This window comes from Lasioglossum baleicum, unplaced genomic scaffold (genome assembly GCF_051020765.1).
Source record: "Lasioglossum baleicum unplaced genomic scaffold, iyLasBale1 scaffold0021, whole genome shotgun sequence".
NCBI lineage: Eukaryota > Metazoa > Arthropoda > Insecta > Hymenoptera > Halictidae > Lasioglossum > Lasioglossum baleicum.
The window spans coordinates 3485168-3629346 of NW_027469081.1; the positions used below are offsets into that span (position 1 = coordinate 3485168).

General features: G+C 38.6%; 1 protein-coding gene across 2 annotated transcripts; it reads left to right on the forward strand.

Moving 5' to 3' along the window:
• The first annotated feature begins 3464 nt into the window (after positions 1-3464).
• LOC143219282 (cyclic GMP-AMP phosphodiesterase SMPDL3A) lies at positions 3465-110979 on the forward strand. 2 transcript variants are annotated; one of them, XM_076445295.1, is made up of 11 exons: positions 3465-3848; positions 3918-4115; positions 56059-56132; positions 61887-61955; positions 64429-64600; positions 76530-76735; positions 78511-78725; positions 100845-101025; positions 105625-105734; positions 105865-106040; positions 109698-110979. In XM_076445295.1, exons 3-11 carry the CDS (start codon positions 56072-56074, stop codon positions 109951-109953), a joined length of 1446 nt encoding a protein of 481 aa, XP_076301410.1. In that variant the 5' UTR covers positions 3465-3848; positions 3918-4115; positions 56059-56071; the 3' UTR covers positions 109954-110979. The 2 variants fall into 2 exon arrangements, with proteins under 2 accessions (XP_076301410.1, XP_076301411.1); XM_076445296.1 differs by lacking the exons at positions 3465-3848; positions 3918-4115 and having other exon boundaries at positions 56059-56148.
• The last annotated feature ends 33200 nt before the right edge of the window (positions 110980-144179 follow it).

The window sequence follows — 144179 nt, forward strand, 5'->3', positions numbered from 1 at the left end:
GAAAAGTTAGTGTAGTTCAGAAGATATTTCAATTTAAATAACTCTAAAATACTAAACTAATTCTTCTAGCCTTACCGAGAAATTGAAGTCGTTTGGTGCGTTCATAAAGAAGTTGCTCTGATTTAAAGTGTGTGGAATCAGTTATGCTCCTTACTGTACAGGGTGTTCGGGGTATTACTAGCCGGCATTTATTTTGTAAACAGTAAATATTAGAAAAAAATGATAGAGGAAAAAGTAGTACTGTTTTTTTACACGCAACAAATTGACCTATGGATTTTTGTTGCATTTACATTATTTTGATGGAAACGAAGGTGACCTCCAATTTTTTAAATGGGATGCTATATATTTTTTTATGTCGCACAGTGGGCCAAACCGACGAAATCTGTGTCAAAATCGAAGAACTTTCGATAGAAATGAGATAGAGCGGTGAAATTTTTTTTAAGTGAAAGCTGAAACTTTGTAGAATATGGGATAATTATGGAGATTGTGGTACGAACGTTTTTTGACCTTGAAAGAATTCGTTATACTTGCACAACTTCAAGAAAATTGTGGTTTTTTAACATGCGACACATCATTTCCCGTAGATTTTTTCGCGCTGATTTCAAATCTGGTTTCAAAAATTGTCTACGACCTCAGGATTTTGCGAGAAATCGATTTTTGTGAACGCAACTTATGAAATCATTTTTTCGTTGGAATGAATTGGTGACCCACTAGTTTGAAGGAATATTGTATTCTCATATATAAAACACATTAAAAGTAATCATAAAATAATCATACAGCGTGTCTGTAATGCATTACAGTCACGCATAGCCTACAAGGAGTGCCAGCGACAATCGCAGCGATACGTCAAGTGATCATTCGTCAAGTGATATACGTTAAGTAAACGTTCAAATACATCATTATGATTATTTTTAATTTTTAATTATTTTTAATATTCCTTCAAACAAGTGGGTTACCAATTCATTCCAACGAAAAAATGATTTCATAAGTTGTGTTCACAAAAATCGATTTCTCGCAAAATCCTGAGGTCGTAGGCAATTTTTGAAACCAGATTTGAAATCAGCGCGAAAAAATCTACGGGTAATGATGTGTCGCATGTTAAAAAAAAAATTCTTCCGCGCGTGGTATTGGATAAACCACAATTTTCTTGAAGTTTTGCAAAGTTTAACGAATTCTATCAAGGTTAAAAAACGTTCGTACCACAATCTCCATAATTGCCTCATATTCTGCAAAGTTTCAGGTTCAATTTAAACAAAATTTCATCGCTCTATCGAAAGTTCTTTGATTTTGACACAGATTTCCTCGGTTTGGCCCACTGTGTGTCGTATGAAAGCGTGTGTCAATTTGTATAATTCAAGTTGTATAATCGATTATAAACGTTTGCATACATATAACTAGTGTACCGGAAACGAATAAAAATCAGCATATTACAATCTCGCTGACTAGATCTCCCGAACTCCACAATAAAATCGTCACACCCTGATTCCGGAAGCACGTACGCCTACGGCAGCGATCTCCCCCGATTACTTTTAATGTGTTTTATATATGAGAATACAATATTCCTTCAAACTTGTGGGTTACCAATTCATTCCAACGAAAAAATGATTTCATAAGTTGTGTTCACAAAAATCGATTTCTCGCAAAATCCTGAGGTCGTAGGCAATTTTTGAAACCAGATTTGAAATCAGCGCGAAAAAATCTACGGGAAATCATGTGACGCATTTAAAAAAAAAATTTCTTCCGCGCGTGGTATTGGATAAACCACAATTTTCTTGAAGTTTTGCAAAGTTTAACGAATTCTATCAAGGTTAAAAAACGTTCGTACCACAATCTCCATAATTATCTCATATTCTGCAAAGTTTCAGGTTCAATTTAAACAAAATTTCATCGCTCTATCGAAAGTTCTTTGATTTTGACACAGATTTCCTCGGTTGTCGTATGAAAGCGTGTGTCAATTTGTATAATTCAAGTTGTATAATCGATTATAAACGTTTGCATACATATAACTAGTGCACCGGAAACGAATAAAAATCAGCATATTACAACCTCGCTGACTAGATCTCCCGAACTCCACAATAAAATCGTCACACCCTGATTCCGGAAGCACGTACGCCTACGGCAGCGATCTCCCCATCCGGCGTTAATCAAGTTCCACGTCCCACGGAGATCAGTTAATTAACATCGTAAGCCGTGAGTGAAAAAGACGTCGCGACGAGCCGTTCCGCCGATAACATTCTTTTCTCCGGATCCGCGTTCGGATTCATGGAATCGATCACGTTGCATCGCGGAGATTGTCAGTTGGTTGACGGCGGGGGTGTCTCCTGTCAGCCAGAGGCGAGCAACCGGCAAAGCAGTGGCGCGATGCGGGTGTGCGCGGAGGGATAAGATGAAACGAGGCGCACTTGATTTCTGGTTAATAAAACGTTACGCGAGACATAAAGCGATACGATGATGTATCACGGGGGTGTACGCGGAGGCAGGGTGAGTAGCTGCAAGACTACGTGTTGCGGCTGAGGGGAATACGGCACGGTCTGTAGCGGTAGGCTGGGGAACCGGTGGCATGGGGTGGTTGCAGAACCTGAGAGACACAGAGAGATACATGTACAGGACGATTCAGCCAACAGGAGAATCGGCAAATATATTTCTAATCCGGAAAGACTTGCATAAATGCTTATCAACCTGTATGAAAGAAGCAATCGCGAACCACTGAGGCTCTACATACGATTAGCCATCGTGTGCTCCTGAAAAATAGACGCATAAAAGATTCAACGATAACATCTCACCCACTTTTCCTTTACACTTTAACACTAAACCTACCGACCGTTCAAAGTGATTGTTCCGTGTTGCCTTATACAAGTGACACAATTTAATTTGTTTAGTCTTCGCGTGGTTCTTATCGTTATTAAACCATTTCTTACGGAAGCATGCTTATAATTTCAATAATTGTAAAGTAAACAATCTGGAACCGGTTATCTTGACCGGTCGTGGTAGGCTTAGTGTTAAACCAGCAGTTATCGTGGTTCATACAAAATTGACAATTCTTTTCTTCCCAATGGAGGCTGTTTCCAGTCCTCGAATTGTGAATAATAGCCGTTAGAAATATCACTCGTCTAACATTATCGCAAGGACCGCCGCAGCTGTCACTTCGGAATGATCTCTTGTTAGCTGAATCGCCCTGTAGCGAAGGAGATAGAGAGCGAGGGAGTTGGGGTAGGACGAGGCCAGGGGGGAAGAAGCAACGCACCAACATAAAGAGGGGGAGCGAGAGGGGCGAAACGTTATTATAGGGGAGCGCGAGCGCACGGTTGCCGGCGTGTTAGCCTTACATCGTACACCGGGAGAGCCCCCGTATGATAAGGTCTGTCGTGTCGGTGTGTTTATGTCTGTGAGCTTGAACGGGTGAGAACCGTAATGGGTTGAAGAGAGCCGAAAGGGCGCAGTCGCGAAGCCGGAGCCATCCTCGACCCCCGGCGGGCAGCGGCGTCGGCGTCGGCGTCGGCGTCGACGTCGGCGGCGTCGGTAGCAGCGCCGGCGTCCTCGTCGTCAGCATCCTACCGGCTCGAGGAGACTGAGTTGGTCTCGCGCGAAGGTTCGGGCCGCACACGGTTCGCCGATCCTCCGAACACCTCGATGGAACGCGCGCTAGCAAGTGTCCGTTTAAGTTGGTGATCGATAGCCGATCGATACATCGGTTGTTTCTTATCAACGGTGTTTCCTAGTCTATCTCTCTATCTCTCTCTTTCTCTCTTCTCTATCTCTCTGTCCGTGTTTCTCGCTCTCGCTGTACTCCGACATACGGTCGTGATCCGGAAAAAAACGTGTCCCCGGTGTGAGGATCGTTCCCAGAGGTTCGTTTCATAAACGCGAACACAGAGAAGTGCGGAATTTTTCCAGTGCTCAAGGAAAGAATGATCTAGGTGGACAGCAGTTGGCTGTCACGTTCGCCCGATAGAGGATCCCCTAGGGAATCGGTGAAATCCGGTTTATACAGCGTTCGCCACAGGATCACAAGCTCCGAGGATTGAAAAGCGTGCGCGTATGGGTGTGTGTCCTCTCGCGATGGCCTGTTACGATTGAGTCTACGGCAACCTACTTCCGTGCCTGTCGACGAACACGTGAGTATATATCCTTAGTCAAGATTCACGGGGAGGATGCGTGCTCGGGTATGATCGCACCACGATCTACCGTGCGAGTATCCGTGCACCGTCGTGTGTGAATTTCCGTGAGCGACGGAAGAGAACGAGAGCTGGGGTATTATCGCGCAGGATATTACACACTCTGGGATCTTTCTTCTTCTTCTTCTTCTTCTTCTACTACTTCCGGGGCCAGTTAAGTTTAAGCCCCTCTGTGCAAGCCTGTCCCTCGCCGGAGGCAAATAAAAGCGAGGATAATATTTTTAACGCTGTGCTCCGCTTTATTTCGTTAAAAAGTTCCTGTTCTCTCCCCGATGAACGCTTCTCACAATCCACGCCAGCGAGGCGGAAGCGCTTCTCGAATTCGGATCCGGGATCGATCGATCTCTCTTGATCGCCCTCTCTCATATATCTCTCGGTACGCTGGCCGAGGCGCAAGGTTAAGCGAGGGGCCGCAATTAATCGATCGCGATCCGATGGGCGAACCGATACGAATCCCGCGGGATGAGTTTCCGCGATAACCGGCGATGGATGAGCGTTCCTCGGCGATCACGCTGCGAAAACATTCCGCTCGGTTTCATCGAATTAGAAGCCCTGAATTAATTGGGGGAACCACCGCCGCCGCCGCGCGGGCTCGTTCGCTCGACCGTTCAACGTGAAAAGAAGATCGCTCGGAGCATCCGTTGTATAGGACATGCGAAAATATTGCCAACGGCGAGAGACGAGAGAGAGGAGAGGGGAGAGGGAGAGAGCGCTCGCTCGTCCATCGCCTTAATTAAAACCGCTCGAGTGACGCGGCATCGAACTTTGTCTCATTAGTCCCGTTTCTTCGGCGATTCATCGGCTACGATGACGCATATCGAGCCGGTCCCGAGGACGCAGCTTCCGTTAATTAACCGTGCTTTTAGCAACGGCGCGAGTGCCATGATACTTACGTATCCCCTTCCCTCTCTCTCTCTCATTCATTTTCGATTTGCAAAAAGGAGAAGATTGCGTGAAAGAGTCGCGCCTCGAATTCGAAAGCGTCGCTCGTCGGAAACGTATCAATTTGCGAGCAGTAAAAGAACTATAAAACCAAAAGCGAACGGCCAGGTGTGGCGGGGAGGGCTTTCCGAAAGGGGTGATTCGGAAAAGAGGGCGAGATATTCTCGCCGATTCGCGAACAGGAAGTTACGATACGGCCGTTCGATACCTATTCCACGTATTAGAGGGACGGAGCCTCGTCGCGTTATGCCGGGCACGTAGAACCGCGAGTATAATGCAAGATCGTCGCTGGATAATTTCATTTCGCCGAACAAATTTTCTGTTGGATATTACGCTGTTCCTTTCTCTCTTTGCCCCGCTCTCGATTCGCCCCTTCTTCTGGGCGCTGCGTCGTTCGCGACAGAACCGGAAACAAAAAAAAAAGAGATGGAACGAGAGGGGAAGAAATTAAACGGGCTGCTAGAATACCGCAGCCGGCGCCTGACCCCTGAGCCCACACCCCCGCCAGCCAAATCCGTGCCGCGATTCGACGTAATGATATTACACGCTATAAATTTTCGCCACCGGTCTCTCTCGCGACTCTTAACCATTCGCTGCTCTGCGACGGATCCTCCGCACATAGTGATTCTCGATGTTTGAGGCAGTCGTTGCTGGGGTTTAGGGTTTTGCCACATGATCATTAGCGATACTGCGTCGCACATCAACGTAATTGTGGCAATTTGCTGTGTTATACTACAACGCCACTCGTCCCAATCAGATGTCGCTGATTTCGGCTCTATCGTTGAGAATACTAGTAATACGTGAGATGAGTAAAAGTTTTTACGGCGGGGTCCGTTTCATAGCTCCGACGCAGTTTTCATGAAGAATTTTCGAAAATTCATCGGAGACAGCACAAAGTTTTACTGCGCTATTTCGTTGGAAAATTGAGGGAATCGCAGTGCGAATCCGTAAAAATGTATGCAAGGTGTGCGGAGAAATTTCACGGAGACTTTCGTTCCCAAGATGCACCGCATCCGGCCGGCCGCAGGAGATTCGCATCGACCAACTGAAGTGTTTAATCGACAAAGATCCCCGTTACGCAACGCGGAAAATTTCAGAAATCCGTTTAGCACCGTGTAAACAGTTTCCGAAGAAAAATATCATCGTTCGCGGAGAAAGGTTTTCTGCTTGAAACGTTTAACTTGCTTGATCTGGGTTCGGTATAATAAAGAGACGGCTATTGTAGTCGACGAGCGTTGGACTTCATTGAATTACAAATGGCGGTAATAGCGATAGCAATTTTGCAGATACGATCGATAAAGTGATCTACCTCTGCTCACATGTTATAAATTGTGCGGACTACTCGGTCAATCGAATATTACAAGCCGCGATCTGATCGGCGCTTATTTAAACTCATTCTGTTCGTTAAGCGCACGCACTCTGTCCAAACATTCTATAGAAATGATTCGCATGTACTCGCCGCGAATTGCTTTGAACAGATTTGTCACGCTCGACCGTCAATCAATTGCAAGCGCGAGTCGTCGTCGCTGAAAGCTAAATGTCCCTATGCGCGATCACGTTCATTACCAATCGTCTATTCATGGAGTGGAAGCTACAAATAAACGCGCGAACGTAATTAAACCACTCTAGTTTTTAATTCACTTATTACTTGTTGCGTCTATGCGACGAGACGGGCACACAATTAACACGCAAATTTTCAGTTACACTTCTTGGCAGGAAGTTACGCTGACAGTCATAAATATGTCGCAGACTTCCTGCGTTTCTGATGAAATTTAGTGGGACGAAAAGCACGGAACAGAGAAGCTAAACGAATTTAACAATATTGATGTATCAATTTTAATTTGCAGTAACATTTTTGTTCTAACCTATAGTATTATACAACATATCTGGAAACACTCGGTATGGTCTATCATAATCTATTTAGTTTAGACGTGTCGCAATTGCTGCGATGATTAAAACGATTACAATTTCCGTTGTGAATTACACGAATTAATTTGCATTTTTTGAGCGATGCCGAAGAAAGAAGGTACAGCGACCAACAAAGCCGCTAATTAAAATATCGAGGAAAAATATTGTTACGTTCCAGTAAACCGCGCTTATTATTATTCAGCAGCCCATTATGCAAATTATGTAAATGCAATTTCTTGTAAAGAGTAGCTTGATGGGAATCACTTAAAACTGATTGAATCGGGGTAGGTAGAAATTTTTGAAAAATCTTCAATCTGCATCTGTTTTCTTTAATTCTTGCATTTCATTTTCGAGGAAAGAACAGGATCGACGAAAAATCTATATGTGAGAAGGATCAAATATTCGAAAATACAGTAAGGAGCGAAACTGAACCAATAACCACAAGTTTCGTGGAGAATATAGAAGAATAACAAAAAATCAACATTATAATTATTTTTATCATAGTTAGAAGTAACTTAAGAGATTTTTTTCAATAATTAATGTCTCCTCGTTTAGCAATGACAACAAAAATGAATTGACTCGGTTTTGCACCACGTCCAATATTTGGCAATATTTAATATATTATTTATTTTTAATATTTCGTCCACAACCCTTGTGCTTGTAAAACTGCACTAATTCGCTTTGGCATACTTTCCACTAATTTTTTGCAATAATCCGGAGATATTTGTTCCCACTGTTCTTGAATTCTATCATACAAATCTGTGATTGAAGTTGGTTGGGAGTCATATGAATCCCCCGAAGTCGTCTTTTTAGTAAACCCCATAGATCCTCTATGGGGTTGAGGTCGGGGCTCTGTGCAGGCCAATCCAGAACAGAAATTTTTTTAGTACTGAGCCAATTTTTTACACTTTTAGCAGTGTACTTAGGGTCTCGGTCATGCATGAGAATTACATTTTTCTCTTCAAAAGGCATATTTTCAACAGCATCTATGAGATGATCTTGTAAAATATCCTTGTACATGTACTGATTCATGATGCCATTAATTCGGTACAGTGATACAACACCAAATGCTGTTAGGCACCCCCAGAACATTAGGGATCCGCCTCCATGCTTTAACGTTTGTTTCACATGTCGTGGTTTAAGCCTTTCATTTTTACGAATCCAGCACCAAGACATGCCATCCGAACAAATTCTGTTAATTTTGGTCTCGTCTGACCAAATAACCCGTTCCCAGTCAGTAGTTCTCCAGTTTTGATATTTTCTAGCAAATTCCAAACGACTTTTAATATTTTTTTTCGATAACATTGGCTTCTTTATTTTCTTAATGCTTCTAAACTCAGCTCCTATGAGGGTTCTTCGTGCTGTCCACTGACTTATTTGTATATTCGTATCTTCTTTTAATAATTTTGCAGCCATAATGGAACTTGAAGCTTCACCACAGATGTGACAAACCGTATAATCCTTCGTTCATCCTGCGGTGATAATATTGTTGCTCTTCCTCCAACATTTAATAATATACTTTTACAGTATTTTTTTCTTATTCTCTGCACTGTCGATTGACTAACACTGCAAGTTTTCGCTGTCTTACGTGTTGATAAGCCGTCATTCAAAAGAGAAATGACTTTTTTTACACAATTTGGAGCAATTGACTTCATATTTATTCTTACTTCATTTGCGTGCTTTCCGTTCGACTGATTGCGAAGAACTGAGTGTTAAGACGTAGACGCTAATAGTTTGTAAACATACCAAAGTGCTAGATGTAAACATACTACTAGAACATGCCACGTAAACATGTCTTGAAGGGCCGTTGCAAAACCGAGTCAATCTACTTTTGTTGTCTCAAAAGTTTCTTCCGAAATGTGTTCCTTTAATGTCGCTAAATAAATACAAACAATACGATAATGTTTATGTTAATGTTTTAGTACTTCTTAATATGAATTTGCATCGAAAACCAACTTTTGGGACAACCTAATATTTATTTAGCAATGTTAAAGGATCACATTCCGGAAGAAACTTTTGGGACAAGCTAATACTTTTGTTGTCATTGCTAAACGAGGAGACATTAATTATTGAAAAAAATTTCTCAAGTTACTTCTAACTATGATAAAAATAATGATAATGTTGATTTTTTGTTATTCTTCTATATTCCTAGGAATAAATAATGATTTATACAAAACTCGTGGTTATTGGTTTAGTTTCGCTCCTTACTGTACCTTGCACACCTATATAATCAATTTTCCCGTGTGTGCGATGGTGCGATTTACTGCACATCTCGTTCGGGCGAGGGGAAGGCGCGACACCGAACGGTGTGTACCGCGTTCGCGGTCATAATTTCGCGGTTATTAGATAGCGAAATTTTGGCACGCGAACGCTAGCCGCCTGGGGGGGTCGGTGCTTGGCCCGTAATTAAGAGAGTCGGGGAACGCGCGAGAGCGAACGGCCCGCGGGTGGTTAGACGGATAGGCGGATAGCTCGTCGTCGTCGGCTCGACGCGACTCGGTGCGGCGCGGTTCGATTCCGCGCTCAGACGTTCTCGTGAAATTCGAATTTCCACGTAGGACGGATTGACGGGATACAGTACAACGGAGTGTGGAGCGTCGCTCTGTGCGGGGGCGGACGCGACCGCGAAAATCTGATCCCAATGGTACATAGGGATTCTTGCGGTCTTCCGTAACGCTCTACTTTCCCGTTAGCTGCATTGAAATTTTTAAGACGGCGAATACGTCAATCCCGTTCGCGGATGAAAGTTTATACGAAAGCACGGCCGCGTGTCTCCGTGAATATTGAAAACGGGAAATGCGTTTTCGTATTTTCCATTAGCCAGTCACGTCTCGTCGGATCTTCCCCGCGAAATCCCTTTCGGATCGCAAATTTTTTCGCGCTGACGCGGCATCGATCGGTCTACGACTTTCATTCGAACATTATTTTACCCGGTTAATGCATCACCTGTCTGCCGCGGTGTACACCCCCGCTCAAAAGTATGCGGACAATTTGTCGCAAGTATAATTTATTCTAATAGTATCAAATTGTACAATTTAATTGATGATCCATTAGCGTGACCCGTGGTCTTCTCAAGGCAATAATAATAATCATTGCTGAGATACCTAATGAATTATTATTAACTGAAATTTTGAATAAAACTGATCGAACTTGATTCATATAAAAAATAAACGTGTTGATATTTAAAGTGGATACCCGGTTATCGACGTAAGGGTTGAAAAAAGATACGAAACTCGCATAGTTATTATTAAAATATATTCTCTAGTACTGTGTAAACTAGATCGCATAAAATTAAACGAAACTCATCAAAGATTCATATAAAGATTAAACGTGTTGTCTACATACTTTTGAGCGGGAGTGTATATGTATATGTATATCATAGACATCGAAATAATTTTTTTATTTATCAACAAAAGTGTTAAAGAAGTTTTAAAAAGATATTTAACGTGGATGCCCGGTTATCGACATAAGGGTTGAAAAAAGATACGAAACTCGCATAGTTATTATTAAAATATATTCTCTCGTACTGTGTAAATAACGGAGCATAAAATTGAACGAAACTCATCAAGGATTCATACAAAAGGAAGTGTATACATGTATATCATAGACATCAAAATAATTTTTTATTTATCGACAAAAGTGTTAAAGAAGTTTTAAAAAGATATTTAACGTGGATACCCGGTTATCGACATAAGGGTTGAAAAAAGATACGAAACTCGCATAGTTATTATTAAAATATATTCTCTAGTACTGTGTAAATTACATCGTATAAAATTGAACGAAACTCATCAAGGATTCATACAAAAATTAAACGTATTGTCTACATACTTTTGAGCTGGAGTGCATACATGTATATCATAGACATCGAAATAATTTTTTTATTTATCAACAAAAGTGTGTTAAAGAAGTTTTAAAAAGATATTTAAAGTGGATACCCGGTTATCGACGTAAGGGTTGAAAAAAGATACGAAACTCACATAGTTATTATTCAAATATATTCTCTAGTACTGTGTAAATTACATCGTATAAAATTGAACGAAACTCATCAAGGATTCATACAAAAATTAAACGTATTGTCTACATACTTTTGAGCTGGAGTGCATACATATATATCATAGACATCGAAATAATTTTTTTATTTATCAACAAAAGTGTTAAAGAAGTTTTAAAAAGATATTTAAAGTGGATACCCGGTTATCGACGTAAGGGTTGAAAAAAGATACGAAACTCACATAGTTATTATTAAAATATATTCTCTAGTACTGTGTAAATTACATCGCATAAAATTGAACGAAACTCATCAAAGATTCATACAAAGATTAAACGTGTTGTCTACATACTTATGAGCGGGTGTGTACACTTCAGTGACGCGTTTTATTAATTTTGAAATTCTGTAGCCTACTCGATGTAGTTGCGAGAAGGAATCGCCTTTGTTTCGGTTGTACAGGAAGTTTCGTTACACGCTGCACACGGATGTAGGACGTAGCCGACGAGTGACACAGTTCTTAAGATCATTACATTTTTCTTTGTGTTGCTTTTCCAGAACTCTCACCGGAGTCACTGGGAAATATTATCAAACTTCGTGATAAGGTTACAGTCGTCTGCATGATGACGTACGAAAGAATCTTGAAAGGTGTACAATAGAGCTAGGAGATTGGATTTTTAACGAGAGAAGAGTTACACAAAGGAGACTGAAGTATCAAACATATTTATCAACGTTCCAAATCGCATTTCTCATCTTACTACGTTTGTTGTTTCTATAGCCACTCGACTCTTAACAATTTCAGCGCAGTCTATATTGTCGCGGGAACAAGATTACTTTACTTCATTGATTCGATTTGCTCTTGAACATTCCCGTTCTTCTTATGTTTTCCGCAATTTCTAGCGATAGCGGGAAAGCGCGCTGCAACTCGAAAAGCTTCTGGAGAAAGAACTTTTGTAATTCCTCATACAAATTTCTAGAAACACCAGCGTTACGAGCGAAAATCCTCAACGATGAAACACAAGTGCTTACATAATTTTTGCCGTAATTTTCAAAGTGTGCCCGACCTGATTCTAATAATTTCATAATCGGCAGGAAGTTGCTACGGATTTGCTACTCGTTATGGAATCGTTGAAAGTGCGAACAGCGGCAATAGAAAAAATGATAGTGTGGACGGCGGTGTGTGAAATTCGCTCGTTCGTTCTGAACGCGCAACGTCACTCAAGGCTGGCTCGTTTTTTTTCTTTTTACTAAAAAAAAAAAAAAAAGAATCTGCCAGGCGTGGATTTAACGATCCTCCGCATATCGTGACCACTTAATTACTACAAAAGTACTTAAAAAATCCATATAATAGCGCGATAAGTCGTGGCCAACTTCGCGGCAACTATTTTCATAATTACCCCGGAGCGGCCGCCTTATCTCTCGCCGAGGGTTAATTCGTACGTAACACGAGCGAAAGTGATTTACCACGCGAATTTTCTAGCGATTTTCGATGCTCTCTTAGAGGTCGCGACAAGCGAGCCGCCCACGATTTTCGCTGACACGCCTAAATTACCGATGTACGTGCGGGGCCGTGCAGACACGATACGTTTAAATAGTCTGCGTACACTATTGATCAAAAGCTCCGGCGAATTTACAGCGGCTCACCAAAGTAATCGCGCCGTTCCGTTGCAAACCGCTAACGAAGAACGCTCTAATCAAAAACCGAATACAATAATAATATACTTTCATGTTAAATGCGTCCACTTGTAAAAAGCACATCTGGAATAGAGATTCAGAATAACAAAAGAAAAACTAAACTTTTTGTTGAAATTGTTACGTCCCGAGGTGGACATATTAAAGTATAGTTAAATTGAAAGATTTTAATTGAAGATATAACGCAGTTTTGAACCTACCTGCATTCACCGGCTTCGGTTCGGGAGATCGAGGATTTCTTAAATTCTAAGATCATGGAATTGGAACGTAGAAATCGAAGTTGGGTAAACTACTTTAAAAATTATTTGAAATTTTGATTTGAGTAAAAATAAACAAGAGCATATTCTAACTAACAAATTTAGGGGATACATAATGTTATTGATATCTTATTATAAATTGTTAGTAATTACCGCTAGGTAGATTTCGCTTTTCGGTTCAACAGTCGCTTCTGCACGCTGGATTGGATGATGTTGGAAATTGCTGTTTGAGATATGATGAATCCGACAGGTTGACACGCCCTCTTCATTGATGTGTGTTGATTAACTTCACTGAACTGATCACTGAACTTTAAATATGCTAGTGAGACTGAAATATTGACTGTTGACTAAACGTATTTAATGAATTTGTAATGTAGACTGAATTGTTGACTGTTGACTGTGTACTGAGCTCCTGATGAGGAGCCATCCCGTTTATAGATCGATCAATCCATTGTTCTAAGCTTAATCTTCATAGGTGAGTTCGTCTTCACCAATTCTTCGTAATCGCTTTCTTCTTAACCGTGTACATTGCATCTTTTATCATCCTCTTGGCTGGATCATACTACTCTGCGCATCTCATAGATCGAGGAGCAATCCATCGCTCATCGATTCTTCTGAAAAATCTTCACATTCTTCAGTGATGAACAGGCTTCAACGAATATTCGCTCAGAATTTCTATTTGAAAATGACTCGATCATTTAATAAAATAAATTTCGCTACATTTTTAATTCGTTCAACGAAGATTTAAATTCAAAACGAGTTCTCTTAATTCCATCGCACGCAATGTGATATAATATGCAATGATAGTTCGACATTAATTATCAATTATAATATATGATATTTTACTTCTCGTACATCATTATTAGAGTAAGTGTTCAATTCAGAAAATGTATGTTATGCACGATTGATTTCATCAATTATTAATATTGGCTGAACCACCGGACGTGACAAAATCAAACAGAAATCATTAGGAAAGATTTGGAATACCATCAAAACGCACAGAAGTTGTGTACTTCTGACTGTGGTCGCTGTAATATTGCGTCACGAGTAACAAAATACAAAGTTTCTGCATACCGTAGCCAACGACAAACAGAAAATTCCAATAAAAGTGGCGGTATACAGTCTAATACCATTTATTACAGCGATGCATCCATTTTTATGAGGTTCATAGCAGCGTGTATGCTTGCAACAGTACTATATGCAGTTGGCACGGGCATCTCTTGGCAACAGTTGACCCGCTTTTATTTGTATATGCATTCTAGCTCCTTTTCTGTTTATTTCTTCGCGGAATGTATGGTAGTCCTGCGCGTAATAGAGACTTTATTATTGTTTGGAAATTGCCGCGTTATCGAACTAGGAAATTCCACCGATTTGGTTTCTCGTCGACGAACAGAGTTATCGTCTCGTAATTCACGGAGCAACGATTCACCAGGGTTCGAAAAAAAAAAAATGAAAAATTTCTTCCTTTAATATGCATAGCCTGTTGACTGATAGCAAGCGCGCGCAGACTCTCCCGAAAAAGTTCGAGCGAAAAGCAGCCCTGGTGAAGAGAGAGAGAGAGAGTTTGTTACATTTGGTGACAGTGGACAGATTCCATTTCCATTGAAAGTGGCATCTCCATCGAGATAAGCAAACATTTCGTCAATCCGTCCGTCGTCTGTGCATCGATAAATGTAGCATTAAATATTTACAGGAAAAATCATTCTACTTCTTACGAGGAAAGGTGAAGTCCTCCCGATTGAAACGATCGATAGCGTTCCGGTCCTCGAACAACGTTCAGGATCCTCCGAAACAACTCTCGACGCCATCTTGCCGTAGTTTCCATTCGGTCGTTCCGCAGAAAATTATGTTCAGTTTAATGCTGCTCGCGATATAATTTCGTCGCGTTAAATCAGGGCCATAAGACAGGGAGATAATTAAACCGTTTGTGCCGAAATACACGGTGCCGTTGCCGTTCCACCAACACCAGGAACCGTCGCTATTTAGCTAATGCCCTTGACGAAGATCTTATTTCCGACCGAATTTGTCATCACACGTCCCTGTCCTAGGATACACGCCGCTCGTGTACCGGAATCGCGTGCAATACAAATTTCGAGACGACTAACGGCGTTGGCTTTCAAATCGAATTGCCTTTTAAGTATCGACGAAATTAAACTAAACGCTACCGAATTCATTTAGCCCGTTTGCTTACCGTCTCTCCTCCCAGTTACAAGGAATAGAATTTCTTCACCTCTCGAACCTCTTCAGGGAAGAATCTTCTCAACTGAAAACTTTAATGTCTAAACTAATGTCTAAATATACAGGGCGGTCCACGCAACTTGCACACCTATAATAACTTCCAACGTATGCGTTGCACGAAAAAGTTTTGTATACAGAAGTTGCATGGTCTGAAGGGATACATTGTGTAGTGTATTTATTTTTTTACAGATGGGCGCGTAAAGGACATGTGAAGGTCAACTTCATTTTTTTAAATGGAATGAGGTATTTTTTAATACATCAATCGATGCAGCTGGACATTCGTTATAAAAAAGTACTAACCTATGTATGTCGAAAAATTAGTAGTTCAGGAGATATTTCAATTTAAATAACTCTAAAATACCATTAGTGTTGTGTGTACTAAGACGTTACACAAGTAAGTAAACACTAAACTCAACTCTTCAATTTCAATTTTTCAATTTGAACGTCAATTTTTCAATTTCAACGTCAATTTTTCAATTTCAACGTCAATTTTTCAATTTCAATTCGTTAATTTCAACTCTTCAATATCAATTTCAACATCAATTTCTCCATTTCAACTTCAATTTCAATATCAACTCTTCAACTTCATTTCCAACTTCAATATTTCCATTTCAACTTTAATTTTAACTCTCCCATTTCAACTTCAATTTCAACGTCAATTTTTAAATTTCAACTTCAATTTCAATATCAACTCTTCAACTTCAATTTCAATGCCAATTTTTCAATTTCAACTTCAACTTCAATATCAATTCTTCAACTTAATTTTTAACTTCAATTTTTCAATTTCAACTTTAATTTCAACTCTTCCATTTCGACTTCAATTTCTATTCTTCCATTTCAATTTCATTTCGTTAATATCAACTTCAATTTCAATATCAACCTTTCAACTTCAATTTCAATTTCAATTTGAAATGGAAAAATTGATGTTGAAATTGGAATTGAAGAGTTGAAATTAACGAATTGAAATTGAAAAATTTACGTTGAAATTGAAAAATTGAAATTGAAGAGTTGAAATTGACGAGTTGGAATTGAAATTGGAGTTGAAGGGTTGATATTGAAATTGAAGTTGAACTTGAAGTTGAACTTGAAGTTGAAATTTAAAAATTGACGTTGAAATTGAAGTTGAAATGGGAGAGTTAAAATTAAAGTTGAAATGGAAATATTGAAGTTGAAAATGAACTTAAAGAGTTGATATTGAAAGTGAAGTTGAAATGAAGAAATTGATGTTGAAATTGAAATTAAAGAGTTGAAATTAACGAATTGAAATTGAAAAATTGAAGTTGAAATTGAAAAATTGACGTTGAAATTGAAAAATTGAAATTGAAGAGTTGAGTTTAGTGTTTACTTACTTGTGTAACGTCTTAGTACCACAGTAATGGTGTTTTAGAGCTATTTAAATTGAAATATCTCCTCCACTACTAACTTTTCGACATACATAGGTTAGTACTTTTTTATAACAAATGTCCAGCTGCATCGATTGATATGTTAAAAAATACCTAATTCCATTTAAAAAAATGAAGTTGACCTTCATATGTCCTTTACGCGTCCATCTGTAAAAAAAATAAATACACTACATAATGTACCCCTTCAGACCATGCAACTTCCGTATACAAAACTTTTTCGTGCAACGCATACTTTGGAAGTTATTATAGGTGTTCAAGTTGCGTGGACCGCCCTGTATAACGACAGCAAAATCGAAATGCTATTTTTTTTACACTGGTTGGGACCTGTGGTTTTATCCTGGGGATTCTGGTTAAAAGTTTCCTGGAGCAGTGTTGCTCTCGACACTTTTGAGCTATAGTAATTTTATCTTGGAGCTTAGATTTAGCTTTAGCTATCTGGACTGTTATTTGACAAGAAAATTTTCGAATAACCAGTTGCAACTTGTGAGCTATATTATTAGCTTCATCTTGAGGGCGATATTTATTGCTGTAATTTCGGTTAGTGAGGAAAGCAGCCTTCATATTAGCGTACAGTTTTGACGCTTGAGGCGCTGCGGGAAAGATTACAGTATGTGTTATTGCAGAATTTTCAAGGATCTTCGGTGATCTTCGGGAGTGGTCGGATATCTTCGAGAATCTTGAGCATCCTTCAACGAGCTTCTAGCTGTGCTAGAAGTTGTATAAAGCCTTCTCCGTGGATTGAATGAATGAGCCCGCTTGTGTTTTCGGTGGATGTTCCAGTAGAGTCAGGTTGGATATCCAGAGGAAATCGAATCTTTGGAGAGTAAGGTACAAGTTCTCTCTTGAATTTTGTAGTTTGTCAGATGAGTGGGTTTGGGTGGCTTACCGGGTCTTACTTTTTAACCAGGTCATTCATGGTTTTATTAATCATCGGTACATTTGATTCATCCAAATGAATATCCGCCGTGGAACGATCCCTTGGACAGCAAAATCGAAATACTATCATACTTCAACTGAAAACAATTTATACAAATATTCGCGAATCCGTCTCGACTGCATGACGTGGAGTTAATTAGAGAGAACACGGTTCGATAAAACTACACGGACCACACAATGATCGATGGTAATTTTGAAATCTACAATCAACGCGTTTTTATAATATCGAAATGATTCTGCGGGTATCGACAGGAAACAATGAAACGAATGAAACGAATGAAACGAATGAAACGAGGATCTTGTAATATTATTTTTATTTTAAGGGAAAACGTATACAATGCTATTATTTGATACAGGATTACATTATTTGCTACAATTTATCTGCAAACAAAACCTGCTGTCCAATTATAACAATTACAGTATCGTACAAGAAAGAGCTGGCGGTCGGCTGTCGTCAGCCTGTGCTGCGCTGTAGGGTGAGAGGAGAGGGTTAATGCGAGACGTGTAAATTCGGTGAAAAATGCTTCGAAAACCGGGAGACAACAGTTCGCGCTCATGCCGCTGATTACAATTCCAATTAGCGGCGAGGAGAATTTTGCAGGGTGTATCGCCGCGCGAGTCGGATCGGTAAACAGCGCGCGCTATGCAAATGAGGGACGAAGACACGCACGTCAAAGGAGACGGCGAGGAGGGCGGTCGTTTTGCACGTCGTAAATCATGGCGGTAGTTCCGCGGCCGTTTTTGACGCGTTTAGAGCGCCTTAAAACTGGCCATTAATTATCAGGCCCGTGTGTCCGTGGGGGCATCGTGTGTGCGTGGGCGTGCGCGCAAGTCTCGTCGCGGGTGAAAGCCACCACCGGCTTGCCTCTTCCAGGGTCACGTAAATCTCGAGTATACATCTGTCGCCGTGTCAGGCCACGTTCGGGAAATAAATTCACCGGTAAAAAAGAATCTCGCGAGCAAGAGTGCAACGAGAACGTGGGGCATGCGGGAGAGGGGTGAACGGGGAGGTTGGCGCAACTCGCACGGCTCTGTACGTGCAACTGCTGCGAATTAACGGCTGTTAAACGATCAAGGCCGCCGCAGCTATTTTTTCTACGCTTTCCCTTTGAATACATAACGCGGAAACACGTTTCCGCGTTACCTGGAGTGCTCGGATATCGCTGACGCACTCTTTGACAGACACATGCCACCCCAGCGCCATCGCCGCCTCGCGCCTCGCTCTGATCACGGCAACTTTGATGCGGCGCGCACCTGTGCCGCGCCAGCGCCGTGTCCAAATATTACACCGTGTAATATTTGTCGGGCTTAATCACTTATTTGGCTTGGTGGCAATTGTTTGCCGTTCTGGCTACGCTCACCGGACTGCGTGCAGTGTTGCGCCTCCGATTTCGACCGACAGGCACCCACACGCTCGAGTACCTTGAAATTTCGGTCTTCCAATCGAGAGACTCGGCAGCGGATCGAGAACCGCAAATTCAGCATTTTATTAACCAGCATCCGTCCCTCGTGTCGATTTGACGCAGCACAGCTTTAACCTTCAACTACCCGCGCTCTGAATTTTCACTTAAGTACTCGCGCGGTGTATTTTGTACACCATATGTATCACTGTGTGATTCAGTACACATATCATTGTATTAGTACAAGAAAATACATTGTCTTGATGAATTATTATGTTTATTGAGAAAATAACGATAAATGAATATAATAATTGTTAATAAAGAAGAAAATCTGGTGACATTCTTTTCACATTCACTTTATTCGCTGCTCTATTCGCCGATCTTGCACGAATCGCATGTAATAACGGTGGTCATATGTTGTTTACATACTGATCTCTTGCAACTGCCGCAGATGATAGTGGTTAATCGATTCTTCTTCCTACCGCAGATAAAACATCTCGCTCGTATCAAAATACCTGCCAAAGCTGGTGGCGGCTCCTCTTCATTTCCTCCTTCTGTACGAATGAATACACGGAAACAGCAGTTCAACGTGCCGCCACCAAAACAACACTTCGTGTGTACTTTGTGGATACATTGGGCGTAGGTTAGGAAGTTGCACTAAGATGGGACAGCATTTTTTGAAATAATGGTGTACTTTTTACACCAGCCCGGGTAGTTAAAGGTTAACGAGCCTAGCCGATTGAAACGGTCAAAACTGACCTTAGAGGTTTTTCAATGGCTATCGAACCATTCGAAAGTTCACCAAGAAAAACCCCCAGTAAAATTTCAGCCCCCTAACTTGCCCACAAGGGTAGTTACAGGGTAAACTAGATTTCGCGCTTTTCCGGTCTCCGATGCGTTTGGATCCCAAGGCGCATTTTGCAGAATTTTTTCAGATTTTCTTGTTGCAAACTGTGCTCGTAAAAAACGAGAAACCAACGAGCGCAAAAAAAACCTACTTCGGCACTTCCGCCGAAGCTGCTTAAAATTTTACAACATTTAAGTGAAATGTGAAGATCCGGGTTGCTACAATTACTTAGCTGGGTATGATCGTTGAATATTTCTAAAATAAACAGTTACTTTGCGTTTGATTATCATTTTCACACTGTTGCCAGCGAAAAAGAAGCGAACCGAGCACGGAAATGTTGATTTAACGTTTGTGTGGAAAAATTCTCCTCCCTTTCTTTTTTCTCCCTTTCAGCTCCTTCTTTTACGCTTCCGTTTAATTTTGTGTTATTTGTCTTCTCGGCAGGGAATTTAATATCTCATCAACTGTTTGCATTTCATTTTAATTAGCTGCGAGTTTTTGTACCGTTTACGACGTCCTAAGAAAATCTGCGAAATCCATGATGATTTAGCAAATTTTTACAAGATCAAATGAGTTCCTTTAATTTCTTTTGCGAACCAGCCAGGTCGTAAAGTATTTACTAAAGCTGGCAAATCGTGTTATTCCACTGTGCAATTCAGCAAATAAAGCTCGAAGAGCGTGAATACGAATGAACGTTCGCAATCAAGTTATTAGGGAACTGCAAAATTCTCGCGTACTTACAAAACACACCATTCTATACGATTTGGTATGGTTAAAAGTTTGATAAAGCCTAATAGGATTTCATGCTGTTTGGAACATGATGAAACCCCGAATAACGTAAACGAATTTCCATTTGATTCTCGTTGCTCTATATCACTCCGCAATCATCTGAATTTCAATGGCAATCGACGCGGGTATTAGGTCACTGCCTAGACCTAATGTTAATTACAATTTACATTATTATTAAAATATCGAGTGTTCAAATAAGAAACAATTTATTATTTAAGCATTATCTAATCATTTTTATTTGGAATAGCCTCGATTATTTCCCTTAAGTAATAATTTCCGAAGAAGTTGTCGCGCTATATAAATTTAAAAATGATGGATCACGAGTGAAATTGTTATCGTTCTCGAACAATTTACCGAGAAACTGAACCGTTGATTTCGCAGTGACTATTACAAAATTTCCAGTGAATAAAGCGTCGAGTTCACTGCGAAGTTAAAGTATGAAATCTTTTCAACGCGGTTATAGAATTGAATTTTTCTATTTCTTCGGGATCGTTACCGTCCAAACTTTCGACTGCACGTTGTTCTTGTGGAAAAATTCGACTCCCGATAAAGCGAAACGATGAGATAATTTTTCCAGCGAGAACTCCGCAACGCCGCGCCGGGCCGGGCTCCCGATGGCTTCAGAACTTTGATTCCTCGGAGTAATTTTTACTGTTTTTTACTTCTTTGAATTTTATCCCCGTACGGCAGCTAATTTATTACTTGTTCGGTCATTTCGGTAACTTTTAATGCGAAAGGATTCTTTGCGTACTGCTCCCTCGAAAGAAAACAGAAGGAACTTCCACGACTTCAAATTTTTACGGAAACATTTTTCTTACTTTCGTTTGCGTTTTCTTTGTCCCCCGTTCTCTCTCTCTATCTCTCTCTCTCTCTCTCCTTTCTCGCTGCTGTATTTTAAGAGACGACTGCGACAGAGAGTTCACAGATAGAACTTGTCAAACATTACTTGTAACAATGTCGCTAGAAACAGCTGTCAGTTTGTTACTAAAATTAATTCGATCCCACAGTGATACATTTGATGATATAATTTAATTTCGTATTGTATGCATTACATTAAAATATTTATAGTTCTGGACTGTATTAAACGTTTCAGTTTTATTGCGGTTTATACCAACTGCGGAACAGCTGAACAATCCGTTAAATATTTGCTAGTAATACTGATATGATGCAAATATTATTAATTTATTATTACATCAAAATATTTCAATTTAATGGACCTGCATTATTCAAAGGGCACCTATTTTAATAATGCTCGTGTTGGTGTAGCGTGCATATAGGTAGGAAAACCTCCAACACAGTTATCGTGTATGTATATTGTTTCTGGAAATCCTGGCCGTCGTCGGTCGTCTACTAATGACGTCCTATGGTTAGAGCCTGATTGCGCGTGATGTGCAACTGTCCAAGAAACCTAGTTTATGATGTTTTGCAGGCCGCGTTGCTACCCTGAGGTTTCAACCTCATTATGGCGCTTGTTTACCGGCGTTAGATCTCGACACGAGCTGATCATACACATCACACCAATTTCGTCTTGGTATTTCACTCTTCTGCCTCTATTCCATCAGCTGTTTCACTAATGAAAACTAAATTCGTACAACGAACAATATCGATAGCCCCGTAAAAACAAGCTTCATAGCATTTCTAATAAGATGCGCCGCTGCTTTGGTTTAAGGTTGGCGCACACTAGACCGCACCGCGCCGCACAGTTGGGACCTTTCGTCCAAATCGGAGACAAAATCAAAGAACTTTCGATAGAAATGAGGTAGAGAGATACAAATTTTTTAAAATTAAAGCTGAAACTTGGCAGAATATGGGAAAAATAGGGAGATTATGGTACGAACATTTTATAACCTTGAGAAAATTCGTTAAACTTTCACAATATCAAGAAAATTGCGGTTTTTTCAATACCACGTGCGGAAAAATTTTTTTTGAACATGCTGTACTTCATTTCCCGTAGATTTTTTCACGCTGATTTCAAATCTGGTCTCAAAATGTTTCTACGACCTCAGGATATTGCAAAATCGATTTCTTGAAATTCTACATGTTTAACGAATTTTCTCAAGATTAAAAACCGTTCGTACAGTAACCTCCCCATTTTTTCCCATATTCTGCCAAGTTTCAGTTTTAATTTTTGTGGTGTATGTGCGCCCGAGCGTATGTTGGTATGCGTGAGTGTGTGAAGGCAGGCGAGAGACGCGAAGCCGTCGGAGAGGCAGCGCCGGAAGAGGAACGCGACAGAGACACGGAGACGTCCGCAAGTGTGCACGTGTCGCGAGTACCAGTCCTCCTGTACTGTAATCGGCAATATTAAATAAAGTGTATTTCACTATTAGTACTATTGATTTGCGCGCCATTTGGCTAAGTGCACGTACATAACAATATATAAAATATATAACAATTTTAAAAAAATTTCATCGCTCTACCTCATTTCTATCGAAAGTTCTTTGATTCTGTCTCCGATTTGGACGAAAGGTCCAACTGTGCGCCGTGCCGCGCCGACGCCACACAGTGGGCAATTTGGACGAAATCGGCGACAAAATCAAAGAACTTTCGATAGAAGTGAGATAGAGCAATGAAATTTTTTAAAAATTAAAGCTGAAACTTTACAGAATATGGGAGAAATATGGAGATTATGGTACGAATGTTTTTTAACCTTGAATCAATTCGTTAAACTTGCACAATCTGAAGAAAATTTTAGTTTTCCCAATACCACGCGCGGAAAAAATTTCTTTTTAACATGCTATACATCATTTCCCCTTATATTTTTTCATGCTGATTTCAAATCTGGTCTCAAAATTTATCTACGACCTCAGGATTTTGCAAGAAACCGATTTTTGTGAACAAAACTAATGTAATCATTTTTTCGTTGAAATGATTTGATAACCCACTAGTTTGAAGGTATATTGTGTTCTCATATATGAAACACAATAAAATTAAACATAATGAATTATTTGAACGTTTACTTGACTTAACTCGACGTTTTGACTTTCTTCTATGTAGTTTCAAAGGGGAACGCGTACACTTTAAGGGCCACTGGCGCGCTTACGATGTTGCAAGCTTGCACGCACGGGTGGGCAATGTTTGGCGAAATAAATATTTCAAATATTGCTCAATATTTTAGAGTTTATTCGGCTTAAAAAAATAGTATTTCAAATAGGATATATTTAATTTCAAAAGTAAAATATTTTTATTTTGATCAATCTGTATCACGAGTGAAATTGTTGTTTTTTAAAAATATAAATTATAAAATAAAATCTGTCCATTAACCGATCCGAAGCACCAAATCAAATGTTTCATTATATGTACATACATGATAACCTGGTATGGGATGAAATATTATATAATTTGACTTGAAGTATTGAAATTTAAGAGTTCAGATGAAAGAATGAATTGAAGCAACCGCATCGCTTACAGGATACCCCAATACCTCAAGTAAAATTATATAGTATTTCATCCCATCGTCGAGCTGTGAACAAACATTCAAAACCAAGTTTTGGATAAGGGCGGTAAAAGCTTTTATGAAAACTGCAATCAATAACGTTGTTAACAGATCGTCGCGTCGTTACCGTTTCTAACGTGAAAAATCGAAATAACCGCGCAATAGTTTTGGCTTCAGAACGTGCTGGTGCCGTGCAGGTGCGGTCTAGTGTGCGGAAAACAGTACCGGCGCGGCGTCAACGCGAAGTTGGCGTACAGTGCCGGACAGGCGCCGTGCGGTCGCGGTGCGATCTAGTGTGCGCGCACCCTTAATCAAATAAAGGAGAACGAAGCACATACTTAGGTTCCAACGGCCCGAAGAAATCATACAAGCGCGAATCAAAGGATCCTTCGGAACAAGTTCCTGCTGTTTAATTTACTCTCGTTACGGGGGAGGGAAACTCGAGAGTTTTTCGAAAGCTTGGATTTTCCCCTGAAAAACTTAGATCCAACGAACGTGACACGTTTTCCCAGCAAGTTCGCTTTCGATTCGCGTGTATGCGCTACACACGTCGTCCCCCGTCCCCGGTGCACAGTGGCGGCGGTGTGTTCACCAAAAAATTTATCGTCACTCTTTTGTAGCCACCATCGTTACCGCGTATATCCCGCTTTTTATTCTCCCCGTTTGTTTCTCATAATTGGCCGAGACTTTTAATTGCGCCTCGCCGCCGTCGTAACGGTTACACGGTGTTCCCAATTATTAATTCGCTTTCAGTCGGATTATCGTGCCGCTCGGATAAAGTACGACCGATGGAGGGCATCGGGGCGATAATAAAACAGACCGGAGTCGGACGAAATGACTCGGAAATAAATTTTCGAACGGGCAATATCATCGCGACGCTCCCGCAAAAAGGCATTTACCCCTCTCGAACGCGCCATTTCATACGAGCGCGTGCTGATGCACTCTTCTCTCACGGTTTACTTTTTCCATTTTTTTTTTCTATCACTCTATATATCTCCCCGTGCCCTTCTCTCTCACTCTCTCTACCTCTCTCTTTCTCTCTTTCGCCTCGGTTCTAATTCACATTCCGTGCGCGATAACGATCTGCCGCGACAATACCGTCATACGCGTCCCTTCCATTAACCTCCTTCTTCGTCCCGATCGCGATGGTTATTGCTGTCTCATCAATCGATCGGAATCGTCGTGCGAACACCTTCTTCACGTAGCGCGGAACCATTAGAGTGCAGAAAACCTTCCCGCGATATGTACCAAATTGCATCGGGGGTCGTCGGATCATATCTGCAAGGCCGATCCACCTGAACGCTCGTCAAAGCGAACGAAACCTCCGGGGCTCCGGATTAATTTGATTTCGACCCGCAGATTCAATCTTCCGGATCCCGGGAGTCGGCCGCTGTATGAGAACCACTATGCTGTAACGACGCCTGACCCCGACTTTGTCAATTATGCGAAAGGAGAATTTCAATTAAGGCGGTTGTCCATTATGCACGCCATTTTTCAGAGGACACGGAACTGCATACCGGTCGCCGCGTTACGAATTTTTAAACCGATGCGACAAAGTGGTTGCGCGTACAGTAACTCTACAATGTATTCGTACACTCCCGTCCATAAATCACCATAAACACGCTTATTTAGGTCTATTCCCCGCACTTTCGAAAACCAGTCTGGTTACACCCATTCTCAAGAGCGGTGACAAATCTAATGTTGAAAACTTTACACCTATATAAGCATGGTTAGTGTTATGCCCAAACTCTTTGAAGAAATTGTCACTAATAAGTAAACTGCGGATTTTATGCATTTATGAGAAAAATGGGTGCATACAATTTAAAACAGTGGAGGTATTAAAAAGATTTAAGGCCACCAGTGTATTAGTTTCACCTTAGTAAGATGATTAAAAGAAGAGTGAAATTTTTATTTGGCTCCTGTGTCTTACAATCAATGCAAACATATTTTATTTTGCATAAAGATCCGCAGTCTACTAATAAGTTATACGGCTCTCTCTCTCTCTCTCTCTCTCAATATGTGAACAGCAACATGGCTTCGTAAATAAACGATCGACAACCACAAACCCAGCAATGTACTGCAACTACAGTCGGTGTACAAAGTATTCGTACACATTAAAAAGACAAATTACTTTTTCAAAATTGGACCCAACAGCTTGAGTTTCTTTTCAGACGTTAGAGGGATTAGTTTACTAGCTGATGTGTAAATAATTTTTTTTTAAATTGTTATTGGTCGCAATTGCGAAGGAAATAGTAAAGATCACGATTTTTAAATTTTTTATCTGTACCTGTAATGAAAATTTAGAAGGCGCCTTTGGTAGGTCTATGTACGGTATACGTATACTTGTACAAAGTTTCATCGAAATCGATCAAGGATGTTACGAAATACAATTGTTTGAAAATAGCAAAAATCGTAAGAATCTGCGATTTAAATGAATTGCAAACCGTAATTTCAAAGATGTTTACATCTTGCAATTCCCATAGCTTCTTTATCCGTCAACCAATTTCAATGAAACTTTGTACATATGTACAACTCACTTAGATTTACAAAATACATGTTTTAAATTTTCATTACGGGCACAGATAAAAAATTTACAAATCTTGGTATTTACCCTTCGTAATTGCGACCAATAACAATTACAAAAAAAAATTATTTACACATTAACCAGTACACTAACCCTTCTAACGTCTAAAAAAAAAAAACTCAAACTGCTGAGTCCAATTTTGAAAAATTGATTCGTTTTTAAAAGGTGCACGAATACTTTGTACACCGACTGTATGTCTCATCTTCTTTGGATGCCCATCTACAAGTTGACACAATATTTACTGATTTCTATAAAGCTTTCCCTTTTAATTGAGAAGCTTTGGGCTGCAAGGGTAATCTATTGGCATGGCTAGAAAGTTACCTTAATAACCGGTAGCAAATTATACGTATAGGCCTATCATCCCCGGTAAATCTTCTATCCGGAGTACCTCAAGGCTCCCACCTGGGTCCTCTAATATTTATAATGTTCATTAATGATTTAACCATCATTTTTCAACATTGTAAGTATTTCCTATATTCGCAGATGATTTAAAAATCTTCAGATTACAGGCAGACCTGGATCGTTTCTGCGACTGGTGTCACATTTTAAATATGTGTCATATTAAAAAATGCCATATTATGCGGCCCTCCCGTCATTCTATACCTCGTATATAGAGTGTCCCAAAATTCCTTCAACAGCTGGAAATGGGAGGTTCCCGAGATCATTTGAAGCAACATTTTCCTTTGCAAAAATGTAATCCGAGGCTTTGTTTAGGAGTTATTAACGAAAAACACGGACCAATCAGAGCGCGACCTAGACGCGAGTTGGCACAGTCGGCCAATAGACAGTTGGCGCGCCGGGCCGACTGTGCCAACTCGCGTCTAGGTCGCGCTCTGATTGGTCCGTGTTTTTCGTTAATAACTCCTAAACAAAGCCGCGGATTACATTTTTGCAAAGGAAAATGTTGCTTCCAAGTGATCTCAGGAACCTCCCATTTCCGGCTGTTGAAGGAATTTTGGGACACCCTGTATATCCTTACCGTCTTAATCACTGTATTCTCTCCTCAATAACAGAAGTTAAGGACCTAGGAATTCACTTCTCCTCTACCTTAGACTTTTACAACCATTTTTATCACATTGTCAACTCCGCTTCAAGAATGCTCGGGTTCATACTTCGTTTTTCCACTGATTTTTATTCAATCCATACACTTAGGTTGCTATATATTACCCTTGTCCCGTCCCCTGTTAGACTATGCTTCAACTATATGGTCTCCGAAAAGCGTTAAGTATGAAATCATGCTCGAGAGAGTGCAGCATAAATTTCTCAGGTTTTGTGCATATAAGACAAAGAACCCAATGTCAATCTTTGATCATGATTACTCTAAAATATTAAACATGGAACATCATCTGATCGAAGAATAGTATCCGACCAGAGCTTTATCTTTAATTTGATAAATAATAATGTAGATTGGCCCGCACTCCTGAGGCAAATCAATTTCTACGTACCTGAACCTGCTTTGAGAACGAGAGCAGGATTTCAAACAATGAAATCCAAATCCACATATGGAGTAATAAATCCTTCAAATCGCATTATTGCAAGCTCAAACATACTGTATAATAATATTGATTTTTTTAATGGCACGTTACATGAATTCCAAAGAAAATTACGCAAGATTATTTGTTAATATCGTACCTGTGTTTGTTTAGTTTCGCGCTTGTCCCTTTTTATGTAAATTTTTATGTAAACAACTGTAAACATTTGTATAAAAGGACCTCTATCCGTATATAATAATAATAATTTATCTTCAACCCAGCTTGAGGTTGATTAAGAGAAAAAATACATTGAGAAATTGTCTTCAACAACAATTGTTGAGGAATTCTCCAGTAAACTAATTCTTCTGACGTCTCAGAAAAACTCAAGCTGTGTTAGCTCGAATTTCGAAAAAGTTATTTTCGTGTTTAAAAGTTGTACGAATACTTCGTCCATGACTAAATAGTCTGAATGTTCTAAAGTTAAAGAGAAATCAGCCGTCACGTTAGAAGCCCATAAACACCTATCGACAAAGGATGTCCATGATAATTTAGCCGGCAGATAACGGGAGGGAATCAATCGAATCAATCGAGTCCCTTTGATACGCTGCTTGACTTCAATCCGGCTTTTATATTCCTCGAAACGCTAAAGCCAGTCATTGATTGGTTCCTGCTCTGATTCTGAGAAATGGAAGATTTCCTGATTGATTGATTCGAAATCGAATCAGCTGTCTGACGGCGGATAGAGCGGAGAGGGAAAAGCGTAGTGGCGCACAGGTAGTAAAGGCTTCCGTGACAAGTGACCGAAGAAGATGCGGCTGAGACTACTTTAAATGGAGGCAGGCTATGCCGGTGTCCCATTGTGAGCGGGTGTGCAGATTACTTTTATCATCCGGAAGTTTGACAGCCGCCGGTTCCTTAGAAGTCCAGACTTTTAATTAGGTGCATATCTTTTGTCATGTCAATGGGTTATTGTCTGCCACGTCACGGAGAGGTAATTTGGGGATTTCTGGACGTCGGAATACTTTTGTCGGTGTATGAACGGAGCGAATTGTGAAAAATTCTTCATCCTCGAACCATTCAATGTTATTTTAAAATTATATTCTGTTATCTTTATTTTTACGATATACCATTATAAGCGTTTGATTTTCAAACGAATTCTTAGTGGAAAAGACCTGGAGTACCATTCGCGTTAGGGCTCATTCAGAGTGTGCTATTTTTATAATACATCGTTATAACCCTTCGACGTTGAAGTACATCATGTGTGTAAATTATAAAGAGTTTAACAAGTCTTTATCGATAAAGTGGAAATTGAAAATCTTCAACATTTCCACTTAACCTTTTATTTTTCCGTACAATTTAATTTCTTAAAATTGCAATGTAATTCGAACAATATATAATTCAGTGAAATAGAAACCGGTGCTTTATCTGTATACTTTCCGCACATTGAATCGCCGCGAGTCGGCGAGAGAAACGATTTCATTCGGACACATAATTTCATGTTCTGATCTACGGCGCAGTGATTCCCGTTCATCAAACGCGATGAGAATACCGTGCTCAGCTGTTCGAATTAATTACTTCAACCATCTATTCTATAACTATGTACAACGTTTCATCGTCATAGTCATTTAACTCGGATCTGGCAACGTGATTGCAGGGAACGGCGTACACATAATAATGCTTCCAGATTGTTCAATCTATGATAACGTAATGTTTACCATATGCAATTAGTTATTTGAAAAGGATAGACCGTAATACGGTGTAGAACAATTGGACCGTTTATTTTGAAAGTGGTGTAAGTCCATTTTTGAAAAAAATGAGATATCACGCAATTCATGCTTAATTTAATGTAAATTTTTTATGTATAAATTCCCATGTTTTGTACAATTTAAAATTGGTCGGTAAATGAAATTGCATAATTATCGATTACGAAAGTGGGGTAAGTCCAATTGACAGAGTTAGGTGGCTTAGCAGATGGTTGCCGGTCAGATCAGTAGCCTGTTATTCTACATTTGTTTTATATTACGTGTCAAGAGTTACTAGTTTAGGTTACTTATTCTATTTTTTCCTAAAATGGATAACTGCATATTAACATCAGATAGTGATATAGGTAAGAACAAATGGTAAATCAATATTATTTTATGACAATTGAAAATATTTATTTTATTTAATTTTAAATAAATTCACACAGAAACAAAGCCCATGAATTTAAACAGAAGAATAATCTTAGATTCAGAGGATGAAGATAATTCCGCTATGAACAACAAATTAACGAATGGTAAAAAGAGAAAAAGAATAATAGAGGTAGAATCTTCTTCTATTTTATGTCGTGTCATTATTTGAAAATAAAATTGGATTAATATGAAGTATATTTTAAGTGACATTTGATTTTTCAAAATTGAAATTAAACGATTTTTACGATTGTCTAATATTGAAAGTGATGTAAGTCCATTTGCAGCCCGTAAGTATACATCAGTTTAGTAAAATACGCCTAAAACAAATTTATATAACCAAATTACATATTGATAAAACAGTAGAAACATTGCCAGACTTCATATAATTTGCCTAAATTTTTTAATTAACATATTATGTTAACCTTTAATTTTCTCGAAACAATAGAAAGTGGTAAAGGTCTATTTGCAGCCCGTAAATATATATTATTTTAGTTAGCCTGAAAAAAATGTATATGATCAAATTACATATCGATAAATAAGTAGAAATATGGCCAGACTTGACATAATTAATTTATACATATTTTTAAATTGACTAATATGCTAACCTTTAATTTTCTCGAAACAAGAGAAAATGGACTTACACCACTTTCAAAATAAACGGTCCAATTATAGGTGTAGAAAATACGCATTATGGTAAGATTATCTTGATATTATTGATTAATTGTACAACATAGAAGCATTGGAATTCTACAGCGAAGAAGTTGAAAATTTCGATGAGAACAGTTTATTCTTGAAAAAAACTCTTCTTATACATTATTTAATAAAAGATGCAGATGTTGATTTTTATATAGAAGCATAATTTTGCCTTTCTACTACGTAATCTACTGGATTGCATAGGAAAAAGGTAAAAATGTTTTGTTACCCAGGTCACAGTGCAGTCGCATGGTTTTATATAAAAGAAATGATTGAATTTCTCTTATTTCGTGACCACCGCTTGGAACGAGACAGCCAACCAGGTCTCACAATCTCGACTAGGCGCGCGACTCCTTGTTTCTTCTCGTCGATGTGTCCGCGAGATAAAGTTCCATCGGACAGACCGCGTCTGTAAACAACGCCGGCCGTTGTTGCAAGCATTCGGGCCGAAAGCAACGTTGCAGGTCGGTTAGGTCGGCTCGAGGGTTGCTGTCCAATTAACCAGCGCCGGCGCAGTAAACTCCCGTGAAGTAAAGAAGAAGGATAATAGAGGAGGCGTGCCCGGCTCAAAAGAATCATGATTAGAACACGGATTTGGCTCACAGTCCCAACCGTTCCATGGCGAAATGCCGGCAGTGCAGCTGGAGGGTGGAACTGCAACCAGGCCGAGGAATTTGCCGGCCTGCATTCTAACATGCTAGGCTTTCTATCTGGAATACCACTGAAAAGTTTAGACGCGTCTAATGCTGAGAAACGTGCCTCCACACTTCGTCGCCGGCGAGAATCGGTGGATCTATATCTGCAAAATAAAAATTACATCATTAGACAAAACAATGCATACAATATATAAAATTACGAAGACGCGTTTAGGACAATTAACAAAATATTATTACATTAATATTAGACATATCAGAAGTTACTAAAGGAAGGAATATATCTTTACTCAACATCTGCTGTCTACAAGCAACTTGGAAAATTTTTATCGTGCACAGAAATTTATACATAATTTTTTCACTGTCATCTCTTCTGCTTAAATGTACAGTAAGGAGCGAAACTGAACCAATAACCACAAGTTTTGTATAAATCATTATTTATTGCTGGGAATATAGAAGAATAACCAAAAATCAACATTACAATTATTTTTATCATAGTTAGAAGTAACTTAAGACATTTTTTCCAATAGTTAATTTCTCCTCGTTCAGCAATGACAACAGAAATAGATTGACTCGGTTTTGCACCACGTCCAATACTTGGCAATATTTGATATATTATTTATTTTTAATATTTCGTCCACAAGCCTTGTGCTTGTAAAGCTGCACTAATTCGCTTTGGCATACTTTCTACTAATTTTTTGCAATAATCCGGAGATATTTGTTCCCACAAGCAATTTTGCTATATCATTGAAATTTACATTATAAATATATTTTTGTTTAGAAGAAAATTTCCACCTTTGATAAAGTTTCAAAACGGAACCGAAACGTCAGGAAAGAAGTAAAATTATGCAAAATTGCTATATTAGTAATTGAAAACATTTATAAATTTTGATATTCAACATTTACGATCAATAACTGAAATTATTTTATACAAATCTGTGATTGAAGTTGGTTCGGAGTCATATGAATCTCGAATTGTTGTTCTTCTACATATATTCCCAGCAATAAATAATGATTTATACAAAACTTGTGGTTATTGGTTCAGTTTTGCTCCTTACTGTGTGTACAGTGATATCGCGTATTTGCGTTTTTCCTTAACCGTTCGGTTTTTTCCCCGGCACAAATTCGCCAATTCTGTTTCCATTAAGCAAGGTTTGCGTTGGCCACGGTGTTGCTACTCTCCGTGTTTTCCCTGGTGTTTTTGATAGTTTTCCCTTTCTTCGTGGCCCGCGTTTTCACGTCAATTTCACGTTGACGGTGGACAGCTGTCGGCTGGTCGCGCGAGCGAGCATTTGACGCGTTCCGTCAGTGACGCGAATTCAAATATCTTCCGTTCTGTGTCTCGATAGGCGACAATTGTATCGCGAACAATCGCCGATGCGGCGGCAAGAATTACCGAGCAAATATCACTGTTTGTTAGTGAAAATATCGGTCGATATTTTTATTCCACCCTGGCGTGTATCACTCTCCCTCGATATTCGACCGATGAGCGAAATGAAATGTGTCATGCGACAGTCCCACGTCAGTCAATACCCATGATGCTTTTCATTTTATTGTTCCCCTTTTTCTGCTTTTTGTTTTTGGAAAATAGCCCTCCGATATTTCTCGCGTATTTTCGATCCGGCATTTTTCGTTCTGTCGTTCCAGGCACTCTGATTTAGTGCTGCCGACGAAAAAGTATTCGCGTCCTTACATTACACCGTGCTGGAACAAAATATTCCGTAGACGATATAAATTCAGGTTGCTGCGTATTTATTGACTTCTCGCAAACTGTACTGCGAGCTGAAATTTTCCTGGAGCTGAAAATAGCCCCTGAATGCAAATGCAAGTTGAATTTATGGTTTCTCAGTGTGTAACACCGTTATCTCCATTACCTATGATTCTTATCGAAACAAAATATGATTTTTATCTAAACACTTTCGTTCTGATAGGATTATTTACCTGAATTCCGCAGAATTGACAGAAATCAAAGTATCGTTTCAAATAGATTTTCTGGAAATCCGAAGTAATATTTTCGATATGAATTTTTCAATAGAAATTAGTTTATGTTATCGGCGCACAGGTTCGATCCAAAATCAAAAAAACAAAGCAATTTTGCAATTTATAAGATTTTTCTCAACATAAAGGAGGTATTTTTCGCGATCGCACTATTTGAAAGAATGGTAATTATTTTTCTCGGCGCACAGGTTCGATCAATTTCTACACTAAATGAATATAGCTTGAGGGGCATGAAACGTTATAGTCCGGGTTCGAACCAAATAACGCTTCCGATTCGGGTTTGAATCTGCAAAGATGCCAAATGCTATTTTATTGGAGGAAAACAAAGGTGGAGTGTTTCGTCCCAGGCCCGCTAGAGGACTCATCAGTAAGGCTATCTAGCGGACCCTGCCTTAGACAACAAATGTCATGAGGAAAGTTCTTAATATACTAATTGGTGTCAGTTTAGTAACTTGTGAGAAAGTCTTGTTCAACCGCTTGTCCATCTTGCGGACGTTTGTCAAACCAAGGCTTTAACTCTAATTTTTACGCCATCTATAAGATAAAGCTATATTCATTTAGTGTAGAAATTGATCGAACCTGTGCGCCGAGAAAAATAATTACCATTTTTCTCAACGTTTCGATTCAAGTATAGATCATCTTCAAGCGAAAATTCTGCGTTTGCTATGTGTAAATTGTTTATAAGCGTATAAATTTGCAACTGTATTCCATGCTGGCACGAACTAAACATTTTTCAATATCTCGTGAATCTCATCGAACCTAATTTTCCGCAAGCTTTGCAAGCGGTAATCCGGAGGCTATTGCCTAGCATTCCGGTAGAAGTTGAAAACAATTAACGCGACAGGTATTACGAGATAAACGAATGTCATCAAATGCTGTATGTAATTAATATTATAATTTCAGAATTTGATGAATAGTCTGTACACACCGAAGTGTATAATTGAATGTAATGCTGTGTGCAGATAATGTATTAATTTCCTCTGACGTGTTTCATACGACTAATTATAGGGGTTTAATCAATGCGTCCAATTTAATGAATGTCACACCGTACGGTAAATTAACGATTAAAAAGGATAAATATTCGCTTTGTTCGGTATAAACGAGAGACACTGGCATAACAGGCTGAAAAATATTATACAACAGCTTGCTTGACGTCACGTGCTTGATATAAACGCCGTACAAGCATCAACGTGTTATATGTATAGCGGGTAATAATGGGTCATTCCACGCCAACTCGATCACTTCTCTACTCGATGTCGAGTATTTTGTTCGCATTGAAATATTATGTCGTGTTCCGTCCGCGTTGTAGAGGGGATGGTTTAAGCGATCGTTTATCAAAGTATTTGCGATTTTACGGATTTCTATCGAGCAAATGATTTTAATAGTTCGACATATTTTATTCGGCCAGCATGTATCGAGTTAGTTTTATTATACCGGTATAAAATTACACTCTTATCATTTATTTACCGTTCAATTACCTATTCATAATTGCACGAATTATTAACCTGAATTGAATCAACGTTTTGCCAGTGGTCTGGATTATTATTTTCTAAATAACTGAAACACAGCTGCAACGGAGCAGGGTAAACGAGAGTTATTTTTCAATAAAGTTCGCGACAACCTCTTCTTTTTTTCGCACCGACAAAGAATGTCACACAATAATTCCACATCGATTTTGATGAAACTTTTCGCGTTCATAGCCAACAAATATGGGTCACGTATCTTTTTTTTTCGTCGATAGAAATGTTTTCGAGGGGTGAGCCACCCTTTGAAAATTGGCACTCCCGAAACTATCTCATAAACTATTCATACTAGAGATGCATAATGCGAAATAGCTAGTATAGTTTGGATATCAGACTGCGAAAGTTTCCAAGTAGAATGAAATAACGTGACGAATTTTCTGCGAATTCCAAATTCAACAATTTACATAAAAATATACACGTTCCACGCATTTTTCCATTCCTATTTCTGACTGTTCTGCGAACCTGCAATATATGTAGAAATTAAATTTTATTCAACTACTATTTCTTTAGACCTTTTTCAATCTATCGAAATTGTACAGGGTGACAAGAAATAACTAGGGATTGCAATCCCTAGGGACTGCAATCCGGTCAACGAAAAGTCGTAGAGGGAAATGGAAGGAACACAATTTTCAACTTTAAGACTTTGTTTGGACTAGTTAGGAGGTAAACATACTAAAAGTCCCCACTCCTAGGAGGTGAGTGGGGTGCAGGGGGCACGTAGAAGATCCCTTTTTCGGTTTTCCGCTTATATCTCGGAAACTATGCGTCCTAGCGATAAGACCATTCCATACAAAATTAAAGCTGACAAAATATGCCACAGGATTGATTCGATTCAGTTTTTCGCTATCTCGCATAGTTTCCGAGATATCCGCGCTCAAAGTTCACTTCACAAATAAGGCAAAAATTTCTTTTTCACAATTAATCATTTATTCAATCATGAATCATTATCATTTCTCATTATAATTCTGTCAAATTGACGAATTTGGAAAAACCAAATAATAACAACCATAACATGGACCTTTAGTATTCATATATTTAAGAAGCTTCGAAATGGCCACCCTTTGCGCCGATACAGAGGCTCAAACGTGTCTTGAAATTTTCGGCAATGGGCCGCAGCTCTTCTGGCGTCATTCGGCCCCACTACTGGTACAGAGATTTTTTCAATGACTCCAAATTTTTATGGGGCCGAGCACAGAATGACGCCAGAAGAGCTGCGGCCCATAGCCGAAAATTTCAAGACACGTTTGAACCTCTGTATCGGCGCAAAGGGTGGCCATTTCGAAACTTCTTAAATGTATGAATACTAAAGGTCCACGTTATGGTTGTTATCATTTGGTTTTTCAAAATTCGTCGTTGACAGAATTTTAATAAGAAATGTTTAACTCCGTTATTTCTTGTCACTCTGTACTTTCATTTTCTTGAAATTTTTCGATAAGAAATGAAAACTGGTATTCTTCGTAGTCGGAACACTTTCGTTCCACCGAAACAAACTCACGGAACGTCAGACAGTCGAAGTTTCGAAAGTTCATAAGATTTTGCGGAGTATTCCGTGGAACGGATGAATAGACACGCAGGTTCAACGGCCAAGTCCAATCGCCGCTTCCGATAGGAAGTGTCGCGGAACTCGAAGCGAAACAAAACCAGAAAAATGGAGATCCGCGGTCGTAGGGAGGGGGCGAGTAGGAGACGTTTCACGCTTCCCTCGTGACTTTAGATCCCATCGTCGGATGTTTTCGAAGCCGTTGCACCGTGAAACGACAACTTGCAGCCGCGTGCTCACGGGCGCCGTTTGCGCCCGGGGTAATTGCATGCAGGATATTCGGCCGCTCAGTGCCAACTGGAAGTTTCTGACGACTTTTGTTTGGCGCACAAAGCCCGGCCGCTGTACATGTCCCGGCCCATACGTTCACCTTTGATTGGCGACGGGCCAAGTTAACGAGCGTGAGAGTCGTAACGTCAATAAGAACCCGCGCGGCCAGCGTAAGAATTCTGCAGGCAGAAAATGCGAGCCGGAAAGAGGACGAGCGGAACGGAAACAAGGCCGAGAGAACGGCCAGATTGAACCGAAGTGAATCGCGAAATTCGGCTAAACCCGAGTACCCACGTGTGCAATCCTTGGAACGTTGCAAATCCGAGATCTCAAAGGGACATATCACCGTTCATAATTAAGTAGGGATTCGTTCAAAAGGCTGATCTGTTTTATTCTATAATTCAGTGACTAGTAGCGTCCAAACTAATGTTAGGACGCTCTCACAAAAACGATAACTTTTGGTAATATTGAACTGTACGATTTTACTTTTTCGAGAATGTCGTGAAAAGAAATTTTTCCAAAAATTCCAATTGGTCGGAATTGTCTAGGAAATGGTGAAAGTTGCATTTTACAAAAATATTTTTTCTAAAACGATTGTCGCAACTTCCGAAAAAATGTCAGATCTTCTAAATCCTTAAAAAAACGCATCACCTAGACCGGTCCTTATTGCAAATAAAAATTTATTCGGCGCACAGGGAAATATTTGGCCTGAAAAAGTGGAAAAAAACTATTTTAGCATTATTTATAGGCTGAAGGTTATAATATTATATATCGTCGGATTCGTCTTAAGTTTTTCCACTTTTTCAGGCCAAATACCCCACTGTTCGGCGATGGATTTTCGAATAAAAAGGTTGAAAAGAAGCAAGGGGGTTTCAGAGTGAAATTGAGAAGAGACACAGAGCCGCGATCACTTGTTAAGAGCCGCAATAATAATTTGCAGCTGCGGACGGTCCGGTCGGGGCTTTTCGAGGCTAAATTAACAAAAATCACGGCGGCCCGTTAGTGGCGGGGCTATGAGAGCAGGCTGGCGTGGTAATAAATTAACACCGTGCTCGTCGTGGGATGGAAAGCGGTTCTTGATGGAATGGAGGGACGAGGAATTAAAATGCCCCGGAGGAGAACACTATTTTGAACGTCGTGAAACGGCGTCGAATGAAGCTTCTAAATCTACAAAGCCATAAAGCGAAGGGGAATCGATTCCGGACGGTTTCTTCTGAAAGAATCATGTTACCAGGAGCACGGAACAACGATCAATTCTTTAACCGATAGTTCGAGCACCACGATACCACACGAATTCCTTTATTAATGAGAGGAGGATGCGGTTCCGAAAGCTGGCGGCCGCCATTTGCGGCTGCTTCCGCGAATTTCGGCGTTTCTCTGTTACCCTGAAGACGACGGCAAAGTTCGAAGGTATTTGCTGTTCCGTTGCGAAACAGGACAGTTCAGAAAGTAGAGGCGTTGTTTGATATTTGGTACTTTGTTAGGCCCCGGAATGCGGGAGCCATGATAAATACGGTAAACTGTGGAGTTTGAGGACCAGCTTTATGGTGGTTACGACGAACTGTGCTAGGCGATTCGATCCACGACAAGGATTATTTATTTCCATGAACGCGGTTCTTCTTTTCACTCGAAATAGGTTTTATACTGGAAAGGATTAAGAACAGTATTATTTTATTTTCGATTTACTAATCCCTAATAAATACGGTAAACTATGGAGATCGAGGTCCAGCTTTATGGTGGCCACAGCGAACTGTGCTAGACGATTCCATCCACGACGGACATTATTTATACAGTGGATAACGAAAGTTTACGCCCTTTAAAACAGAATAACATTTTTATAATTGTACCAAACGACCTGATTCTTTATAATCAATTAGAAGCATTGGTTCACGAAATAATATGCAAGAAAGATCTTTCAAAACTTATCATTTTTAAGGTTACATGCAAATGTTGTTTGAAATATCGATCGCAAGGTAGTGAAATGTATAATATTCAAATGTTCTCGGCGCAACGGTTCGATCAGTTTATAGGAAAAAAAGCAAAATTTGCACGTTAGTTTGGAACTTTCAACGTTTCGATCTTAGTTCAGATCGTTTTCAAGAAAGTAGAAAAACCGCGTCTGAAAAATATATTTTCACAATGTAAAAAGCAGAAACTCTAAAATATCTGCGTAACCAGAATGTAAAAATGTGACAAGATACTGCAATAATTTACTTACATTGCTTTATAAAGATTATAAACACGGAATTGAAATTGTCTTAGCACATGCTGTTTTCATGTCGTCAGACAGGATACTGGATCATAGACCATCGAAGTCATTGGACACAGAACGTAACCGGTAAAGTCAATCGTCGATCGATGTTTGGTACATGCAAAAATAAGAAAGGCATTTTTTAAAACTTTTTTGTTCGGGTCCTTAATGAAAATTTGAAATATCCGTTTTGTAGATCTATGCTAGTTATACTCATGCTGAAAATTTCATCGAAATCGGTTGACGCAGGAAAAAACGACAAGCATCGAAAGATGTGCGATTCTGTGGATTTCGTAAAACTACGATTTTCACCATTTTGAACCGCTTGTAACTCGTGTGTATGTTAATCGATTTCGATGAAATTTTCAACAGGTGTGTGACTAACATGGATCTACAAAACAAATATTTCAAATTTTGATTAAGGGCTCGAATAAGAAATTTTTAAAAAATACCTTTTTTATTTTTGCATGTAACCTTCTAAATTATAACTTTTGGATAATCTTTTTTGCATATCACTTTGTTACCATTGCATATTGCATATCGTTATCCACTGTATGTGTTGTGCAGACTGGTTCTTCTTTAAACCCTAGCTGCGAAATTTTATATACAGGGTGTCCCAAAATTCGTGAAAATCCCGAAAGGGGGAGATTCCTGAGACCATTTCAAGCGACATTTTCCTTGGCAAAAATGTTATCCGCGGCTTTGTTTAGGAGTTATTAACGAAAAACACGGACCAATCAGAGCGCGACCTAGACGCGAGTTGCCACAGTCGGCCCGGCGCGCAAACTGTCTATTGGCCGACTGTGGCAACTCGCGTCTAGGTCGCGCTCTGATTGGTCCGTGTTTTTCGTTATTAACTCCTAAACAAAGCCGCGGATAACATTTTTGCAAAGGAAAATGTCGCTTGAAATGGTCTCAGGAACCACCCCCTTTCGGGATTTTCACGAATTTTGGGACACCCCGTATATTCGCGTTAAGTGACGCATCGCCACCTCCGATTACTGTCTGGCTTTTTCGGTTGCCGTCCGCTGGGAAAATGTTATTTTTGAAACGGTCTCCAGTACGTGTACAGTCTCTAGTGTTTTCAAAAACAGTTCTGTGACACTCGTGTTCGGTTCACAGGTGTAATTTAATGAAGGGTGATCACATCGTTAATGGGTTTGAATGAGTAGTATACGTGAAACGTTGGAAAATGCCAGAAAATCAAAAAAGAAAAGTTAATTCTGTACTATCGAGTAATGATTTGCAAAACGATAATTCATTCTTATCGTTATACGATAATCTTCTTTTACATGTGTATACGTTACGAATACGACAATCAAGTTCTTATCAGATTTAGAAAATTGATTGCTGATATTTATTAGAACTACGTCGTTATACTAGGGAATTATTATATTGAACAGTGACGTAAATGGATAAAATCCATTCGAGTGATAAGTCGCCCGAACATTACGATCGCAATTAGTCAGCGCATTAATTAGCGACCACGCGCTTCTTCTGCTACTCAGGAACGATATTAATCATGCGCAGTCGTTAATGCTCGCACGGTTATAAGAGGATTTTTTTAATCCAGGAATCACATTCCTCTCGCATCTAACTCGTCCTCAACGTTTTAATGCTAAGCCTTTTAAACATCGCATTTGCAATTCGGAAAACAATATAGGGAAATGTTCGCAGACATTAATGATATTTCTACATTATTAAGCACAAGAAATTATTTAATCGGCGGAAAATGAGTTTTCCTTATTCCGGATTTCAGAAAATTCCTCTACGAAAACGGGAAATTTCCATAACGATCCGCAGTCTACTGCTTTCATCTCATTAGCGTTCTAAAACCGGGATCTCCGCTTTTTAAAAGACGACTTTTTCTCATCGAAATGATAGACATCCAGCAAATAGGATGGTCAAGTGGATCAATTATACTGGACTGCGGATCTTCATCTATATATATAAAAGCGAAGTCCTGACTCACCTATCAACGCCCAGGCTAAACCCTTGGACTTAGAAAGCTGAAATTTTGCACAGAGGTTTCCCTTATGATCTATACAAGGGATAAGAAAGGATATTTCGAAATTCAGTCCCCAAGGGGGTGAAAAGGGGTTGCAACGTTTGTATGAGGAATATTTTGTTCGTGGTCGGATTTACTTCGTACTTGGTCTTAATGCTCTTTGATATAATTAATCAAACACCTATTTCGGCATTTTAAAAAATTCAACCTCCAAGGGGGTGAAAAGGGGTTGCAACGTTTGTATGAGGAATATTTTGTTCGTGGTCGGATTTACTTCATACTTGGTCTTAATGCTCTTTGATATAATTAATCAAACACCTATTTCGGCATTTCAAAAAATTCAACCTCCGAGGGGGTGAAAAGGGGTTGCAACGTTTGTATGAGGAATATTTTGTTCGTGGTCGGATTTACTTCGTACTTGGTCTTAATGCTCTTTGATATCATTAATCAAACACCTATTTCGGCATTTTAAAAAATTCAACCTCTAAGGGGGTGAAAAGGGGTTGCAACGTTTGTATGAGGAATATTTTGTTCGTGGTCGGATTTACTTCGTACTTGGTCTTAATGCTCTTTGATATAATTAATCAAACACCTATTTCGGCATTTTAAAAAATTCAACCTCTAAGGGGGTGAAAAGGGGTTGCAACGTTTGTATGAGGAATATTTTGTTCGTGGTCGGATTTACTTCGTACTTGGTCTTAATGCTCTTTGATATCATTAATCAAACACCTGTTTCGGCATTTTAAAAAATTCAACCTCTAAGGGGGTGAAAAGGGGTTGCAACGTTTGTATGAGGAATATTTTGTTCGTGGTCGGATTTACTTCATACTTGGTCTTAATGCTCTTTGATATAATTAATCAAACACCTGTTTCGGCATTTTAAAAAATTCAACCTCTAAAGGGGTGAAAAGGGGTTGCAACGTTTGTATGAGGAATATTTTGTTCGTGGTCGGATTTACTTCGTACTTGGTCTTAATGCTCTTTGATATAATTAATCAAACACCTGTTTCGGCATTTTAAAAAATTGATCCCCTAAGGGGGTGAAAAGGGGTTTTGAAATCTAAGATTGCGGCATGACATAAAATTAAAACTCTATAGGGGTGAATGGGGGGTTAAAAGGTTTTATATGGAGAAACAATATCAAGTTCCGAGAGGCATTAAACGGTTTTCTGTGCGAGCGAAGCCGCGGGCAAAAGCTAGTAGAATATAAAATTGATTGGTGCAATTTGTTTCATTTATAACCATTTAATTTATGTCAAATTATATAAACGTTCCTCCTCTGTGTCAACCATTTTAATGAGCCTATATTAAAGGGAAAACACGATTCAATTTTCTTTCATAATTTTTCATTCCTTTCATGCGGCTTATTACTAGAGAAATGTTCGACATCAATTGCGAGATACTGGAACCAGCTAAATATTTGTTTCTCCCCTTACAATTTTAATAAGTTCGCGATAATATTATACACGCTACAGTAACGCATCACTAGACAGCGAATTTTATGCAATTATGAGAAAAACGAGTAGGCGCAATTTAAAATAGTGAATTCAATAATACTGTTATATCATTTTCAATCTATCAAGCATATTAAGAAAGAAGATAAATTTCTATTTCCTTCCAGATCGATGCAATTCAGCTAGAAAATTTTAATTCTGCATAAAGATCCGCCGTCTACACATCACATTTTGATTTTCCATAAAGGATCATTGTTGCGGGGCAACATGTGCTCGACTTATTTGCAGAAAACACTGAAATTGCCAGCAGTGCAGAAGCATAAAATCCACAGTCGACTTATTGCCGCAGTACGGTGCACGCGGTGTCGACGTAAAGTGCGCCGGCTCGATCGCGTCTAATTCCGTCGCCGGTTACGTATTTAAAAGGCGAACACTGATCTCGCGAAATATTCGTATATCCCGTTGTAAATTACGCCGCTTATCTGTCCATTTGTTACGAGGCTATATCCACACCGTTAGCCGACGGCGGCAACAAAAGAGCCGGGCGAAGATAAACGTGTCAAAAATTTCTTGCTCGTTTACGACGGGATCGCGTGTCTCCGTTCACAGCCGTCGTCGTCGTAGCTTAAACGCGTCTTGTCACGTGAAGCCCTCGAAGACGTACACAACGGCCAGCCAAAGGATTTAAATCTCACAAAAATCAGGGTACTGGCGGGTTTTCTCGCGTTTTCCACCCCTAAACTTCGACTATCTACGGCTCACGTGACAATTTCTTAACTCGCTGCTACGTTCGCTCTGCTTTACAGCCCCGGGACCGTTCGAGGCTGTCTCCCTTCCGCATTTTACGACCGGTACTTTGTGTGTCCCCCTCCTCTTCACCGTGCCCGAGTCTTCCGACCACCCAACCCCTTGCAAACCCCTTTTAGATCCAACCTGTCTTTTACGCGCCGCGAGCTTACGTTCCTTCCAACTTTATCGGTAATTGACCTTTGTACAACGTTTAGAAGGCCACTGCCGCCCTGGTGCCCGGTTAATTTCCGAACGTTGAACAGTGTACTTGTGGCCCACCGTTTGCGGCCGTGCCGGTACACATTAAAGGGAACCTGCTACTTAATTTTTCTTTTTCTTTTCAACCGTTTCGGTCGCTTCGGCGCGAGTCGCAGGTTTTATCTGATTCTCGAAAAAATTTCAGCATCGATCGAGGCAGAGTTAATCGATTGTATAACCGGGCTTGAGTGTTACAGTAACATCTCGAGATACACGTACAGTGTAACTGAGAATATTGTCAATATTTACACAATTACAATCTTGTAAGGAGTCGCAGGACGACAAACCCTGGCTCATTTTTTTTTTTATTGAGCCACTGAAATCTATTATGGGTTTATTTCAGCTTTAACAATTATACAGAAGGCTTACACAGAGTTGGGCATTAATCGATTAAAGTTTTAATCAAGATTGAATGATTAATGTGTACGATTGAAAAAGGTACTCATTGAAAAATCGACGATTGATTCAATCGATTGATGAAGTTAATCGTCTATCGTTAATTAAAAGAAGAGATCATCGAAAAATCGACGATTGGATCAATCGATTGATCAAGTTAAGCGTCAATCGTTGATTAAAAAAAGAAATCATCGAAAAAAAAAACATAAAAGCACGTGAATAGAGCTTGTATTATATATAGACCAAATGACAATACACCTAAACTCAGTTTACATTTTTTTCAGTATTCATACAGTTTTGATACCGTATTTCATTTCGAAATTTCAACAGTTAATCATTAATCATTAATCAATTATCCGATTGACGATTACAATTGGAAGGAATGTAATCGTTAATCGCAATTAACGATTAAAGTAGAAGATTATTTGTTAATTACGATTAACGATTGAAGTAGAAGATTAATTGTTAATTACGATTAACGATTGAAGTAGAAATTTAGTTGTTAATCGTTGATTACATTTTTTCCCAACTCTGGGCTTACAGTTAGTGTAATGGCAGTGTAATGACAGACTTAATAATCGCTAGAGATGTAGATGTAGATGTAAAAACTGGAAGATTTATTCGCAGGCTTTATAACATTAGGTTTAGCAAAGAAAATGTCCGCTTTTAATGGTAGAAAAAACTTAATTTTGCGCAACTTATTAACTAATTTAATTCTTTGGGGATCATAAAGACGACATAGAACATGATCTAAGTTCTCGGAGCTATAATTACACTTACAACTAGGATCACTAACAATATTTACTCGATGCAGAGAGGCAGCGAGATTATAATGATTGGCCCTGATACAGTTTAAACTAACAATAAGCTCTGAACCCATAGTTGTGCCCTGGCTGGGGTTGCCAGATCTTCTATATTTGATATGAGTCTTCTATATTTGAACTTGATCTTTACGTATCTCTATAGGAATTTTCAAAAATCTTTGTTTGAATAAAAAAGTTTACAACCTCTTACGTACCTCTTTTACTTGAACTCCTATATTTTGAGCCAGTTTTCACTACTTCTTCTATATTTGGATAAACCATTTCTGGCAACTCTAGCTTCACTCATTTTAAAGCTTGAAGGTGTGAACGCGGAGAGTTGCTGCGACGGCGTATCTTCATGCAAAATAAAACGTTTATACACCATTTGCTTAGACACGAAGCTGAATAGAGATTTCTTCCTTGTGTAAATAATTCTAATCGATTGAAAATAACGTCTCCGTATTAGTACATTTCTCAAATGTTTCTACTGCTTCAAGTTTCACCTGTTAACTGTTGTCATAAATGTATAAAATTTGTTGTCTTCTGATAAGACTCGTTTGCCATTCGACGACGCTTGCTATTGGCTCCGTAATGATCTTCGGTAGCTGTTCGGTGGAAGTCGTTCGCAGTTATGATCAGTGTGCTTTACGCGACGCACGCACGCGATGCATAAAGATGAAATTCTGTTAGCCTGGGAGAGAGAGAGACAGAGAACGTGTCGCAGTTCACTGAATGGGGAAAGCCCTCTCGCACGCGTCCGCGTCCCCTTAATCCAGACGGCTCCTCAATTGAAAAGCAGTAAAGTTCACGGGGGTTTCCGAGTGTCTTGCGGGGGTTTGGTCGCATCTACTCCATTATTAACTCGCCGCCGCGCTACGCTGCGCCGCTCCGCTTGGCCGTGCGCTTCGGAACAAAGTACGTAATCTCCGAGTAAACTTGAAGATCCACCCTCTATCCACCGCCTCTCGTGCACCTCTCGCAATTCTCATACGTCACGATACACGCTCCGCGGGCCTGCCGAAAGCTGGCCAACTAATAAATCATGTCTGACTAATTAGCGTAAAATGCGCGATACATGGTCCGGAAACGATCGCTCTCCAATGTCGTAAGAACTACTCTCGAGATTATTGCCGCGAGAGGGGAGAACGTATTCGCGCATTGGGAGTTCTAACAAGCTCGGCGCAGCGCGCGAGGATTCAATGTGGAACTGTCGAACGACGATGCGACGCGACGGATCGAAACGTTTACCCGGCCACTGCTGCTATACCTCGTCGCGAGTAATCGCGCTTCCGCTCCGCAGATCCCGCTGAAACGCTTTCGGGGTGACCTCGATGGATCAGCAGAAGAAGTTATCGTACCGTGAAGATGATTCCTTAATTGATTCGCGGGAAAAGTGGAAGCTATCTGCGGATTTTCTGCGCTTCTTCGCGCCCCGCCACTGTTCCGGTTATTGATGTGCAACGGCGATATTGATGTTCTAGAAAACTGGCCAGATGAAATTGAAAATTGTTGAGAAATTTTCAAAATTCAAGATATCAATCGGTGTTGGGCATTAATCGAATAAAATTTTAATCATGATTGATTGATTAATGTGCACGATTAAAAAAAGAAATCGTCGAATAAATCGGCGATTGATTCAATCGATTGATGAAGTTAATCGTTATCGTTGATTAAATGAAGAAATCGTCGAATAAATCGGCGATTGATTCAATCGATTGATTGATTAATGTGCACGATTAAAAAAAGAAATCGTCGAATAAATCGGCGATTGATTCAATCGATTGATGAAGTTAATCGTCAATCGTTGATTAAATGAAGAAATCGTCGAATAAATCGGCGATTGATTCAATCGATTGCTGAAGTTAATCGTCAATCGTTGATTAAATGAAGAAATCGTCGAATAAATCGGCGATTGATTCAATCGATTGATGAAGTTAATCGTCAATCGTTGATTAAATGAAGAAATCGTCGAATAAATCGGCGATTGATTCAATCGATTGCTGAAGTTAATCGTCAATCGTTGATTAAATGAAGAAATCGTCGAATAAATCGGCGATTGATTCAATCGATTGATGAAGTTATTCGTCAATCGTTGATTAAAAAAAGGAATCATCGAAAATAAACATAAAAGCACGTAAACAGAATTTGTATTATGGACCAAATGACAATACATACACCTAAACTCAGTTTACATTTTTTTCAGTATTCATACAGTTCTGATTACGTATTTCATTTCGAAATTTCAGCAATAATCATTAATCAATTATCCGATTGACGATTAGTAATCGTTAATCGCAATTAACGACTAAAGTACAAATTTAATCGTTAACCGCAATTGACGACTAAACTAGGAGGTTAATTGTTAGTTGCGATTAACGATTGAAGTAGAAATTTAGTCGTCAATCGTTGATTAATTTTTTGCCCAACACTGATATCAATATCAATGACTTCTCCATCAATTTAGTTTCTACTTCTTGCAATCGACGGAGAGAATTTTTATCTTGCACAAATATCCGCGCAGTCTATATTATCATTATTTATTATTTATATATGTCGCATGGAGACGTTATTCCTTGGTTCGTGTCGCGAGCGAACATTGCTGCCATTGTACTAGTCAATGAATTCATCGTTACGCATTGTTTTAACAGCATGCGATGGGATACTTCGCATAAATTCCAATTAATTATGCTCGTTCTTTCAATGTATTAATATGACAGCGTATGTTTAGAGGATCTATGACATTCATTTACAATTCAGACCGCACAAAGGAGCTAACAAAGTATTTAACAAAGTATTATGCCACGAAGATTATTAGCGCGAACAAATGATAACAGTGGACGCGTTAATCAATTATATAATGCAATTCAATTTGGTAGAGTGGGGACGCGGAGAACAATGGACGTATAATTATAAATATCTACCAGACCGGCAGTATTGTAAATGTTTCTTTGTTCGAAACAGATACACAGTGCTAACACTGGTTGTTCGTAAGTATGGCGATTCATTAGCGAAATATAGATAATGCAGTGGAGGATGAAAAAATTGCAAGCAGCTGCGGGCCGCCAGAGTGCAATTGTATTATACGGTGTTGGCCCCATTTTGCACGAATAAACGCACAAAAGCTGTATGAATTGAAATATCGATTCTAAATCAGTTCGGGGATTCAACGGTCGGATTGCTAAAAAAAGATTTTCGCGCGGAAGCACAGGAGCGGAACGATTTTTATATTCACAGCGAGCAGAAGTAAAATTTAACGAAGTTTCCTCAAATTGTCGCTTCGTTTCGAACGTAAGTCGTATTTAAATTACACACAATTAAAGAGCCACCGAGTTTCAGCCTCCAAGTGGCACAGCATGTCTGACTAGATACTTATCCATTTCCCTTCGTCGCTTAAAACTTGCTTCCTCTTCTTCTCCTTCGTTCTACAACTGCATGAATAATAAATTACCTCGGCAGACGATACTTCGCCATTCCTACATTTTTTGGACGTAAAACGCGAAGTTATTTACTATTTGCAGTTACCACATTTTAGTACGGTCGTTCGAAAACTTTTTTCGTGGCCAGTTGACCGTTAAGCATCGATCGAAATAATATTTTTACTGAAAACTAGAAACATGTAATATATAGTACAAAAATTAGTGATTGAATGACGATGCAATTTTGACCGGTAATCGTTTTTTCCGGGAAATTCCGTTATTCGGTACGGAGTAAGACATAAAAAGAGCGGAAGGATCGAGTCATATAAAATTGCCGGGGCAATTTGAAAATGGAAACAAGGAAAACGTTCCGTCGCAGATAAGATTTTATTACGGCAACTCTTTAGAGGGAAATTGTAAACTCAATACTGAAATTAATACAGCCAGTTTATGGCGGACCCTAGCCCTTTATGCTCCTGCGTCGACATATACCCGTTGTGCACTTTCATTGCTTTACATGGGCGCCGCCGTGATGTAGACGATAAAAGCCTTTATGTCTTATATTACAGATAAAATTCTAATATCGCCGCGCCGGGCTCGCTCTCTGTATCAAAAAAGACCTTCATATTAAGTTTCGCAACTTTTTCAGATGCGATTGTCTCTTTCATCTTGCCGAGCTCCGTAACAACTCTTCGAAACGATTTACTGCCAGCCAATCTCCATTATACCTCGTCGTGGCTCGTTGCAATTTTTTATATTCGAAAGATGAACGCGCCGCTCTTATTATTAACTGAAACTTTCCGACAGTTTTCCAGCGTTTCAACAAAATATAGCAGAAATGAACTTTGTCGTTTTCCTATTCGTGTGGGGTTAATAACAATTTTATTGTGTATTTTAGTTCGTCTGTAAATTTGCCTGAAACTAGTGGTAAAAATTTCAAACAATTTTGAACGTACGTTGTACGCATTGCATTACATTTTATAATTGTTTTCTTTAAGCAACTAATTGCTGGTGGACCAAAAACTCTTGTCCTATGAGATCATTTACGAGTACGAATGACAAACGAACGAATGCGATTTGAAATTGCGGAATGGAAAAAGGGAAACGTACGCCATGTAATAAAGTCAACAAGAGGCTATATCCGAAAATTGCGCGTACCTATCGGGTTTCCGCGTCGAAGCAAACACTGATGCGCCATGATGCGTATCATGAACTACGCTCAGGACATTTGGGCACGGTCGTATGTTTTGAAAATCGAATCATGCGATTCGACGCGATCCCATCCGCAAACTGTAACCGGCGAAGAACACTCGATTGTGCCCCGGGGGAGCGTCATTATACTGGTCTCGTGACTATCTCCACTCGTGTAACCACGATACATTAGCCAATGGCCCGATATGAAACACGCATCGCAGGCAATTAATGCCGGCCGCCATTCGACAGCATATTTTTTTTCTCCCCAGTGGCGCGGCGCCCTCGTATTTCCCCGTGATACCCGAAAACACGCTCGTTTGCCTGTAAACTCGCGCAATGACACGTCCCTGCACCGATTTACGAGGCGACCATTAAATCTACCGATTCAATGCGTCCCGCTAATGTATAGAAAAGTGAAACGCTGCCCGTGAGTTTGTTTGTTGCTCAATCATGCAAACAGCCAGTCGACCGATCGACTGTAAATTTACACACGTTGCTAGCCGACGCAGCCGATTAACGCGTAAGATACAGACCGCGAGAATTACAAGTAAGTAGAATAATTATAAGTTTCAAGAATTATATAAATTCGAAGCGCTTTCGTACACGAATATTTCCAGCAAAGCCAAGCAGAAGTGCGAAAAGGAGTAGAAATGTGAAATGTTTATAGAGTGTACGAATAGTCCGATTAAGAATCGATAGAGAAAAAGGTCTGGCGCTTATTGGTCTGGCGATTAGATCACACAGCTCCTCGTGAAAAGGAATGATCGAGAACCGTATCGCCTGCAAATAGCTGCATCAACTGAAAAACATATCGCCGGTCGATACGCAATTTTGTTGAAATTTCCTCACGGCTCGAGCGCAGGCTTCGCGAGGAACGAGAACGACCAGGTATATACCACGATGACGTGCGATCTGGCATGGACATTCGTGTATCCATAACTTTCCGGCGTAATCGAGTAGAAATGAAAAATTAGGGGCCGGCCAAATGACCAGTAGAAAAGACCTTTTTTATTGTGCCCGCCGTTCTATTTCAAGACCGGTTGATACATCGGTATATTAACCCTTGCTCTCACCGTTCCCTTCATCGTTGCATGAATATTTCGCGAAACTACTATTACGCACTACTGTGCGAAAGAAAGAAGCACCCACTATAATTACACTGTCCAACAAATTTCAACTTTTTAAAAGTATTTCGATTCCCACTATGCGATTCTTATAGAGTTTTCCGCGCTGATACCGAATCTGTTTCTCATTTTTTTCCTATACGTCCAGTTTTTGAGAAAATGGAGTTGAAAAAAAAGACATATTTTTCAACTTTAAACAAATATTGCGATGTTATTGTAAAAGATATTGAATTGTTCTTTACAGCAAAAGATTTTGTAGACTTTCCCGAATACAATGATATCCAATATTAATACGTTATGATTGTTTAAACATGTTTAAACAATGATTAAAGACGGAGAGACATCAATTTTGCACCAATTTTTGCGGATATCTTCGAATTTATCTCAAAAATAAGGGTCCAGCGAAAAATTGAACTATACCACGCGAAAGAGCAGACTTTTATCTTGAGAAACCCGCCTGTGAAGTTTGCATGGTCGACGTTATTTTCGAACCAGAAAGCAAAATATCTTCGCCCGACATGAGTTGTCACCAGTGGTTCTGGTGGGAATCGAAATACTTTTTGGCTGTTGGACAGTGTTATTAAGATATAATGACGAACAATATCTTCATGTAGAAATTGTATTCTGCAATGATTGATTTATTGCAGTTGAAGTATGGTTGGAACACAGTGTGGAACGATTGAGTTTGAACATGCAGCGAATACACGTGCTATTGCATAGGAATCGTCTGACGCGTCTGACCATGGTCAACCAATTCTACTTTGTGCATATACTAAAGCACGCGAACCTGGCGGAACTTTAAACTCGATTTTCTCGAAAACGAAGCGTCAAACGAAAAAATGTTATTGCTTTTCTTCGACTTAGTTTTGCATGTAGTATTACCCCCTGCTCGGCTGTACCACCCGTTCGACCACACCCTGTATATTCTCTCTTCACGCTTTTCTATTAACACGGCGCGTTGGTAAGGTGGGAAAATGTATCGTAAGTGGGGTCTCACAGAGACCCTTTTTCATAAATATAAAATTAGGTATTGCTTAAGAGGCTTGTAATTTATCGGAGTAAAAACGCAGATCCACGAAATTAAATTTTTAACAACTGTCACGCGCTGTTACAATGTTACAATCAATCTAAAGTCTCTGGGGTCTGTGAGACCCCACGTAACTACAGGTGGGAGAAAATTTAAGGGGTGGTTCTCGACGATAATATAAGACGAAAATGAAGAATAAAAAAATTGCGATTTCGGCTTCGTTATTTAGTTATTAACAATTAAAAATCCGCCTAAAATGCTGCAACATTTAAAATTCCATTGAAAAAATCAAGGTGACCTTCATATCTCTAAAAAAATTAAATAAAAACAAACATTTTTTTGGTATCATATGAGCCCCATTTTACCATTCAACTTTGTCCTTCACACATTTGACGTATCTTTGAAAACAACAAAGATATTCAAGGTGGTCAAGTTAGGTGAAGTACTCTGTTTATTTGTAAAAATTTTAATTAACTCTGTAATTCTGTACACGTAGAAATGTTTGGGATTCTAATATTTTCCCGCAACTGGGTCAATAATGGGATTAACTGGAACGTTCGCGAGTTGTTCCAGAACAGGCTGAATTTAGAGTGAACGTAATAAACGCATCGTTATTCATTGACCATTCAGCTCCTCAATGGGTCTTTGGGAAAACTGGATACCCACAAATGATGCATGAAATGGACTTGGAGATCTATTGGTAGTATTCAATTCAAATGCTTGAACCAATCTCTCGAGATGCGATGGCGTCTACGTTATTTCATGCGAGGTCACCTAACATTTCATACCCAGCTTGAATAGATGACGTGGCAATAAATTTAATCCGGGGAAACGTGGATGAATAATTGTCAATATATTTGTCTAATTGTTTCTCTAAATTAGTTTCAGTTTTTTAACGTTAAATTGGCCGTGCTCCAATTAATTGATTTGAGACATTTGACGAACAGTTTGCTGTGACTGATGATTTATAATTAGTCTGCGGACGGTTATTCAAATATTGATTTTGGTTGATCAATTGACAGAAACTCGAATCAAAGAGAAATTCATTTGGTCTATCAAACGTTCCATCAGTTACCAAATGGACGCAAAACGCTCGCTAAACTTTGGCAAAATTTGTTATTTCAATTCACTGTATATGCAATGATATCATAATCTTGAATGTGTACACGCAATATACATATTTTTAAATTTTTCTTTATGTCGATCGTAAATAGTGCAAATAAACAATTTCATGATTTCGGCGCCACAGAGCGTTTCCATGCGTCAAGATCATTCGAAATTGAAATCATGCGGGTTCTCAACAGAAAATTATTTCTTTTAAAATGCAGAACTCGCAATATACTACCAAAATTTATTAGAAACAATGTAATCAAAAATTGCAATTTGCTTGCCACTTCTATATTCACTCATAATAAATTGTTAAATTTACAAAATAGATACATGAACAAATGACTAAACACTGCTATTTAAGACACACATAATTTACATAGAAGTTCACTTGACGAAATCTCTGAACTGAATGAAGAAATTCAGTTCTTGATTCCTCAACATGTACTTGAAAGATTCTACAAGTTTGAAAACAAAAAACATTTAAAATTGTTTAAGCGATACAAAAAACAAGATATTAAAAATATTAAATTTAATCATTAAATTTAAAATATTAAAAAAATTTAACAATCTGTTAAAAGTGAACAATAGAGGTGTGATTATTGATGATGGTCTGACAGATGACAGCAATGTTTCAAAAAAAGATTTGATCGAATATGTGGCGCCGAAATCGTGAAATTGTTTATTTATACATATTTTTACATTTTCTGGCGTATTTGAAATATTCGAATAATTTCATTGAGCATCGTAGATAAGATGTACGAAAAGGCAAAAGGCAGAAGAATGCGAATAAATTATTAAATAGAATTATTCCGATTCATTGTGCATATTCCGATACATTTTCCATATTTTGATTTATTTGATTTATCCCGATGTATTCCCTGTGTACCAACGTGTTTTGTGTATTCTGATTTATTCTGCATATTCCAATGTATCTCCCATGTTCTCCCCCCCCCCCCACACACATGCATTCTGTCTATTATAATTTATTCTGCATATTCTTTATACCGGCATCAATTCCAGACGTTTTCAGCGCGCACTCGCGAGATAAAGGAAATCTTCTTTCGACCTTAGGCAAAGTATGAAAATCATATACACGATTCCAAAATATTTAAAATCATTCGAGCGGACAGTAAATAAACACTGCTGCAACACCATTTCACTGCGTAATTACATTTTTCCGTTGGATTTTTCTCGCACGAAACTCATTCCAGCAACATTCACGTAGTTTAATATATAAAAATTCAATTTCACGTTATTCTACCAGAATTTTAATTCGCTTATAGTCGTAAAACTTTCCCTTTTATTATCTAGATCCAGCTCTAATGGGAAGAACGAGATTAAACGATAGTGACAAAAATTTTAATTTTTAAAATATCTCAAACTCTGGCGAGTCCTCTTATCATAATATTTAGATATACCTCCGGCTGTGTATATGTCTCTGTGTGTATACATAGGGAAATTTCTCTGCGATACTTCGTGACTTTGAACCTAATGAGTTAATTCCATGAGCAAGCTTAATCAACCTAGTTATGCGGAAGATAAGTAACACATTATTTTCCATTACTGTTTATAATATTTCTACATGGAACAGCGACATGGCGAAAGATACCACAATTTATTAATAAGTCATGACAGGCGATTCATTATACTTCTGATGCGAACGATCTAGCTTTTATTGCAGTTCATTTGAAGATTTAATAACGTCGCGATGTTCTAAAAATTACACAGTGATGTTTGAACGATTCTAAACATTCGCTTTTATTATTATTTGTGAGTAAAACAATGCTTGATATTTCTCGAAATTATCTACGCTTACGATGGAAAATAGAATTCCCCAAAAAACAACTTCACTTTCTGTTACCGAATAAAAATATTGCCTTAAATATTATTAACCCGTGTTTCATGGCATCGGTTCTATTCCGGTTATTATGTTCGATTGTCCCGGTAGTAGATTCGGTTCAATCGTTTCGTAGACTTTCCGATCGCGATGAATCAACGAACTAATGGTTGCTATTAGTATTTCGAACTTGGTAACAGGTCGCCTTAAAAACACATAGAGCGCGAACGTAGCAAAAGATAGATTGAGTTTATTAGCCAGAAGTTATGGCGGGGTTAAGGAGGGTGGATACCGATGATCGCGGCTGATTATCTCGTTTTAACGTTAGAATCCATCGGGGGTGAAAATTTGAAATAAAATGGCTGCATGCAGTCACGAAACCCCAAAGGCTTCGTTAGTTGCTCTTGCAGATAGGATCGCGAAAGAACCGTACACTTGAAACAAACGGTTAATCGACGAATAAAATATTCAAGGCGTCGCTGAATATTCATAAGCGCGTAATTATTAAACAGGAACGTGCCTACTACATTGGTAAATGTATTTGAATACTTTATAATATTCCGGCCGCAATTATACGCCTTGAACGCTGTTAAATGCAATTTTGAACCCATTGAAGTTAGTCAATATTTGAATTGTTGTAACTTTGACACTGTTGGGATTATCTTAATAAAACCTTTAGCAGACTTTAGTAAACTGTAAGCGCGTTATATCGATAAAACCGTGCCGATCGCATGTGACTTTTACGGGCTCTATAACGCATAAACTACCGAAATCGGGGATGGGGGAAATATGAAATAGATTTCGTGACGGATCCCGACTTATTTCATTTCCACCGTTAATACGAACACCGCCGATAATTTTTATCTGGATTACAACGAGAAGCCGAGCTGTACATTCCAAGTAAATCACAATCTCGCCGCGCGCGGCGTCCGAACATTTCGTGCCCGCTCTAAAAGAGAAACACACAAAGTACCGCGGCGTTTTCCAAGATGTCGCTCGGAGTTATGTATTTATACGGTTCGCCAATTGCGTCAGTTTTTTTTTCTAGTGCCGTCAAACGATCCGGGACCGACGTTATTGGTTCGCCGACGTTTTTACGAGGTCTCGTTGCAGCTGAAGGAGCCTTGTAAAGTGTTTTACGAGCCGTGTTTCTCGGGTATCGGGTTGCGGACGCAACGGGTCTTCTGCAAGACGCATCGTCGATCTTCGAAATTAAATTCGAGATTAAAATTGAAAGCCGTTTCGCCCATGTTCGAGGCGAACGGAGGGGATAAACGGGGGACGGATTCATGAAATTTCATAAGACTCCGTGGCTCTGGTGGTTTCCCCGGGTTCTCGAAATTATGTTAATCCGAGCGCTCGCGCGTTTCGATGACAACGGGAGTTATCGTTGTCCTGGATCGTTCGCACGTCCCCTGCTAAATTAGACGGGAGCTACGAATCTCACCTGGTTTTTAACCGAGCATTACGTGATTACAGATCCAATCCCGGAATGATGATCCGCCACTATCTGATGCTGCTCTCCTGGCTGTGCGCGGTCCAAGGGAAAATAGGTAAATGCATGCATGTGTACGTAAAACTGTGCCAGTTTACCTATACCACGCGCCGAGCTCTTCTCTCGTTGTTGGTGGTGGTGGTGGAGCTGTTTGTCAAACTGATATATGCTCGAGACAGCGAATTCCTTCAAATCGAATTTATAACGGGACAATTCTGCCCATAATTATCAAAATGGTCCAAGTTATATCTTTCTTGTTTCGAGACGCAATAAAATTTTTGTAAATAGTATTACTCCCTCAAATAATATTAGATATATTAATTTAATGATATTTTAAAACAATACTAAATATTTAATATCGTAAAAATTGCATTGAACTCATTTGTTTTTTAATTCGGACTTAAACCACTTTTATAATTATAGACAGAACGTTCAGAATTATTCTGAATAATAATAATAATAATAGATATATTAATTTAATGATATTTTTTAAAACAATACTAAATATTTAATATCGTAAAAATTACATTGAACTCATTTTTCTTTTTAATTTTTGCTTAAACCACTTTTATAATTATGGACAGAACGTTCGGAATTATTCTGAACACTCCTTAATAATTCTACATTCATTGTTGCACTAATTTTTATTTGTATCGTGTCACTGTGCAAATCTGCAGCATCGGATTGACAATATTCTCCTGTCACCTTGTTTGATTCGTTCTCTGCAGACATACATGTACAGAGTATGTTTAATTGTTAGAGGAGGTAGATACGTAGATCCTGGATTAAATTATTTCACCATGTGAAATGTGTAATAAACATCCGAATTAGTACAAAACGGGCACATTATCTAAAGTGAGCAATCATAGATCGTGTAATGACCTCTCAATTGTTTCTAGCACAATAGCAGCGCAAGCGCCCTGATTATTCGATACACTATGTCCTCTATAATGGTCGGTCGAGTTATTTTATGATTGCGAAGGGGCTATCTGTTAATAGATCGGTAAGTGTTCCGCGATTAAACGGTGAAATCAAGAGAAAATAGCCGTAACGTTTGTTCTCCGCGAAGCTTGATATAGAGAGTAAGTGAATTATTTGGGTATTCTGACCTATTACTTCCCTCTATTTCGGTTAAATAATTTAACAAAACCGAACCGATTCGCGGTGAGGTATTTTAAATAATCATGTTACCAATAAATAACGGACAGGTTAACGATATTTGTAGCCCACGAAAAGTGCAATCCGGAACATTTAAAAAGAAACGCTTTAAAATATTTATTTATGCATTATTAGAGTGTCAGGGATCTTAGAATTTTAAGAGATTGATTTCGAACGAATTGAACAAGGTGAGTCTATTAAATTCTAGGGCTGACAAATTTCTATTTCTGCGGAGCTATTTCAATTCGAAAACTGAATTTTTCTTCCGATCTGAAATGTTTCTATTGCAAATGAGTCTCTTAATTTGATCAATGTAAAACTGACATATTAGGTTGTAAAGAAAGAAATGCCACGATTTAAACCTATGTTTTGAAAGTGTTATAACTCACATAAAAAACAATTTTATTAAAATTGTTTTAATGAAAACAATAATATGAAAATTAGTTTTACAGAGAATTTAATATTGTTTAATAGTAACATTAAATTATTATGAGAATTGATTTTAATATTGTTGAGGGGAATAGTATTAAAATTAACTTTACAGAGAATTTAATATTTTATTATATGTTTTAATAAAAACAATAATGTGAAAATTAATTTTATAGAAAATTTAGTATTGTTTAATAGTAACATTAAATTATTATGAGAATTGATTTTAATATTGTTGAGGGGAATAGTATTAAAATTAACACACTTTACAGAGAATTTAATATTTTATTATATGTTTTAATAAAAACAATAATGTGAAAATTAATTTTATAGAAAATTTAGTATTGTTTAATAGTAACATTAAATTATTATGAGAATTGATTTTAATATTGTTGAGGGGAATAGTATTAAAATTAACTTTACAGAGAATGTAATATTTTATTATATGTTTTAATAAAAACAATAATGTGAAAATTAATTTTATAGAAAATTTAGTATTGTTTAATAGTAACAGTAAATTATTATGAGAATTGATTTTAATATTGTTGAGGGGAATAGTATTAAAATTAAATTTTCAGAGAATTTAATATTTTATTATATGTTTTAATAAAAACAATAATGTGAAAATTAATTTTATAGAAAATTTAGTATTGTTTAATAGTAACATTAAATTATTATGAGAATTGATTTTAATATTGTTGAGGGGAATAGTATTAAAATTAACACACTTTACAGAGAATTTAGTATTATTTAAAAATATAAAGCTGTGCATTCGTTGACACTTCCTTCGCCCCAAACTTCGTTGATATTCCGAGCCGCTTGAGCGGCACTTCGGCCTAGTTTGAACTGATAGAAAAAAGTAATGCGAAAATCGCGTTTTGACATCCGGAAATAGAGCCAAATAATTTAATAAAAATTCGAATAAAATGAAATATCAAAGCATAATTAAATAGAGCGTAAAACAAGCTTTAAAATGACTGATTAAATTACTTATAAAATATTTATAAACTATTAAAATACTTATAAAATAACTCATTAAATTAAGGTAAATATTTATTGGTATAAAATTGCCATTAAAACAGGAACCAAATCCTGCATTTCCCTCTTTTTACAACCTAATATAATACCTTATATACAGTACTTTTAGTAATGTACTGAATATAAATTTAACGATGCGAAAGTGAGACCGATGAGAAAAGGTGTATTACTCTCAAATTCCCGAATGGTCTACCATATGAATTCCGTCGGTTTCCGTAGTTGGTGTAATGATCGGCAAAAACCGAAGTTTCCGAGAACATCCGACGAGAGCGATAGCGTGCTTCGGGTCCGGAATGTAAATGCAAGCAAATGAAGTATAACGTAGCACCATTTACGCGGCTCAATCGAATTTTCGGTTAGTTGGTGAATTAATCAGCCCTAGAAACATCGCGATTCATTGAGAGACATTGTACACAATGCTCTAATGATTCTTGCCGTTAGAACGCCATTAGTCGGCTATATGCGAGATTCATTGCAGCCGAGGAGTGTACGCGTGTATACATGCTTCTATACACGCGTCCATGCATGTACGCCGTGCACATACGCGCGTGTGTATGGTCCACAGTCGATTATTAAAACGGTGAAAGTTTAGTCGAATGTGGGTCGATGTTCTTTGACGGTGCGGCACGGCCGCTAGAGAATTTATTCGTCAGTCGTACGTTAACTTCTCTCGCGGTGCGGTTAATTATGGATGGGGTTAACAAGTTGCCACGGAGCACTAGCTGCGTAAGTGTTCTAATAATATGGCTGAAACGACGGTAACGCCGTGACCTAATTTCCAAACTTTCGCTCAACATTATTAAGTCTCTTTGCCATAACTTCGAAATGAAAAACCGAACGATTCTCAGCCCTTCCTCGTTCGAAACCATCTCTCTCCACGGTTCAATGTCACTGTGCGAAAATATTATAACGTTCGAAGTGTTGTTCGAATATTTCGGAGTACCGTGCCAAGTATAAGCTTCATCTATTTGAATTAATTATTGCAGTTGAAAGTTCGCTGAACTAATATTGAAACAGTGAGCTCGCATTTGCTTAGCTTATTCGATTAATTGGAACGCCCAGCCGACGTACTGGAATTAGTTTTAACCAGCTGGAAATTTGAATGCTTTCGAGTGTCCTTTATTTGGAAATACGTTAAATATGAAACATTTTCGAATGAAACAGTTCGACAGCCTTCACACGTTAAATTCCAGCGTTGTTATTCGAATATCGATCAATTCGAGTGTTCTTGATTTGTCGAACTGTTTTCCATTGAGATGAAAAATTCGAGGGCCGAAGTCAATAACAAAATGACCAATCCAGAGAAGTCTGCCTGCAATTCATGTTTCATTGATCATTCAAAACTTCAATCGCTTCGATTCATGTAACTTCACGTGCTTGAACGATCGCAAACGTACCTTCAATTTTTCGATAAAAACCGGAGGTTGGCTTAATTAACCCTTTGCAGTCTGAATTTGTTTACTATTTTGTTGCCGATCACTTTCTGCCGTTTAAAGTGTTTTTTTTATTCGGGGCGTACGTCAAAGGAGAGTTCAGATATCGATCGGTGCTAATTTTAAACAATTCCTTTGGCTAACTAGCTACATTAGAAATAGCTAAATATGTACAATTAAACAAGAAAGCTAATGCTGTGGAATATAATGCATATATTAATTGGCAATTTGAAAACACAGCATCAAACTACACGCAGGAAAATGCACAGAGTTAATATTCCGCTGATTGTCAAACTTCGATTAGAGCTTGATTGGAGCATCCCGAATTTTTCCATCGCACCCGCGCGCAAATTAATCAAATTCCCGTTCATAATCGAAATCCCGAAATTACGCAGAAACGCGAGACGCGCAGAGTTTCTCTGGAAAACAAGCGTTGCCGGAGGGGCGCACGGGCGCAGTTCGAACAAAAAAAAGAAAAAAAATACTTCGCGGATACAACAAACAAAAAGGCGGATAAAAACAGCACCGTTCTAGTTAACAGGTTAATAAAGAAGAATCCGGCCGAATAAAACAATCAAGGGTCGCGTGTACCAATCGCATTCGTATTCCGTTACGGTTTCCATTTGTTTTGATAAATTTAACCTCCGTATCGGATCGATCTCCGTTCTAATTACCTTGCAAAGTGGCCCCCGCCTTGTTCAGCCGTCCGTTCGCCTCCCAAACGGACCGCCCTCCCTCTCCGGTTAATTTAAAACAATCCAGGCTACATCAAGAAATCGAATACATTTCAATTTCAACTCGGTCTCCCGGAAATTTCCACTTCCAAGGGGGATCGGTTCACTTTGCCCGTGTCTCTCTCGCATCCTTTTCCACGGGACACACGGGGCCGCGTTTCGCTCCGTGATTGCACAAAGTCTGTTCTCTCGCATACACTCCCGCTCAAAATTATAGCACGTCTTTAATCCCTCAGTGACAACGCGCGATCTTACATCTGCAGCGACTGATGATCGCAAGGTAACGCACTTGGACAGTAAAGAATTGAATGTTCAGGAATAATTTATAGTTTCTAATCAACCCATTTTTAATGATCACTAGACTGCGCATCTTTGTGCTATAATTTTAGTATACTCTCTGAAATTTTTTGTCCACAATAAATTGAAAATTCCACAAACACGCGGCAGTCTAATGATCACCGAGAAACGGACACTAGATTGATATGTTTAATTTACAATTGCAACAAATTTAAATTCCTTTGTGGGTACCTCGTACTATAAAAAGAACGGGTAAAAATTTGGTTCTTTTAGTGGTCTGCGACAGTGGCGGGTTTAACGGTAAGCTGACCAAATATAATTCGGACTAATTCATTCTTTTTACTGTTCTTTTTTGTTGATAAGTTTATGAGAGTTTTCTTGCAACTTCTATTTCAAACTTGAGCTTGAGGCTCCCAAGATTTCGACTGCTTGGGACCTCCACTTGACTCGATCCGCCACTGGCCCGCGAACCAAGTGTCGAGGACACGAGCTACCTTTTTGACTGGGAGTGTAGAGCCGTTTTCCCTGTATGGCGTACCAGCGTCGTCACCGGCGGCTTCGTCCATCCGGAGGGCGACGTTACATCAGTTTACAGGGCAACCGGGTAGGAAAGAAACGTAGAATGCAAATGCGGCGCGACGGGATGCAAATAAAAGCCCGAAACGAAACGAAACGATACGAAACGCGGAAGGCGCACGACCTCGTTTCTCTCTCTGGTTGCAGGGTATTTCTGGCACATCACCGACATCCACTATGATCCGAGGTATTCCACCCAGGGAAACGCAGCTAGCAGTAAGTAGTTCCCTTGCTGTACGACAGCGGTCCTCTCTAAAGCATGCACGCATCCACCTAGCCCCCCGCCCTCTAAAACGTTCACAGAGAGACTAGCAACAGCAATAGCCCCCCTCCCAAACCTCTTTTATATTCGGCCTCTGGTGTTCCCTGCATCGAGCCTATATCCTCTGCTCGTTCCCGTCGGTATTTACCGATCGTTTTAAAGTACCTGGCGTGTCTAGCTGGCACGAGGTTTGCATGAAATAGCGTTGCCTCAAATTGCGTCCCATACCGGGCGGACCCCAACAACCACACATAACCCTCTCTCCTCTCCTTTCGACCTCCTCACTCCGTGTCATTTGGACGTTAGCGAGGCTGTACGTGACCGACCGGTATGCTTTTCCCTTCTTCAAAGGTCACTAGCTCCCACATCCTTGCGACGTTTCCCTCCGCGACGCACGGCTTTTCTTTTGTTCAATCCTCTATGCCCAACCACTCCGTCAAACCCTATGCTTCGGCCCGTTCACGTGTGCCCGTTCAATCCGGCTAAGACCGGCCGTTTACTCGGGCTACATTGAAATCGCCGACAACGGTTTCGCTGAGGCTCGCTTCACGGACAAGAATTCGCTGGAACCGACGCTGAACGACGCTCCTGGGTACGCCTGAAGTGCGGAATTCCTCGAATACTACGAATTCGAAAAGTATTTCTCTAACTCTGCTATTCATCCTAATCCTCGAAAACTCTGGTATCAGTCGAATATGAAACAAGCATTATAATGGAACAGATAGAGTTATAGGGTAGTACTCTGCGGATTTGATGGATGTATCAATAACAATGGGTAGGTCCGATTTCTGACGGTAGACAAATTTGAAGAATTTCAATTTTCAACCTACGGTCGGTGTACAAAGTATTCGTACACCTTTTAGAAACGAATAAATTTTTCAAAATTGAACTCACAAGTAACACTAACTAACTGATACTCACTGATTTGAATGAAATTTAACGTACTTATTAAACACCGAAAAATATTATATTGAAAAGGTCATCTGACAATCATTTCATGTTTATCAAAGGGCTTATTATTACCAAATTTAATTGACTTTGAAAATCAACCTCAATGTCGATTTCAAGGACACCATCAGGTGCATCGCTCTGAACTGTACAACTTTGGATGCAGCACTTTTTTCAGAAACTGTATGCTTTAAGAAGTAATTAGCCACAAACGTTTCCATCTCCAGAGGTTGAGGGGTGCTTTCTACCCCTAAAAAGCGTATTTAGCCGAAACAAAAAAAACACATATTTAATATAATATTTTTCGAGGTTTAATAAGTACGTTAAATTTCATTCAAACCAGTGAGTATCAGTTGGGTAGTGTTACTTGTCAGCAGCTTGAGTTTTTTTTTGAGACGTTACAAGGGTTAGTTTACTAGCTAATGTGTAAATAATTTTTTTTGTAATTATTATTGGTCGCAATTACGAAGGGAACAGTGAAGACCACAATTTTTAAATTTTTGTCTGTGCCCGTAATGAAAATTTAAAATGTGTATTTTGTAAATCGAAGTAAGTTATATACAGTAGCGGACAAAAGTTTAAGACCGCTCTGAAGAAGGCGATAACTTTTTTAATATTGTACTATACGATTTGAACTTTCTTGGGAAGTTAGAGCAATTAGTTTACTAAAGGATGTGAAAAGAAATTTTTTCAAAAATTGCAATTGATCGGTATTGTTGAAAAAATACTAGAAGTTGAGTTTTTAACTCTTTTTTGTGGGCCTATATTGAAAATTTAAAAAATACGTTTCGTAGATCTGTTTCAATTAAACATATTCTGAAAATTTCGTCAAAATCGGTCGACGTTGCAATGAGCTACAAACGTTTAAAAATGATAAAAATTGCAAATTTTCACGATTCATTGCCGAAAATCTTGAAAATCTGTAAGTTTTACCATCTTTAAACGTTTGTAGCTCATTGCAACGTCGACCATTAACATTTAAAAAATTTATTTACACATTTGCTAGTAAACAAATCCTTCTAACGTCTGAAAAAAAACTCAAGCTGTTGGGTCCAATTTTGCAAAAGTAATTCGTTTTTTCAATGTGTACGAATACTTTGTACACCGACTGTATTAAACATACTCAACAGGAAATTCAATATTTATTTCACCCGAGCCAGGAAAGTTTTTATTTTCCGGTATCAATGAATAAAATGAACTTTGATGTTTTTTCGGTAAATATTCGTGATTGATACAGTTTGGAGAGTTTGTTTCGGCGGCGCGATTCGGTGTTCTACGATTCCGTGAACTGCATGACAGAGTCGAATCCAGTAAAGCTCGTTACGGTAGGCTAGTGAGTGAGCAAGCGGCTAAAACGGCACAGCTGATGGCCGTTGCCATCAAATCTGGTTCCGATGAATTCTTGTCGGTTCGGAACGGTGTCGGTTGGAGCCGGGTGTCGTCGGTGTCAATGTAACCCTCGTTTACCCGTATTTTCAGTGTGCTGGGACACGAGAAACACCGGCGACAGCGGTCGGATACGGCTCGACAGAAAGCTGGCAGGGGAGTTCGGCGACTATAACTGCGATTCACCGTGGCCCTTGATCGAATCAGCGGCGAGGGCAATGAGATCGGAGCGCGGCGAAGGAATCGAATTTGTCCTCTGGACAGGGTAGGTTCTCTTGCTGGTGCATAGACAGACAGATAGACAGACGGAAGAGAGAGAGAGAGGGAAGAGTCGATCGCCCCGGGCCGCCTACGACGCCCACGCTCGATTAATCGCTTTACCACCGCGCCGCACCACCGGCCGGATAAGAATCTACCGAGGAATTATGTTTGCCAGACATTAATTGGATGGTAATCGCGGCGTAGGAAATTCAACTAACCGGATCTTATGGAGATTATCGGGGCCGGGAGAGCGGCGCGGACCCGAACGACGCCGAGTTATATCGAATCGGCGGACCCTTTCAAGATGCATTCCAGATCGATAGATTGTTTCAACCGGAAGAGTTTGCCTCATTAGGACGCTCGAATCTAATCAATGAGAGTGTACCGATGGAATTACTTTAATGGCGCCGCCAGGCAAACCTTGACTCCCCAGCTGGAATTATTGACATTAATGAATAATGTATTTTCTTTTTAAATAGAACATAGCCTCGCCGGAAGTGCTTCGATTCCTTAACCGATCGTGATTTCTGGTATTTTTGGGCGATGCGACGGTGGGGTATTTGGCCCGAAAAAGTGGAATAAAATTCGATTTCTAAATTTTTGCGTATGGCATAAAATTTTTGTTGTTCGTTGTAGTTAAAGGTCTGAAGAATAAGGCTGCAATATTATTTTTTCTATTTGTACACCCGTGAAGTAGTAAACTTCATCGAAAGTCGAGAGATTTTAAGGCGCGCTTGGCGTTCTTAAATAGTCTCTAAGACAGCGTCTGTTCATTGGCGATTTTCAAGTGTTTGAAGGAAAATTCTGTAAATTTTTGTATTACAAAAGCTGTTCAGGTAGGTATACAGAGCACTTTCGCATAGATTTTATTTTGTTATCATCTAAATTAGTATGGTTATTAATATTTGAATATTACCAATCATTCTGTAAGCTTTTTAAAAATTACAAAACTTTATTGACAATTTTGTTATAGTATAAAGCGATATTGAGTGCTCTTTTTGGTGTCATTACATTCGGTAAAGATTTGTGATTATAAGCCAACAAAGTTTGATTCCGGATATGTCCGGATTCAAATTTTACAGCTAATTTAGTATTAAGCGTTTAGCAGCGTTTCGCGTACGCCTGTATGTTCGGTTACGCTTGGCCTCAAATGATGAAGAAATATCATCCGAGGTAGAAATTTCTGTTGTGTTTTCGGATGAAAATTAATGGTAATAATTTTAAAATGTTCTTATAATATACCGGGCGAGTCATTCAAAGTGAAACAGACGTATATCTTCGAAATTAAGCATTTTGGTTAAAAAATGTTTCTGACAAAAGTTGTATGGTTCCGAGGGGGCCATAAAATGGCGTCATTGATTTGACCTTGAATAGTCGTTTGAAAATCACGCGAAGGTCATCTTCAATTTCTTAAACAGAAAACCCTATTTTTTATTGCATATTCTTGTAGCTTGTTTTCAGAGCTTTCCAAAACGCTATAATAAAATATTTTTTTCTTAAATACTTTTAAAGTTATAATAGTGCAAATATTCCACTATCGCCTCGCTTTCTCAGGGGTTTTTGATAATCTGAGAAAAAATGTTTCGAACAAAAGGGGAACAGTATTCAGTCGTCTACTTTCGATATATAAAAGTTAAAAAATTGAGGTAAATTTGATTTTTCAAACACCAAAATGTGTATTTTGGATTTCATAATGTTGTAGCTGATCTTAAGGCGAATCCAACGATATATAATATTATAACCTTGAGCCTATAAATAACGCTACAATAGTTTTTTCCACTTTTTCAGGCAAAATTCCCCCTCTGTGCGATGCAACGGTGGAGGTTGATTCTTCCTTGACTTTGATATACGACGCAGTGTTGTTCCCTTCTCTGAAATCGATTATGGTTGTTCGACAGAGATGTATCAATGAAAGTACCTTAATTCAGCGTGGAGACAAATTTACAGGGTCGAAATTATTGGGTTCGAACGTTCTGTCGTATTTCAATACAAGCAAGTAATTTTTGCTTGTTTTCTTTCAAATACGACAGAACTTTCCCCTCCAACCTATCTCTAAAACTAATTTTTCTTTTTCTTGTTTAGTGGCACGCGACTTGATCAGAAGATTCGCTTTCAATTCGAATTACAATCGCGCACACTAATTGAGAATCGAGAAGAACGTTCGCTCCCGTGTTGGAAATTTTTCGTGTCGATGGAAAATTCGTTTCTGAATATTTTTTAATGGACTCCACTCTCCGGTCGAAAGGTGTAGAGTTACTTTGGTTCGTGCGTTCGATCGTGACTCGTATTATGTTTGCGCAAACAATATCTCATCAGCGCGTGCATGCACAGGCCTGTTCTATCGCATTCCGGCATCTCGGACATGAGTTGTATATTTCGCCGGCATAAAGGCTTTTATTTTCGATGATAAAAAATTTGCATATATGATTTCGTGCATTGTTCATTCTTCGTTCAATAACTCCAGCCGGCCGATGCTCGAAAACGGCATTAAAATCAAATGCAAGTTTAATAAAGCGAGCGAATATCGAGAAATGTTATTGTAATACTATTTACGATCGGTTTATTTGATTTGCCAGACAACGGAGTCACCGTACGTACAATGTTTCATTACGAACAGATGCATATACATATTTAATATATCTCTGTGCGTGACTAATTGAAGAGGGAAGCTTCTATCATAAGAAAACGTTTCCATGCATTGCTGAACAGTTTTAAATTACTTATTGCATTCGCTCCATTCCGAAAGAGGTTGGCTTTACTTTCAACATGACATTTGAGATTGACGTTTGTGACATATATTTTGAAATGTCAAAACCTGTAAGTATATAGGTCATTTGGAAACATACAATTCTGAAAGTGTATGTTAACTTGATAATATTTAAGCTACGATATTTATGAGATGATAGGTAAATCGTTGAAATATTTTTAGGATGACACGTTTCACAATCAAATACATTCTAAAGTATTTGTTATTCAATAAAGTGATTCCTATATCTTCTTTTTTCATGAGATCTCACTATTTTAAAATGGAAGTACATATTGTTGTTTTGTTTAATCAGTTTCTCGTGTCGCGAACAAATTCAGTGGTGAACTACATAATGTTGTCTCTGGAGTAGTTTAAGATCGTTTACCGTGGCTAGTCGGACAAGTTGTTCCTATTTCACTTGTTTGATTGCAGGCCGTCTGTATTCTATTTGTCTGACCATGTCCGTCTTCATTCCACTTCTCTGATTGCGGGTCGTCCCTATTCTACTGTTTGGCCGTAGACCACGCCTGTTTCACTTGTCTGATCACAGGCCACCTCTATTCTACTTGTTTGACCGTAGATCACCCCTATTTTACTTGTTGACCGTAAGTGGTCCCTATTCCCGACGTCTGACCATAGCTATCCTACTCTACTTATCTGATCAGACGTCGTTCTATCTTATTATTACTATTTTGAAATATTGTACTCGCTTTAATAGACATTAGACTCCCGAAGAGTCCGGCACGAATGTTCTAAATGGAGAACAAAATTGAACTTTAACACTAATGACGGGTTCTCATATTTTTAATTTGCAAATGTTGTTTGAAATATCGATCGCAAGATAATGAAATGTATAATATTCAAATGTTCTCGGCGCAACGGTTCGATCAGTTTATAGGAAAAAAGCAAGATTTGCACGTTAGTTTGGAACTTTCAACGTTTCGATCTTCATTCAGATCATTTTCAAGAAAGTAGAAAAACTGCGTCTGAAAAATATATTTTCGCAATGTAAAACCAATGTAAAACTAACGTGCAAATTTTGCTTTTTTCCTATAAACTGATCGAACCGTTGCGCCGAGAACATTTGAATATTATACATTTTTAATTTGCGATTATTAAGATTGTAAAGATACTTCCCTGAGGAATTATTTGCCAAATTTATCTCTTTCGGTATATACACTCCTCAAAAGAATTAAGGGATCACTCGTGCGAACCCGAAAAATTGGTCCCACTTTACGTGATCATAACTCCGTCAAAAATTGCCGTATCGATATCGTTAAACAATGGTTTGAAAGCCTGAAACCTTTAGTTTCAGATCATTTTCAAGAAAGTAGAAAAACTGCGTCTGAAAAATATATTTTCACAATGTAAAACCAATGTAAAACTAACGTGCAAATTTTGCTTTTTTCCTATAAACTGATCGAACCGTTGCGCCGAGAACATTTGAATATTATACATTTTTAATTTGCGATTATTAAGATTGTAAAGATACTTCCCTGAGGAATTATTTGCCAAATTTATCTCTTTCGGTATATACACTCCTCAAAAGAATTAAGGGATCACTCGTGCGAACCCGAAAAATTGGTCCCACTTTACGTGATCATAACTCCGTCAAAAATTGCCGTATCGATATCGTTAAACAATGGTTTGAAAGCCTGAAACCTCTAGTTTCAGATCATTTTCAAGAAAGTAGAAAAACTGCGTCTGAAAAATATATTTTCGCAATGTAAAACCAATGTAAAACTAACGTGCAAATTTTGTGCTTTTTTCCTATAAACTGATCGAACCGTTGCGCCGAGAACATTTGAATATTATACATTTTTAATTTGCGATTATTAAGATTGTAAAGATACTTCCCTGAGGAATTATTTGCCAAATTTATCTCTTTCGGTATATACACTCCTCAAAAGAATTAAGGGATCACTCGTGCGAACCCGAAAAATTGGTCCCACTTTACGTGATCATAACTCCGTCAAAAATTGCCGTATCGATATCGTTAAACAATGGTTTGAAAGCCTGAAACCACTAGTTTCAGATGCTCTGTTTCAAATTGTTGCTATGTTGGTTTTTTACAAAGTTATAGCGAGATGAATTCACGGTTAACAAAAATTTTGTGCAACTTCGGAACATCACACGGGGAGCAACAAATTTTTTTTATAAATCGCGTTAAAAATCGATTTCTTGCAAAATTCTGAGGTCATAGACAAATTTTGAGACCAGATTTGAAATCAGCGTGAAAAAATCTACGAGAAATGATGTATAGCACGTTAAAAAAAAAATTTTCCGCGCGTGGTACTGGAGAAACCACATTTTCTTGAAATTCTACATGTTTAACGAATTTTCTCAACGTTAAAAAACGTTCGTACCATAATTTCCCTATTTTTCTCATATTCTGCAAAGTTTCAGCTTTAATTTTAAAAAAATTTCATCGCTCTACCTTATTTCTATCGAAAGTTCTTTGATTTTGACTGTACATGGCGCGCTAATTTCTGCTCAGCACTAACTTCAAACACTACTGCCATAGGTAAAAAAGTGCCGCAGCGAGTTCATGGGGTACTCAATCGAATCGGCAGAATCTCTGCTTCAATCTGATGTTCGGATCATGGTATTACGATCATTTCACGCCGAGATACAGCCAGTTAAAGGAAAAATGGAAATTGTGCATTTTTTAAGTATATTTTCAGGAACACCTGGTATATCGAAATGTTAATGAAATTGAAAAAACAAAAGGAGTGCCTCGAAGAGAAAGAAACGCTCTTTCCATTGCTTTGTTGCACAAGATTCTACGATAATTTTTTCGCTTTCTGGAGCCAGTTAAAGTTTAAAAGCCCATATTTACTTCAATGTTGAATAACTCGAATAAAAAAAATCGCACAATATTCAACAACCATACAATTTACACAGGAAAGATAGCCCTTCCAAATGATATTAACGCGATTTATCAAAAAAATTTGTTGTTCCCCGTGCGATGTTCCGAAGTGGCACAAAATTTTTGTTAACCGTCAATGTTGTCTTCATCTCGCTATAACTTTGTAAAAAACCAACATAGCAACACTTTGAAGCAGAGCATCTGAAACTAGAGGTTTCAGGCTTTCACACCATTGTTTAACGATATCGATACTGCAATTTTTGACGGAGTTATGATCACGTAAAGTGGGACCAATTTTTCGGGTTCGCACGAGTGATCCCTTAATTCTTTTCAGGAGTGTATTATTCGAAAAATGGCCAAAAATTTGGACAGACTTTAAATGCATATTGAACTTATGGTATAATATCAATTAAAAAATACTAAACGTATCGGTGTCCCTAAAGAAATGATTTTTCTATCGAAACTCAACTGTTTAAATAACGAATAGCTCGGGGGATAATTACGTTGATTTATTGAAACGAGACAGACTGTAAATTGGCGAACAATCAGCACAGCGGGCCATTTGCATTTGTTAATAGCACGGCTAATTTTCTGTCAAATTTTATTTGAATATCTCTAAATCGGTATACCGGAATTCGATTAAACTGATTCGGTGCGCTGTTGAATTGTCGCGTTCAATTTACGACCGCGTCGGCGGCTGTAAAAGTAAAACGGCGAGATTCTGATTTACACGCTACTTTACGAAATTCTAATCAACGAGTAATCACGCGCGGGCTCGCGACGCAATCAGTGAATTGAATGATAAATCAAAAACGAAACTGATCGGTCCTTAACGCGGGATGCGTTATTCGAATAATTGATAATCCGCAAACTCGAGGAACAAAGATCCAATGGGCCGTAAGAATTTCTGTTTGCGCAACGCGCCATGGGTACGATTCCGCGTCCCGTATAAATTAAACAGCGCAAATTGCTAGTTTAATGGGGTTCGATCAATTTATCGACGACTGAATTACGAACGCTAATACACCGCTGAATAATTTGTCGGAACAATCAACGATTCCTGTCTGTCTCGTCAAATCGAATAAAGATTGATTGACGTAATTCTCACGGTTAATTCGCTCATTTTTTATAATATCCTCTGATCCCGTATGCGCCCGAACCGTCATAAAAATGTCTGTTAAATTCTATTTCACCGTTCGAATAAACACATAATCGGAATTTACATTCTCTGCTCACCGATGAAATATTCAGTCGAACCTTCTCCGAAAATCCCCCGTCAACTTGATTTCGCGAAATGACTGAATTTATATCGTGCAAAGTCGAATCTTTTTCCATAAATTTGTTTTGACCGATATATATTTGTTGAGCATTTTCCCGTTTCGAAAGCGAATAAATATTATCGGACGAAGATATTTTTTATTGAATATATCTGACAAAGCAAAAAATTTATGGAATCGCACGTTTAAATTACGTCCGCTATAAATATTCAGTCAAATATTCGCTGTCATTGAATAGAAATACAGGCGAGCTCAGTATTATTGCAGTTAACTTGTGCGGTGTAACGGGATCTATGACTAGATGAGAGTATAAATATGGACATTGTTTGGCAAATTACCTCCGACTTACAAGTTTGACGAGATCCACATGCCCGATTTAGAGTTAATGCTCGGGAAGGGGATATCTTGGAAGGAGCCCGTTCCAGGTGGAACTGAAAGTTTCAGGTGTCCCAAATTCATTCTATTAATATCGTGTTTCATAGTCAACTTATAGCACAATGATGATACTGCACGGTTGCACGAACAACGTACGCGCACCGCAGGATCTACACGCGAAATCCGCCATTTCGTAACTCGCGGTTCTCGATCCGAAACTTTTCACTGCTTAAGCTTTCAATTTTGTTTCGTGTTTCGCGCCGATTCAACCCTTTCTGCCAAGCTCCTCTATTTTTTGCCGCATTCGTTCTACATACCTATTTCAATACTGTTCGACCAAGTACAATAAAAAACTGAATAACAGATCAAATTTCATTGGAAATCAAAGCAGGGTCATTCCATATCGAATCAATCACTTTTTGCAAGCACCATCGTCGACTTTGTTCTAAATGAAATATGTTGTGGTTCATGAGAAATTAGGGGGGGTTTAAGTCATCATTTTGCCGGTTTCAATTTTCGCCCATTCCCATTTTTCGACATCATAAAGTTGATTTGCGAGGTTGAAAAAATTATTTTCTAATAGCCCAATCCTTCCCGAATAAAACCAAAAAAAAAAAATGTATGCTAAATCGGACAAACAGTTCCCGAGATAAAAATTCGTAAACGAGGCCCGTTCTCGCCGAAATGGGCAAAAATTGAAAACTGAAGGCCTGCCATTTCTAAAAACAATTGGTAATCGGCAAAATGATGACTTAAATCCCCCCTAATTTCTCATGCACTACAACATATTTCATTTAGAACAAAATCGACGATGGTGCCTGGAAAAATTGATCGATTCGGCATGGAATGACCCAGCATACACTAACGTGCAAGTTTATGATTCTAAATTTGTATTTCATGTTATAATTCTTGTGGTCGCTAATGACCTAGATGTTGATGCGACCTTAAATAAATAATTGAAAAAAAGAACAAAAAAAGAAGCACCCGGCCAATTTAATAGAAAATCGTAAAAAATCAAGTAATTATAACACAGTCAGTTTTTAAAAAGGGCTCCGCTGTTTAATTTAATAGTTCCCGAGAATATTTGATACTGCGGATTATCTAATGCTTTAATTAATTTTTTATAATTATACTGGGTGCGTCTTTCTTTTACACAGTAGTGTACATGTAATTTGTAATAGTATGTTTAAGTATTTTAGAAAATGAAAATAATTTCTGTTTGTTCGTGTGATTATTTCTGTGTTGAAAATGAATTGTTCAATAGAAATAGAAGATTTCTGGGCTGAACCGTTTTCATCCAGTGCAATGCAACGCCCTGCAAGTAATACGTGGAAACTGCCGGGAATAATGGGACTGTAAAATCGAATCAGATTTAGAGAAATAAGCGACACTTATTTGTAAGAGGTAAAGCCAGCATTTACTTGGCTTCAGTCACGGCTATCTTTCTAATAGCGTTACAGCAAATCACATTTCAAACTTTACAGGTTGCCGAGTAAGCTGTAGCGACACGTGTGCTCACGCGATACCTACAATTTCCCGGCTTTACTTTCCCCATTTATACCACTTCATTCCTCAAACCTTACATTTCACAGTTTAAGCGTTCAAATCGTTCATTTCGAATTCTATCGTGAAATTTTTCCGCTCGGCAATTTACTAAAACGTACACGAATCAGACGAAGCTCGCAGTTCTTAACGTTTATATTACTCTGGCCAGAAACATTTAAATTTTTTACTCAGTTTCTCTCTACTCACAGTTTTACGTATTTACCACTGAGAAACATTAAACAGAGAGTTTGCATATTAGGAACTGTAATACAAAAGTTCGTACAGCGTAAAAATTACGCCCGGCTTGTAAACTCGCGCGGCACAAATGAAAAATTAGTTGTTTCATTACGAAATTTGATTACGGACCTCCAAGTTTCAGATCTACTGTATCGAGAAAGCTCGATATACATCGTATCTTTCCAATGATGTTCTGATAAATCAGAGTTTAAACTTCGAAACCCCGAAACTTTGGAGTTTCTTCGTTCTTCGGTTTAGCTGGCATTGCCAATTAATTTTCAGCGACATGTGAGAAAACGCAATATCTACGGTTGCTCAACTTACTTTTCGCGATTCATGCCGTTCGACTCCGGAAACTTTCGGTGCCCTGTTTTAAATTGCTATACATAAATCATGCGGTATTTCCAATTTAGAGCGTCGGAACGCGTTCTAGCAAGAACTGCCACGAAAATCAGATACCGAGGGAAATAATGAGAATGTGAAACAGATTTCCCAGAAATTAATTAGAGAATCATCGCTAAAAACGTATACGTCATATCTTATCATTAACAAAGAACAGAAATCTGAAATTGATAAAAAAATAATGAGAACAGGAAAGAGAAGATTTTCCAGGAACTAATTCGAGAATCGTCTTCGAGAATTCGAGAAACTGCACACAATTTTCCATCTTATTATTGAGAAGAGAACTCCAGAGGAACACAGCAAAAACAATTCTTTTTCTTGTACTTCGTTAGATCGGTACACTACTTAATTAATTTATGTAACTCTAATTAATTGTTTTACGTATTATTTCGTGTCGAACTTATCCTGTACGTTGAAGCAGTCAACATCAAGAAAAGGAAGAAGACTAAGTGGTTATAAGTAGACTGCGAATCTTTATGCAACAGGGTGGAATATGAAATTCCACAGAATTTAGTACAATATTTATTATGTTGGGGTCATTCCATGCCGAATCGATCACTTTTTGCAGGCAGCATCGTCGATTTTGTTCTAAATTAAATATGTTGTGGTTCATGAGAAATTAGGTGGCGTTTAAGTCATCATTTTGCCGGTTTCGAATTTTTTTAGAAATGGCAGGCCTTCAAAGTTTTCAATTTTTGCCCATTTCGGCGAAAACGGGCCTTGCTTACGAATTTTTATCTCGGGAACTGTTTGCCCGATTTAGCTACATTTCTTTTTGTTTTATTCGGGAAGGATTGGGCTATTAGAAAATAATTTTTTCAACCTCAAAAATCAACGTGATAATGTCGAAAAATGGAAACAAATTCTTTTTTTAACGTTTTTTTCGATGAGGGGCCGGAGTGATTTCAATTTTGAAAAAAATATGGTTATATTTCTTGAAGTTTCCCCTTTAAAATGAGCCCTTGAAAAAGATGGTGTCATTAAAATTGGCGTCACAATGAGCTGGTAAAGGACGCCGTGTACCCCCGTTTCAGGTACAGACGAGTTGAGCGCACGGCTATTATGGTCCGCGTTGTCCATATCGCTAAATAACCCTATTTATACCTGGAGAACAATATTAGTAACCACTCTTGGTTACAATAACAAACATGCTGATTGTTTACAAGCTCGCTTTGCAACAGCATTACCAATTAGAAGCACTAGAAGCTTTCATAACTGTACCCCATTATCGAATAAAGAACTGTTATGCAAAACCTGCTCGTGCGATGATGATGGCTCTGTTTTTAGTGTAATGAAATAGTTTTTCTTATATTTTTTCCATAATCCTTAAGTCTACCCCACAGAATGATCCTATCCATATTTCTTACCATAAACTCTCCTTATCCCTCCCCGAGGGAAGAAAACCACCACCTTCTCGTGGCTTCCATTGAGCAACGACACCTCTGTTTTGTAGAATATATAAAATTCGTATACAAACTAATATCTATAAATGAAGTCATGATTAAAAAGGTGTTGTTGGCAAAGAGTGGTTACTAATATTGTTCTCCAAGTATAAATAGGGTTGTTTAGTCGTATACAGTCTGCTGGTATCTTCTTGAGACCAGCGGTATAGACAACGGACCATAATAACCGTGCGCTCGACTTGTCTCTACTTGAAACGGGGGTACACGGCGTCCTTTACCAGCTCATTGTGACGCCAATTTTAATGACACCATCTTTTTCAAGTGCTCATTTTAAAGGGGAAACTTCAAGGAATATAACCATATTTCTTTCAAAATTGAAATCACTCCGGCCCCTCATCGAAAAAAAACGTGAAAAAAGAATTTGTTTCCATTTTTCGACATCATAAAGTTGATTTGCGAGGTTGAAAAAATTATTTTCTAATAGCCCAATCCTTCCCGAATAAAACGAAAAAAAAATGTATGCTAAATCGGACAAACAGTTCCCGAGATAAAAATTCGTAAGCGAGGCCCGTTTTCGCCGAAATGGGCAAAAATTGAAAACTTTGAAGGCCTGCCATTTCTAAAAAAATTCGAAACCGGCAAAATGATGACTTAAACGCCACCTAATTTCTCATGAACCACAACATATTTCATTTAGAACAAAATCGACGATGCTGCCTGCAAAAAGTGATCGATTCGGCATGTAATGTCCCGCTGAGATCTGCAAAGGCTGGAAATAACATTGTATTTTATTCCAGTTTCTTAAGATCCATCTAGAAAAATTGAGAATTCCATAAACATGCGCGGTCTAGTTACAAAAACAAATATAACCAATACGTTCAAAAGTTTCGCGCCGCAGGAATGAATTTCCGCAGCTCGTCGTTTCGCAGAACCTCGTCGAATAAGTCGACGACGCGTGCAGACGCGTTCCTGCTCCGCTTGCTATCGTTTCCTCGTGTTTACCAGCGAATCGGAGTAATTCTCGCAGCGCTCTCGTCGTATGTAACCAGTGCTAACGAGGTTGTAACTACTTGTTGCAGTGACGCGCTGACGCGCACCGCCGGCATGAGCGCCGAGCTGCGTTTGCAGTGTTTGCGGAATTTGACCGATCTGTTGTCCCGCACGTTTAAGGAACAATTTGTGTTCCCGGCGCTCGGACACGAGGACCTCGGAGTAAGCTTCTCGCAGCTGGCCGTGCTCTGGCAGCAATGGCTGCCGCAGGAAGCTCTGGACACGTTTCAAACCGGTAGGTAGACCAGCTCTCTCTCTCCGCGCACAGTATCTCTGATTGTGTTCGTCGTGGCGCGGCGTTTAGCTCCACGGACCCGAGGAAAATTCCTCGCTGCGGCGAGCGATACGTGTCTTGTAATGGTAAACAAGGCTGCGGGAAAATACGGAGATGCGATCCAATCGATAGCACCGAATGTCGCTCCGAATTTTCCTCCTGCTAACCCTTTTAGGCACCGAATAACCCTCTGTTATCGTTTACATTTACGAAGACCAAACAAATTCGTAAACTGATGGATAGACTGCGGATCTTCATGCATTCATAGGAAAATTGAGTAGATGAAGATGTCAATAGATATCATAGTTTCCCATTAAAATCTACCCTAATCAAAACTTCAAAAAAGTAAAAAAAATTACGCCAAGTACATGAATTGAATTGAGCCGCTAACACGGCATAATAATTATGATCACAAAACAAAATATGTGAAATCGAAATGAGCTGCAAGTACATAAACTATAAAGATCTAGACATTTGCCTAGGTGTCCGCGGCCTGGTGTCGATGAATAAGAATTATTCATATTATTGGCCACGCCAAGTATTTGACTTCCAGGCCGCGGACATCCAGGCAAATGTCTACATCTTTATAAATTATGTACTTCCAACTCATTTCGATTTGACATATTTTTTTTTGTGATCATAATTATTATGCCGTGTTAGCGGCTCAATTCAATTCATGTACTTGGCGTAATTTTTTTACTTTTTTGAAGTTTTGATTGGGAGATCACTTCTTTTTATACAAGAATAAAAGTTCTTATACATTCTAGTACACTATTCTATTGTATATTACATTGACACTTGGCAGGTTATGAAAGTTGACACTTGGCAGATTATGAATGAAATGAGAGATCTATTTCGATTGCAACTATTTCGACTTCCAATGACGGACGACGAGCCCGAGCCCTGCCGAATGATCCCGAGAGTTGACGAATGAAACACGTGTGTTAGTCCTTCTGACTGAATGTGTGCGTGTAACGCGTATACCTATTATGTTGACGAAAATTTCTTGACGAAGGAGAAGAATCAGAAGAAAAATCCTACCATTTCTGACTGATCCATGACATGATATTACGATATCTCTGTCATACGTGGACCGATTTTATTGAATTTGGTCTTATTCGAAAGCTTATACGCGGTTTACTTCAGAAAAATACCTTTCAATTTAGAAAATATTGCAGGCGTGATGAGATATTAACGAAAGAAGATTCAGGTTACGTTAGAATGCCTGGTTTACGAGTAAAAGATACGCGGTAGCGACAGTTGACATCGATACAGGATGTTCGGTAATTTTTCATGTACTTGGCGTCGAGACGCTACCGCGTCTCTAGATTAAAAGATCCGCAGTCCAGTAATAAAACTTGATCTGCGTATAAAATTGTACGAGCTTTTACACTGAAGAAATATGAAAAATGAGATGTTGATGATCTAACCAGGAACGTGTGTTAAATTAACAAGCTACTTGCTCTGCACGGTTTTTATAGTATAAACAGATGTTAATGTCATGTTCGAGCGCAGTCGCCGGAAGGTTAATATCGTCGCGAGCATTCGTAGGAACGGCGGGATTTCGTAATTCGAAATTTATTCGCGGAATAACCGAGTTCTTTCACCGGCGGGCCAATAAAAAGCTAATAATACCGGGCAGCACTGTTGAGGATAGAAAATTACGGAATAGGAGGCGGGAAGTCGAACATAAGCTTCTGGCAAACTCACTCGACGATTTCAAACACTTGTTACAGCCGGATATTACACGATAGAGCAGCGCTCGGAAAAGTATCGAATCATCTTTCTGAACACAAATTTGTGGCTGAACGTAGTGAACGTGGTGAACGCAGCCGACAACCGTATGCTGCATCGCACGGCAGCCAGCACGATCGATAACACGGAAGATCCTTTCGGTCAATGGTCCTGGTTCGAGTCGACCCTCGGCAATGCAAGGAGGAAGAAGGAAACGGTAAGCAATCTCAACAATCTCTAATATTAACACTCAAACTGTCCTGGTATCGCGCACGATCCAGCTCACGCTATTTTTATTAGTTCGCTTCAACCGACATACAGCTGGAAATAAGAAGAGCTGCATAAAACGTTCGAATCTATATCGAACATCTTAAATATGCAGATGGTTTCTGATCGTGACAAGTACGACTGCGGATTTTATGCATTTCTGACATAGGTTGCATACATTTCCGACTAAATTAATTAATCTGTTTCCGTCCAATACAACATAAAGTGGGCCGAATTAAAAGTTTGATTGAACGTGCGAATCCTACTAGCAAATCCTGAATTTAGATCGGATGATTTACTATTGGTAAAAGATATATTGAGGCGAAACGGTAAACATCATTAAGAAACGTATTGTTGAAAACTTGAAATCTATCACCCTCTTGTCCCCGAAAAACGAAAAGAGGAAAGATTCAAGGAAACGGGACCTATTAATTGGGAAAACACCGTAGTCCTTCCTTGTGTCGAAAATATTTCCAACGACATTAAAAGTATTTTCAGAAAAGCAGGAATACACACGATTTTTAAAATACCAAAAGACGAGTTACCACTTTGAAAAAATCTAATACAGTGGCCGAAATTTCTATAAAGTCACTGTGTTTTGTGCCCGTGTGAAATCAATACGGGCCGGTTTATGTGCTTCTTTAAGGCCTGGTTTACGTTGTATTTTTGTCCAGAAGAATTTAAAAGTTGTTGCACACGTCTTGTTGTTACTGGGAGCTCCAACTCAGCTCGAAATTGTGCTGCATTTTTCCTTTCCTTAGCTGCAGACCTCATTAATATTGAATGTTGTCTCTTTGACTATTTTTTATTACTACCTTTAAGATGATTTTTTCCGTAATTTTCACGTAAATTGATATAATTATTAATCACGGTATATGACCGATTAATTTTCTTAGCAATTGTGCGATTAGAGCAGCTCATATCTTTATAAGCATCGATCGATGCTTTTTCTTCACTTGTTAGCACTTTTCCTCTCGCCATTCTAATACACATGAATCAAATTATAACAAACAGGATTTCTGTGAGTTATAACACTAATACTTGCAAAGTATTTGCAATTTCCCGTAGTTCTCTGCTCAGAATCCGGAGAAACACTAAGTGACTTTATAGAAACTTCGCATTTGTGTTTTGCACCACACAGGAAAAAATTTAAAAAAAACGTAATTAGTAAACATAGCGGCCTAGAGTACGCAGTCCCTCTATCCGAGTGTCTACAGGGCACAAGACCAGATACGATAAATCAACAAAAATGGTGATATTTTTAAAATATCTATGAAAAAGAAGATGACTTCATAGAAATTTCGACCACTGTAGTTGCGCTACCCTAAACTTTTTAATCATCGTGATCTCGAAGCGTTCCTCTCGCAGCAGCAGCAGCAGCAGTATCCCGGTAATCCTGGAAAGAAAAATCTTCCACCCGCAGTGATATCGCGTAATTGTTCTGCTTCCCCCGCATCGTCAAACATTACAGTTGGAGGCAGACGCGTTCTTAAAGCGGGCGAATTCCGGCGAACAAACAAAGGCGGATCGCTTAGCGCGAGGTCGTCGGGAGACGATATTATTTGCATCTACCCGCTCGCGTTTCCCTTTGTTCGCTAAACCGGCTGCTCGAGTCGGTAGCAAAGGAGCGATACGTCGTTCATCCGATAAAGGGCGCGAACTGTTTCGAAGACGGAAGCATAACTTAGCCGTTAAGCATATTACTCTGCTCGGAGAAGTTCGAAGAATCACGTCAACGAAACTTAGCACCTTCAACCTTTCTTAAAAAAATCTGAAAGACAGTATTGGCACACTTTTTGAAGTTAGAAAATATTGCAATTCGTCTGAATTACAGAAAAAAATCATCTTTCTGAGAGAAGCATGGTGAAAAGGTTGCCATAAGCGCCCGGCTTATCTCAGGCTGGTGAAATTTAGCGTGCTCGTAGAGAAAAGACTGCTAAAGAATATTTCTAGCCAGAAAATATTCCCGCAGGGTTGTCGAGATGACAGCGAAAAAAATCATGTCATAAACTTTTCGAATAGATTGGTATTTAACTTTGGAGAACCGGTTGATGGTGTATATAGTCTTTTGTAACCGGGACCGCGCGACCGATTCGATAATTAAAAGGATCAAGGGGTTTGTATACGGGAGCTCGTCGGGATGTGTACATACACGCGTAAAACGAGGCCGCGATATCCGAGTCAACGGTAGAGAATCCCCGGACCGATGTTGCAGGCTCGCTCGGCGGCTCGCAGATCACTTTATCGGCGAAACGTCAATTCCCCGGGATAAAAATCCTTTGGCCAGGCCGGCTCGTTTCCTCCATTTTGGTCTCTGTCGCGATAAATTATTTACTCGGCACGCAGTTATCGGGTTGACAGGCTATCAGTCAATAACAGAACTTCCGGGACCCCGGAACTTTACACTCCGCCAACGACCGTCGAGCCCCGTTTTCTCCGCGAGGTGCACCGACCGACGGAGGAAGTATTAATATTCGATATTGTTTGACGGCTCGATAATCGCTGCGTCACCCTGTAACGCTATTTCTTTTTTTTTTTGTCTGTCGAGGACATATGGCGGGGAATTTCGGGAACGATTCCCGTGCCGATAGACGCCGCTCGATACGGCTGTAAAATTTATTGATAAAATATCGCTATTTATTGAATTAAACTGTAATCAATTCCGTGGACGTATAGTGGCCTCAAGTGTTTCGATAGTTTATGTTATTAAATATATCGGTATGTAATCAATAGACTGCGGATCTTGATGCAGAGTAAAACTTGTCTGCATCAATTGCAAAAAATAGAAAATAAATTGAATGTTATTTCTTTCCTTAATGATCATAATAGAGGAGAAATCGTACATTGAAATCGTATATTGAATACCTAGACATTTAAGTATTGTATGAGGTAATATTACGCCAGTTTCATAGCCATGCAATTTCGAATAATTATTTCAATAAAAATAAATTTTTTAAAAATACCACGTTTTTAACACGGACTAAAAAGTATAAAATCATTTTTCCCCGCCCTATACAGATTCCTAACCCCGTACAGATAGCCCTGAAAATTTGTGATTGTGAATTTTGAATAGCTATGAAAATACTTGTAAGATTTAAAACGAAAAACGTGGGGCGCAAGATAATACATAGTAAGGAGTGTAGAGAGTAGCTGCCGTTGAGACAACTCGCACAACAGTTCATATAATTTGCAGTGCAATAAAATTGTTAGTGATTTAGGTGAACTATTCATGCATCAATTATCTATTGTATGCGCACCACGTTTTTCGTTCTAAATCTTACAAGTATTTTCATAGCTATTAAAAATGCACAATCTCAAACTTTCAGGACTATCTGTACGGGGTTAGGAATCTGTATGCAGCCAGAAAAATTATTTTAAACTTTTTAGTCCGTTTTGTAGACGTGGTGTTGTTTAAAAATTTATTTTATACTTTTTAGTCCGTTTCAGAAACGGACGTAAGCGAGGTGTAACGGTTAAATTTAATAGTTTATATCTCCTAAACGCATAGGCTTTTCTAAAATTTGTTTAGATACATTGCATTGTCATCTAGTTCTGAGCTATGTTTAAAATTTCAGGTCTCTAGCTCATCGGGAAGTTAGTTTAAAATCAATTGTAAAATTTGTACCGAACAGACAGACATACAAGAAAGCGACCTAATAAAAACCTGGTAAAATAGAAGCTAAATAATAATAAGGAGAAATCGTATATTGACATCTGCAATTTATAATATCTTCCAACAATTTTGACTTGACAGGTAGTATTACGTCAATTTCATAGCCATGAAATTTCAAAAATGACAGGGAATGGATATATGCTATTCTAGCAGAAAGAAAAGTTTCATGTCCGAGTTAAAACAGCTCCGAGTGCAAAGGGTAAAAGTTTGGAATTTCCGGAAAATTGTCGACGTTGACAACTGGGACAATAGTGTGCTAATAAAAGTCAGAATTCAGTCAGTTCGACCTGGCAGGTATATGTATATCGTTAATATTATAATACTATAATCTTTTAAAGTTACCAACGGTATAACAGTGAGCAGAAGTAAAGCGTTCGAAACAGTACGATATTTATAGCAAGGTGTCAGCCCGAAGATTGCAGTTATTTCATTGCAGTTTAATACCGGCGTAATTGTACAACTTGTTACAGAGTTTAAAATATATTGCTGTTTAGGAGCTCGCGCCGTGATATCATCGAACTTTCTTTGAAAATGTTCCACCACTGTGAATATACCACTCCGTAAAAGTCGAATCGATATTTAATATCTATGCCTAGAAGTTATGGAATACAGTGCAAAAACTAGCGCACAGCAATAAGCCGGAAGCACTTAAACTCGCGGAGAACTTCAGAGAAGAATAGAGTTCGAGGGAGATGGTTATAAACGTGACTGACACGGACACACCGGTCAATTTATTTTAAATAGTTAAGCTCGGATTCGGTCGTTAAAACTTTGACGTGATCAACGCGATGGAAATAGAAGACACATATCCTGGTTTTATATTCGCGCACTACCGATTCTTGGCATTACTTTATTTCATAACCTTGCTGAAAATCCAACAATGTAACATGTCGAATAAAATCAAGTCGATCGTCAAGTCGCCGAATCAAAACTGCTGAACAACATCCGAATCTCGCTCAACGAAAGCTGACAATTTATTAGCCGTTGCCCGATGGGTTGACGCGGAAGTTTAAATTAAACCTCGAATTTAATTGTCCCGTGGGAAACGTTTCCGCCGATACGACGCAATAATTTCGTAGAAACTGATAGATACCCGGGCAATGTGTCTCAAGCCGAACGAACCAACTTCCCTCGAAGATTTACTCTCTGCCCTAGAATGAAACCGGGCCCCCGGTCTCCTCGGCAAAGTCCGTGGCAAACGTCTATTTCATATGGTCGGGGACGCTGAAAGAAATTCCAGCGAAGGGGGAATGTGACCATCGATGGTTCTACAGGATGGTAAAAAAGAAATTGTTCCGAGATTTAAGCTGGAATTCCCTGTCCGGGACTCGCTGAATATTCTTGTAATTTCCAAGCGAGGAGAAAAAAAAAACCGTGAATGATTTATCGACTTTCCTCAATGTAATAGAAATGATGTGGTTTTATTTTATCAAGTACATCTTTCGAGACATTTTTTTGCCGAAGTTTCCAGTTTTTCCAATGGTAAGCATTATGTAGTTCTTAACGGTTTCCTTTCTACGATAGTAGCGTAAACGAAATGAATGAATCATTTAAAGGATTTAAAATTGTTGGAAGAATAGATACATTTGCCGTCTAGATCTCGCAACTTTTACTTGAATCAAAACATTTTCCGTCTGGTCGTGATCGACTAGGAAATGAATGAAGGAATAAATTTCTGCAACTCGGATTTCTGCAAGATCTGCGAATTTCTGCCACCGGGCAATTACTACCCACTCGCTGTTTCTGTTCCTTTGAATTGCGAATTCGCCACTGGTAGGTAACCATGCACGCCGCGATTTCGATGATACCGTGGTGTCGGATAACGCGTCTTCGAGATATCGGTTATCGATTACGGCCCGAGGCGTTTAGAACGAGGCGAATCCTTCAACCCTGGCTGGAGATGCTACGGCCGGTGATAAATTATGGAAGGACTTTGAATTCCATACACGCTACGGAGATCCATATAGCTAAACCGTTGCACGACGATCCCATTGATCTCGATCATATATATATATATATACATATATATATATCTATATATCTATATATGTATATACACACACACACGTGTACATAGCCTCTTCTCGCGCTTGTCTTCTCCTTTGACATCTTCGCTACGCCGCCACACACGCTCGCATGTATACATAGATGAAAGCGACCGTGTCACCCCGTTACGCATAAACCCGAGAATCGTGGCAGGTCGCAGGATGACGGGGTGCCGGCATTATCGTCATCAAAATTCACCGCGATCCGGCAAAAACAACTTGCTCCCAGTATGCAGAGAACACACCCCCTCCAATCCTTTCGCATCCCATCTGCACCCTATCGAAGATCGATCTATCGCGGTGAAATACGGCTCCCTGGGGATTATTACTGTCCCTCAGAACGAAATCCGGGCTGAGAATCGGTCAAGGTGCTTGCAAATAGCGGTAGAGAGCGAGCCGTGCGTATACAGTGGCGAAAATTTCTATAAAGTCATCTTCTTTTTAATAGATATTTTCAAATATCATCATTTTTGTGTTCTTTGATTTATCGTATCTGGTCTTGTGCCTTGCAGACAACATAGGTCCACCATAACAAACAGTCAAAGGAATAATGATCAAAGTTTGAAATTTTACACCTTAAAGAGGTTGTATTAAAACAAAGAAAAACATTACGATATAGGTTATGTATGGAGAAAATGAAATATGCCGCTTTTCCCATAAGGAACCGTGTAAATTCCGAAGAGAATCATCTGCTCTCTTCAAACGTCCGTACGGCGCCATTCGAGGCAGTGGCAAAAAGCTCAAACTGTTAGATTACGATAAGATAGAAAATGAAACTAAAGTTATAACAAAAAAGATCTAGGTAAAGTTGGATTTTAATGCGCCGGTTAATCATTGATACCTACTTGATAATTGATGAAATTTCAACAAAAATTGATGAAATCCCCCAACAAAAACATTCTGTAAACAGGAGCCAAGTTGCTATGGCCGTAAAAAGTTGTGAGATCAAAGAAAATAGGGCCAAACTCGTTTGTTTAGAAATACCTCTTGCAATACCGAAAAAAGCGTTTGTAAAAATTAGTTTAAAAGAACGCTATTTAAGTTTTAATGAATTACATGGAGTGCTGAATTATTTAAACTTGGCCGTTACTTTTTAAACCAATGGCCATAAATAGCGTTAGGTAGCGGCCAAGTTTGAATAATTTAGCCCACCATATAACTCATTAAAACTTAAATAGCGTTCTTTTAAACAAATTTTCACAAACGCTTTTCTCAGTACTGCAAGAGGTATTTCTAAACTAACAAACTTGGCCGTATTTTCTTTGATCTCGCAACTTTTTACGGCCATAGGAACTTGGCTTCTGTTTACAGGATGTTTTTGTTGGGGTTTAATTTCTGCTTCCCCCCAATCAATACAGAATATTTTCGTTTTCCATAAAGATCCGCAGGCTAGTAATAACAAGTGGAAGCAATGCCATCTCATACACGAAAATGCCTCTCTCTAATACATTATCTAATATGAATATTTGAATAAATAACGTTGGCAAGAGAGAGATTGCTGATTTAATGGATCTTATCTAATGGATTTCCGGATTTACTTATTCTCCGTCTCCCCAATTATACACTCGTACCATTTCTTTAATAGCTCCATTTCTTTGTCGCTCCGAGACTTGGACCCACGAAAAGAGTTGAAAAATTTATTTTCCAATTCATACAACTTGTACGTGGCACTGTTTGAACGTCTGACAAAACTTTTGCCAGTGATTGTATAATCGTGGAGATGATGAATTGTTATTGCTAGTTGATCCTCGAGCACTTATAATTCATGAAGCTCTCACACGATCTATAAAATAAACTAGAGAGAGAAGTTAGTACCGCTCTAAAATCTCAAACTCTCTAAATTGACCCACTGAAATTTTATTTCGCGTTAACGTTTATCTTCTCCACTTGTCACTAAACTTTTCATCGTTGAATAAGCAATAAAGATTGTGCGAAAATAGTGCCTTTAAATTGCCGGGAGAGATGGTCAGAGATTTATGGTCACGGGATCGTATCGTACTTCTTATTTATTTAGTTTCCAAACCAGCGTGCTGTTTGTCTCTTTAAATATTGAACGACTGATACATATGCAAAACTAATATTTCGTTTTTAAAAGTGTACTTCTTTTTGTTATCCGAAAACGTATTCAGTATTTATCAGCACGGGTCAAAAATCAATACTGCCTATGTTTAGCGCTGCGAACCTGTTGTACATTTTTTATTTTGCAACTATTGAAAACGCAACAAACAAAAATGCTTTTTTAAAATATCGTCTGTTCAGTAGCATACATAATACATATCAGTGTTGGGCAAATTTTATTTTAAATAATAAATAAACGTGTGATTTTACAGTCAGCGGCAATAATAAGTAGACACCCTTAAAAATCGCATAACTTTTTAGAAATTGGTTCAAAGGACTTGAATTTTTCAAAGATGTTAGACCGGCTAGTTCACTAGAGAATAAGTAAACAAATATTTATTACGATTGCAATTGGTAGGAATTATACAAAATTTTTAAAAATGATGTCTTGTCAACTTTTTTATCTGGGCCTGTAGCGATAATTTAAAAAATTCGTTTTATAGATTTCGGTAACTAAAAATAAAAAAAAAAAAAATTATTTTATATTTATATATATATAAATTATTTATATATATATATATTTATATATAATAATTATATGAATATATATATTAATCTTATATATTAATAGATGTTTAGATAAGAGATTATAATATATTTATATAGATGTGACTCATTTTTATTATTATTATTTGAATAAATGATTAAGCATTAAATATATATATATATACATACTGAAAATTTCATCGAAATCGGTCAACATTGCAATGAGCTACAAACGTTTAAAGATGATCACGTAAGGGCGAAATGCCCTGGCAAGGTTGAAAATCTGCGACTTTCACCCTTAAGCTCTCATCTTTAAACATATGTAGCTCATTGCAATGTTGACCGATTTGGATGAAATTTTCAGTGTGCATACAAGTTACCGAAATCTATAAAACGCATTTTTTAAATTATCGCTACAGGCCCAGATAAAAAAGTTGACAGAACATCGTAATAAATTTTTGTTTACTTATTCTCTAACGAACTAGCCGGTCTAACATCTTTAAAAAATTCAAGTCCTTTGGACCAATTTCTAAAAAGTTATGCGATTTTTTAAGGGTGTCCACTTATTATTGCCGCTGACTGTAATTGCAAATAATAACTAAACTCTTTTTATTTAAATAAAGATTATTTAAATAATTCTCAAAATGATGTATTCATTATTTCTTATTTGCAAATAAAAGATTATTTATTATTTGGACTGAGGTGGAGGAAATCAATTAAATAGTTTTTGGTCTTCCCTTATTTCTTTTATTTTGTATACGTATGACGTATACAATGAACACGTGGCGAAATTAATATCGTGATTACCCGTGTGTATAATATTTACGTAAATACAACTATTTTTTGTACCAATTTGCCTGGGTCTGTTGCACGTGTTGTCCATCTGTCGGAGTTGAAGTTGTCGGAGCACGGTGGTAGTAAATAACCGTTTTTTTCAGCTACAGCAACCTTTTCAGGTGGTCGGGCTCGTCCGAAGGGCGGATTAATGAATGAAAATACAATTTAATTTATTATTTGTTAATACGAATAATAATTGCAAATTGTATTTGTAAATAACAATTAACTTTATTGTTTGAAATAAATTCATTTAGACTTGCTCAAATAATAGATAATTATCTTTGCGTTTTATTTGAATATCCAAATAACAAATAACTTGTTATTTATAAATCATTATTTAAATAAATTTATTGATTGCCCAACACTGATACAACATATACAGCGTCTCACAATATCGTTGCGTATTTTGGTAATGTGCATTTTCCATGAAATAAAAATGTGCACCGACCAGTTTCGCCAGTTTTCGGATACACCTCGAGCAACAGAGGTTCGCGAGATCCACCCGGTACATCTCCGGCCTGAAAACCGAGTTTTCCGCTGAAAAAGAGGAATGAAAAGTCGAGTTTAATTCCTGCTGGGCTAGCACAACCGCTAGAAAGGAACAGATACAAAAGTTTTTTTACCGAACGGACGGGAAGGGAGGTCGGTGACTTTGATTTCGAATCAAAACGGCCTCATCGATAGTCGGTAAAAATCACGCCGCTATTCGGTCCGGTCGACGGCGATGGCAACAATGGTGTCGTTGATTGGTCAGTTTCACCGCTGACGCGTCTAAACGGTCCCGTAATTTGTAATCGTATTATAGGTTTTGCCGGGGCGGATCGATCGATTTTTCAGCGTGTCCGCGAGAGATCGTTCTTGCCGGCTTTCCAGATCGCTTGACGTGAAACTTACGAACCTGGGAGACGGAAAGGGGATGAGAAATTCACGAACGCCGCAGCCGGCGGAAAGCGGGACACGGGGGTAGGATTATATCTGTCCAGAGCAAATCGGATTTCTATCTTTTGTTCAGCCTGGGTACACACGGACCAGCAGGAGATTTCGGAAAATTCTACGGGGGAATCTCCGGAGATGCCGCGGCGAGTGATGTTTCACGGCGCGCGGCTGCTTGAAAAAGATTTATTGTTGCACCCAGAGGAGGCTGACACGCGGCTGATTCGCTTGTCAATTACCGTTACTAATCCCGCACCTTTTTTCGATACCTATTTGCCTCCTCCGCCCCCCCGGGGAAATTAATGGCCCGTTTAACACACTTTTTTCCGTAATTAGCTCGTGATTTCTGCCGCTAACGGCCCGCGCTCGATTCGCCGTTCGACGTTTAGACTGTTCGGATTTTTATGCGTGTTTTGAACGTTTAATCGGACGTGTGATTCCCTTCGGGTCTCTCTATTTACGGGCGGGTAAAAATTTCCTGGATAAGTTTATTTCACCATTTTTTAGGCATTTTCGGTAGTGTAATTGAAAAATGTTTTAGACAAAAGTATCTCGGTACTTGGGTGAGCTACATGTTCGCATATTCTTGAATCTGAGAAAATGCTTTTTACGTGAAAAAAGGGATTGTTTCTGACGTCGAGACGACTTTAACAGTGTATTACACTATGACCTTGGAATGACCTCAAACTTCGGAGATTTTGTGCGAACGTAATTTTAATGAAAAATTATTTCTTACAATATAAATCAAGTTACATCAGATGTTCGAACTGCGATCCACCTTCTATGATACCTTTTGTTTTTGTAGTTTAGAAATCGTCGGATTGGAACGTGTGGTAGTGTGGTCCAATTCGTTGGCAACGGCGTTCTCCAGATCTGTCTCCGGTGGATTTTTATCTTTGGGGATATCTGCAACCTGTTGTATAAAGATACAGCAATCAATAACGTTCAAGAACTGCAAAATCGCATAACAACTGCACGTAATAACATAAACCGACATTCCCTAATTACGGCGACAACGAAAAGTCTAATAGAAAGAGCGGATCTCTGTATCCTAGAAGATGGATTCGTTCGAACATCTGATGTAACTTGATTTATATTGCGAGAAATAATTTTTCATTAAAATTACGTTTGCACAAAATTTCCGAGTTTGAGGAAATTTCAAAATTTCGTCTCGACGTCGGAAACAATCCCACGATGTCCGAAGCATGTGGTGCCATTTAAAAAAGTCAAGGTGACCTTTACATTTTTCACGTAAAACGCATTTTTTCAGATTTAAGAATATGCGAACATGTAGCTCGCCAAGTACTGAGAAACTTTTGTCTAAAACATTTTTTAATTACACTACCGGAAATGCCTAAAAAATGGTGGCATAACTTAACGGACACACCCTGTATAATGCTGCAGGAAAACTTTCGAAACTTCACGTTGCGTTCTGTACACACCAAAATTGAAAAAAATAGTTCTTAGTTTCTTTTGAAAGAACGTCCAATTGATTTTTATCTTGTTTCGTGGGTTTGCTAATTGAACAGTTCACGCGAATTCCCGAGGCAGCGTTGCGCAAATGGATTTTATTTCTGGATTCCGTAGATTTCTACGGAACCAGTTTGCGAACGATAAAATTCCGATAAAAAGGCGGAGGATCATAATGCTCGGACGACCTATACGGCACAATTAATTATAGGAATTGTCTGGCACATGAGAGATACGAGTTTTAAGCTCCATACATTCGAGCTTGCACCGTTGGTTTTTTCTTTATCCGGGGCATTTATAACGTGTAATGTAGGTGTAGCCGGAAGCACATTCAATAAAGCCGTAGATTTGTAGAAGCCATAGATTCCGGAAAAAATAGCCTGAAAAGGCAAGAAATGTGGGAAACGCGTCGGTGGCTCTGGCGGTTACGATTTCTAATTAACAATTTCCAATTTACAGCCGTGTCGATTGCAAATTTTCAAACTATTCAGCAACTAGACCGAACAAGCACCAAATAAAACATTTCTTTGATCCTCTAATAATATTCGACCGCATCTTTGAAATGACGGGAGAAGTTTCTATCGACGTTTGAAACTTATCGAACGCGAAAGTATCGCCCACGCAACGATTCATTTCTAGAATAAAAAATTTAATTCAACAAATCTGATAAATTTAATCAGAAGTTGATCGATTCGATCACTTTCCATGTACACGTCGCACGCGCCGGCATTGTAATTAATATCAGAACCAATACAGCAGTTTATAATACCAGAAACTTGCGAATGACGTCCAGTGGAATGAAAATTATGGAGATCGTGGATTAGGCTGAAATAATCCGTAGTAATATTAAAATTCAGTAACCCGCGAAAGCTTTATCATTAATAGCTAAACCGCTTTATGCACTTCGGGCGCATGCACGGATAGCACTGGAAATATTAATTGCATCGTTTTCAAATCTCGCCGCATCATTTTCGTAACGCGATTCAGAGAATTTCAAAATATTTCGTAACATGCAGGGAGCTCCATTTATCTTGAGACTGTCAATTATTGCGGAAACCAGCAGGAAAATGAAAAAATGTTTTATATAAAATATCCTTCATATGAAGGGGCACATTTAATGGCGCTATGCACATTTTTCCAAAATGGCGCTTTAAGGGTCAGATGAAGGGCAACTTCATTTTTTCAAATGGAAATCCATGTTTTTTATTTTATATTCGTATTCTTCGATTACATAATACAATTGAAGAAATAATAAATTGTACAAATAGTTTTGCGATCGAAGAAAAATCGAAAATGTCGATAAACCAAGCGGAAATAATCGCGCGTCACGCGGTGTTGTTTTGTTCGGTAATAAATCTGCGTAAATTTTGGTATTTTCATGGTGGTCCGAGCAACTGGAAACTAACAGAACAGCCGAAATTCCAAGTTTTAGTGGCTCGTCGGTTTACAGCCACCGAAGCAATTTTACGGTTGATGAAAGCTTCCGTGCAAGCCAAAACAATAGTAGTTCAGACACGTTGTAAACGAGTTATTCAATAAGCAATAAAAGTTCTTTAAGGGGACAGGCGAAATTACTTTGCAATTATGCGAAGGAGGAACAACAGCTATTAGCTGTCGAGCCCGAAATAATACGGGAGACGGGAACATGATCGCGGAGGCTGTATAGAACTGGTATACGGTTTCTCAGTATTAGAGAATTTTATGGAGATTGTTATGAACACCGTTACAACGCGGATTACAAGTTCAAGTAACGTAGAATTAATTCAGTTTATGGGAATGCTCGAACTTAGTTGCTACGGGCTCCGATACGCGTTGCGCGGACGCTTTAACCAATATTTCAAAAATAACTTGTTCGGGAGCGAGCGAAACTTTATTGGTCGCTCAGCCTTCCTTTATTTTCATACCTGGCGCTGACCCTGAAAACTTTTTATCCGGTAGTAATCACTGTTTAGCATGCAATGCAAATTTACTGCTACCTTGGGACAACAAAATTTTTTTTTATCGTTTTCCTATAATTCGTTCGCCGACGAACTAATTTTAAGCTTCGAACGGGGACAATTTCCAGCGACCGTAAAGGGGACGAAGCCATTTCTCCTGCTTGTTCTTCTCGAAAAATCATTTTTCGAAAAGTCACGGAATAAGGTGAAGTGCCCCAAGTCTGGACAGTCCAAAAGTGATACCTAAATCTGGACAATTGAATTTTCATAGTAAAAGCAGTAATTAGGAGATTAAATAATTATATTATATATTCTGAGGTCTCTCTTTAGCTACAAGTAGGTGTGAATATTATTTCATTATGATATTAATTGAAATTTAAAAATAAATTCAAAGTTCATCTGAAAACAGTATGTGCATTTAGAGCTCGAACTTTTGTTAGAAAAAAAGATATAATTTAAGCCCTCAGACAAAAAATAATTATCACGCATAATATTATCATGCATAATTAACATAAATAATAATTATTAATCCAAATATTAGATGTCCAAGATTGTTTTCAAATATAAGTACTCCATACTGGGACGCGATGACAGTAGCTGTCCCACTCTAAGCTTATACGCAATGTGCTTAATCAAAACGCATTGTTTGCAAATTATTTAACTAAATGTACGTATACGTAGTCTTCTATTAGCTTGTATAACGTATGTAGAAAATGTGTTCCGGCTGTGACGTTAATAATACTTAATTTTTATGTCATAAATCTATCAGTATTAATACCTAACCTCAAAAATTAATTATTCATGTCGATATAATTCTTAAAAAATGTTTTTTTCAGATTGTAAACTTGCTTCAAAAATTATATTTGATAACGGCCATCACTAGAAACAAAACTTTTGATTCCAGTCGAAAGAAGTAATTAATAAGTATCATAAAAAGAAACAGATTAAAGTAAGAGAAAGCCAAAAGTGTACATAAAATCTAAGGATATTATTAAAAATGACAGATTGAAGGAAAATAGAAGATTAATTAAAAATAAAAAATTGAAGAGATCAAGAATCTCATTCTGTTGAATCCATCGTACAAGTACAAGCTCTCAATACAGTGGGCCAGTTTAAGATTCCAAAAAGCACGAATTCTAGAATGAAAAATTTAAGTTCGTTGGATGCTAACAAAGGACCACCAACTGTACTGTCGAAGACAGACGAAAGATCTTGAAAAAAGGAGCAAGAAAAAAATTTATAGAAGAAGAACATTTGTCAAAAAAGCAGGAAAAAGAGAGATACAAAATTAAAAAAGAACAGGAACAAGAAATCAATAACAATTTACACGAAAGAAACAAGATAATTACACAACAAATTAAGGGCAGAATGAAATATACAATATAATAATATATTCATAAGTGCATCATTAAAGATTCAATAAAGTTCGATGTTATAGATCAGGCATGGGCAAATTTTTGCTCGATCGGAGGCATTCTCAAGGAATACCCCCACTCCTCCCGGTCGCGCGTCTCGCTCCCCGTGGCGGCCATAGTGCTTGGAGCACTATAGTGTTTGTTGCAAATTATATGTAAATTCAATTTGTCCCGGTGTAGGGTTTACTTCTGTCCAGGTACTAGCTTAGATTGGATTTAATATGTCCAACAGGTTTGAATTATTCTTGTTAATACAATTAAGATATTAACCTAAACAATGATTTTTTTATTTTAAATTACTTTACAAACTCTGAACTGTATGTTAAAAATCTATAAAAATTATTTTTGTTTATTTAAAGTGATAAAATTTAAAATAGAAAAACATGCTGTCCAGGCATAGGGCACTTCACCTTAGTAATAGTACTCTGAGCATAGGGATATGCTTCTTCTTCTATTAAACTGCTATTAAATTGTTGAGAAACAAGCTTTGCATTTGCAGAAATTAGTCTTTCGATACCAGCAATGAACGCCGCGTATTGTGAACGAAAGCCAACCTTTTTGCAAGCCGATATATGACACGGAATAGTTCTTCGATTCCCTTTACCCAACGGAACGCGAGAAAAGCCGCAACAGCCGCGAGCACATGTATCGATTTCCCGTATTGCAGTCGAAATAGTTCAATTTCACGCTGCAAACCAGATTTTTTCGGGCTTCTTCTAATATATAAGCGTTTCGATTCAAAGCGAGCGGGGCGCCCATCTATTCGCATGGGAACGGAAGTCCTTTAAAAGGGGACAATGCATGCGAGATGTCCTGGAAAACGTATCATAGTTCCGTTCCTGGAAATAGGGTGTATAAAATCCACGATCAATGTTTGCGGGAGTGCTACCCGAAAACGGAAAAACAAATGAATATCATAAAAATAGCCAGCCTGGCTTTGAATAAACTATTTTCTGCGTCACACACACGCACAACTGCGAGCAACAAACGTTGAATAAAAGTGAACTTTTTGGTGAATAATTTCAATGTATCGAATATAAAATTCTTTGAAAACTTTTTCGTTGTTCTGTACAGAATTGAATTTTGCACGGGGCTACGTTAAAAGGAGCCGTCGCGTAAAAATCTCGGTGAAAATTTTCGGGTAAAATCGCGGGCAGCATTCATCCGCCGGCAGTCCCTTAAAATCGAGCCTACTTCCAAGCACCGAAATAATACCACCTGTCAGATTCAAACTGTTAAAGTGCTTCTGTTCCGCGAAACTCAATGAATTTCAGCTTCGTGCTCTGAAATTCCGAATCCCCAAACAAGACGCTTTAGCAGCGGGGCTGCTAGGAATACCTATTAATGCACTCCCATACATTATTAACAGCGATAACTTTCCGCGGAATAGGGAATGTTGCTGTTCATGGCAAAATTCGCCGAGGAAATTTCGCCGGGGAAATATTAAATATCACGGGCGGGATATGTAGAGCGGGCTACGGGGAGAGAGAGAGGAGGGAGGGTTGGCGTTGGGGAATTCGCTAACTGAACGACAAACTGCGAATCTTCGGGAAAATCCATTGCATCGCTCTTCTAGGGAAGTTACGGCGGTGTCGGCCATAGTTCCTAGGCGTCCAATATCCAGCTGCCACGCGTACCAAAGACAAGTAAAACTTAGGTGAAACTGATCGAGGCCCGGTGCGGTGCGGTGCGCTGAGATGCGGAACCGAAGCTCGCGCGATACGAGGCAGAAAGAAGAAACTGTAGGAAAAGAGAGGGGTTCATAATGCCGGTAGGGAACCGAGCTGCCGTGGCTACCGAACCGCGTAACACTTATCTCTTTCGGCCGACAAAGTTTTGCTCGAACGAAGGTGTAGGCATGGGTGGAGGAGGGGAACGGGGCGGAGGTGGCGCCCGATCGACGATATTCACCGTTTAAAGAAATCTACTTTTTCCCGGCGGCGCAATTCGTTCAGAAAGAATCTCCGTGTGAATGGAAATGGACTTTTTCACCTTTTTTCTCTTATCAGCTTAACGAGCTTTTCTTTATCCATCCGATAACGTTCCTCCCGACCATCCACCTCTCTCTCTCTCTCTTTCTCTAACAGCTACTTTTTCCTTTTACGGTTCAGTTTCTGTGTGTACCTTTTCTTTCCTCATTCTTTGACCCTTCCGCGCTCCCCGCACTTTCTCCTCTATTTCTGCATAAAAACGTCATCCTTTGTTATCTCCTCACCTGCAGCACTTAACTGTCTCTATTCCGCCATTCTCCCATCCCCTCCACCGGTTTTTGCACGGTCACCGTTTTTGTTCCGTAACCGTTTCTGTCGATTTTACACTGTTATGTCGCCGCGTCTCTCTCTCTCTCTCTCGTTTTCTTTTTTCTTTTTCATCGATCCCGTTCCAGAAGGATCCTCGTTGCTCCTCCGACATTCATTTTCTCGCTTCCGAGGACGCCTTCCATCCTTTATCCCATCTTCCTCGTTAAATTGAGTGCAACCAGGCTTGCGAGGCTCGAGCCGCGCCGAACAAGATCACTACGAGCCACGTCTAATTTCGTGAACGTGCTCGATTAGCTGTCTCGTGGCTCCTCGCACCCTATATATATGTATATACGCATTTCTGAGTCAATGCCGTCGCGCGGATAACAGTTACGATACTCCTCCGTTTACCGATCCTAACGAGAGAGTTCCTCGTTACGCGCCGCGCCGGTACCAGCCACCCTTTACATCTCAATTCTACAAGCGACACGTTGCGTCGCGTCGCAATCAAGATGGTGCAGCCTCGGCTAGCTAAAGTTCGTCAATGAACGACTCGGACCGTTTTGCCCGGTGAATAATCGCTCAGAATCTTTGCCGAGCAGGACGATCCTTTCGCAGATTATATGCAGTCCGACGTTTATGGCTCCGCGTTTACGGAGCTCGTTCTCAACCCTTCGCCGGAAGGGTCCGCGGCATCCATGAAAAATACCGCTACCCTCCTGACCCCCGTTCACCCGCCACAGATTCCGTTTATGGACTTAATAAATTCTTTTACTCCGACTCGTTCCTCGAGATAGCTGCTGGATTATCGCGAACTGGGAGACTAGCCTGTATTTATTGATAAAAAAGGTACACAAACATTTGCCTCCTCGGTTTTGTTTTCTACTTGTAATATGTATATCTTGATTCGACTGCAAAATTAATTGTTTTGCTGGTAGACACTGTGTAATCTGTGGTAACATCGCTTTTAATCCTCTTTAGGTTCCAGTAAAAAAATTGGAGGACTATATATTATTATTATTATTATTATTATTATTTATTATGCACGGACCGAGGTCCATTTACAGTAGAGTAAAGACTTACAATAGAATAAAGACTTAACCTAAATTACTAAGAAAGGACATGCATAAAAGAAAAAAAAAAAAAAACTATTGGCAACTATATAGCAAGTGTAGACTATTAAGAGTGCGATACCTGTATATGGTAATGTTATGTTTAGTGAGACATAAAGAATGTTAGTTATATGTACAACAATTAATGTGTTCTTTTTTCGCAACTCTGCACATAAATATTCGATAATATAATTAAATTAACATCTTCGAAAACTTTGGGTACACAAAACAAGATCCGATTTTCGAAAAATTTTCGACCGTCTGACTTGCCGTTCAGTTGCACTACTGATTTTCGTGCCACCTCCTTCGATATCATGTTCTCCTAATACAAAGTTCAATTTTTCGAGATTTTCGAAAATTTTCGCCAATTTTCGACCGTCTGACTTGTCGTTGACTTATACTACTGAATTTCGAATACCTCCTTCGACATCATGTTCTCCTAATACTCTACTCAATGTTCGAGATTTTTGAAAATATTCGCCAATTTTCGATGGACGGCCGAAAAATTTCGAAAATTAAGTAGTGCAAGTCAACGTCAAGCCAGACGGTCGAAAATTGGCGAAAATCCGAAATTCAGTAGTACAAGTCAACGACAAGTCAGCGCTCGAGAAATTTCGAAAATTAAGCAGTGCAAGTCAACGTCAAGCCAGACGGTCGAAAATTGGCGAAAATCTCGCAAAATTGAGTTTTGTATTAGGAGAACATGATATCGAAGGAGGTATTCAAAATTCAGTAGTATAAGTCAACTACAAGTCAGACGGTCGAAAATTGGCGAAAATTGAGAAAATTGAGAAAGTATTAGGAGAAACATGATGTCGAAGGAGGTATTCGAAATTCAGTAGTATAAGTCAACTACAAGTCAGGCGGTCGAAAATTGGCGAAATTTTCGAAAATCTCGAAAATTGAACTTTGTATTAGGAGAACATGATGTTGAAGAAGGTATTCGAAATTCAGTAGTATAAGTCAACGACATGTTAGACGGTCGGAAATTGGCGAAAATCTCGAAAATTGAGTTTTGTATTAGTAGAACATGATATCGAAGGAAGTGGCACGAAATTCAGTAGTATAAATCGACGACAAGCCAGACGGTCAAAATTTTATGAAAAACTTCTAAAATCAAGTTTTGTATTAGGGGAATGTGATATCCAAGGAGGTGACAATTTATCGAAAATGGAATCTTCTTTTGTGTATCCAAAGTTTGCGAAGATGTTAATCGAATTCTATTATATCGAATATTCATGTGCAGGGTTGAGAAAATAGAATACATTAATTGTGTGTTGTAACTAATATTCTTTATTTTTCACTAAACATAACATTACAATATACAATACAATATTAAAGCTGATTATCGTGGTGAGATGAGAAGAAGGTTCCTGGCAGGAATACGATGAAGTAGGTACGAATGCTTAGTCTCGAGGTGGCTCGAGAACTAGAAACGTCTCGGGGAGTTAGACATGCAGTAGGGTCGAGGGGGAGTGTAGCCTTCGAAAATGCCTCTGATTTTTCCGCATTCTGCCGAATATTATAAATTACTCCGAGATAACGTAAAAATATTCATTTTGGGATCTGAACAGACATAGATTGGTCTTTTAGGAATCACAATTGGACCGCTTCTGTACTCCTCATTGCAATGTTGAAGCGTCAGTTTGTGTAGAAAAGAACCCATACACGTATATGCGGATCTAACGATGTGTGTGTGTGTGCCACGACACTCTCGCTCGGGCACGCAGGCACCCTTAAGTGTACCATCAAGCTGAAAATGTTTCTGCGAACAGCGTCAAGATTTTATTCGATTGTGAATCGCTCCGGAAAATTCAAAGTAAACTGCATCCTATTTGATTGAAGTTTTTAATGCGTAACTCGCGTTACAGATATTTATATGCTGTAAATGTTCGAACTTCAGACGTTTCCGTGATTATAGTTGTTTCGAATTCGGCTTTCCGCTGGAAACGGTGCATTTGGATCTGACAGTTCGAGCTGTTTTATTATGCTATTCAAAGTTTGCGCTATGAAAGTCTAATGTGAACGTTATTGTACTAATAAAACGTAACCGTCTCCTGGAATAATAGATAGAGACAGAATAAGCACAATTAAGGAGTTTCTGTGCAGAAAGAGATTTTCTGTAAAACATTCTCTATACATATACTGAACATATACTCAATTGATTGGTTAAAACATCAACGTCAAGACTGTACATACGTTTCATAAATTACGAATCCTCTGTCATATATCGAGACTTCCCACAGAAAAATCCACCGCAACTTATTACCCAACTCAATATGCCTCCAATCCACGGTTGCTATACTTAGCTCACGCAACCTCTTGACCAAACGCAACGCCATGCCAGTTAAATATACCTCGCACGTCGTTCATCGCGTTAACGTTTGCACGAAGGTGTTCGTATCCACGCTACATCCATGTTCTCCGCCATACCTACACCCCCGCTCAAAAGTAGACGATATTTATTGTTCAATTATATTTATGCAATTTATTCGAATAATAATTTTCTGTCGCATGTTTCCCTATTAACAATACTAAATATATTTCATGTTAAAAAAGTAACTGACACAGATCTACAAAACGTATTTTTTAAATTTTCATTATAGGCCCACATAAAAAAGTTAAAAATTCAACTTTTAGTATTTTTTTCAACAATTCCGATCAATTGCAATTGTTGAAATTCTTTTCACATCCTTTAGTAAACTAATTGCTCTAGCTTCCAAAAAAAGTTCCAATCGTATGGTACAATATTAAAAAAAGTAATAATCTTCTTTAGAGCGGTCTTAAACTTTTGTCCGCTACTGTATAGCTTTATAGCTCCCTACGAGGAGTTCCACTTACGCTTTCAATAAAAATAAAGTCACAAAGCTCCAGATCAATCGTTCCGCAAACGGCAGAATAATATCACGCTTGCACGGGAAACGTGCCAAATTGACAGGTGGTGCGGACAAGGGTGAAACAAGTGTGCAGACACTTTTGAGGAAGGGTGTACGCTAAAACTGAGCGCGATCGTCAACGAACTACATCCTCTTCTCGAGGATCGAACTACAGAATCTTGATCCTAGTGCAGAGAAAATGAATATTAAAGATGATTTCGTTTTCATGCACGATAATGATCCCAAGCATACTGCGTATAATACCAGAATGTGGATACTACATAACACACCGGCGTATCTGAAAACTCCGCCACAATCTCCTGATATCAATGTTATAGAACACCTGTGGGATTATTTAGAACGACAGATCAGAAAACATGAAATTTCTTCAAAAGAGAGCTTAAAAAATGCACTGAAGGAAGAGTGGAACAAGATTCCACAACACGTGACCTCAAATTTAGTAAATTCAATGCCGAGAAGAATTGCAGCGGTTATAAAGGCCGAAGGCTATCCAACCAAATACTAGTTAACAATTTTTTAATGTCACATTAATTTACACTACGTTTTTTTTCTCAAATTGTAAACAGTCAGAGACTGTACGAATACTATTTGCTGGTGTATTTCAGTCGATTTTTTGTTTTTCCTTATTACATTCGCAAGTTAATCGAGAAATTAATTTTTTTTTCGCATTGTATCTATTCTATAGACATCTCAGAATATGTACGTATTCATTGTTTACAGAAAAAATAGTTAATAAACAACAATTTCACAGTTTCGTTTGAAATTTATCAGTGTACGAATACTTTCTACACCCACTGTATGTTCTTTGAACCATTATCCCCTTGTGCCTACGCTATAAATGCCCGAGAACGAATTGAAAGGACGCGACTCGATCGCGGTGATAAATTGTTTATGCGACTGCCACAGGTGTACATCGTGGGGCACACGCCGCCAGGTGTGGACGAGCGGGACAGCGGTGCGGCGGCTTTCAGCGAGAACCACAACACCAGATACCTGGAGCTTGTCCGGCTGTACTCGGATATCATCCGCGGGCAGTTCTTCGGACACTGGCATTCGGATACCTTCCGCGTAGTTTACAGCGACGACGGTACGTCTCTCTATTCTTTACAGCGACTAACCGGTACGTCTCTATTCTTTGTTGCTCGTATAGGCGGTTGAGCAGGGTGAATCGACCGCTTCGCTCGGTCGAATCGATGCGCCGCCGTTCAGCCTTTTACACTCTGCGGTTCTCTGGCCTGCTCACCCCTCTCTCTTTTCTCCCTCTCTCTCTTCGTCCCTCTCCCTGTCCCGTATACTCGTAACTTACGTTCGCTTCACGCTAGAGACACCCATTTCATTTTCAATACACGTGTATACGTGTAATTAATATAATCCGTGCAGAAGTCCGGACACTATTTCATACGCAGATATACAGTAATGTGGAAATCGCTGCTCCGGAAGTATAATGACTTAGACTGCGGATTTTATGAATATATGACAAAAATAGAAACGTACAATTTCAAGCAGTGGACATATTAAAAAGATTTAAGGACATCTGTGTATTAGTTTCAGCTTAATAAGTTAATTAAAAGAAGAAAGAATTTTTTTATTTGGTTCCATTGGCTTGCAATCGATGAAGACAATTTATATTTTGATCTACGAAACGTATTTTTTAAATTTTCAATATAGGCCCACATAAAAAAGTTAAAAATTCGCGATACACTTGGCGACTCCGTTTCTCGCAATGGGTTTTTGTTTCGCTCGCGACTTTGTCATTGGCGGATTGAAACGCGGTCGTTATTTCTCTGTTTCGCTTCGTTCTTTTTTTTATCTCTCTCTCTCGCACTCGCGCGCTTTCACTCGTTTCTTCGGTTCTTTTTTCCTTTTTTTTTTCGCAACGATATACAGCTCGTATTGGCCGAGCACAAACGCGCTCCACTTTCCATACGGAAGTACGGAAAAAATGCGCGCCGCGCTGGTGCTTTTATTCAATCCTGCCACCAGGCGGATACGTGTTGACGGCGGAATCTCTGAAACACGTTTACGGCCGACGTTTACTTCGCTGTCTCAATACCGCTTCGCTACAGTAGACGCTTATTACTGCCCCGAAAAAAAAAACAGATGCACCGTGCTGCATTTAGTGGTTGTGGCAGTAGAGGCTTGCGGAGTTGACTTCGAATCGTGTGGGACGAAACGCGCCGCACAGAAACGAACCGACTTTGTTGTCTCAACCCCTTGAGCGGTGGCTTTCAGTACCGACGATACATTCTGTGTGATGATTCGCCTCGATAGTTAGTCGATCTTTATGCAAGAGAAAAATATTCTGCACCCATTGCAAGAAAGAAACAGCTCTTCCTTTATTAATCTTGAGAGATCGCATTCTAGTTATGCACAAACATTTTTATATAAACCTTTCATAAATCGCCGCTATAAATTGACTTTGATCATGACGTATATAGAAGACTCCGCCGCTCAAAGGATCACATTAATATACAATATACTGTTTTCTCCTTTGTACGTATTCGTTTTAGAATATTTTGAAACGGGGCGAGAACGAAAGAGTTCATTGTAGCGTATCGTTGAAACAGTATCTGAAATTCAACTGTTTTCGGGGGTAGCGCGAGCTTAACATGAAATTCGTGTTAGCTTCGATTGTCGCTGAATCTGTGGAGCAGACGAACAATATAAAAATGATTTCATAGCGTCAAAAGAATTATTCATTAGTGCGAACCGACTGATGGATTACTTAAGTCGAATCGATGTTCACTTTCCGATATCGTTACCCGGGTAGATTTCATTAAAATAATGAGACAATCGTTACTCCTCATGCAAGTCTATATGTATAATCGAAATTAGATACGGTTGTCACTTCGTGGAGTTTTAATCTGATTAGTAAAGCATCGCATATTCATACAGATTTACTGAATTAACAATCACGCTTAAACTGATTTAAACGGAGTCAACTGCTAGATTTCTATGGTAATGCAACTGAATCGACTTTTCGTAATAAAGATTTGATTAAATCCTGAACAGTTCATTTAGTTATGCTGAGTAAACCAAAATTATAATAAATGAAGCACAGCATTAAACAGACAGTAGAAATAGGTTATTATTCTGTCAGGTAATATGAATTTTCGTTTGCCAGATAATAAGAATGAAGATGTGTGAAAGGCGTGTTCGGATAGCCATCCATTTTCGGTAGAACGATGTGGAATCCAATATATTTCTTTTGCCGATTAAACGAGTGACTACCGGGAAGCTGACGTATTACCCGAAGATAAATATTCTTTATTTCAACCCTGAATTATGGTCCAATTCGAAAATCGGCACTAACTTCTCAGACCCTCATATCGCTTTCGTGTCCCAAACGCGCGCGCACACAGAAACATTTCGAAGATTTGCAGTTAGTCACATGAAATAGCGACAGCGAACGAGGAAACATAAATTTCGCAAGTCTATCGGGCTGCATACTATCAACTTCCATTTATAGAAGTAATCCTTCGGAAACGCCAGGAGCCAAGAACGATAATCAATAAATTCCCCGTGCGAGCCGTTTAGCAGAGGAATACTTCGCTGCCGTTTTACAGGCTCCTTTATTGGTCACGCCACGTGGTTGATGCGCTTTAAAACTGTTCCGCTTTACGTTCCTGCAGTCCTGCACACGTCCAGGCTGTTTTTCAAAAATGATCGACAAATGTAGAGCCACCTTTCCATATCAGAATGGCGAAACACAGCTTCTCCTTAATATTAAACAATTTGGAAATAATTGAGAATTTTGGTTACAAGCAGTTACAGCGACTCCTACTAATATTCGGACACTCTTAAGGAGAGACGATAACTTCTTTAATAATAAAAGACTTCGATAAAGGAGAAGGTTACTCAATTCGGTCTGTATGTGCCTTTTTTCCGCTTTTTTTCTATGTATGTTCACCTTGTTCGCCGTTTTCATCTTGTAGAGTATGTCCCCGGGGTGGTCTCGTGAAAAAAATTTTTGCATTTTTTTCATTCTTTGCGGTTTTTATTGCAAATAACCAATAAGACCGAAAAACCATTCTACGGTGTTCTACAAATTCTGCTCGTTCCACTAAAAAGTGTGAAAAAAGAAAATTGTATAAAAAAAAATTGAACCGACTTCGAAAAAACGCACTAAAAAGTATGAAATAATTTCCATTTAATTTATGCGAATACACACGAACTTAAATACAGTACAATCTTTTCGGAGGCGGCGCAAAATTGAAAATTTTCGACACTGGAAATTACGAAAATCCTTAAATCCTTCTACATGCTTTCACATATTAAAGTATCTTCTCTTCCTGCGTACTGATGTCCAAGTCCACCATATTCCAATGAAATCATAATCAGCAATATCTGTCATTTGGAAAATTATCAATTTTGCGCCGTCTCCGAAAAGATTGTATTGCATTTAAGGATGTTCTGGAGGTACAATGGGAGACAAAAGTACAAGAAATTCGAAATTCATCAATACATGGCAATGAAAGCCATTCATGAGTATATTTTGCATTAAACATTTGCTGTAGCTATATTCAGTAGTCTACACTTGTCGCGTTTCCATGCTAGTGAGAGGCAACACGATAAATTTGACGTTTAGGTAACAGTTTATAATTTTTTTGCTCTGTAACTGTTTAGTGGATCCTAATAAATTTTTAACATAATTAATTACATAATTTTTACTACATATAAAAAAACTGGAGTTTCTAGTTGCGTTTTTTCAAGGTTTAAATAGGGTTTCAAGTGGAATTTTATGAATTCTCCATAAGAAGACGTGTTAAAATGTGCAAACTTTAAATTGCTGTAATTCTTAAACGGTGCAGTGAATCGAACCCAAACTTTGGTAATTGCATTAATCTAGTAAGAATTATATCTTGTCGAATTTTCAAAAATTTTGTTGCTTTTTTATATACCTCCAGAACATCCTTATGTTCGTGTGTATTCACATAAATTAAATGGAAATTATTTCATACTTTTTAGTGCAGTGAATCGAACCCAAACTTTGGTAATTGCATTAATGTAGTAAGAATTATATCTTGTTGAATTTTCAAAAATTTTGTTGCTTTTTTACATACCTCCCGAACATCCTTATGTTCGTGTGTATTCACATAAATTGAATGGAAATTATTTAATACTTTTCAGTGCGTTTTTTCGAAGTCGGTTTATTGAGAAGTCAGAACAATTGGTTCGCTGCGCAACGCGACAAGAATTTCTGAAAAAAATGTCACTACGAATATATGGAAATTGTAGGGCCTGTAGTTAAATGCATTTTCAGAAGAACAATGACGTATTTACATGGCGCTGTTTACTGTGAAGCTGGTATTTATTATTTTATAAATTGAAATAACTTATAAGACTTGCAATAAAATAACCCACAATGTCTATAAACTACTCTCATAGAAGAACTAAACCGAATCTACAGGCCATTCTATTGGGTTGGCAAATAAGTCCGTTCGGTTTTGTAGAGTGGATTGCAATTTTGCAATTTTTGAAAAAATACCTGTTCGCATCGTGTAGTGCACTGATTGCTCTAGCTTCCCAGAAAAGTTCAAGTCGTATAGTCGTGTATACATGATCGTATAGTATAGTTTAAAAAAAGTTATCGTTGTTTTGAGAGCGTCCGAATATTAACGGAGCGAGTGTAATAGGAACGGTTGGTATATTGTTTGTGATTATGAAACGACATTCGTGCCGCCAGGTCTGCCGGTATCTTGGATAATGATGGCACCCAGTATATCGCCGAGCACGCCCGGAGGGCCCAACAATCCAGGGTTGAGATTGTACAAGTTCGAAACCAATACTGGTCAGGTAGGTTGAAACGTGTTCAGCGCGGCGTCCATAATCTCTGTCCGGCCCCCGCGACGCTCTATTTATGTGACGCGCCTCGATTGAAAGAGCTGCGAATATATACGATCCCCGTTGGTTCTGTCGTATTCAGGTCCTGGATTATACGCAGTACTATCTTGATCTGCCGGATGCGAATATAATCGGGAAGGCAAACTGGCAGGTCGAGTACTCTCTTCTCGAGCACTACGGGCTTCAGGAAATAACTGCGATCACTCTTCACGACTTGGCCGAGCGGCTCACGCAATCCAATGATAACGCTTTCGTCAGGTACGTACGGAATTATCGGGGCACTGACAAATTTTTCTATCCGACGACTACGGGCGCGACGTGACCGCGATCCTATCGTCGATGTTTCATCCTTCATCTTTGCGCCTCGCTATGCCGAACTTGAGACGCGCCCGCCCGAGAAAAATCGAATATCGCCGACCACATATTTTAACACCTGAATAACACCCACGACGCGCCACATTATTCCTATCCTATTTTCCACCGAACGTAACACCGAATCTGTCGAGCATTCAAACGACACAGGCTGACACGTATTGTCTCTTAAAAATGGCAAGATTAAAATTGATAAAGTTACAACGAGCAATTTCATGGAGAAATGTTAGAAATCACTATCGCGAAAATTTCAACCCCAAGTTTCTGGTTTTAAGCGATCAAGGCTGGAAAGCACCGCGCACACGACGCACTCGCAACACGTTACTAGAACGTTCGAAAATATTTACGACGTCATTCATAAAGCTCTGGACACTTGGTGTGTCGTTCTGAAAAATACATACATTCTAATCCGAATACAATTGCCGATGTCAGATTTATTACCGTTGTCTCGTTTCTATTAAAATATTGTTTTCCTACAAAGTAGTTACTGGAAACAGTGTGATGAAAACGTATTTGCAACTTGTGTTTCGATAAATCATTATTTGAGCGAAGTTCGTTAACGTTAAATCGATATTTCAAAATGACTATCGGGAAATATGAATTTTATATTGGAACGGACAGGACAGCTTTCAAGAAATATTGCAATAAAAATTGCAATCGAGCAAGTTCATAGATTCGATTGCATACAAAGAGGAACACGTTGACTGCTACCAAAGTTCGACGCCTAGAAAATTCCACGGGAACAATGCGAGTAAACTGGAACAATGAAATTTGTCATAACGATCATTACTTTAATTTCTTTCGAACCTAATACAATTCAATATTTTCAATCGCAGTAAAATTTTATTTCTTCCATTATATCACAGTGAAAGATTAATGTCTATAACCTGTTGACTTAGACCAGTTCTGATGACCTACTTTAAACACCGTCGAAATATGAACAACTAATGATTTTAATTTAAAATGATTAATTGAACAATTAATGTCTATAACCTGTTGAAAGTTTAGACCAGTTCTGATGACCTACTTTAAACACCGTCGAAATATGAACAACTAACAAGAACAAGCACGATCTATGCAATTTCCCATGAAAAATAAAACTAACAAGCGTACAACTCAGATCCACCCTCGCCCCCAAAAACTTCATCAGTGCAGGTTCGCCGTTACAAACTTCCCCCGCATTTATTAACACGAGTGGCCGGAATCCCGGCGTAAGATCATCCCGTCCATTAAACCGAGCAACATTTCTCCAAAGTTCGAGGCGTGTTCCGATGTCGAACAATTCCCTAAAATGCTGGTATCTTCATCGCAGCCCCCGTAAAACGTTTGCGTCCTTTCGCCAAGGGGAACCTTGAAATATCCACGCGGGCGGGCACAAAGCCCGTTAACAGACGACTGACGCAAATTGCTCGTGACAAAGTTACACAGCGACGCAGCACCTGTACCCAGCCCAGGGTGGCAAAGTGCCCGACACCGTGAGGGCAACATTTACATGATCCGATGCGGCGATTGCGTGGGAGGCTTGCCACGCTTTACTGAACGCCGCCCCCATTCAGTTAGTCGAACGACGGATTAATAATTTCCATATTTCCCGAATAATTACCCGGGCCGCTGATAACTTCGGTCGGGTTGACGATGATAACTGTCTACCCTTTTCAAAGCAGATCCGTTGCGATGCTAGCTGTAACCGATAGGATCCCGGGCGGGTGCGAAGTCGGCCGCCTTGATTACAGAAATTCCTATATAGGAACGCTATGATTCATTAAGAAACATTAATGTCTTTCCATCAATGTCTACCAGTTCATATTTTTTCGTATATATCCCTCTAACTTCTCGTTCGTTTACCATATCAACTCGAGATTTTGTGATCTCGCTTCAGAGGACGCATCCAATATCATGTGCAAAATGTAAATTTTCTTCTTTTAACCCCTAATCGTCGGGAAGATTTCGATCAAAGTTCTAACAAATATGAATATTACGCCTTTCTTATTAACTGCAATAAGATCTGACTCGTTCGCAATCAATATTTAAACATTAAGATAAATGTAGCCGTACAAAAAATACAGGGTGTGTCCGTTAAGTCATGTCACCATTTTTTAGGGATATCCAGTAGTGCAGTTAAAAAATTTTCAAACACTTAAATTGCAAATCCGCATATGGATTAATAAATCCTATAAATCGGATTATTGCGAACTCCAACACTCTATATAATAGTATTGATTATTTTAATGGGTCGTTACACACTTTCAAAAAAAAAAATTACGCAGGATTAACTTATAATATCAGTACCTTTTTGTACCAACAGTTTTTATTTATGCATATCCTTTCTTAGTAATTTATGTTAAGTCTTTGTTCTATTGTAAACATTTGTGTAAATGGACGAGGTCCGTTCATAATAAATAAACAATAATAATAATAAAAAATGTTTTAGACAAAAGTTTCTCAGTACTTGGTGAGCTACATGTTCGCATATTCTTAAATCCGAAAAAATGCTTTTTACGTAAACAAATAAAGGTCACCATGACTTTTTTAAATGGCATTATATGTTTTGGACATCATAGGATTGTTTTTGACGTCGAGACGAATTTCACAGTGTACTATACTATGACCTTGAAATTATCTGGAACTTGAAAATTTTGTGTTCTAAAAAAAATGTCTAAAAAATTGTGACATAACTTAACTTAACGGACACACCCTGTATAAATTTTCCTTTCTCTTCTACGGTGTCTCTTCTAGGGTGTCCCAGACCACCCGTACCACCCATTTATAATCTAGAAAATAGGTTATTTTCAAAGATTCAAAGTGTTTCTTTTATAAATCAGATGTACACTCTATCAACGATATTTTTAACTTCCGGTTTCGGCCGGAAATAGGTGATTGAGGCCGGAAGTTACATTTTTCAAATGGAACATGGTATTTTTTATTACGGATTCGGATTCCATGCGAAAAAACAAGAAACTTTTGTCGGAAACATTTTTTCAAGAAATGTCATTTTATGTCCTTTATGTAACCTTCAAAATGAGTCTTGGCGAAATAATGTTTTCACTTTATTCAAGTAATGAACTTTAATCAATAAAATATTTTTCACTTTGTTCGATGATCTTTTGCCATCTTTCTGGCATCTTTCTCGGTTATGCCAAGAGCAGAAAGTGAAAACGTTATTTCGCCAAGACTAATTTTGAAGGTTACTTAAAGGACATAAAATGACATTTCTTGAAAAAATGTTTCCGATAAAAGTTTCTTGTTGTTTCGCATAGAATCCGAATCCGTAATAAAAAATACCATGTTCCATTTGAAAAATCTATCTTCCGGCCTCAATCACCTATTGCCGGCCGAAACCGGAAGTTAAAAATATCACTAGTTGATAGAGCGTATATATATATCTGATTTATAAGAGAAACACTTTGAATCTTTGAAAATAACCTATTTCCTAGATTATAAATGGGTGGTACGGTTGGTCTGGAACACTCTGTATACAGTCACCTCTAGAAATTAAAGAGAGGGCACACGTGCGAGCATGTTTATACGTTTACGTTCTCGCAGATATTACGCGGCGAACACGGTGTTCCTTCCGCGGGAAGTCGAGCAGATTTGGGGCTGCGGCGGACCATTAAACGGAGCCTGCGCCTTGCACCACTACTGCACCGTCACTAGGCTGAACCCCGAGTCGTACAAGGAGTGTTACTCGTCGTACGCTTTCGCGTTGGCAGCGACGGGACCATCTACGTCGCCGTTGCACCTGACGCTCTTCCACCTGCTGGCGTTGCTAGCCTGTATCGAACTGTTCCGGAACCGGTAGGTGACGATCGATCCATCAAGAACGAGGGACAGCTGCCAGTGACCAGCAACGCAGCCGCCGCCGTGGCGCAACCTTGAACCAAATCTTGCTCGTTAGACAAACCTGTGCGTGGTCGGTCTGACGATAGCAACAACGACGACGAAGACGACGAATGAGGAGTAGCGACGTCGCTACGAGTTCCAGTTCCAGGGGAAACCGGTCTATCTTGTCTCTGTGTCTGTCTCTTTGTCTCTACGTCTTCTCTGTAAGGGTGTACACTAGGGAGGATGAAACTTACGAAACAGGCGAACTCGTGCGAAATTCGTCGTCGTCCTCTCTCTCTCTCTCTATCTTTCTCTCTCTCTCTCGCGCGCGAAACCCGGCCCTGAACTCGTTTCCGAAACGACGGAGCAGATCGTTTACCCAGGCGACACGTCCGCGCGATGCTCCCTTTCAGCGACCGGGACGCCGGCAAACCGATCGAACGATCGTTTAATTACTTGGTCCGCGAAATTTCACGGTCTCGAGCGCAATTGGCATCCGGTTGGTGGCGAGCGGTTTCACGGACGGGGGGTTGGAAACCGGGGACAGGGGGTTGTTCCGATGCGAAAGCCGGTGCGATGACCTGGCCTGACCGCGAAACGGGGAAAGGGAGGCAGGACGAGAGACCAAAGGTCCTCGGATCGAGGGGTTGAACGGGGAAACCAGTCATTGATGTTGTACTTACTTCTCTTAAACGTTCGGTGTACGTTGTTTTAAGACGGGAGATTCTTTGTAGCGCGAGGTCCCGCGCCGCGAATAACCGTCGGCCGGGGACCACGAGCGGTGAACACTGCGCGCGTGTGTGTATGTGTGTGTGTGTGTGCGTGCGTGTGCGTGTGCGAATCTGCGATCGTTTAGCCAGCAGCGCGAAATTCTCCGTCTTGGTGGACGCAGGGACACACGCGACGAGAACGTAATAGCTTCGAGAGCCATGATATTCGTACCAACGTTTTGCGATTGTCGGAACAATACAGTATTTCTTAATAAAGGAATCATGGATTTGTACAGAGCTCGTCTTCATTTCATCCTTGCCCCGTTTCCGTTTCCTTCCGGAGTTCTCCTGCTTCGATGATGGAGTATTTTCTTTCGTGCGAGTCCCGTTGCTTGGAGATTTGCTGAAGTCGGAGCTAATTTAACCCCTGGTCGATTAATGCGATTGTAATAACACGGTAAGTATTTTTCAGGAAACACTGGCTCGAATTCGGAACCAAGTAATTCTTATTTCTGTCGCTTTCGTCGAGATTGCAGGTGGATTGAAGATCTATAAGAAAACTATAGAAATCTTCTAATGAAATGAAAATTTCCTTTCCGTCTGACAGATTCGGCGAACACTTTAGAGCTTGTTACAGTACAGGCTTTAAGTCCCTTCGATTGGCAAGAACTCGAGGTTAAGAACCTTCGGTTGGTTATCAATAATTTGACAAGTTTCCCAATTTGTAGAACAGAATTATTGAAAGCACGAACATCGAAATCTGAATGATCACATCTTTCATTGTCGAATATTGTTCGATTGTTCTCTCATCGAAACACACACTGTAAACTGTTTTAATCAATTTGGCACAGTTCAATCATTATTTCTACATTGCTCTAATTAATTATTTCCGCGCTGTTATTACCGCACTAACATCTCACCTGTAATATATCGTGTTTTTTTTGTGTTAAATCGCTGAATTTACCGCGCGAACGCGCGTTCAACCGAATTCAAATCCGATAATTGGGGGGTGCTTTGCATAATTACTACGGCACATTAACACAACCACCACTCCTTAACAATTCAAGCAGTCTAGCGATACCTAAACGTCCGACTGAAGATTGTAAATTATCTCGCGGTATATTGAGAAATTTAAGGTGCATAGTACCTTCATCAAATGATAAATAACCTGCCCTAGATAGCGGAGTTACAACCCGCGCTATCCATTTTCGAATTTAGTAGATAAACAAAATTCTGCGGAGAAACTGTGTGGCCACGATCGATCCTATCGGTTAACAGATTAATTGTCGGGTGAAAGCTCGACAAAAACTGATGAATAGACTGCGGATCTTTATGGATTTATGAAGAAATTAGTTGGGTGAAATATGAAACAGTAATACGTTAGAAAAATTCACGAAAATATGGTAACGTTGGTTTTAACGTAACAAAGTCATTCAGGGATGAAATCAATTTTTCTTTTATTTCTGTTTCACAGAATCAATGCAGAATATTTTCATTTGGCATAAAGTTTCGTAGTCTATTGACGAACCAATAAGAAACTGAATCTGGAAGGGTATTATTCTCACCGATCATGCTGACAAGACAACCTGTCGAAGCCGCGGCGGCCTTTTTATTTCGATCCCTGAAGCACCTCTAATTAGATGAGCCAGCTCGTCGCGGCTCGTTTTCAGAAGCCGATGAGCAGTTACCTGAATCCAGAATTTACTCGGATAACAAGATAGACCGGGGAGGTCTCAATTAATTCCGCAGTCGCTATAGTTAGCAGCTAGCCAACTTCCGTAAACGAGCTCTCCCGGCTGGCGCACGCGGTGACAGCAAATATGAAGATAAGTCGTTCATTAACACGAAACGGACATTTAGCGGAAAATGCGAGAATTTTGCCGGGGTAATGAGACTCCGGGCTTTGCCTCCACCGGAACCAGGGGGTAAACGAACACTTCCTGACCACCGGCGGTGGCATCCTCTCGGACGCCTCCGTATAAGCACTGACACCCCTGTCCCAGGTGTTACTACCCAAACTTCAACTCTGTGGTTGTGAGGAAGAACGCCGCGTTTCACATACAGTAAGTCGCGATTTGTTTTCCATCGCCGATTACGAGCAGGGAGAGAGCTCGTGTAGGGATACTATTTTTTTATGACAGATGATGAACGTAGAGACGGAAGGCATGTTAACACGGATCGCGCTGTCCTTCCTTGCGCCCGAAACTTTTTTTTGCCCGTCAGTGGAATAGAAATCGCGACTTTACTGTACTTTCACTTTCGAGATATTGCCGTTTGAAGTTTGTACAACGAATTTCGTTGTTCTAGCGAGGTTTCCTTGTTTCTCACACTTTGCGTGATATTGCATATTTGTATCATTATTACGACGATACTTTGATGACGATAATGTAGAGTTGAGATATCATCTAAATTAGTATTGTTATTAATATTTCAACATTACCAATCATTCTGTAAGTTTTTTTTCGATTTCAAAACTTTTATTGACGATTTTGGTATACTATTGAACCGAATTGAGCACCCCTTCTTGTACCATTACATTCTATAAAGCTTTGCGATCATAGTCCAATAAAAATTTCTTCCGGATTTTTCCGGATTGGAGAGTTATAACTAATTTAAGTAGAAATGAGCGTCGAAAGTGGCTACGTTCGTTTCGAAATCGAAAAAACACTTACAGAATGATTGGTAATGTTCAAATATTAATAACAATATTAATTTAGATGATAACATAATAAAATCTGTGAGTGCCCTGTACACCTACCTGAACACTGTACATCGTACTCAAAGCATTTCATTATCACTACTTTTCAAGAGTTTCGGATAACCTGGCGACAAAATGTTTCGAATAAAAGTTGAACAGTACTTAAACGTGTACAAAATTCTATATTTAAAATTCCGAAGAAAAAATTTTTTTCTACGAAAAATAACAAATATTTTGATATTTTAATGTTAAAATACATTTTTTATTTCATAATGTTATAGCTGGCGTCAAGACGAATCCAACGACCTACTTATTTATGACCCTGAGCACATAAATAACGCTGCAATATTTTATTCCCGTTTCTCAGCGGAATACCCCATTGTGCGCCGGGCGGTTTTATATTTCTATTGAAGCTTTTGTTTCTCGTTGTATGTGTACAAAAATATTAAGTAAATGAAAATTTGCATGTGTCATTGTTATAATGCGACGTATAACGATAAAGTTTCGTTCATTTTGTATTTGTATTAGATTTTTTAAAAGCATGTTTACCTAAAGTGCGGCCCGCTGTAACGTTACGCGTCATCGTAGTGGCCCGTGAAACCATTTGGGTTGGCCAGGCCTGCTCTAAAGCTCAATTAACGCATAAACTGAAATTATTTGAAATTGTCACGTGCACCGTTTTTTTCCTGACAACCACAACAGAACTGGCAGTTACGATGCCCGGATGATATTGCCGCACGTGTCGCGAATCGCTCGCAAGGATTTCGCGCAGCAGCCACGAGGATTTCAAAGTTTCTCTCTCTCTCTCTCTCTCTCTTTCTCGGCTGGCAGACATCGTCGAAGTGACGCGCCAATAAAATTCCTATTGACGTAAACTCTTTTACGTCGTCTGGAATTCCGATATTTCTCAATGACGGCCAGGCAACCACTCGCTGCCAGGCGACGGTCTCGACGACATGTAGAATTCACAAAGCGACCCCAGACGATGTCAACCATCTTTCACTCCCCGCGATAGAGAGGAAGATGGACTGCGGAAACTTGTTCGGAATTGATTTAAACACTCGGAAGACGCGTGTACATTATACATAGCTCGGCCGAGAAGTTCCGTCGATTGAAGTTCGTTTCAATCACTGCTGTTCAATATAAGCTCCGGAAGTTAGGAACCTGCCTCCGCTTCGAGCCACGTCCATTAGCTACCCTGCCCCATTTCCGCGCGACGCTATTTAAACCGCGCTCCCGAGACGAATCGCTTAAAATAACGCTTTGCTGTGCCGCGGAAAAGCGATCAGAGTAAGTAAAACGTTCTTTTCGTTGGTATTTCTACGCTGGTCATTTTGCGAGGAAGAATAAATTTTGTCTTGTGATTCATTTAAAACGCAGTTTTGGATGTCATCGTTAATTAGGGTTGCCAGAAATATTTTATCCAAATGTAGAGGAAGTAGTGAAAACGATATATGAGATAGGCTCAAAATATAGGAGTTCAAGTAAAAGAGGTACACAGCACATTATAAACCTTTTAATTCAAACAAAGAGAGATTTTTGAAAATTATATGCTATTCAAATATGATATAGGAGATCAAGTTCATATATTATTATTATTATTATCATTATTACATACGTACCGAGGACCGAGTCCGTTATACAAATGTGTACAGATTTTACAGCACAACTGATAAAAACAAAAAGAAGACATAACAAAAAAAAAAAGAGAAAAGTCAACCTAAAATCTTAACCCAAGTCTTAACTAAAATATACATAAAAATGGACCGCGCGAAACTAAACAAATACAGGTATGATTAACAAATAGTATCGCGCAATTTTGTTTTGAATGTCTGTAACGTGCCGTTAAAAAAATCGATATTGTTGAAAAATATGTTAGAGCTAGCAATAATGCGATTTAATGGATTTATTAATCCATATGAGGATTTGGATTTCATTGTTTGAAATCCTGCTTTCGTTCTCAAAACACGTTCAGGTACGTAGAAATTGATTTGCCTCAGGGGTGCGGGACAATCTATATTATTATTAATCAAATTGAAGATAAAGCTCTGGTCGCGGAAACTGTTCTACGATCGGATAATGTTTTAAGGTTGACTGTGTTTAATATTATAGAGTAATTATGAACAAAGAATGACATTGGGTTGTTTGTCTTATATGCACAAAACCTGAGGAATTTATGCTGCACTGTCTCTAGCATAATTTCATATTTAACGCTTATCGGAGACCATATAGTTGAAGCATATTCTACCTGGGAACGGACAAGGGTAATATACATAGCAACCTAAGTGTATGGATTGAATGAAAATCTGTGGAAAAACGAAGTATGAAACCGAGCATTCTTGAAGCGGAGTTGACAATGTGATAAAAAAAAAAACTTTTTAAAAACCACGCTTATATGAAAATGCACTAAAAAGTCGGAGTGGGAACGCGTAGTGGAGTAGGGAGCGCTGGCGCGCGGAGTGGGGATCGCTGAACGCGATCACGTACTACCGAGCGTCGCACGGTGAGGTGTGAAGGTTAATATTTAAGTTTTTTTTTCCTAGACGCATGGTTTTTTTTAAATTTGTTTTTTTAATATTGCATTGTCATCCAGTTCTGAGCTATGTTTAAAGTTTCAAGTCTCTAGCGCATCGGGAACAAGCGTGGTAAATACAAGCGTGGTAAAATGGTCGGAAAAGTCTAGGGTAGAGGAGAAGTGAATTCCTAAGTCGTTAACTTCTGTTATTGAGGAGAGAATACAGTAATTAAGACGGTAAGGATATATAAGAGGTACAGAACGACGGGAGGACCGCATAATATGGCATTTTTTAATGTTAAGATCCATACCGTTCCTGTGACACCAGTCGCAGAAACGATGTATAGAAGATATATAGAATATATTGTATAGAAGATCTAGTATAGAAGACTCATATCAAATATAGAAGATCTGGCAACCATATCGTTAATACGATACGCACAGAAGACAGTAGAGTGAATGCAATCCGTTCTCGAGATATAAGCAGTCAAAGTTTTTTCGTGAGGCGAATGGAGTGGGGGTAGTAGCAGACAACGCCGACCTGCCTCAACTGACGGCTGGTTGAGATAGGTCAGTGCACACTGTGCGAGAGAGAGAAAGAGATGGTAGCCAGCTATTGAAAAATTACCTCTGCCTTTACACGCCGATATCTCGGGAACCAAGCGTCGTATCGTAACGCAACGAACGCCGTTTTAAAGCACAGGCTTTGCGCTCTCCAACCGTCCAAGTTTTATTAAAATAGCGTGAACAGCACCAAATTTACAACGATTTAAATATTAACTAATTTCGATACGATATCCTCGTGTGTTTCATGCATTTCAACAAGTTCAAAATCGTAGTATTTAACACTAATCAACATATTTCTACAACAAAATAACGAAAAGTGCAACACTTTCGAAGAAACAGCTTGGAAATTCGCGATTTTCCCACTGTTCAATGCGCCACAGCTGTTCCAACACGCCGAGCAACATTATGAAACATCGTCCACCCTGTGTCTTTTTTAATTAACCGAATACCGACATTTCCGTACAACATTACATTTGAAGAAAAACTCAAACCGACCTCAACCCTCCTCCGGATTACGGAGGCCGCTGCGGTTCCACACAACTTCAAACTATGCTCGCTTTCATGTGTTTTATGCTACTCTCTGTAATCTCATCAAATTCCTAGTGCTCCAAAGCAAATTAGTTTGCACTCACCAATCCGGTGAAATGTACATTACACGGGAAGATCCACAGAACTGAAGTCTGAAATCCAAAGGAGAGTTTAAATGCGTAAAAAAAGTGATGTTACGTCCGCCATTTAACCCGTCTGCGAAACCTCTCCGAGTAAACGTTGCTCCGCTGGTTTTTAAATTACGTTCTGTTAACGCTGAAAATTTATGCAACGAATCCTAATGAAATTTCTATTACATCCAATATTTAGTTTCATTCACATATTAATATTAATTTTTAAGATTAAACTCCTTTCAGCCCTCCGCCATCTGTAAGTAGTCCTTCCTGAAAAGAAACTGCTTAAAAATGAAGTATCCACTAGCAAATTACCACGCCTCAATATCATAATATTATATTAACAATAATAACGCTCGAGATAGCCGACCACTGGGGCTTAAATGGCTCGCTACTGGAGCAATTCCCCTAGGATCTCCCTAGTCCGAGTAAACATGGTACCACTCAAGGATTAATGCTTACGAGCACCCATGCAAGCGTCTCAACATATTACAGAGCCTCCTGGAAAATGTCGTGCTACCGACAAAGTGGCTGAATAACTAAAAACTCCTATTTGCACAACAATTCTCGATCCGCAAGGGAAAAAAAGGTAACGTACGTTCGCAGAAAGTCCACATTTGCTTCCGAATGTTAAATATTGGCTGGGAAGAAATAGTCTTTTCTATTTCGAGTCGGAACAATAGACCGATATTCATATTTGCTGAAATTCCGTTTGAAGTGCTTCGCGGCCGCGACTGACAGGATATTACGATGCGCTGGGTTAAGTCGGCGAATCCTGGCATTGCGCGAAATGTTTTTCATCGGCGCGGCCGTGGGAGAGAGAGCACGAACCACGCCGCGGACAATTGAATACGTGTTTCCGTGCGAGTGCGTGACAATATTCGCGTAAACAGGGGAACGAGAACGCCGCGCGTGTTCGCACACGTCTGACGATGAAGCCTGTCACGCGCCAGGAACTCGGAGCTTGCGACGATCCTCATAACGGGTCCGCCACCCGCATACCCCCTACCCTTCCCATAATACACCGTGAAAACCCGAAGAGAAAGGAAAGTCATCGGCGTCATCGATCAATCCGTTGGCACAAAAGCAGCCCGCTGTGTCCCAGGATACGCTCAAGCAATTACATTGTGAGCGGATCGCTCCGCACCGGGGTCAGCGCAAAGTTACTTTTTAAGCTGACTCGGTGCGACGCGAGAGAGGACGACGTTAAGCTCCCTGCCGTATTCGACCGAACAAGCGTGCTGCGATTGCTATCAACTGACACGGTCCCCCACTTTTTCGGGCTTTTTGCCCCTCTCGTTTCGTGCTCACATTGTTTTTCGACGCTATTTGTTTGCCATAACTAGGCCGCGGATGTTTATGAGCGGCTCCGGGCTTCTAGTCGACCGCGATTCGGCACAGCTCTCGCTGATTACTAGATTGCGGAAGTTTATGCAATTTGCAAACGTTCGAGGCGATTTTTCAGAAGGGGGAACCAAATAGAACTTTATTCTCAGTGGTAGTAGCCTTTGTGTAGATCTGAAACCCAACGGAAACATCCTGTAAACAGGAGCAAAGTTCCTATGGCCGTAAACAGTTGTGAGATCAAACAGAATACGGCCGAGTTCGTTAGCTTAGAAAAATTAGTTTAAAAGAACGCTATTTAATTTTTAAAGAGTTACATGGAGGGCTAAATTATGCACACTTGGCCGTTACTTTTTAAACCAATGACCATAAAAGGTGTTAGGCAGCGGACAAGTTTGAATAATTTAGCCCTCCATGTAACTCTTCAAAAATTAAACAGCGTTCTTTTAAACTAATTTTTAGAAACGTTTTTTTCAGTATTGCAAGAGGTATTTCGAGGCTAACGAACTTGGCCGTATTTTGTTCGGTCTCACAACTTTTTACGGCCATAGGAACTTGGCTCCTGTTCACAGGATGTTTCTCTTAGGATTTCATCAATTTTTGTTGAAATTTCATCAATTATCAAGTAGGTGTTACTCTTATCCCTGATTCATTAAATCCTAAACATTTTTTATCTTTAAGGTGGTCATTAAGTAAATTAATAAATGCATGTTCGTTTTATTACCTATTTATGCTTATTTCGTAATGTTTTTTTTTCAATACAACTCCTTTAAGGTGTAAAATTTCAAACTTTGATAATTATTCCTTTGAGTGTTTGTTATGGTGGACCTATGTACCCAATTTCAAGCTTGTAGGTCAATGGGAAGTACCCAAAAGGGTTTGATGATCTGTCAGACAGTCAGTCAGTGACAAATTTAGCGATTTTTCAGGTCATATATCTCGGAACCTACTAGTGTTGGAAGATTAATGTTTTGTCAATATTGAGACATGATAGCATTTAACAAGTGTACGAAATTACATCTCTCCATCTGCCTCCAGTGCCGAGTTATAAGCCTCTAAGAAACGGCTAAGTTGTTTTTAGATATATGAAGATTTGACTAGATTCTATAAAATGATGTATTCTGGCATTTTTCGAAAATGTTCAGCAGCCATAAATGCATAAAGGTCCGCAGTCTACTGCGTCGTTTATTTTTTATCATAATCATTTTTATGCATAACGCCATTATGCATAATTGCCATATTCTCCAGCGTAAATCACGTTAATCTTATATAAACCCTGTACACACTTCACACTTTTCATCTAGGCTCGGGAAATGTGCTTGTGAAAAAATCAAAAATTCGCATGATCTGCGGCTGTAACAGCACGACCAGTTGTAACTCAGGGCCGAAGAAACAAATGGCCGAGAACAACGCACGTGCGTATCAAATCAAATTGCGTTTCTCAGATTCGTTTCTCTCCGACACATGCATTTGTTTATAATTCGCCAGGAATGAATTGGAAATGCCTTGAATAAATAGCTAATAATTTGCATGGCCGCCGGTACGAAGTAGAAAGTAGCGGTTGTTGCCATTGGTTTCGCTGCAAAGTGTATACTCGCAGCCGAACTGTCCCGCGTAACGACAGCCGGCCGACTTCGGTTAAATGTAGACCGTCATTGTTTCCCGCGCGGTGCTCCGATATAAGAAAAGAAAAAAAGAGAGAGGGAAAGAGAGAGAGAGAGAACTGTCTTCCATTAGGGCAGGTTAGGAGAGAGAGCTAAGGGATCGCGTGACGAACGCGAGACACTTTATATCGAACGGAATGCCGTCCATTATCGTTAATCCTCGTTTGAATTGCAAGGAGCGCCAGCGAAAAGTCGAATGAGAACGGAACGTCCAAAGTACTTGACGATTATGCGAACTGTGAATTAGGCCGGTGGTTGAAAGCCTCCTCGTAAGAACGGCGGGGGGAGGGGAGCGCTGGAGTCGGGACCCCTGGCGAGCTTACGTTTACAGCGTTATGTTCGATCCTCCATATCGAAACGAATCAATCGTTCATTTCTGTGGATTGTCGACGCGTCTGCTCGCTAAAACTTTTTTTTCATTGAGAAAATCTCGGAACAGATTTATTACAACGTTAGGTGTAAACATAAATGGAGTATACAGAACAAGAATCTTCTACGAAACTAAACATGAGGGTGTACGACCATTTTGGTTTCCCTTAAACGCAAGTTACAAATTTTGTAGGAACGAGTGAATATAAAGGCAGACTTTAATATTGGGCCCAGCCAAAAATATATGGGAATGTCCAGAGGCAGTTGAAATTTTAACTTAAAAAGGTTTTCCAGCAGTAGTCATCTTTGCACATCATACAAATTACACTGCCGAAGGACGCGATTAAGAGTTTCCCACTCGGAGTTACATCTACACATTACACATACAGTGGCTCACGAAAGTATTCGAACGCCCTTTAAAACAGAATAACATTTCTACAATTGTAACGAACGACCTGATTTTTTTATAATCAATTAGAAGCACTGGTTTATGAAATGATACGCAAAAAAGATTTTCCAAAAAATCATAATTTACAAAGTTACATGCAAAAATAAAAAAGGCATTTTTTTAACTTTTTTATTAGGGCCCTTAATGAAAATTTAAAATATATGTTTTGTAGATCTATGTTAGTTATACACATGCTGAAAATTGCATCGAAATCGGTTGACGCTGGAAAAGACGACACGCATCGAAAGATGTACGATTTTGTGGATTTTAAGCAGAAACTGATCAAAAATCGTGTAAAACTACGAATTTCAACATTTTTGATCGCTTGTAGCTCGTGTGTATGTTGATCGATTTTGACGAAATTTTCAGCATACGTATAACTAACATAGATCAACAAAACATATATTTTTAATTTTCTTTAAGGGTCCTAATAAAAAAGTTAAACAAATGCCTTTTTTATGTTTGCATGTAACTTTGTAAATTATCATTTTTTGGAAAATCTGTTTTGCATATCATTTCATAAACCAGTGCTTCTAATTGATTATAAAAAATCAGGTCGCGTTTATTACAATGATTAAAAAGTTATTCTGTTTTAAAGGGCGTTCGAATACTTTCGTGAGCCACTGTAGGGCTGTCAATGATGCTAATCCGTGCGAGAAAGCCAGCAAGATGATAATGATCGGCTCTGCTTCTGTTTATTGAGACAATGAAATATGACGGGGTAAATATATACCATTGAACCAAGGAAGACGGTTATCCCTATAATAATGGAGAAATTAACATTTGCCTTTATATAACCCTTGGTTTTTAATTATCATGGAAGTGTTGAGAGAAGCTTTTTTCATGAATAGTTCGTACACTCTCGCTAAAGCTGCTATAGGAATTCGAATGAAACGCGTGGCCTGCCGCCCTCTGGACCCACGTTTCGCGAATCGCAGATTTTAGGTCCCAAATATTCTCTAGATCGAACACTTCACAACATCAGCCTGAACTTCAAATCGTACATTTCGAGTATTGATAATTCAAAATCTGAGAAATTTTTTTCCACCTTCATTTTAATGAGATCTTATGAAAGGAGGTCTCGCCTTTTCCATGAAATTTGGAAAGTCGATCTGCGATGTTTTATTATTATTATATACGGACCGAGGTCCTTTTATACAAATGTGTACAGTTTTGACAGTATAACTGATATAACAAAAAGAAGATATGACAAAAAATCTTGACATAAAATCTTAAAACCCAAGTCTTAACTAAAATTTAAAGTTAAAACTTAACTAAAGTTTTGCTGCAATTCTATTATATTTTATGTAAAACGTGTGCCCCTGGAAAGAAAACTTGCAGTCCACTAATGCGAGATGAATGAGATGAACAATAGATGTTTAGAGAATTGTGTGTGTTGGTGTGTGTGACAGTACGATATCACAGTTGCTGATGGCTCAGTGTTTCGGTATTTGACAATGAGTGAAGTTCGCTAGAATAGCGTTTTTCCGACCCCTTTACAGTCATGTTACCGTCACCATGATACTTGTCTTCGGGAAGGGAGAGAATGGAAGAGAGAGAGAGAGAGAGAGGTGATAGTAGGGTACGTATGAAAGGGGAAAAAATAGAAACGAGTGCAGAACCGTGTTCACTGTTCTCTGTAATTACATCGCTAGTCCGGCCGCTGCGACTATACAGAAAAAAAGGGAACCGTGACTTTCAAACATATACGTGCAACTTGTGGTGCTGGACTGTACGCAAACAGTGTATTAACGTGTGTGCGTGCAGTTTGTATTGTTACGAGGTCAATAAGGAACATTTGTTTAGGTCAGTGGGGACAATCAATTTGTTTCATTTAACTCTTCCTTCTTTAAACCTTCTCTTATATTTTTGTTGATGAATATCGAAATTATTGTAGATTGAATGCTCTTCAATCATCATAGATTACCTGGCATTTACGGAATGAAAATATGCATTGAAACTATAAAGTAGAACATCATCGAATATCGTAGAATATTTTCGTTATTCGCATAAGGAGTATTAAGGTTATTTCATGAGTGTAGGATTGTTCAAGACCTGCCATTCTATATAAAATAAAGATGACACTTGTATTAGAATAGTGCGAGAGTTTCAGGATTATTTTTAAAGATTTTCTCAGCAGGCGGGGCAAATATATTTCAGGATTAAGGTCCTTCGAGCAGTTTTATTGCTGCTCACGGTTGGTTCTGACTCCCATGTTCAACATCGATTGAATCAATGATCATAAGCCTGAAGATGGGGAACCCCTTGAATCTGCCCCCTCTGCAGGACTTCAAAGGGCAATTTTTCATAGCGACCCTCCTCTCAGCGGACTTCAACCCTACATATGGCCTGATGGCAGTAGCAATCCCGAAAATGACTGCCCTCCAAACATTTCCCTTGGCAAACGATTTTCCGAACGTGCTGCCTGCCCTCTTGAACCTTCGGAGTATTTGCCGCAGTATGTCACTAGCCTAATGTATCAGGACAGATATTAATATCGAGACAATTCTTGGCAAAAATACTGATCACGCAGATTACCAAAATATAATAATATAATAATAATAATAATATAATAATTACCAAAAAGACCAGTAAGTGGAAGCCGTTCAAATTGCGTAAATATTCACAGTGCATTTTTTTACATAAAATATCAAAACAAAATCAGTTCATGTAAAAAAAAGTAATTGCTAATTGTGCACCATTGTACTTCAAACGAATGTAGTATGTTTTAAATAATGCACCATTGTACTCATCGAGTCATTCGTTTTTCTTCTTCGCCGTCTGCACTTGAAACGGAGTTGCTACTAGAAACAATAAACTGTACCACTCTGTATACAGTGGGTGTACAAAGTATTCGTGCACCTTTTAAAAACTAATAACTTTTTCATAATTGTACCCAACATCCTGATTTTTTATAATCAATGAGAAGCATTGGTTTACGAAGTGATACGCAAAAAAGATTTTCCAGAAATTATAATGCACAATGTTACAGGCAAAAATAAGAAAAGGCATTTTTTAAAACTTTTTTATTTGAGCTCTTAATGAAAATTTAAAATATATGTTTTGTAGATCTATGTCAGTTATACACATGCTGAAAATTTCATCTAAATCGGTTGACGTAGGAAAAAATGACACGCATCGAAAGATGTACGATTCTGTGGATTTTAAGCAGAAACTGATCAAAACTCGTGTAAAACTACGATTTTCACCATTTTTAACCGCTTGTAGCTCGTGTGTATGATAATCGATTTTGATGAAATTTTCAGCATGTGTGTAACTACTATAGATCTACAAAACATATATTTTAAATTTTCATTAACGGCTCTAATAAAAAAGTTTTAAAAAGTCCCTTCTTTATTGTTGCATGTAACCTTGTAAATTATAATTTCTGAAAAATCTTTTTTGCACATCATTTCGTAAACCAATGCTTCGAATTGATTCTAAAAAATCAGGTCGTTTGGTACAATTATAAAAAAGCTATTAGTTTTTAAAAGGTGTACGAATACTTTGTACACCCACTGTATTTATGTTCCCCCATATTTCTGGTTTGTGGTAGCCCTTCCTAGTCGGACGTTAGTCTCCTGGGTACGTGACCAAAGTTTCTCTCAAATCGATGTCCATCGACTGTCAGATGCACGTAGGTTATAGCATGCAACAACGGGTCGGATCTTCGTCTTTGATGGCTGCTCTGGTAGTTGCTTAGCACGAAGGTGGGGATCGGTGAGTGCAACTTATAACTAGATAAGATATCACAAGAGACTGCTGTGTCCCAGACCGAAATCGAAAGTACTTAATCACGCTAACTATTCTTGCGAAGTACAGGTGACGGTGTTACGTCGCAGTAACACGTTGGGAAAACGTAATTCTGCTCTTTCACGTCTAGGGAACTCCGTTCGTACTAATCTATTCAGATCTAAAAGATTCTAGAAATTTGCTAGAAAATCGAAAAATTATGGAAAGGACCCCGCACTAAACCACATGAAACGGGTTCTCGGCGAAAATGGTTGAATTTAAAATGTGTTGTACCTTTTGGGTCAATGAACAAATATACATATGTCAGGCAAAATGTCAAAAAATGGACAGTTTCGTTGTTTCAACCCTTCGAACGCCTGAGGTCAGACCAGCAGATATCACTTTCGGATCATTGCGGTTACCATTATAAGGGAACAATATGAATTTTTAGTGAACGAAATAGTTAAAGAATAATTGTTTATGACAGTATTGTTCAAACAATACTAAATAAAAAATAATAGACATTAATATTCATATTATTATTAATATTCTTTAACTATTTTGTTCACTAAAAATTCATATTGTTCCCTTATAATTCCCGTAACTATTTCGTTTAGTGCGGGGTCCTTTGCACACAAGTAGAGTAAGTTCTGCCTAGCAAACCCCTACTTTTTCGAGCTACTTCTCTGACAATTTTAAAAAGGAGTGGAATCTAATATTCAACACAATTTAGTAGAATTTTTATTTTTTTTTAAATGAGATTGTATGTGATTCCACTTTCTTCAAATTCGTCTAGAACAGGGGTCGGCAACCTTTTGAGTCGAAAGAGTCAAAAATTACAATTTACAAAATTTCAAAGTTTTCAAAGAGCCACAAAATTTTTTCTTGCCAACAATAAATAGTACTCGCATAAATAAAGTTTCTTGATAAAAAAAACCTAATATATTTATTCATAAGAAAAAATATCTGTTTATTCATATATAAGTAGTGTTTTTCACAACAAATTAGATAATATATATGTATATTGTATATATGTACACATACATAACTTTGAGAAGATAATTCGCTTCTAACTCTTTTACTTGAAGCAGCAAACTATACGTCACAGCCAAAGCACTGGTAAAGACGCCAAATTGTCTTGCGTCGAAAGCGAATTAAAACCTACATAGAAACATCCGACGACGGCGTCATTCGAGAGCTTCCGACGGACTGACGACAGTGACGACTCGTGTCACGGGGGAGGGGTGCGGTGAAAAGCGAGTACAAGTGGCTGAGAGATAGAATCGGTGCCTAATCCTCGTTAATCAGTTCAGAACGATTTTTAAATGTTTTTTTTTTATAAAATAAATAATATTTGCTTATGGAACTAAAGAGCCGCAGCTTCACATCCAAAGAGCCGCAGGTTGCCGACCCCTGGTCTAGAAAGATTGAAAATTGCATGAACATCCGCAGTCTAGTCACAAGAGAAAGAAATGTGAATGTGGCTCTTATTAGTTCTCATAACTGCAGTCTAGTTACCCAGAAACGTGAATTCCAGCTACATTTCAGGAGCCATCTAATCGCAAGCAATAAACAGATCGACGTTCCACAAAGCGTCGAAAATATTGTTTCTCTGCTCGTTTCGGATATCGGAATTTTGTCAGGCGCGTGTAAACTTGTCGATAGGCCTTGAAATCCGTTTGTAGGCCCTGGCTACCGTGGGAACCATGCCCATCGCGTAAAACGAGGGCCAATGCACGCACATTTGACAGTTGTACCGAGAAATTGCAAGCATATTGCGATCCGCGGTAGAATGCGGACACGGGTTCAACCGGCTATGCGCTCGATGGTCGTTGTTGAAGTATCCGAGTCCCGGTCAAAGCGACGTAAAACGCAGATACTTGATGTAATTTCACGCATCGCTGAACGAACCTTTTTTTTTCCGCGAAGCCATCTGCCCTTTGTCGCCACCTTTCTTCGGGCCTTTGTCAGCGACTTGTCGATACTACCGAGGGTTGCATCAATTCCTGCCGTTATTCGATACGGAATATTTATTATTTTCATAATACGTTGTAATCGGACATTGATCAAAACAATGCTCGTTGCTTTCGACTACCTTTTGCCATTTTTCTGGTAACAGCTGCATCCCTCCTCGTGCGGAGGGTCTGAGTTGTGTCGGGATTGAATTCACACTAAAACAACGGTTGGATTATTTCCGGAGGTTCGCCGCCATTTAAAAACCTGAAGGTGGCCCTGACAACAATTTTAAAAAATGTCGAATTTCTTTTTTATTGCAATGTATCAGGTCGTTAGTTTCATACTTAACGACCTGATATAGCCAATCGAAAACTGAGCAATTTCTGTTTTAAAAAAATGTGTTACGTGGGACACCCTGTATGTATACTACATTTAGATAATAATAATAATTATTATCTTTAATATATACTGACCGAGGTCCTTTCATACAAATGTTTACAGTAGAACTGATAAAAACAAAAAGAAACAGCAAAAAAAAAGTCTTCACCTAAAATTTACATGAAAAGGGACAAGCGCGAAACTAAACAGATACAGGTACGATATTAAGAAATAATCTAGCGTAATTTTCTTTTGAATTCCTGTAACTTGCCATTAGAAAGATCAATGTTAGTATACAGTATGTTTGAGCTTGCAATAATGCGATTTAAAGGATTTATTACTCCATATGTGGATTTGGATTTCATTGTTCGAAATCCTGCTCTCGTTCTCAAAGCACGTTCAGGTACGTAGAAGTTGATTTGCCTCAGGAGTGCGGGACAATCTATATTATTATTAATCAAATTGAAGATAAAGCTCTGGTCGCGGAAACTGTTCTACGATCGGATAATGTTTTAAGGTTGACTGTGTTTAATATTATAGAGTAATTATGATCAAAGATTGACATTGGATTGTTCGTCTTATATGCACAAAACCTGAGAAATTTATGCTGCACTCTCTCGAGCATGATTTCATACTTAACGCTTTTCGGAGACCATATAGTTGAAGCATAGTCTACCAGGGGACGGACAAGGGTAATATATAGCAACCTAAGTGTATGGATTGAATGACAATCAGTGGAAAAACAATGTTGACAATGTGATATGTGATATGTGATAAAAATGGTTGGAAAAGTCTAAAATAGAGGAGAAGTGAATTCCTAAGTCCTTAACTTCTGTTATTGAGGAGAGAATACAGTCATTAAGACGGTAAGGATATATAAGAGGTACAGAATTTTTAATATTGAGACATAACCTTTGTGTGACACCAGTCGCAGAAACGATGCAGGTCTGCCTGTAATCTGGAAGGATCATCCCAGATGTTGCTGAAGATTTTTAAATCATCTGCGAATATAGTAGATACTCACAATGTTGAAAAATGGTAATGATAATAATAACAAGATTGAATTCATTCATATTTAGTGGAATATAAAATGTGCTCGTCGCCGCTTCAGTGTGGACACAGCTTAAGGGTTACGGCACGAATGAGAGCATAATTCCATCTATTCCCAACGGCAGGAATTAATGTAACCCGCTAATAAAAGCGGCGTCGCTCGGCGCGGTATAAAGGAATAAAGAAAACTGTGTAACCTAACGATCGCCGAAGACAGGAATTTCTGCCGAGTCCGCGCCGTCGGAGAAATCGTTCCAATAAATGGATTGCAATTTGAAAAAATTGCCAAGGCTCCGGGAAATACAGGGCGAGTCACGCAACCGAACCGAGTCACGTATCTACTCGCGTACAAAGTAGTGGCAGCCGGCAAAAATTGAGAAGATTGATATATAACAAAGACTATTTACATATTACCCCTCTGTTTTCACGTTCACGACTCCGGGAACGCGGGTGGGGCGCGACTGCAACACCGTTTTTAACAGGTCTTATCTGCCGTTTTAAGTAGTTTGTTCCTTTTATCGATCCGGCGCGTTGGAAAATGTGTTGAAATCGTAATTAACCCCTTGCCTCACGATTTATTTCGTAACTCCACCCTACAGACATAATTTACCGTTAATTGTTTGCTGGAAGAAACCAGAATTTTATGTTCTTTCTTAAGTCTATATTTACTCAGCCGGTTAAAATATTAAGCCGACTGCGGTCTTTATGCACTTATGCGAAAACGTCGAGATGCTAGCGGAAGTTGAGCGTTTTGTGAATCTTTTCAGATGTTCCGAGTAATGGTAGTAGCTGAACTGCAGAACAAATATAACAGTTAAAAATGTTTTCCGGTGCTTTTTACAAAGCTGGACGTTGGTTATTATTACATGAGCGTGGACGAATGTTTTTCAAAAAGCCGACACACGATTGAATAATTGGCATTTCAAGTCCTGAAACGTTTCCAAGGTTTGCCCTGCGCGAAATATTTGTTTTAATATTATTCCGTTCGATTCCGAGCGCTTGCGAGTAGAAGTGAATCAATTTGTCTTGTCAGAAACTGAACTATGATTAACTCGCGGTAAAATATTGTCGCGTCGCGTCATTGGATTTGTGTAAATTGAATCATTGTGCACACCGAAGCGACCGGGAAACGGACATACACGTTGAAATTGAACGAGTGACATTTCATAACTCGTAATCAACAGAAGATTCATAGAGTTGCGTTAATAGAAATTCAACTCATTAATAGGAAGTCGCCAGTACATTGAATTATTTTGTTAAATGGTTTTGCCTTTAGTTAAAATTTCGCTAAATTCAAATACCTGAAAACACGAAGGTTCCTGTCCATTAACGTGGATTTTACTTGCCATTAACTTGTTGCGTAACTGGACCAATTATACTTGCGTGTTCCATACGTGAAATAGTGTGCCCTAATTAAAGTAAAAACTGGATACGTTCCTTTCGGGCTAAAGAGTTTTACGTTACGGGAAGTTAACTCGCGGTTACATTTACAATTAGACCCATCCCTCGTCTGTTTCTGCTGCGATTAAAAAGAATGGGGGGGAAATGGTGAAAAGACATAAAGAAGCTGAAGCACGTTTGATGTGAAAGCGACAGGATTTTTTATCACAGTGTAAATAAAGTCGTGACGTTAATGTCCGTTCCTAAAGGATTTCTTTTTCCGACAGAAACCAAGCGAATGCGAGAAATATGAAAATATTCAACGAAAGTTCCGCGAATCATCGCGGTGAGAAGCTTCGCAAAAACATAGTGGAAAATTAATTGCACGAAACCACGCGGTTCATGACTTCGTTTATTTATCGATTATCTTTCAGTGGGTTAATGGCTGCGACCTTTCTTTTTCCGCTTGCTCGACGAGGGTCGAAGAAAATTTTCAATTCAAACAAAATCTCCGAAGCCATTCCAAACTCGTCTTTTTCCCCAGCCGAAAACCGGTCCTAGTGAATTACGGAGTACATAATTAAAACTTCCGTGTATATTAGTAGGAGTTCGACTCTTTGCTTCACAAACACTCGATAATTTCAGCTCGTTTTCTTCAAAAACAATCATTACTTTCGGAAACTAATTTAACTAATCCCCTCCTCCTGCTCCCGAGCCTTCGACTCGAAAACTTTGTTTTGCTTCAGTTGCACAGTACTTGATATTTCCTTCTCGAGTGTAGTATCGTTTCCATGCTAAATATAGGCGAAAAAATTGGAACACGAGTTTAAGGCAGCTGTGCACTCAAAACGGAACTTTTTACGGCCCATCGATTCGACGGAGGAAAGTTTAATTGGAGCCGCGAACTCATCAACATTCTAATTACTTCTCATACAGCATGATAATATAATAATTAGACCGCGGGCGTTTATGCAACTTTCAATTTTTGTCGACAAATTTTAAGGCAGTCGAATCAAGTAAGAATCTTATCATCACTGGTAATAACCTTTGTATGTGTGAAGATCTGAAATACACTCCGCGACAAGACTATAAGACACCTCTGCTATTTTAGCTAATATTTTATTAATACTAATTTTTTCGTAAAAGTTTTCGTTATTAATCCAAAGAATCAACTAAAGTATATACATTTCCATAGCGGCAATGTTGTTGAATTAGATTGAAAAAAGTTTCATTAAAATATCTATTTTTTGATAAAATAAGGTGCGACAAAACTACAAGACAATGTATATTTTACGTAAGAAAAAGTCGGTGTAAGTTAACGAAAAAAATATTTTTTTCTATTTAGTAGTAATGTGTTGTGCCACCTTTATTTTTTATAGTTTCAATTAATCCTCCTGGTATCGACTTATATAAATTTTTTATTTGATCTTGACTTAATTTTGCCCGTTTTCTTCAATACGAGCTTTCAACTCTTTCACCGACAAAAACTGTTTCCGATTTCCATATATACAGCACGTGCTAAAATTCCTCAGATGTTTTCTATTGTATTTAAATCTGGAGACCTCGCAGGCCATGGTAAAATTTGTATATTATGGTCTTCAAAATATTTTTTTACACGTTTCGCTGTACGCACAGCGGCATTATCGTGTTGAAAAATATAATTCTCACATGCAATAGTGCTTGCATGTAGCGTTAATTGTACTTCTAATATTTCTATATATTTAATTGCAATCATGCTGGTCTTAATAAACTTTACATCGGTTCTCCCGTGGTACCCTATTGCCATTTGCCCATTTGCCTCCTTGACAAATGCAATTCTTCTTTCCACAAATCATGAAAATAATATGAAAGACCAACCGGTCCATCTAAATTGAAACGTTTTTCATCTGAAAAAATAACTTTCCTCCACTTTTTTTCCACTGGAGATGTCTCCCCGCAAAATCTTCCCCGGTTGCTTTGTGTCGATTCGTAAGTGGCGGTTTTTTCTGCAATTTTCATCTTTTTAAATACTTGGCCTGTTTAATTATCCGTTGCGAATTACGAATATTGGTGTGAACGCCAGCTTGCGCTGCAATTTGCCGTGCTGTCAAGCTAGAATTCGACGCTAGCCTCAGAATGGCTCGCCGTTGTCGCTCGGTTGTCGCTTTTCGACATCCACCAGGATGTTTTTCTCCATAATCCTCTCTACTTTTTAAATAATTGAGCACGGCACATCGACTTCGCCCAGCCACTCTTGAAATTTCTTTTGAAGTATTCTTTTCTTTTAAATTTACGATCACTCTTATTTCACTGTCTGTCAGCATTTTCCCGCGCGGCATTGTAGTTATATTATGTAAGAACAAAATTACAAATGTTTAATTTTAAGAACACAATTACTTATAACACTGTGACTGCGATTAGAGTATAAGATCGACTGACGAAAAGCTACTGCCTTATAGTTTTGTCGCGACGAGAATACCATGTTTACATACATTTCCGAAATTCTTGGAATTGTAGCCTTCGATATTTCGTAGAACTGTAGAATATACTTCTAAATAATGTAAACGATAACACTATGAATGAAGGAAGACAACACTCAAGACTGACATAGAATTTTCATCGAATTTCGCACATGTCTTATAGTTTTGTCACGGAGAGAGAGAGAGAGTGACTTTATAATCTCGTATTTTTTAAAAATTTTCAATAAATGCATGAAGATCCCCAGTCCAATAATAATACAATTTAATCATATATAATAATAGAATGGTAATTACACAATAATATAGTAATAGTGGCTGGCACGCGACCACTATTTTACATAATAACATCATTGACAAGGATCTCTATTTACAAACAGCGTAAACACAATTTCCTCGTTACAACGTCCGCGAGAATCCCGCGCGTTCTAGCAAAGGGGCATATAAAAAATGCAATTATGAAATTGCACGTCATGTAACATACAATGTACCATGTTGAATTATAAAGTTCCGAGAGACACAGAGGGTACTTACCGTTCCCAGCAGGAATGGCGAGTAAAAGAAACGGGTATGGTTCGTAAGTTGTACTACGGTTTCTCTCTTTTCTCCGTGCACGTTTCTTAACTCGACAGCAACGCGGAGATATACTGTACAGCGGCGATTAAACGACATTTGAAAATCTTGCTGAGAAAGTTCGTGGAGAGGCTACCTTTCCGCGCCATCGCCATAACTTCGCGGCACAGCGTTCGGTGTACGTGGGAACTTGGCGCCGAACTGCCGACGAGCTAAACGTACCGGCGCGAAGCAATTTCGAAATTAATATCACCCGTCGATATGTGTGGCCGAAATTTTCAAACTTCCGGCTCGATGTGCGTGCAGAAATCCCGACCCCCAGACAATGGGGAGCATCACGCTCTCCTGGTGTCTGGCCGCGACGCGTTGCTGTACATTATCAGACAAAAGTTCCCGCTCGACGTCAGCGACGAACGGCATCCGTCACCGACGCTGTTTAACAAATTTCCACTGGAATTTCCGACAAGGAAAAATAGACGCGAATTCACTCCTGGAGTTTCGAATTTTGATTATGTTTCTGAATGTAGAGGACTGAATCTCATTAAACTGTATTTAGCTTACAAACCTAATTCAAGGAAAATTATAGCTTGCAAGAATTTCATTCCTTGAGTGTCGGACTTTCATTGTGTTTCTTAAAAATCTGGAGGGCTGAATTTCATCAAAATATTTAGCTTCTCGGTTTAGCTAATTCGAGGAATTATAACTTACAAGAAAATGACGAATTTTGATTATATTTCTGAATGTAGAAGGCTGAATTTCATCCAAATATTCAGCTTCTTGGTTTAGCTAATTCGAGGAATTATAACTTACAAGAAAGTGACGAATTTTGATTATGTTTCTGAATGTAGAGGGCTGAATCTCATTAAACTGTATTTAGCTTACAAACCTAATTCAAGGACAATTATAGCTTGCAAGAATTTCATTCCTTGAGTGTCGGACTTTCATTGTGTTTCTTAAATCTAGAGGGCTGAATTTCATCAAAGTATTTAGCTTCTTGGTTTAGCTATAATTCGAGGAATAATAACTTACAAGAAAGTGACGAATTTTGATTATATTTCTGAATGTAGAAGGCTGAATTTCATCCAAATATTCAGCTTCTTGGTTTAGCTAATTCGAGGAATTATAACTTACAAGAAAGTGACGAATTTTGATTATGTTTCTGAATGTAGAGAGCTGAAACTCATTAAAATGTATTTAGCTTACCAAGCTGATTCAAGGAAAATGATAGCTTACAAGAATTTCATTCCTTGAGTGTCGGACTTTCATTGTGTTTCTTAAATCTAGAGGGCTGAATTTCATCAAAATATTTAGCATCTTGGTTTAGCTATAATTCGAGGAATTATAACTTACAAGAAAGTGACGAATTTTGATTATGTTTCTGAATGTAGAGAGCTGAAACTCATTAAACTGTATTTAGCTTACAAACCTAATTCAAGGAAAATTATAGCTTGCAAGAATTTTATTCCTTGACTGTCGGACTTTCACTGTGTTTCTTAAATCTAGAGGGCTGAATTTCATCAAAATATTTAGCATCTTGGTTTAGCTAATTCGAGGAATTATAACTTACAAGAAAGTGACGAATTTTGATTATATTTCTGAATGTAGAAGGCTGAATTTCATCCAAATATTCAGCTTCTTGGTTTAGCTAATTCGAGGAATTATAACTTACAAGAAAGTGACGAATTTTGATTATGTTTCTGAATGTAGAGGACTGAATCTCATTAAACTGTATTTAGCTTACAAACCTAATTCAAGGAAAATTATAGCTTGTGCAAGAATTTCATTCCTTGAGTGTCGGACTTTCATTGTGTTTCTTAAAAATCTGGAGGGCTGAATTTCATCAAAATATTTAGCTTCTCGGTTTAGCTAATTCGAGGAATTATAACTTACAAGAAAATGACGAATTTTGATTATATTTCTGAATGTAGAAGGCTGAATTTCATCCAAATATTCAGCTTCTTGGTTTAGCTAATTCGAGGAATTATAACTTACAAGAAAGTGACGAATTTTGATTATGTTTCTGAATGTAGAGAGCTGAAACTCATTAAAATGTATTTAGCTTACCAAGCTGATTCAAGGAAAATGATAGCTTACAAGAATTTCATTCCTTGAGTGTCGGACTTTCATTGTGTTTCTTAAATCTAGAGGGCTGAATTTCATCAAAATATTTAGCATCTTGGTTTAGCTATAATTCGAGGAATTATAACTTACAAGAAAGTGACGAATTTTGATTATGTTTCTGAATGTAGAGAGCTGAAACTCATTAAACTGTATTTAGCTTACAAACCTAATTCAAGGAAAATTATAGCTTGCAAGAATTTTATTCCTTGACTGTCGGACTTTCACTGTGTTTCTTAAATCTAGAGGGCTGAATTTCATCAAAATATTTAGCATCTTGGTTTAGCTAATTCGAGGAATTATAACTTACAAGAAAGTGACGAATTTTGATTATATTTCTGAATGTAGAAGGCTGAATTTCATCCAAATATTCAGCTTCTTGGTTTAGCTAATTCGAGGAATTATAACTTACAAGAAAGTGACGAATTTTGATTATGTTTCTGAATGTAGAGGACTGAATCTCATTAAACTGTATTTAGCTTACAAACCTAATTCAAGGAAAATTATAGCTTGTGCAAGAATTTCATTCCTTGAGTGTCGGACTTTCATTGTGTTTCTTAAAAATCTGGAGGGCTGAATTTCATCAAAATATTTAGCTTCTCGGTTTAGCTAATTCGAGGAATTATAACTTACAAGAAAATGACGAATTTTGATTATATTTCTGAATGTAGAAGGCTGAATTTCATCCAAATATTCAGCTTCTTGGTTTAGCTAATTCGAGGAATTATAACTTACAAGAAAGTGACGAATTTTGATTATGTTTCTGAATGTAGAGAGCTGAAACTCATTAAAATGTATTTAGCTTACCAAGCTGATTCAAGGAAAATGATAGCTTACAAGAATTTCATTCCTTGAGTGACGAACTTTCATTGTGTTTCTTAAATCTAGAGGGCTGAATTTCATCAAAATATTTAGCTTACCAAGCTAATTAGGGGAATTATAACTTGCAAGAAAGTGACGAATTTTGATTATGTTTCTGAATTTAGAGGGCTGAATTTCATCAAAATATTTAGCTTACCAAGCTAATTAGAGGAATTATAACTTACAAGAAAGTGACGAATTTTGATTATGTTTCTGAATTAGTTGGCTGAAACTCATTAAAATGTATTTAGTTTACCAACCTAATTCAAGGAAAATTATAGCTTGCAAGAGTTTCATTCCTTGAGTGTCGAATTTCGATTGTGTTGCTAAATATAAAGGGCTGCTTTTCATGAAAATATATTTAGCTTCCAAGAACAAAGTTTCATGAGACCTTAGAAATGGCTAGAACTGATAAATATCATTCTAACGATTTGTTTAATTTATACTGGGTCGGGATTATCAATTTGCTTGAAATACAATATACTATTAATACTGTGAAAACTAATGAAATTTCATTAGAAAGCGAATTGAATTACTCTCCATGCACGCGTTGCGCATTAATATCGTTTCGGTGGTATATTTGTTGATTATTGATTTGTTTATGAACATTATTATTGCTATTTATGCTGGTTAATATAACATATGTACGTGTTGATTTGTCCGAATATAATTCATATAAATTTCTACCTATAAACCGTTCACGAGATAGATCGGAGTTCCTACGCAGCAAGTAGAAATTGTCGGCCATAGCCAGACAGACGAGCAAACTCGGACTTCGTTACTGCACGGGTGTTTTATCAGCATTAATTTATGTACATTGCTAACCAATTAGTGTACATGCATGGAGAAGATACATTAAACTGGCACACTTGTTCTAATACGATAGAGCTAGATGATAAATTAAAAATAACAACGGGTAACGTAACGTAAGACGGCTCGATAATCGATATGATGCATTTTTAAGTGCACGAGGTCAATGACAGAAGAGATTTACACAGTTCTGCGCACAGCTGGCGCTCTATTCGTCATTATTTGAATACAGCAATCGTTACAGCCATTAAGAGTATCACATGTGTTTCAGTTCAGAATAGAAAATCACGTTCGCTGCAGCATTAATATTGAATATTCCAAACATGGATAACTAAACCACAATCAAAGCAATCACAGGGGATGATAATATTATCAAACAGGATATTCAATATAATTCTCTTATTTTTTTAAATTAAACAGCCTTATTATACTGTAAATCTCTATCGAAGAGCATTTTCTTTCGAAGAACAAATTTTCTCAGTTTAAGCTTCTTATATTCTCATCAGAGACGGTTTTACTTAATTGTACTTCGAGTAATTCTTGTTCCTATCGCATTTCACGCAGTATTAACGTTACAAAAATCGGAAAAATGCAGATTTCACGAAAATATGAGTTTCTACGAGCACAGTTCGCAACAAAAAGGTTTTTTTTCATTCTCTAAAATGCGGAAAATGTACGGAAAACCGCAAAATCTAATTTACTCTGCGACTACCCTCGCGGGAAAGCGAGAGGGCTGAAAGTTTATTCAGAGGGTTTTTTTTTTTGGTCAGCTGTCGAATGGTTCGATAATCATAAAAAAACTTCTAAGGGTAGTTCTGACCATCTTAATCGGCTAGATCCTTCTTTACGTGCATTCATCACACACGTTTCTATTCAGGTCAGCGAGCAGCTCCACATACTCTATAAGCTTTAAAGCCCTGCTTTCTAAACAACTGTTCTTACACCTTCCGTTTCCCTCGTCGGAAGGTGGAGCGCATGTTTCATAACATCCGAACAACAATGCTGTCGCCGCCCCGATTCTTAAAAACTGTGCGCCCCTTAAGGCTTATGTCGCTGGATTACCCTCACACTGACTATGAACCGAGCTTTTACACGTCACCCGGTAATTCTTCCCCCAGCCCCACCTCCGAAGGCTCCCTCCATTGTTTCGCCTAGTTTGGGGTCGGGCGTGGCTGTTCTTCACGCGACACTCTAATTTCTCATACAACGGATAGGCTAACGATTGTATCTTGATCGGTTTTGAACCGTGGAACACACTAGCCCCCGAGTGCAGTTATTCAAGCGACAGTTATGTACACGTTGCTGAAAACAATGGGGATATTTTAGCCGGCTACGGTGAAGGATTAGGCTGTCGTAAATCTTCCGCGTCATGATCTACAGGCTGTCCCACTTATAATGGACGTCTAAATTCCGTTCGGTCATACTCGATGCAAGAGGAGTGGCCGAAAGCTGTTTACACTTGCTAATTTCCTTATGCAACATTTTAGGAACGTTGTTTGATCATAGCAACTGGTTCTAGAATTAATTTTCTAACTGGCACTATAGAATATTGTGTATTTATTTTTATTTAAGCTTATCCAAACCTGTCAGCGAAGTTTGCACAGCTTAAATAATTTTCTTGAAATATATACATATACTTTTTTATGGATGGACCAAACGAATTCCATTTCTCTGTAGGGCTAGAAGAATTAGTTTAGTAAACGATGTGTAAAAAATATGTTGAAAATAGGCATTTGGACGGAATTGTGAAGAACAAAAGTAAAAATTGATTTGACGACTTTTTTAGTTGGGCCAATAACGAAAATTTAAAAGATGTGTTTGGTCGACTTGTATAAATTATACATATACGTTCTGGAAATTTCATTGAAATTGGTTAATTGGTTAACGAGATATAAGCGATCAAAAGTGGTAAAAATTGCAGTTTTTCCAGATTTTCAGCCTTTCACCACTTTCAATCGTTCATAACTCGTAAACCAATTAATCAATTTCAATGAAATTTTCAGAGCGTATATAATTTATACCAGTTGACAAAACACATTCTTTAAGTTTTCGTTATTGGGCCAGCAAGTTATTGTTTTTCACGATTCCGACGAAATGCATTTTTTCAACTTATTCATTAGACGTCACTTACTAAACTAATTCTTCTAGCCTCACAGAGAACTTGAAGTCGTTTGGTCCATCAATGACGTCTAATATATATTGTCACATTTCCTTAAAAAGAAGAAAACACCATATACGCGTTCTGACTTTTTCTAAGAATATAAAATCGTAAAACGTGCGTTATAAATAGACGAGCATGTACACAGGTACTTAAGTTCCTTTGTTAGTGTTTCTAAGATTAAAGTCATTCCGGAGTCACGGTGTCATAAATCCTCGAACTCGTTATAAAGTGCACTCTTGTTTCTAATTGCACTTTCCCTGGCGCGTTTAAAATTCTAATGGCGTGAAAAGGGGAAACGTAACATTTTTAACTGTAAAATATTCACAGTGACATCTGAGATAGTTTCATTAATCATGTAAGTCTTAGCACGCGAGAAAAAAAAAACTCCGTGAAGGGGAATGTGCCGCGAGGATTAACAGTCAGTTCCATTCCAACTTCGTTTAGTAACAGTTAGTCTCATCTGAACTTCGCATAGTAACAGTAATCCCACTTAAAACTTGGCTTAATAACAGTAGACCCCGTGCACACTAACATACTTCTTCATACAGAATCACTGTTGTCGAGCATGCGACATGGTCCGATTCAGAGGATCAATGTTCAGCCCATGAACACAATTGTGGATAATCGTGGATTCGCCTAACCGATGTTTCAAAGATTTCCAGAGCTTCCCAGTTATACAAATCTCAATCGTTACATTGTTCTCTTAACTTGCACGTTCGATTATAATCAACGTCTTATATGTATTGAATGTAGAAGAGCATTCATAATTTTAAAATACAAAAATGAAGTAGAACTACGTACGAACAAATTACATATGTAATTAAATATAAAAAAAAATGTATGCAAGTGTGAAAACTTCTGCGTTTAACATAATGTTCTATCCGGAGTACCTCAAGGCTCCCACCTGGGTCCTCTACTATTTATAATGTTCATTAATGATTTAACCACCATTTTTCAACATTGTAAGTATCTCCTATCCGTAGACGATTAAAAATTCTTCAGCATCATCTCGTCCCGGAATGATAGTATCCGACCAGAGCTTTATCTTTAATTTGATAAATAATAATATAGATTGTCCCGCACTCCTGAGGCAAATCAATTTCTACGTACCTGAATGTGCTTCGAGAACGAGAGCAGGATTTCAAACAATGAAATCCAAATCCACATATGGAGTAATAAGTTCTTTAAATCGCATTATTGCAAGCTCAAACATGCTGTATAATAATATTGATTTTGTAAGAATGATGTAAGTGTGCATGTTATATATGTTTTTATTCATTACAAGTGTTATATATGTTTTTATTGATTGCAAGTGTTATATATGTTTTTATTGATTGCGTTAATGTTTTGTTGATGTTTACGTTGCGATTTTGTTTAAAAATAAAAAGAGACAGTCCCCTGCGAGCGATCAACGAAATAACACGTCGTGTCGAATCTTTATGAATTCCGTATCGAGCCTGAATTCCGTGTCGAGCTTCTTTTTTAATTTTCAGAGAGTTGTAAGCTGTAAATCGACATATATTTGCCATCGGTATATATTTGTTGTTTATATTTCGGTAAATCGGGACGATTTGTCGTCAGGACGGCCGAATTGTAAGAATGATGTAAGTGTGCATGTTATATATGTTTTTATTGATTGCAAGTGTTATATATGTTTTTATTGATTGCGTTAATGTTTTGTTGATGTTTACGTTGCGATTTTGTTTAAAAATAAAAAGAGACAGTCCCCTGCGAGCGATCAACGAAATAACACGTCGTGTCGAATCTTTATGAATTCCGTATCGAGCCTGAATTCCGTGTCGAGCTTCTTTATAATTTTTAAAAAATTTTTTAAAATCACGCAAGATTATTTGTTAATATCGTACCTGTATTTGTTTAGTTTTGTACTTGTCCCTTTTTATGTAAATTTTAGGTTAAGACTTTTTTTTGTTATGTTTCTTTTTGTTTTTATCAGTTCTACTGTAAACATTTGTATAAAAGGACCTCGATCCGTATATAACAATAAGGTAATTATTTACATTCAGGGCTTCCTCACCGATTTTGATGAAATTTAAATATGTTGTCAAAGTCATCATGTAGAAATGTATAACATATTTAAATATCATCAAAATCGGTGAGGAAGCCATGAATGTAAATAATTACCAATAATAATAATAATAATAGGTTTCCGCAGAGAGCAAACAAGTTAACCGAAGGGATGTTTTCGCCCGGATCCGTGAAATGATCATGAAAAATATTTTCTTTCGCCGAGATCGAACAAAGTCGAAGTTGAGAAGTAGCTGGCACTCGAAAAAAAGTTTCTTTTCGTTTGCGTTGTTCGGCGTTGGGGTCGGATCGGTGATCGTTATTCACTCCGTAAGCTCGAAACGCCTTCTTTTGACACCGGGCGCGGGCGTGCAGATCTTGCGCAAACGTTATTAGAATTCGGAACGTAATAGTCGAGGCTCTGGTTCGCGGCGATCCGTTTTCCCAGTCGAGGACCCGAGTTTGCTCGCTGCGAATGGTCGTAATGAAGGAACGACTACACGTAAACGCGCCGAGTGCTGTGTATGAGGTTTACCAAGGATTCGGATGGTTTACAAAGGGGGGCGAAACCCGACAGTGTCGCGTCTGCACCGAAAGCCGAGAAAAGTAAGGCACTTAGGTTTAAGGGAGTGTGGCCACCGCACCAGCATAATCCAGAAATGCCTTTAGACACTCGTTAATGCTAAATCGCTTAAGAACTGTTTATCGGGAACAGAGAGAGAGAGAAAGCAAGATAGAGCGAGACAGACCCGAGCAGCTTATCTGTCAACTTTCTTACTCTGAACGATCGAAAAAGTTCCGGCGAAAAAATCACGCTGTAACTGTAACTCAGATTAGGATAGCAGAAACTGAGATCTCCTGTTCGGTTGCAAAAACCGCGAAATTAAAAGATAGCACCACCGCGGGACGCACGTGCGCGAGAACTTTCGCCGTAAATTTCGTTTCTAGAATGGAAAAAATATATGACCCGCTCTTTGAAATATAGTTCAACAAGTGTTACTATTACGGATGATTCTTCCCGGTAAAATGTAGTTTATTTGAACCGTTCGCGTTCCGACATGCTTGATTAAAATCTTTCCTACGCAATAAATGAACGAACCAGACGAAGATAATGTTACCGACTGGTTCGAGAATCTGATACCGAAATGAATTTTCTCCCCCTACCACCGCCGGAAGAATTCTTACGCAATGCCCCGACGACGATGCGGAGAAGCAATTATTTATTGGAATGGAAGCATAATAGAATCACACCCGAGCTTATACGGCCGCCATTCGAAAACCGAAAAAAAGGGGAAGAAAGTAATAGAAAGGAAAACCGAATGAAATCTGCGCAAATCCCCGTTTTGTTGACTCTTTTCGTGTCTTTGCCTACTTGGCGCAGCAAGCACGGCGCACTACAAACGAACAAAGCGTGCTCAATTATACTCCTCTCTCTCTTTCCACGTTTCACCTTTTACCTCCTTTTATTCTGGAGTTCAAGTTGAAGTCGTAAGACACTGACTTTACCGCGAACTAGACGGCGATCTTGAGTGCTTGCAGAGCTCGTACCGGTACCTATATACAGTTCTCCAGAGAGCCTTTCGAACATCCTCGGAGCAGGAAATTAATTTCATGGAAACGACAACCGATACGCTCTGTAGCCAACGGTTTCATCTACATTCAAACGGTGTCCGCGTGTATGCCGACATTTGTATACGTAAATATATATAGGTACACCAACGAATGCTAAAAATAATTTTAATCCATTATTCGAATACTCTCTAGGAAATGATTTCATCCCTCCAAGTGCACAGTGACTCCCACTAACGATCGGACACTCCTAAAAAGACGATAACTTTTTTCATATTCGACATACATACGATTTGAACTTTTTTAACAGATTTATATTAACTTGCCGTGTCGTTGTTGTATGCGTCAAATCCTGTAATCGCATTTTAAACCTCTTCACATAGTCCAATCTTGCCGAAATTTTGTATACAAACTTGCTTCCGACGACAATGAAAGTGGAAAATCAAATATATACAGAAACTTTTTAAAAACCACGCTTATATTAAAATGCACTGAAAAGGAGAAAATAATTTTTTTCCTGGCTCTCCATAAAATACCGAATCCAGTTAAATGATTAATAGTATTTTCCCCCAAAATTTTAAGCAATTAGTTCAACATTTCTTCTGTTATAAAATCAGTGTCGGAATAGATAGAAAAATTGAATATATATTTAAATAAAATCATGACATTAGTGACTATGAATACAAGCGTGGAGCGCCCACGAAGATTACGTCAATATACATAGTTTAGCACTCCACGCTTTTATTTTTATAGTCGCGAATGTCATGATTTTATTTAAAATATTAAATTTTTCTATCTATGCCGACACTAATTTTATAAGAGAAGAAATTTTAAACTAATTGCTTAAAATTTTGGGGGAAAATATTATTAATTATTTAACTGGATTCGGTATTTTATGGAGAACCAGGAGAAAGATTATTTTCTCCTTTTTAGTGCATTTTAATACCAGCGTGGTTTTTAAAAAGTTTTTTTACATATTTTATTGAGAAGTCAGAACAATTGGTTTGCTATGCAACTTGACAAAAATTTTTGAGAAAAATTTCAATATAAATATTTGAAAATTAGAGTCGCTAGAGATTTAAATATTGAAATATTTGATTAATATATTCATATAATTACTCATTACATGATGCTAACATCGAGACTGTAAATGTTTGTAGACATTTGTAGAGACACTACAGTAGACATAAACGATAGAAAAAATTGCGTAAATTATTATTATCGTACGGTAGAATATCGAAAGTTTCAGTAGACACACGATTATAAATTGTATATGGGATTGAAGAACGTTGCGCATGTGTTGAAATCATTAAAAGTTAGCGTAACATTTCAGAAGCACTGCTCGTTAGAATCACATTATTAAATTGTAAATGTTTTATCATTAAATCAAGTATGAAATACTGTTTTCGAATTATTTATTTGCAATTAGTGTTTTAGATTCTTGCGGAGCTAACAGAAGGATATTTTTCTATTAATAATATTTTCATTATTTATATTTAGTGGTAACGTTTCGAAACCATAGCAGATTTTGTTTAACAGAGCCCTCTGCAATTCCGTTATTAATATTAAATAATGATGCTGCAACGACGACAATTTCAGGGGCCCGAGTGGTGCTAGACAATTAAGGACCCAACTACCTCCGGCGAATTAGTAAATGAAATTCAAAATTAAACAACTTGGCGCGACTATTTTGTGACTACATTCATTTCCACCCTTCGCTCGGACATGGCCTCGCGTAACATCCGAAATTAATTTACATATTTTAGACCCAACTCATTATTTTAAATGCAATAGTACTGCCTATGTTTATAGAAACACACATCCCCGCAGAATATTGACAAATAAGGTATTTAAAACGAAAGTAATATGACGCAATCAAAAGACATATCATATGTATAAAAAAAATTGATAATAAATGTTCTGTATTTATTGAAAGAAGATATAATTATTTAAAAAAATTGATATCTGCCTTTAATCATTCCATGAAGCCATTGAAATGTTCAACATGCTTAACTGTTGAAAATTACTGTTAATTAAATCCATTGTTTAACGATCGGAAAAATTGTAGTATTTATTTAACATTCTCGCTAACATACGACACCCGAAGAACCATTCGCGAATCTGTCGATACAGCTAAACAATTCCGCGTTTGTTAAT

Coding starts and splice junctions, on each gene's coding strand:
- LOC143219282 (XM_076445295.1), top strand. CDS start 56,072: ATGATGATCCGCCACTATCTGATGCTGCTCTCCTGGCTGTGCGCGGTC. Junction 61,956..64,428: donor CCAGGGAAACGCAGCTAGCA/GTAAGTAGTTCC, acceptor CCGTATTTTCAG/TGTGCTGGGACACGAGAAAC. Junction 78,726..100,844: donor CAAGGAGGAAGAAGGAAACG/GTAAGCAATCTC, acceptor CGACTGCCACAG/GTGTACATCGTGGGGCACAC.